Source organism: Gymnodraco acuticeps, unplaced genomic scaffold, assembly GCF_902827175.1.
Source record: "Gymnodraco acuticeps unplaced genomic scaffold, fGymAcu1.1, whole genome shotgun sequence".
Lineage (NCBI taxonomy): Eukaryota > Metazoa > Chordata > Actinopteri > Perciformes > Bathydraconidae > Gymnodraco > Gymnodraco acuticeps.
In genome coordinates, this window is record NW_022991218.1 from 12,271 (window position 1) to 156,449 (window position 144,179).

The 144,179-nt window shown below is 40.4% G+C and overlaps 3 protein-coding genes across 3 annotated transcripts; 2 read left to right on the forward strand and 1 right to left on the reverse strand.

Moving 5' to 3' along the window:
• The first annotated feature begins 9,042 nt into the window (after positions 1-9,042).
• nme7 (NME/NM23 family member 7) lies at positions 9,043-62,051 on the forward strand. Its single transcript, XM_034239053.1, has 12 exons — positions 9,043-9,168; positions 10,888-10,989; positions 13,526-13,692; positions 20,614-20,724; positions 22,720-22,770; positions 24,151-24,358; positions 24,900-25,005; positions 33,428-33,492; positions 39,163-39,231; positions 39,894-39,995; positions 55,444-55,551; positions 61,917-62,051. The coding sequence occupies exons 1-12, from the start codon at positions 9,166-9,168 to the stop codon at positions 61,947-61,949; spliced, it is 1,125 nt and encodes a 374-aa protein (XP_034094944.1). The 5' UTR covers positions 9,043-9,165; the 3' UTR covers positions 61,950-62,051.
• Positions 61,992-74,226, reverse strand: LOC117561562 (sodium/potassium-transporting ATPase subunit beta-233-like). The gene is made up of 6 exons (XM_034239054.1): positions 73,935-74,226; positions 69,076-69,204; positions 67,196-67,351; positions 65,346-65,533; positions 64,536-64,619; positions 61,992-63,339 (listed from the first exon to the last, which is right to left on the reverse strand). The coding sequence occupies exons 1-6, from the start codon at positions 74,026-74,028 to the stop codon at positions 63,082-63,084; spliced, it is 909 nt and encodes a 302-aa protein (XP_034094945.1). The 5' UTR covers positions 74,029-74,226; the 3' UTR covers positions 61,992-63,081.
• Positions 74,227-121,804: 47,578 nt separating this feature from the next.
• dpt (dermatopontin) lies at positions 121,805-132,240 on the forward strand. Its single transcript, XM_034239056.1, has 4 exons — positions 121,805-122,079; positions 129,906-130,031; positions 131,434-131,541; positions 131,752-132,240. The coding sequence occupies exons 1-4, from the start codon at positions 121,805-121,807 to the stop codon at positions 131,816-131,818; spliced, it is 576 nt and encodes a 191-aa protein (XP_034094947.1). The 3' UTR covers positions 131,819-132,240.
• The last annotated feature ends 11,939 nt before the right edge of the window (positions 132,241-144,179 follow it).

A 144,179-nucleotide genomic window follows, 5' to 3' on the forward strand; every position in this document is an offset into this window, starting at 1 on the left:
CTTTCTACTTCTCACATGTTGAACTCAAATACCTGTACTTTCTACTTCTTACATTTTGAACCCAAATACCTGTACTTTCTACTTCTTACATGTTGAACTCAAATACCTGTACTTTCTACTTCTTACATGTTGAACACAAATACCTGTACTTTCTACTTCTCACATGTTGAACTCAAATACCTGTACTTTCTACTTCTTACATTTTGAACCCAAATACCTGTACTTTCTACTTCTTACATGTTGAACACAAATACCTGTACTTTCTACTTCTTACATGTTGAACACAAATACCTGTACTTTCTACTTCTTACATGTTGAACTCAAATACCTGTACTTTCTACTTCTTACATGTTGAACACAAATACCTGTACTTTCTACTTCTTACATGTTGAACACAAATACCTGTACTTTCTACTTCTTACATGTTGAACACAAATACCTGTACTTTCTACTTCTTACATGTTGAACACAAATACCTGTACTTTCTACTTCTTACATGTTGAACTCAAATACCTGTACTTTCTACTTCTTACATGTTGAACACAAATACCTGTACTTTCTACTTCTTACATGTTGAACACAAATACCTGTACTTTCTACTTCTTACATGTTGAACCCAAATACCTGTACTTTCTACTTCTTACATGTTGAACACAAATACCTGTACTTTCTACTTCTTACATGTTGAACCCAAATACCTGTACTTTCTACTTCTTACATGTTGAACACAAATACCTGTACTTTCTACTTCTTACATGTTGAACTCAAATACCTGTACTTTCTACTTCTTACATGTTGAACACAAATACCTGTACTTTCTACTTCTTACATGTTGAACTCAAATACCTGTACTTTCTACTTCTTACATGTTGAACTCAAATACCTGTACTTTCTACTTCTTACATGTTGAACCCAAATACCTGTACTTTCTACTTCTTACATGTTGAACCCAAATACCTGTACTTTCTACTTCTCACATGTTGAACACAAATATCTGTACTTTCTACTTCTTACATGTTGAACCCAAATACCTGTACTTTCTACTTCTTACATGTTGAACCCAAATACCTGTACTTTCTAGTTATTACATGTTGAACCCAAATACCTGTACTTTCTACTTCTTACATGTTGAACACAAATACCTGTACTTTCTACTTCTTACATGTTGAACCCAAATACCTGTACTTTCTACTTCTTACATGTTGAACCCAAATACCTGTACTTTCTACTTCTTACATGTTGAACACAAATACCTGTACTTTCTACTTCTTACATGTTGAACACAATACCTGTACTTTCTACTTCTTACATGTTGAACTCAAATACCTGTACTTTCTACTTCTTACATGTTGAACACAAATACCTGTACTTTCTACTTCTTACATGTTGAACACAAATACCTGTACTTTCTACTTCTTACATGTTGAACACAAATACCTGTACTTTCTACTTCTTACATGTTGAACACAAATACCTGTACTTTCCACTTCTTACATGTTGAACCCAAATACCTGTACTTTCTACTTCTTACATGTTGAACCCAAATACCTGTACTATCTACTTCTTACATGTTGAACACAAATACCTGTACTTTCTACTTCTTACATGTTGAACTCAAATACCTGTACTTTCTACTTCTTACATGTTGAACACAAATACCTGTACTTTCTACTTCTTACATGTTGAACTCAAATACCTGTACTTTCTACTTCTTACATGTTGAACCCAAATACCTGTACTTCTACTTCTTACATGTTGAACCCAAATACCTGTACTTTCTACTTCTTACATGTTGAACTCAAATACCTGTACTTTCTACTTCTTACATGTTGAACTCAAATACCTGTACTTTCTAGTTCTTACATTTTGAACCCAAATACCTGTACTTTCTAGTTCTTACATGTTGAACTCAAATACCTGTACTTTCTAGTTCTTACATTTTGAACCCAAATACCTGTACTTTCTAGTTCTTACATTTTGAACCCAAATACCTGTACTTTCTACTTCTTACATGTTGAACTCAAATACCTGTACTTTCTACTTCTTACATTTTGAACCCAAATACCTGTACTTTCTACTTCTTACATGTTGAACTCAAATACCTGTACTTTCTACTTCTTACATGTTGAACCCAAATACCTGTACTATCTACTTCTTACATGTTGAACACAAATACCTGTACTTTCTACTTCTTACATGTTGAACTCAAATACCTGTACTTTCTACTTCTTACATGTTGAACACAAATACCTGTACTTTCTACTTCTTACATGTTGAACTCAAATACCTGTACTTTCTACTTCTTACATGTTGAACCCAAATACCTGTACTTTCTACTTCTTACATGTTGAACCCAAATACCTGTACTTTCTACTTCTTACATGTTGAACCCAAATACCTGTACTTTCTAGTTCTTACATGTTGAACTCAAATACCTGTACTTTCTAGTTCTTACATTTTGAACCCAAATACCTGTACTTTCTACTTCTTACATGTTGAACTCAAATACCTGTACTTTCTACTTCTTACATGTTGAACCCAAATACCTGTACTATCTACTTCTTACATGTTGAACACAAATACCTGTACTTTCTACTTCTACATGTTGAACTCAAATACCTGTACTTTCTACTTCTTACATGTTGAACACAAATACCTGTACTTTCTACTTCTTACATGTTGAACTCAAATACCTGTACTTTCTACTTCTTACATGTTGAACCCAAATACCTGTACTTTCTACTTCTTACATGTTGAACCCAAATACCTGTACTTTCTACTTCTTACATGTTGAACCCAAATACCTGTACTTTCTAGTTCTTACATGTTGAACTCAAATACCTGTACTTTCTAGTTCTTACATTTTGAACCCAAATACCTGTACTTTCTACTTCTCACATGTTGAACTCAAATACCTGTACTTTCTACTTCTTACATGTTGAACTCAAATACCTGTACTTTCTACTTCTTACATGTTGAACTCAAATATCTGTACTTTCTACTTCTTACATGTTGAACTCAAATACCTGTACTTTCTACTTCTTACATGTTGAACCCAAATACCTGTACTTTCTACTTCTTACATGTTGAACACAAATACCTGTACTTTGTACTTCTTACATGTTGAACACAAATACCTGTACTTTCTACTTCTCACATGTTGAACTCAAATACCTGTACTTTCTACTTCTTACATGTTGAACTCAAATACCTGTATTTTCTACTTCTTACATGTTGAACCCAAATACCTGTACTTTCTACTTCTTACATGTTGAACACAAATACCTGTACTTTCTACTTCTTACATGTTGAACTCAAATACTTGTACTTTCTACTTCTCTCATTTTCCAAACAGCTGGTTCCTTTAGTCTGAATGTGTGTTTGGTGCGTGATCATTATTCTTTAGAGTCATTGCGTGCCTATTGATTTGAACACGATCCGTGTATCCATCACTTCCTGGTCTTCTCTAAAGAAGAGGGACCAATGGAAACGTTGTCATGTTGCCGTTGTTCAGCATGGAAACATTCATTAGCTAACAATGACATTATTGTTCTATTAATATAAAGGGAGGTCAGGTACTCTTTAAAGCAGCTGCTAGTTATGGGTACTCTTTACTTCAGTACATTTCAAAGCCTCTTATTTTTTACTTGAGTAAAGAAGTTTAGTCAGTACTTCTACTTTCACCAGTGTACTTTTAAACACGAGTATCTGTACTCGAGTAAAGGATGTGTGTACTTTTGCCATCTCTGATAGGGAGTGCTGTATTGTACTATTAGGCTTCTTTTTTTTTTTGTACCTTTCCTGTAGTGTGTTATATAGGTTTGAAATGGTCTGCAAAAGCATTCTTTGAACATGAAAGCATGTAAACATGTCACAGTGGAGGCACAGAATGCAGATATGAACCTGTAAATGAGCGTTATGTGTCCTCTTTAATATGATATTGTGCATGGATTTACCTGTAATGAGCATCTTTTATGGCCTGGGGGTTTGTGTGCAGAAGCCTGGCGCTCCACAGAGGGTCTCCCTGTGTGAGGCGCACACACATGGACAGACATTTTATACATTTTCCAACACCTTTTCTCTTGTTTTTGTTTCAGTCTTCATTAAATACACCTTTTGGCATTTCTTTGTACCTTAACATCCTTTTAGATTATAATCCTAAATCCATGAAATATTTATTTTAAATTGCCTTCTTTGACTTTGCTATTAATTGTTTGTTGTATTGATCGTTGTTGACTACTTTTATAGCTACATTATATATTTTGTATAGTGTATTTGATAATACTTACTCTTACAGAAAGATTTGTATGCGAGGGGGGGTTGCGGGTGCTCGTGGAGCCTCGCAGATGGGGGTGCTGCAGCCCCCTCAGCACCCCCCCTTCCCGCGTCCATGAGTATTATTATTATTATCTTGTATTACAAGATATTAAATAAATCAGGTAACTTTATTTTAGTAAACAGGAAGATGTAAGCCTACTTAGTGCACAGAAATGAGTATTTGAATGACAAACTAACGGATACAGTATACACCTTAGTAAACGTAGTTCATCAGATAAAGATTATTGTTATTATTAATTATAGTTTACCTGTAATTTGATTCCCTGTGCCTCCAGTTCAGTCGCCAGACCCCCATCCAGGATTAAAGGTCCGTTATTATCACTCATATAAAGTCTGAGACCAGCAGAGGAACCCATTACAACTTTATTTAAGAGTCCCTGAAGTTATAACCTAGACTTCTACCTTTTAATTGTTTATTTTTAATCTAATGCCTACTTCACAAAACACAGTTATGAGGAAGAAATACTCGACGAGACTTTGACTGTTATTTTTGTTCCGGGTAAAATAAACAGGTCAAATGGTGCGTTTAAAGACAATCGGAATTTCAAATATTATTGTGATTAGGTGCTCCACAACAGCACCATTTCCTAATTTATTGGTTATTTTGATTATTTAATACACTGTATATTTCTATCTGTTGCCTAGTGCAACTGTATATTGTAGAGTATTTAAATATATTCAGTATTTTCTTTATATTGTGTATTATTTAGATGTATTTTCTATTGTAATGTTGTATATTTGCTGTTCATGTACATTCTTTGTTTTATTGTATCTGTATCTTATTGTCTATTTTAAATAGTTTCTCTCATGTGTAATGCGTGACAACACTGCTGCTGTGACAATGTAATTACCCAATTTACTATGTATTTGTAAAATGACACAATAACATATAACACATTCATTTGTTTTGATTGAGTATTTTTCTCACAACAAAACACAAAAGTTTGATCTTGTGGTGAAACTTAAAATAGCAGACCTTCAGCATGTTACATAATAACAGATTCAACCGTAAACTAAAGACAGAGAAACAGTAAAAATGCTTTTCAACATTTATTGATAACAATATAAGAGGTTGATACTATGCAGTTTTTGGTGGAGATGTTAATCGTCCAATCCGTTGCATGGTAAGCGGGAAAAACCGGAGTGAACCCGGAGAAAACCCAAAATGCTAAAACCCGCCCACGCAAATATTTTGGGAAAACACCGGAGCGACCCCCGAGTAAATCTCACAATGATGAAACCCACCCACACATATTTACCACCCTAACTTAAAATCCCACCCTTTAAATACCCCACATTTCATTAACCCCCTTTAAAGAACCCACACGGGCTCAGCGCTGCGTCTGAAAGGCTTGCTGATGGCCTTGCCTACAGAGTGGAAGAATTTGCAGACGGCTCGTCTCTTCTTTGGTTGACGCATCAGGCGAGCTTTGAAAATGGACGCGACACAATTTTCATCTGACGATCCTTCCATGTTGAACATCACGATCACGGACTCTGCGCAGCCCCAGATCCTGACCAGGTCCTTGTAAACCACCTTGTCGAGGGTCTGAAATGTGTCCGGGGTTACTGTGAAGCTTTCCCCCTCGACTTTGGCCCACACTTTCTCCAACAAGCTCTCAACGATGCCGACTGAGTTTCCAACGTTGTGGTTCACCTTTGCGTTTTTGAAAAGCCGTGTGATCAGTTTCTGAACCAGAACCTTGACATCCATTTTGGCTTTCAATGACACTGACACTGGGGCTTCTTCTGTGATTGTTGGTCGCACCTCAATCTCCTCGAAAGCCGATATCATCCTTTCAGTTTGTGTGACAGCCTCGTTGTTCACAAACCACCCGAACACTCCTAAGAAGCGACGCACTTGCCTCGTTATCGCAGATTTCACAGTTACTGGGGGTGGGGCAATTAATATTTCCGTAACTCCTGGGGTAGACTCAGGAATCGTCATCTCTCTCGTGGTGTGAGTGTAGAGGAGTTCTTTTAGATCCATTTCGAACACATGGTTCTTGCCGAGGGAAATGTCTTTCATTCTCTGATTAACACACACTTCGTTCCAATCGTGGTCTCCATCACCCTCCTCCGTGAGCAAACCATCAATATAGTTATCAAAAGCCCTCATTGAAGTCACGCTGCTAGCTCTTGCTCCAGGGCAAAAGGTTTTCTTCAGCCCTGACAGCATTCGATGTATGGTCAGTTTGGCAACACGTCTGGTTAAAAAGGCCTTGATCTTTCCGCATTTATTTTTCTCGCCCAGCTTGATCTCGGCTTCTTCTTCTTCAGTGGTAAGCGTTGAATTGCTCTTTGCTCCCAGACACTCCTTCACGATGAGTTGAGTGAGTTCAGCAATCTCCTCGACCGTGTCGGCTCTAAGAAGATCGCTCTCACTTTTGGTCATACTATCCATTAGGGGCTCTGTGATTTTCAAAAACTCTTTTGTAATGATATCCTTGACCATTCTGGATGTATCGCTTCCAATGCTGTCTTCTAATCCGCTGGAGGCGTTCCTCAACCCAGAACTGGCTGAGGTTTTAGGGAATAGAGGTACGGACCCTGAGCTATTTGAGAGGGTAGACCCGGACCCTGAGATTTGAATGAGGGTATAGTTGACCTCTGAGGTTTTTGAGTGGGTAGACCCTGTCTCTGACGTTTGATAGCGGGGAGCAACTGAGGTTTTTGAGAGGGTAGACCCGGACCCTGAGGTTTGAATGAGGGTATAGTTGACCTCTGAGGTTTTTGAGTGGGCAGACCCTGTCTCTGAGGTCTTAGAGGGGCCTGAGGACTCGTGGCTCTTTTCTTCGTTGACGTCATCTCCTTTTTGTCCATCAGTGGAGGTCTCCATAGACCTCTTCTCTTTGCGTAATCTAAATCGAAACAAGCCCTTCATCTTAGCCCCAATAGTTCTCAACATATGGATGGCGTGACCAACCATGACATCAAGTCTGTGGTGGGAAGTGACGTGTTCGCTTTCCATAATACCCTCAGCCTGGGAATTGCAGCTGACTGCTGACTTGACGCTGGTTACAGCTTCTTTCACCAGCAGCCTGGTTAAACGTGTGGCGCTGACACACTCAACCATGTCCTTAATGCCCAGAAAATCAGCGATAGTCTGAGGGAGTGTGTTGCCCAGAATGGACCAAACAACCTCCTCAGAAATGATGAAATTGTTGTTCTTCATGGCTACTAGTAGGGATTTTGTCAGTACATCTACTAGGTCCAAAATAAACTCTGCCACATAAATTTTGATGCCATCATCAGATGAGCTTTTGTTCAGGGATTCCCACTTATCCACTGGCAGCCTGCTGAAGAACTTTACTATCACTGCACGGATGTTATCTCGACTGATTGCTGCCATGTTCTCTTCCTGTGGGATAGCTGATTGAGACATAGTAATTTTAGATTGAATTTTAACTACTAGGTAACACTAATTATTTTGTAATAATTACTATCTTTTTAAGTAATTCTGCTCTGTAATAATAATTATTTTCTAATAATTACTATGCTCTGAATTAGTTCTTTGGTATCCTGTCCTTTTGGTGAAATAACTGTCTGTTTTTTAACGCACTGCACTCTCTGTAAGCCTCTCAAAGGGTGACCAGATGTGATAATGAGGTCCCTTTGTAGGTTTCAATGTGCCTTGATGGTCATTTCGAATTATGTCATCGGATCAAAGCTATGACGTCATCATGAGATCATCAGATCAATGTTTGAACGTTCGTTCGCTAAGCCCCGCCCCCGAACAACGCTGCCGTGTTGTTTCTACGGAAGCCCCGTGTTGTTTTTTAAAATCAAGGCAAAAGCATCTACTGTCAAAAATGAGAAAGAACACAGAAAGAAATTGCCGAGTTTGTGAATTCCTGATCTATAATGTGAATAATGCATTGGCTCAATGGATTTTTATCTTTAATTGATGTATACTGTTAAACATATGTAACATTTGAACACTTAAAGTTACATTACCACAGATCCACATAAACAAAACTAGCCTAAATCTCTCTGTTTTTATGTTTTGAATTTGTATTTTAAATATTTTGTATCATAATGTTCTCGATTTGATTTTCTAAATGTATTATTTATCATTATGTATTTAGATTTAAATGCATTATGCACAAAACAATTGGGAAATGTACAAATTATATCCCAGGTGTTGATGATACCTTCCTCTCATTTTACATTCAGCCTGTAGTCCAGATGATGGCAGCAGAGCTCTTAAAATATTTAATTATGATCTAATATTACCACTTTACACACTTTATGTGAGACTTGCAGAGGTCAGAGAAAAGTCTGCAAAAAGAGGAGAAAGTTATTCAAGTATAATATATATATATATATATATATACGTGACAGATATAAACAAACTGAGGTATTTACACTATGAACAATATAAGGAGGTATACGCATTAATAACAGCAGTATAGAAATTGAATATAGCCTATATCAGGTATACAAATATCCAGTATAATACAGACATTGTCGACTAAATGAATATGAATATACCATATACAGTATGTTGTTCACATCTTAGATACTCAAGTAAAGTACAAATACCTCAAACATATACTTAAGTACAGTACTTATAATAAAACATAATATAATAATACATAATATATAATCATAATAAAATACATAGGCTATTTTTAGATTTTCTCTTTGGACCATTTTATTTTATGACAATTGGTAGATTCCGATGTTTTTTCAGTTGTCAGTTATCAACCCTGAACGCACCTTGTCCACAGTTTCTATAGCAACGGGACACAGCACGATGGCTAATGTCTGCTAGCTGAACACAGCATCGGGACTTTAGGAATAAACGTTGTGAATTGGGCCGAAATGGTGAGTTAAAAACCCTCCGTTCAGTCCTCATTGTGTAAACACACTATCCGATGGTTAGACATTCAGCACGGTTTGGATATGAAACACTTCAACGGACAAAACCGAAAAGTGTTTGCTAACGGAAGCATAGCAAACACAGGCTATCAGTTAGCATAACAGTTAGCTTTACCAACCGTTAGACTCGTTAGAATGACTAATAACTAAATAACTAATTAAAAGTAAAAACAACATTTACAACTATAATAATTGGTGGCAACTAACAAGATTAGCGTTGACTGCCTGGCTGAATTTGTAACGTTTTATCGTTACCTTAAATGTAATTCTAAATACTGTTTACAATCACATACTACATTTAACTTTAAATAGACGTTGGAGAAGTACTCAGATCTCTTGTACTTAAGTCAAAGTAGAAGTACTCAGATCTTGTACTTAAGTCAAAGTAGAAGTACTCAGATCTTGTACTTAAGTAAAAGTAGAAGTACTCAGATATTGTACTTAAGTCAAAGTAGAAGTACTCAGATCTTGTACTTAAGTAAAAGTAGAAGTACTCAGATATTGTACTTAAGTAAAAGTAGAAGTACTCAGATGTTGTACTTGAGTAAAAGTAGAAAGACTCAGATGTTGTACTTGAGTAAAAGTAGAAGTACTCAGATCTTGTACTTGAGTTAAAGTAGAAGTACCAGAGTGTAGGAATACTCTGTTCCAGTAAAAGTCCTGCATTCAAAATGTTCCTCAAGTAAAAGTAGAAAAGTATTCTCATCTAAATATAGTGAAAGTAGCGACAGTAAAAGTAGTCGTTGTGCAGATTGGTCCATTTCAGAATAATATATATGATATGTTTTATAATGATTGATCATGAAAGTGTTCTCAAAGCTGGTAAAGGTGCAGCTAGTTTGAATGGCTTTGTATACTGCAGGGTAGCTGGTGGATTTACTCCAGGTGGAACTAAAGTCTGATTCAACACTTGATTATATTTCACATCATTCATCTGTGAAGTAACTAAAGGTATTAAATACATGTAGTGGAGTAGAAGTACACCATTCACCTCTGAACTGTAGTGGAGTAGAAGAAACACTACATTTTAACATGCACACATGCATTTGATGTACATTTTAATATACATAACAGCTAGGAACAAGCAGTGACGTTAACTACATTTAATCATATAGCCTACTGTACTTAAGTACCATTTTGAGATACTTTTTTACTTTACTTAAGTATTTAAATATTTTTGCTACTTTGTTCTTCTACCCCACTACAATTCAAAGGTTAAAAGTGTACTTGCATTACCTATAATAACTCACGCGGTCTCTACAAGTTGATGATCAAAATCAAAACACTGATAGAAGGTGGGATAACAATATCACAAATGTGAAACACTTAAACATGGAGCATCGTGAACAGATCAAATCAGAAATGAGATTAAGCACCTGGGAGATGTCGTTAACGCTGGAACAGAACGTCCTCTGCAACAAATTGAAATGTTGTTGACACGGGCACAGAGACTACTTAAACTTTATGATTTGGACTCTGAGTCATATTTTCTTATGGACCATTTGGGTCAATTTCTATACACAATGATCTTTGTGCCAGATTATCATAGCCTCGTGTTTTAAAGTGACATTATGATCTTTTTTTAGGTCCCTTTTGTTACCTAAAATATGGGTTATGTGTGCCTCGTTGTCCCTCTGATGTGTTCTCTTTCCTTGACATTTTCAGGAGGAAAGATACGCCTTTCTCACTGAGTGGTACGACCCGACTGCAGCTCTGCTGAGGCGCTACCAACTCTTCTACTACCCACAAGACAACTCAGTGGAAATGGTGAGCATTCACTACTGCTAATACTATTTATTTAATGTGACAGAGGCTGCTTCAACTTTCTTAGGCTTCTTTTGTAATTGACACAAAACATCTGTACAAATAGGACTTGAATCCCAAATGGCACATAACTACGCAATTTACAACATACATCACGCAGTAGAAGCAGTTCAAATGAAATTTAGCAGGCGATTCAAGAAGTTGAAGAGTCTCAACATTTGAATATTCAAGAAGAATAACAGGATTTTTATTCCATGAATGTATTTTTCCGCTGCTTTACAACTCAGGTTACAGGACTGCGTCAGTAGCACAGAGTGGAGCATATTTGAAAACCAAGACCTCAGTGACTACACCCGAGCTGTACTCTCCTGCATCTCATTCTGTGCTGTGCTACGTTACTGTGAGGAAACGAACCAGAGTTTTCCCAAATCAGAAACCCTGGATGACAGGCGAAGTGCGGCTTCTCATCAGAGAGCGCAACGCCACTTTCAGATCAGAGGACAGAGAGAAGTACAGCACTGCTAGAGGAAATCTCAAGAGGGGAATTTAAAGCTGCTAAGGAGAGCTACGGGAGAAACATTGAGGGTCACATCTCAGATAACAACCCACGGCAAATATGGCAGGGAATACAGAACCTCACAAATGACCAGGGCAGAATCACTACAACAGTCCATTCTGACGCCTTGCTAGCAGAGGAATTAAACCGTTTCTTTGCACGGTTTGAGGCAGTCAGACAAACAGCGCCCCCTCCAGTCTACAGCAGCACCTCACTAACACTTCATCAACACCAAGTGAGACGAGAACTGAGGTTAGTGAACCCCAGGAAAGCTGCAGGACCTGACGCTGTGCCTGGGAAGGTACTTGTGTCATGTGCGGACCAACTATCTGAGATTTTCACCAGGATTTTCAATCTCTCCCTGACCCAAGCCATCATCCCATCATGCTTAAAATCAGCAATCATAATCCCCGTCCCCCAAAACAACAGCAGCCTAAATAACTTCAGGTCCATTGCCCTAATATCGGTGGTTATGAAATGCTTTGAGCGGCTGGTCTCACATCACATCAAGGCCTGCCTCCCCCAGCCTTCGATCCTCATCAGTTTGCCTTCAGGCCAAACCGCTCCACGGAGGATGCCATTGCCATAACCCTCCACACCACACTAAGCCACCTGGAACATCCAGGACACTAGGCTTCTCTTCATAGATTACAGCTCAGCCTTCAACACCTTCATCCCTGACATCCTCATCAATAAACGTCTTGACCTCCACCTGCCCCCCCCTCCACCTGTGCCTGGATAAAGGATTTCCTCACAAACAGACCACAATGTGTGAAACTGGGCTCCCATCTCTCTTCCACACTTACACTCAGCACTGGCTCTCCCCAGGGCTGTGTGCTGAGTCCACTCCTGTATGCCTTATACACGCATGACTGCTCTCCCACCTACCCTTCAAACACCATCATTAAATATGCAGACGACACCACCGTCATCGGGCTCGTGTCAGGAGGTGATGAGACAGCCTATAGAGAGGAGGTCCGGAAACTGACGGAGTGGTGCGCGGTCAACAACCTACTGCTAAACTCAATAAAAACTAAAGAAATTATTATCGATTTCAGGAGAACCAGCATAGACCACGCCCCCCTCTACATTAACGGGGACTGTGTAGAGAGGGTGCCTTCATTTAAATTCCTGGGAGTCCACATCTCCCAGGAGCTCACCTGGTCCACAAACACCACGGCAGTGATAAAGAAGCAGCGACTACTTCCTGAGACTGCTCAGAAAGAACCATCTGAACCAGAAGCTGCTGGTGACCTTCTATCGCTCTACAGTTGAGTGCGTCCTCACATACTGCATCTCTGCTTGGTATGCAGGGTGCTCGGCTGCCGACAGGAAGGCTCTGCAGAGGGTCATTAACACGGCCCAGAGGATTATTGGCTGCCCTCCCTGGAAGACATCACCAGCTCTCGCTGCCTCAGGAGGACCAGCTCCATCCTGAAGGACTCATCCCTTATCACTTATTTTGTTTTACTTGCTTGTAAGCGCTTTGAGCACCAGGAAAAGCGCTTTATAAATGTAATGTATTATTATTATTGTTATCCCACCCAGCCCGTCATCTGTTCGACCTGCTGCCCCGAGGGCCGGCGCTATCGTTCACTGAAAGCCCGCACCTCCAGACTCACAAACAGTTTCTTCCCATGGGCCATTAGGACATTAAACACACACAAATACCCCCCATATCCCCACTGTGCAATAATCATGATCTGTCTCTATGTATACCCTATCCGAAGCTGTGTGCGCTACTTGCTGGTCGAAACTGCCAGACCTTTTAATCTGTGTTTTAATATGTCTGTTTTTAAAGCACTCGCTGGAGCAGTGACTATAAATCTCGTTGTATTCTCGACAATGACAATAAAAGCTTTTGAATTAGAATTTTGAGGTTAACCCTCTCTGGGATATTTCTCATAGTCATTTTATCCCGCTCAAGTCTACCACTATATCATATTATTAAATGACCAATGTGTTTGTTTTTTGCCTTTTTAGTTTGATGTTAAAAACCAGCGAATATTTTTGAGAAGGACGAAATATGAAGACCTCCATCAGGAGGACCTGTTCGTCGGGAATCGAGTGAACGTGTTTTCACGGCAGCTGAATCTGATCGATTATGGAGATCAATACACAGCGAACAAACTGGGCAGCAAAAAAGAAAGGTACATCACCTTGCTGGATTGCTCACAGACATTATTAGATTCAATTAGATTTGATATACTTTATTCATCCCAATTATTTTTGTGTGACAGCAGGATGTAAACAAGGCATTGCACATTAATTAAAATATATTAAAATAGATACAAAATAAATAAAATAATAGAATACTAAAAAAAATAAACACAAACAGTACATATATACAGATTGTTTACTTTCGTAACATAGGGACATCACTATGTAACACTCGTGCTTCTATTGGCTACCGCTCCAACACATTGTACGTGATAGGCTAAGGGGCGGGACAGCTATAAGCATTTGACCAATCACAACGTAGCCGGCCAGTTAACCAATCAGAGCAGAATGGGCTCTGGTTTGAGACAGAGGGTGAAAAGAGGTGATGCAGCACAGACAGTATGAGAACAATAAAGAGCTTTTTGGACATTAAAGCATGGAGACATGTAGAGACACTACATACTGATATACACCTGAACATCAGCAGGAGAGGACTCTTTAAAGTAGAGACACTACATACTGATATACACCTGAACATCAGCAGGAGAGGACTCTTTAAAGTAGAGACACTACATACTGATATACACCTGCACATCAGCAGGAGAGGACTCTTTAAAGTAGAGACACTACATGCTGATATACACCTGAACATCAGCAGGAGAGGACTCTTTAAAGTAGAGACACTACATACTGATATACACCTGAACATCAGCAGGAGAGGACTCTTTAAAGTAGAGACACTACATACTGATATACACCTGAACATCAGCAGGAGAGGACTCTTTAAAGTAGAGACACTACATACTGATATACACCTGAACATCAGCCGGAGAGGACTCTTTAAAGTAGAGACACTACATGCTGATATACACCTGAACATCAGCAGGAGAGGACTCTTTAAAGTAGAGACACTACATACTGATATACACCTGAACATCAGCCGGAGAGGACTCTTTAAAGTAGAGACACTACATGCTGATACACACCTGAACATCAGCAGGAGAGGACTCTTTAAAGTAGAGACACTACATGCTGATATACACCTGAACATCAGCAGGAGAGGACTCTTTAAAGTAGAGACACTACATACTGATATACACCTGAACATCAGCAGGAGAGGACTCTTTAAAGTAGAGACACTACATGCTGATATACACCTGAACATCAGCAGGAGAGGACTCTTTAAAGTAGAGACACTACATACTGATATACACCTGAACATCAGCAGGAGAGGACTCTTTAAAGTAGAGACACTACATACTGATATACACCTGAACATCAGCAGGAGAGGACTCTTTAAAGTAGAGACACTACATACTGATATACACCTGAACATCAGCAGTAGAGGACTCTTTAAAGTAGAGACACTACATACTGATATACACCTGAACATCAGCAGGAGAGGACTCTTTAAAGTAGAGACACTACATACTGATATACACCTGAACATCAGCAGGAGATGACTCTTTAAAGTAGAGACACTACATACTGATATACACCTGAACATCAGCAGGAGAGGACTCTTTAAAGTAGAGACACTACATACTGATATACACCTGAACACTCAGCAGGAGAGGACTCTTTAAAGTAGAGACACTACATACTGATATACACCTGAACATCAGCAGGAGAGGACTCTTTAAAGTAGAGACACTACATACTGATATACACCTGAACATCAGAGCACTCTTTAAAGTAGAGACACTACATACTGATATACACCTGAACATCAGCAGGAGAGGACTCTTTAAAGTAGAGACACTACATGCTGATATACACCTGAACATCAGCAGGAGAGGACTCTTTAAAGTAGAGACACTACATACTGATATACACCTGAACATTAGCAGGAGAGGACTCTTTAAAGTAGAGACACTACATGCTGATATACACCTGAACATCAGCAGGAGAGGACTCTTTAAAGTAGAGACACTACATACTGATATACACCTGAACATCAGCAGGAGAGGACTCTTTAAAGTAGAGACACTACATACTGATATACACCTGAACATCAGCAGGAGAGGACTCTTTAAAGTAGAGACACTACATACTGATATACACCTGAACATCAGCCGGAGAGGACTCTTTAAAGTAGAGACACTACATGCTGATATACACCTGAACATCAGCAGGAGAGGACTCTTTAAAGTAGAGACACTACATACTGATATACACCTGAACATCAGCAGGAGAGGACTCTTTAAAGTAGAGACACTACATGCTGATATACACCTGAACATCAGCAGGAGAGGACTCTTTAAAGTAGAGACACTACATACTGATATCCACCTGAACATCAGCAGGAGAGGACTCTTAAAGTAGAGACACTACATACTGATATACACCTGAACATCAGCAGGAGAGGACTCTTTAAAGTAGAGACACTACATACTGATATACACCTGAACATCAGCAGGAGAGGACTCTTTAAAGTAGAGACACTACATACTGATATACACCTGAACATCAGCAGGAGAGGACTCTTTAAAGTAGAGACACTACATACTGATATACACCTGAACATCAGCAGGAGAGGACTCTTTAAAGTAGAGATACTACATACTGATATACACCTGAACATCAGCAGGAGAGGACTCTTTAAAGTAGAGACACTACATACTGATATACATCTGAACATCAGCAGGAGAGGACTCTTTAAAGTAGAGACACTACATACTGATATACACCTGAACATCAGCAGGAGAAGACTCTTTAAAGTAGAGACACTACATACTGATATACACCTGAACATCAGCAGGAGAGGACTCTTTAAAGTAGAGACACTACATACTGATATACACCTGAACATCAGCAGGAGAGGACTCTTTAAAGTAGAGATACTACATACTGATATACACCTGAACATCAGCAGGAGAGGACTCTTTAAAGTAGAGACACTACATACTGATATACACCTGAACATCAGCAGGAGAGGACTCTTTAAAGTAGAGACACTAGATACTGATATACACCTGAACATCAGCCGGAGAGGACTCTTTAAAGTAGAAACACTACATACTGATATACACCTGAACATCAGCAGGAGAGGACTCTTTAAAGTAGAGAAACTACATACTGATATACACCTGAACATCAGCAGGAGAGGACTCTTTAAAGTAGAGACACTACATACTGATATACACCTGAACATCAGCAGTAGAGGACTCTTTAAAGTAGAGACACTACATACTGATATACACCTGAACATCAGCAGGAGAGGACTCTTTAAAGTAGAGACACTACATACTGATATACACCTGAACATCAGCAGGAGATGACTCTTTAAAGTAGAGACACTACATACTGATATACACCTGAACATCAGCAGGAGAGGACTCTTTAAAGTAGAGACACTACATACTGATATACACCTGAACACCAGCAGGAGAGGACTCTTTAAAGTAGAGACACTACATACTGATATACACCTGAACATCAGCAGGAGAGGACTCTTTAAAGTAGAGACACTACATACTGATATACACCTGAACATCAGCAGGAGAGGACTCTTTAAAGTAGAGACACTACATACTGATATACACCTGAACATCAGAGGACTCTTTAAAGTAGAGACACTACATACTGATATACACCTGAACATCAGCAGGAGAGGACTCTTTAAAGTAGAGACACTACATGCTGATATACACCTGAACATCAGCAGGAGAGGACTCTTTAAAGTAGAGACACTACATACTGATATACACCTGAACATTAGCAGGAGAGGACTCTTTAAAGTAGAGACACTACATGCTGATATACACCTGAACATCAGCAGGAGAGGACTCTTTAAAGTAGAGACACTACATACTGATATACACCTGAACATCAGCAGGAGAGGACTCTTTAAAGTAGAGACACTACATACTGATATACACCTGAACATCAGCAGGAGAGGACTCTTTAAAGTAGAGACACTACATACTGATATACACCTGAACATCAGCCGGAGAGGACTCTTTAAAGTAGAGACACTACATGCTGATATACACCTGAACATCAGCAGGAGAGGACTCTTTAAAGTAGAGACACTACATACTGATATACACCTGAACATCAGCAGGAGAGGACTCTTTAAAGTAGAGACACTACATGCTGATATACACCTGAACATCAGCAGGAGAGGACTCTTTAAAGTAGAGACACTACATACTGATATCCACCTGAACATCAGCAGGAGAGGACTCTTTAAAGTAGAGACACTACATACTGATATACACCTGAACATCAGCAGGAGAGGACTCTTTAAAGTAGAGACACTACATACTGATATACACCTGAACATCAGCAGGAGAGGACTCTTTAAAGTAGAGACACTACATACTGATATACACCTGAACATCAGCAGGAGAGGACTCTTTAAAGTAGAGACACTACATACTGATATACACCTGAACATCAGCAGGAGAGGACTCTTTAAAGTAGAGACACTACATACTGATATACATCTGAACATCAGCAGGAGAGGACTCTTTAAAGTAGAGACACTACATACTGATATACACCTGAACATCAGCAGGAGAGGACTCTTTAAAGTAGAGATACTACATACTGATATACACCTGAACATCAGCAGGAGAGGACTCTTTAAAGTAGAGACACTACATACTGATATACACCTGAACATCAGCAGGAGAGGACTCTTTAAAGTAGAGATACTACATACTGATATACACCTGAACATCAGCAGGAGAGGACTCTTTAAAGTAGAGACACTACATACTGATATACACCTGAACATCAGCAGGAGAGGACTCTTTAAAGTAGAGACACTAGATACTGATATACACCTGAACATCAGCCGGAGAGGACTCTTTAAAGTAGAAACACTACATACTGATATACACCTGAACATCAGCAGGAGAGGACTCTTTAAAGTAGAGACACTACATACTGATATACACCTGAACATCAGCAGGAGAGGACTCTTTAAAGTAGAGACACTACATACTGATATACACCTGAACATCAGCAGGAGAGGACTCTTTAAAGTAGAGATACTACATACTGATATACACCTGAACATCAGCAGGAGAGGACTCTTTAAAGTAGAGATACTACATACTGATATACACCTGAACATCAGCAGGAGAGGACTCTTTAAAGTAGAGATACTACATACTGATATACACCTGAACATCAGCAGGAGAGGACTCTTTAAAGTAGAGACACTACATACTGATATACACCTGAACATCAGCAGGAGAGGACTCTTTAAAGTAGAGATACTACATACTGATATACACCTGAACATCAGCAGGAGAGGACTCTTTAAAGTAGAGACACTACATACTGATATACACCTGAACATCAGCAGGAGAGGACTCTTTAAAGTAGAGACACTAGATACTGATATACACCTGAACATCAGCCGGAGAGGACTCTTTAAAGTAGAAACACTACATACTGATATACACCTGAACATCAGCAGGAGAGGACTCTTTAAAGTAGAGACACTACATACTGATATACACCTGAACATCAGCAGGAGAGGACTCTTTAAAGTAGAGACACTACATACTGATATACACCTGAACATCAGCAGGAGAGGACTCTTTAAAGTAGAGACACTACATACTGATATACACCTGAACATCAGCAGGAGAGGACTCTTTAAAGTAGAGACACTACATACTGATATACACCTGAACATCAGCAGGAGAGGACTCTTTAAAGTAGAGACACTACATACTGATATACACCTGAACATCAGCAGGAGAGGACTCTTTAAAGTAGAGACACTACATACTGATATACACTTGAACATCAGCAGGAGAGGACTCTTTAAAGTAGAGACACTACATACTGATATACACCTGAACATCAGCAGGAGAGGACTCTTTAAAGTAGAGACACTACATACTGATATACACCTGAACATCAGCAGGAGAGGACTCTTTAAAGTAGAGACACTACATACTGATATACACCTGCACATCAGCAGGAGAGGACTCTTTAAAGTAGAGACACTACATACTGATATACACTTGAACATCAGCAGGAAAGGACTCTTTAAAGTAGAGACACTACATACTGATATACACCTGAACATCAGCAGGAGAGGACTCTTTAAAGTAGAGACACTACATACTGATATACACCTGAACATCAGCAGGAGAGGACTCTTTAAAGTAGAGACACTACATACTGATATACACTTGAACATCAGCAGGAGAGGACTCTTTAATGTAGAGATGCTACATACTGATATACACCTGAACATCAGCGGGAGAGGACTCTTTAAAGTAGAGACACTACATACTGATATACACCTGAACATCAGCAGGAGAGGACTCTTTAAAGTAGAGACACTACATACTGATATACACCTGAACATCAGCAGGAGAGGACTCTTTAAAGTAGAGACACTACATACTGATATACACTTGAACATCAGCAGGAGAGGACTCTTTAAAGTAGAGACACTACATACTGATATACACCTGAACATCAGCAGGAGAGGACTCTTTAAAGTAGAGACACTACATACTGATATACACCTGAACATCAGCAGGAGAGGACTCTTTAAAGTAGAGACACTACATACTGATATACACCTGCACATCAGCAGGAGAGGACTCTTTAAAGTAGAGACACTACATACTGATATACACCTGAACATCAGCAGGAGAGGACTCTTTAAAGTAGAGACACTACATACTGATATACACCTGAACATCAGCAGGAGAGGACTCTTTAAAGTAGAGACACTACATACTGATATACACCTGAACATCAGCAGGAGAGGACTCTTTAAAGTAGAGACACTACATACTGATATGAACCTGAAAATGAGCAGAATATGTCCTCTTTAAAAAGCATTCATATTCGTAAGTGTAAAACGTTGCCTTTTACTGGCTTAAATCTCTGGCTTGATACATTTTTTTTTGTTTCTCTCCATTTTCCAGAACTCTTGCTTTGATAAAGCCAGATGTTGTCACCAAGCTCGGAGATGTCCTTGAGTCGATATACTCCTCCAACCTGATCGTGACCAAAGCTAAAATGACTTCGCTAACATGGTAAGTGCACAAATGTCTGTGTGTGTTTAAATGACTGTTCACTGATTATATCTCAGTGTTGTTTACCATGTATGATTTTTATACTGATCTGAACCTATGTGTCTGCGTCTCTGCTGAGTTACTAATAATACTGCAATTCATATTGTGGAAGTGTGTGAGAGTCATGGAGGCAGACACAGGCTGTTTTGTGCCACACACACACACAAACACACACAAACATATGGATGGCATCACATTAGGAACATATGGCGTTCAAGGAGAGGACAAGGGTGCCGTTTAATCACCGCTTTATCAGCTGCTCAATAATGGGGAAAATATAATTTCACAACAATCTCAGTCTTAGATAATGAGTACAATGTGCAATTTCTACTTTGACATTTGATTATCAGGTATACTTTTCATTTGGAAGTCCTGAGATACAAGTGAGCATTCTTGAAGTCTGATTCGACTAGGTTTTTCTCCTGTGTTTATTATTTAAGAAAAGGTGAAAGAAAAATATTTTACCACGATAATCTTTCTACATTTTTCTTTTTCAACTGTGACATTTTTGTCTTTTTTGTTGTTTGTCATTTAAATACCTCTTTCGGCCACAAGAGGCTGTAGTGCACCACTAGACCACAAGGTCCTAACGAGTCATGTCTTCTTCCCATTAGGTTTTTTCTTTCTGTGTTAGCAATTTATGTAGCATTACTTAATATTTGTATTTATTGTAAAACGCTTTCCCCCCTTTTTTCACAGATGATTTTTTTGCTTTTATAGGAACTCAAAATGATTATACTGTCTTTTGTTTTACTTACTTGAGAGCAGACTTAAAACATTATGATTGCTGGACTTTCGTCTGGTATAGTGTTTCTACATTTATATGTTAAAGAATTTGACAAGCATAAGATAGATTGAATTTTTCCTGTGCAAGGCTAACTACATTCTTAGTCAAAGCAGTTTTCTCCATAATTGGCACTACTTCGTAAGATGATATCTCTTTTCTTTTTTTTAAACATCCATGGGACTTATTAGTTACACACCAATAAAATAGGGTTACTTATTTTTTATTACTGATTAGTCTGACCTTCTCCACACCGCCAAGCAGGGGCGCTCCTTGCGAACAGGCAATGCGGGCAACTGCTTGGGGCCCCGGAGCAGAAGGTGGCCCCCAAAGAAGGTAGATTAAGAAGGTCCACAGCAACGAAAACATGAAACACCCTTTAATTTACTGCAACGACATGTCAGGAAACCCCCTTAAGGTGGCCCCATGCCCCGCGCCGTAAAATGCTGCTTCTCATCTTAAGTTTGTTGCCTTGCTCCGCTCCAGGGGGGGGGGGCTGTCGGCTGTGCGTGGTGATGAAAAGCTGGTTCGAGGGCCCCCCAGTGAATGTTTGCCTAGGGCTCCCACCACCGACTCTAGGATCGCCACTACCGCCAAGTAATAAAATACTGCCGGAAAAATACAGGGTCGAAGTAAACTAAAATGTTAACGTTAAACTTGTTTTAACTGAAGGAAATTTCTCCCAATGTTGAGAGTTTTTGGGTGAAATGTTATTTTATTTCAGTGCATTCCTGTGATTAGTTTTTTTGCCCAAGCAATTACAAAGTTGAGAACATAAATGCTAAAAAAAAGTTTTTTCATTTGATCTATTAATTTATATCTTTCTCTAGTTATTTTTATTATTATTTGTGATCCAATTAATCACAGTTAAAGTAAAAGGAGATTTCTTCGGATAATAGAGATGTCTCGATAATACTGGAATACAAGTTGATTTGATCGTTTTGTTTATTGGGATGTATAATTGTCAAAACAGGTGTGAGGTTCAGTATTTGAAGATGTCTTCTGTTAAACCTTCTGGCTGCCAAAAGGAAACCAAAACGTTTTGTAAAGAAAGGATTAAAATATTGTTGACCTCTGTAAATGTCTTTGTCAGCATAAAGTGTCTACTCAGAATAACTCAGATAATGTGGCCATTTATTAACTCCAAGGTTTATGGTGTTCTTGCATTACAGGAGGCAAGCGGCGGACTTCTATGTGGAACATCAGTCAAAGCCTTTCTTCAAGTGAGTGCCTGTAAATGATTTGCCAGTCTTGAGCCAGCAGAGAACACTTCTGGTATCCGGCCACTATCATTAACAGGATGTGTGGAAATGATCCTAATGACATTGGAGTGACATTCGGACATATTTAAAGGGATAGTTTGGATGTTTTGAAGTGTTGTAATATGAGGTAACTTTCCACTGTCAGTGTGTCGTACATGCCGTTTGTGGAAAGAGAAACAGAAGTAATGGAAGGAAGCCAAGCAATGTACTGCTGTGGAAGTGTTTAGATTCAAACCATTAATATCACCCAGGAATGCAATTTACCATTTACAGTCCCCTGGTCTCAAGGTCAACCATTTTTGGAGTGTGGTTTGGTTTAATGCTTGAAAAAAGGTCTGTGGTTGACACAAGGTAGAGAGATTTTAAGAGAAGTACCCCACTTGTGACTTTTGAAGCTTAAATGTTTCTTAAAAATGGCGGTAGCTAACAAGCGATTAATTGGGATGACTAAATGTCATCACGCTGAACATTAGCCACCTTTAGCTTAGCGGTGGTGACGTGAAGTCATGTGACCGTGCTGTAGTTCTTTCATAGCCCAACATTAGCTGCCTTTAGCTTAGCGGTGGTGACGTGAAGTCATGTGACCGTGCGTGCTGTAGTTCTTTCATAGCCCAACATTAGCCGCCTTTAGCTTAGCGGTGGTGACGTGAAGTCGTGACCGTGCTGTAGTTCCTTTATAGCCCAACATTAGCCGCCTTTAGCTTAGCGGTGGTGACGTGAAGTCATGTGACCATGCTGTAGTTCTTTCATAGCCCAACATTAGCCACCTTTAGCTTAGCGGTGGTTACGTGAAGTCATGTGACCGTGCTGTAGTTCCTTTATAGCCCAACATTAGCCGCCTTTAGCTTAGCGGTGGTGACATGTAGTCGTGTGACCGTGCTGTAGTTCTTTAATAACCTAACGTTAGCTTTTTTTTCTTCCGGATATTTACTCTACAAAGTTAGTAGAGTTACTTTCATATGTGGAGCTTTTCTTGCTAAACTAAATATGTACGTATAATAAACACTTGTTTGCAACAGAACTTATTTTCTACAATAATCCAAACTCTAATGTAGCAGTCTGACAGCAAGGTAAAGCTGTGGAAATATTCTAAATATAGCTCGTACTTAAACTGATATAGATATTTCTAGGTGTTAAATATGTCCACAGCAGTACTTTGCTTAGCTTCCTGCCAGGTCTGTTTCTACTACATATACTATAATACACTGACTCTTGAGAAGTAGCTACATCCAAACCCTCTTCAAACTAATCTGAATGAATCCCTTTGCAGACTTCCTGCTTGTAGGAATTCCACTTATCTGCTTTATTCCTCATGTCCTTGCTCTTCGTTTTTTTTTGCAGTAACTTGGTGCAGTTTGTGTCCTCGGGTCCTGTGGTTGCCATGGAGCTGATGGGTGATGAGGCCATGTCGATCTGGAGGAGGATCCTGGGCCCCGGAGACTCTGCTGTTGCTCGGAAAGAGGCTCCAGAGAGCGTTCGAGCCAAGTTGGGAACAGATGGCGTCAAAAATGTTGGTCATGGCTCCGACTCAATTGCAGCAGCAGCAAGAGTAAGAGAGTGGACTTGAAGAGGCCCTCTAATGCTTTTTGGGGGTTCCCTTTTCCTGTAGTGTGTCTATATAGTGCATGTAAATGGTCTTCAAAGGCTAAAATCTCTCTCCCACACACTCTCCCCCCCTGCCTGAAACACCTCCATTGTTTACTTCCTGAACATAGTGACACCACTTTGTTACACTCGCGCTTCTATTGGCTAGCGCTCCAACACATTGCACGTGATAGGCTAAGGGGCAGGACATCTTTAAGCGGTTGACCAATCACAACAGAGCACAAGACACCTCTTTGTAACACTCGCACTTCTATTGGCTAGCGCTTCAACGCATCGTACGTGATAGGCTAAGGGGCGGGACATCTCTAAGCGGTTGACCAATCACAACAGAGCCGGCCAGCTAACCAATCAGAGCAGACTGGGCTCTGGTTTCAGACAGAGGGTGAAAAGAGGTGCTGCAGCACAGGCAGTATGAAACAATAAAGAGCTTTCTGAACATTAAAGCATGGAGACATGACTTGTTTTTATTATGTTTGTTTCATTAGGAGCTGGAATTCTTTTTCCCTTCAACAATTGGCCATGGACCCTCGAATACAGCCATCTTTACAGACTGCGCATGCTGCATAATCAAACCTCACGCCATATCAGCAGGTGAGGAACATTTCTATTTGCATTTTAATTATTATTATGTGTTGTTTGTCTTTGTCCTTGTCTGTTTTTGTTTGCATCACTAAACAGTTACAAGTGACCTGAAATGTTTTTTCTCTCTTTATTTAACGTCCGATTTACAAACAACACGGCAGTATATATTAATGATATCATACATTTGTGTTACATTAAATTAAATACCAAAAAATGAAGTGAAACAATATAATAAGAATACAAAATATATAATATAAATTATCCACATTTTAAAGGTCACCTATCATGCTATTTTTAGGCAATAGCACAGGTCTCAGATATATACAAATATAAAAAACATGTCTATGAAGTGTTTTGCTCAAAATACAGATCACCCATTCTAGCCACGCCTCATATCCCTCTATTTCACTTCCTGTTTCTAAAGTGCTGATTTGGGTATAAAGCTTTAAGGAGGGGTCTGAGCTCATGCGGGACCCGGCAGCTTCCGTCTAAACTAAATGCTGCCGTGATGAAACGCCATATCATGGATTATCAAGGATTGTCTCTGAAACAGTTTGGAGCTCAAAGGCTTTCTCTCTTGCCGGTTATACCACAAGGTGAGTTCCTTTTTACTTCCTGCTTCTTCACACACATGCTCTCCAGTACAGGTTAGCTCTGAGTGTTAGCGATGCTAATGTAAACACCGACCATATTACGTCCAAAACAGTCGGGCATTGTTTCTGATAGCAACGTTTCTGATTGGGCCGTGGGTCCACATTTCAGATATTACGTCATATCGGACGCAAATCTGGATCAGCTCCGTTGTTCCCCGTTTTTAGAGATTTGGGTACGGAGGAAAAGAGAGAGGGTTTATTTTCTAACGCTGCGTGAGTTCCCTGACGCACCGGGGACACATGGTGATGTATACAAGACTTCAACAAGTGCATTTTGCATGATAGGTCCCCTTTCAACATTGAAACTGTTAACATTTAAAATCTTTAAAACCATATTTCAAAGCGAGCCTGCAATTAAAAATGTTTAAGCTGATGATCATTTCCCGGATTATTGTTTATTTGTATAAAATGTCAGGAAATAGAGAAAAATGTCCATCCCAGTTTCTCAAAGTCCCAGGTGAGGTCTTTAAATGTTTCCTTGTGTCGCTCCAAAACCAAAAGATATTCCATCTAATATAATATAAATCCGATAAAAGCAGACAAGCTCCATATTTTAAAGACTGAAAGCAATATTTAAAGAAATGTTTGCATGAAAAAAGTTCCTTTAACCATTTCAAAATAGTTAACAATTACTTTTCAGCTTTTCGACTACACATTGCAGCTCTATTTTATACTCACATACTTTCAGGAAATTCCTTAAAAACAGTGGGGCTCTCATGAAGTTGGTTTTGCGTGTACAATATTCTGCCATTTTGAGAATTGTGCTAAGCAACAGTCGTCCTCCACTGACTTATACCTTCTTTCACACGTGTCTGTAAGTGTATTTCTGTCACACAAAGGGCGCTACATAGTTACCTCATTTAGCTTTTGTATTTTTCCAAATCCCTGCCCTGATCCCCGTCGGTGGAGCATGCCACTCGAGCTCTGACCTGTGAAATGTGAAATTCTTTGGACAGAGCTGAAGCATGCACACAGGAAGCTGTTGACTGAGTTGGAGGGTTGTTCTGCACATATAAGTCCAAACGCAGCTCATTACAATAAACAAACTCACCGCGGTCCCTTATAAATTCATTTAATCTTTACTTCTGATTGGATCTCTTTACTCCTCAGTGGTCGTTCGCCTGGTATCTGATCTGGACCAGGGTTAAATCTAGTTTCCATGGATGTATTTGTGCTCTCTGGGCTGTGTTCTCTTTCTATTTTTAGCCATGCTAACGGCATGTCTTTAAGGGCGGCAATGCAGTCGGTGAGTGACTTTGGAGATCCCCTGACTTTTCCATGTAGCGCCACCATCTGGTTCTATTTGTCCTGCAATGAACAAATACCTTTTAAACAAATGACATTTAGCTATTGACGATTAAGGTAACGTTTATTTATAGAGCACATTTTCACACACAGAGGCAATTCAAAGTGCTTTAAATCATCATTAACACTTAATAAGAAGACAACAGAAAGGAACACAATAAATAAACACAATGGAATAACAGATTCATAAACCCATGCATAAAAGAGATACAGAATAGTTTAAAAACAACATTGTAAAAACATAAAACAAGTTAAAAGGCTTCTGGGTAAGCAGCTGTAAAAAGTAGTGTTTTTTTTTTGTTTATTCCATTTGTGGGGAGCATAAAAACTCAAAGTTAAGACCATGAACCTGGTGAACATGATACTTGCTTCACATCAGCATTGTCAATGTCATTGTGAGCATGAAAGCGTGTTGACGCATAGCCTTGCAGTTCTGCTGCATTTCTCCGCCCTTATGCTGTGTTCACAACTAATGCAAAGTTCATTTTCACACTTCTATTTCCATTACTTTACATGGCTTAAATCATCTGGTTTACTACGTTTGGTTTGAACAAAAAACATTTTCAGTGATTTAGTTGCAATGAATAGTTAAAAAAGCAACGAAAAACGAAAAGCAAACATCTTTTTAAATACTTGTTTTCTACAGGGTGTCCGCGGGGTCTTAAAAAGTTGATAAATCAATTTAGCGAAAATGAAGGCTATTAAAAAGTATTAAACGGCATTTTCCAAGGTGTTACATTTTGTAGCTTGTTTTCAATAAGTATATAAATGGTCCAAAGAGGTTGTATTCTACAGTCTGCCTGAATGTAATCATGGCGTAGGTGTGTAGTGTGATTCTGTGTAGTTTATTGATGGCATCCCGTTGGGTTTGACGTCATCTGAACAGGACATCGCGCGCTCACTGCTTGATAGCGCGCGAAGGTCCGTTTACGCCGGTTGCTAAGCAACATCGTTATGGGGAAATGCAAGTCTGCGTCCAAATGGTTGGAAGATAAGGAGGAAGGACAATCAATACTGTATATAGTCAATGTGAGGTGAAGTGTGTCGCCAAGGTAACCGGTTAAAACTCCAAGTGGCGATGAGGTCTTAAAATGTGTGGAGAGGGTCTTAAAAAAGGTCTTGAAAGGTTTTACATTTGACTTCAGGATTCCTGCATAGACCCTATTCTAAATTGAGATTGGATCGATAAGGGCTAACATTGTAGCTGCTACATCAACTCATAAAAAGAAATATCTATATTAAGCACAAGTATACACATGTAAATCAATATAATTTGTAACATTTTACAAACTTACCAGCACTTAAGGTGTTTATTCTATAGATTTTTTTCTCCATTTCTAATTAAACAACGGCAGTGTCGTCAGGATATTCTCAATGCTGATGGGCTTAGCATCACACAATAAATGCACATTTAACATTAGCTTTGTATGTAATGGAGCCACAGTAAAAATCTGATTCACTCCTGGTAACAATACACGTTTATACCTCTTCAGAATTACTTAAAGAAGTGACTGGATTATCTTACTTTGACTTTAATTAACAAGGAAGTCCCTTGATATCTTAATCCCTTCTTTGAGTTAGAGCTGATCATTTTATGTAAATCTTTAAAACTAAATTCCACGAGGCAAACATGAAAACATTGCTTTCTAGGAGGACATTTTCTGTTGGAGACACACATCCTTGCTTGCAATGTTTATTTAAAGAACAGAAAGGAAGTAACATCATTTGAAATGACTCATCAGGTGTTCAGTGTTATCAAAGGTTGCATAATCCCCTTCATTGCAGGACGTTTTTTACCCAATGACACAAATCATTCCTGTATGATAAAGAGTGTGCCAGGATCCCGGTTCTCTGCAAGCTGCTCACTGCCCAAACCCAGCCACACCTAAATGGAAGGAAGCCATGTTTAATGTTTGTTTTACTGCAGTTACACCTGTGCTTTTCCCTGCTAAGACAAGAAAGCCGTGAGAAAGGTCTATGAGAGAGAGCCCATTAAAAAAACCTGCCAAAGTGTGGACATGCTTCGTTTTGCTGCAGGGCATCATTGAGCAACTGTTTAACCCTCCATCTGCTGCAGCATTTGAAAACAGAGAACGCATTGTATGAATGGTGTGAAATAATACTCGATGGTTATCACTACACCAGTTGTATTTTAATTTAGGTTCTGTCAGTTTGTCAAGTGTTACACAATCTCTACTTGTTGTTAAAGCACATGTTATTTGAACGCACCTCAGGCCTGTTTCCAAGTAGGAGTTTGTGTAACCTTCAGCCCACAAGTTTATCTCTGCTCATTCTGGTTTGGCTGGTATTTGTTTACAACATATTTGTAAGCAGGCTTTGCAGTCTACAGTATCACTGCATTTGCTCCAATATGAACCTTTTTTGGACTGCAAGTTGTATTTTTCAAATAGAGATATTGTAGCTTTTGTCATGGTTTAAAAACAAATAGGCTTGCTTTGATTTGTAGTGATATCACTCAGGAGCTTGCATGGTTTACTGAACAGGCACACCGTTGGCAAAGTGGTCATGGAGCAGAGACACAAGACACAAAACAACCATAAAATAACACAAAACAACAGAGAGATACAGAATAAACTAAAACAGGCACAGAACAACAATAAAGACACAACACTATCCCATTAAGGCACAAAGCGTCCACTAAGAAACACAAAATGATCACGAGAAACACAAAACAATATCAAAGACAAACAAAAATACACAAATCAACCACAAAGGACATGCAGAACAACTACACAGAGACAAAACAACAATAAAGAGACATACGATGACCACAAAAATACACAAAACAACCACAGAGAGGCACAACATTATGTAAAAGACAAACGAAACAACCAAAAAGACATTTAAAATACATAGTCATAAAGCTACTGCATGGAGTCACAGGAAATGACCTAAAAGATGGACCATAAGACACACAAAACAACCCAAAAAAGAAACGTTTATCACAGAGCCACAAAACCACAGCAAGGAGACACAAAATGACTTAAACACAAGACAAACCAAATGTTTCTACAATAGACACAAACCACCAGTCACACAAGTCGTGTTTGTGTCTCTGATTTTCAGACACTCCTTGTTCACCTGTGACGTTTTGTGTGTCTGTTAATGTACTGTAGGAGGGGTGTGTGTGTGGGGTGTGTGTGTGTGTGTTTGTGTGTGTGGTGTGTGTGTGGTGGTGTGGGTTGTGTGTGTGTGTGTGTGTGTGTGTGTGTGTGTGTGTGTGTGTGTGTGTGTGTGTGTGTGTGTGTGTGTGTGTGTGTGTGTGTGTGTGTGTGTGTGTGTGTGTGTGTGTGTGTGTGTGTGTGTGTGTGTGTGTGTGTGTGTGTGTGTGTGTGTGTGTTGGGGGGGGCTCCTGAGTGTCTGTGCCCAGGGGCCCATTGCCTCATAATAATCCGCCCATGCTCATGAGCTACAAACTGCGCTACAGCTACGTGCGCCGAGCCCGGCCAATCACAGCGCAGATAAGGGAAGTATAGTGGCTGAAAATGCACTCAGACATGACTGGAATAGAGAAGCTTCTGTTGCCAGGCACCCAGAATAGGATCTCCTAGCAACAGCACCAGCCGCTTTTGTGTGTGTGTGTGTGTGTGTGTGTGTGTGTGTGTGTGTGTGTGTGTGTGTGTGTGTGTGTGTGTGTGTGTGTGTGTGTGTGTGTGTGTGTGTGTGTGTGTGTGGTGTGTGTGTGTGTGTGTGTGTGTGTGTGTGTGTGTGTGTGTGTGTGTTGTGTGTGTGTCGTGTGTGTGTGTGTGTGTGTGTGTGTGTGTGTGTGTGTGTGTGTGTGTGTGTAGTGTGTGTGTGTGTGATGTGTGTGTGTGTGTGTGTGTGTGTGTGTGTGTGTGTGTGGTGTGTGTGTGTGTGTGTGTGTGATGTGTGTGTGTGGTGTGTGTGTGTGTGTGTGTGTGTGTGTGTGTGTGTGTGTGTGTGTGTGTGTGTGTGTGTGTGTGTGTGTGTGTGTGTGTGTGTGTGTGTGTGTGTGTGTGTGTGTGTGTGTGTGTGTGTGTGTGTGTGTGTGTGTGTGTGTGTGTGTGTGTGTGTGTATCCTCGGGGAGGGCACACAGGACCGGGAAGGTGATTACTTACCTAACACACATGGAGAGAGAGGAGAGAGAAATGTTTAGAGTTATACCTACTCTCTATCCTGGCTGACGGGAACACAGCCTACTTTTTATCAGGATGTCAGAGGGAGATAATGAGGCTGGCGCCCTCGTTCGATTATGCGTGTCTGCAGCTGTGTGACCTTCACTGTCACCGCTGCACCTTTGTCACTGTGGATGTGACATTTATTTTCCTTTTTTTTACAACAATAATGTACTGCGTCATGGATGAAAGGATGAGCGCTGTGTCTCGCTCTGGTTACTGTCTCCTCTCCCACAGAAAAGACATCTGTAAGACAATATCACTGTGCTCTGACTGCACAATCTGAGGTCATGGCAACATTAGATAGCATTTAACAGGAGCACGATGACGGCTTCAAAGCACATTCAGTACTTAAATATGAAGAATAATGGGATGAGAACTGTTTTACTTGAAAGGGAACCTCCAATCTGGACCCTACTTTCCCCTGTTTTTCTGTCTTAGTGTATAATAGGGATTTTTTTAATTGATCAGGCTAAAATGTGAACATTCGTCAATGTATGACCACTAAAAAACATGCCTAAATAAATGCCTGATATCATTATGGAAAGCAGCCAACAGAAGTTACCTTCAACTTCACAAATAAAAAACATAATGTAACGTAACATTAATGGTTTAATAGGAGCAAGATGACGGCTTCAAAGCACATTCAGTACTTAAATATGAAGAATAATCCGATTTTAACTGTTTTATACGGTGGCCCTGAAGTGCAAGACACCACAGCATTTCACAAAACGCCGCAGCATTTCACAAAACCATGACATAGACAGTATGTGGTTGACTTATTGTAAGTCGCTTTGGATAAAAGCGTCAGCTAAATGTAATGTAATGTAATGTGGTTTGTACTTGTTTAACTTTTGTCCAGTTTCTGAACAGATATGAGGAGCTCTGAGCTCTGAGTGCTAACAGCTAACGGCTGTCGGGTGCTGACCAATCACGAAGCGTCATTTCTTGACTGGCAGCAAAAACAACCAATCACAGCAGTGCTTCTCTGGCTGGCTCTGTCCAATCACAAACAAGAAGTGTTCTCCCTAAGGAATACCCTTTCCGTCCAATGTGAAATGCTGTGGCGTTTTCTGAAATGCTGTGGCGTTTTCTGAAATGCTGCGGTGTAGTTTTTTGAAGGGAACTTCAATCCGGACTCTATTTTCCATGTTTTTCAGTCTCAGTGTATAATAGGGACAACATTTTTGGAAGTTAGTCCACAATACATGCTGAAATGTAATCCTTTTGTCAATGTACGTCCACTCAAAACTTGTTTCTGCCACTTACAGGCTCAGATTGTTGTTATAAATGTCTGATAAAATTATGAAAAGCAGCCAAAAGAAGTTACCTTCAACTTCACAAACCAAAAAGATAACATCCATGTTTTAATAGGAGAAATATGATGGTTTCAAATCACATTCCTTACTTTAATATGAAGTATAATCTGATCTAAACAGTTTGACTTAAAAGGACATCTCCAACCTAAACCATGTTTCTGGTATAAGTGAATAATGAGGACAACCATTTTTGAGATTGGTTCAGCATTTACCGAGCGTTGCAGGTGCCGAACAGGCTGAAATGTAATCCTTTCATCCATGTACGTCCACTAAAAGTGTGTTTTTGTTTCTGAATCAAGGCCCTGTTGTTACACATGCTTGACAACATTATGAAAAGCAGCCAAAAGAGAAATCACGAGGTGGTTTTATTTGTTTGTTGTCCTGTCTAGGTTTGCTCAAGTAGAAGTGGTACAAATCAGCTAAATATTCAGCCATGACATCGAGAATATTTTAGATAACAAGTCACATTGTACAAGTTTCTGAATGAGACAAACCAGAGTGGATCAAGTGAAAGACTGAAAGTGAAAAGGTTCTATATCTCTGCCGGTCCTCTCCATAATGTTGTTGTTGGCATAAACACATTTTTAGTGAACGAACATTAATCAATACAACTTTTTTTTATCTAGCATTTTTTTATACACAAAAGTAGGTTGACAAGTGCAAACACAACGGCCCCAAACATTTCCATTAGTAAATACAAAAACACAAATAGGCCAGTAACACATCTTCACCAACTTGACAGTATTTAGAAAACAGTCGGCTAATGGCAGCCTGTTAGCGGAACTTTTATTGCACAATTAATCACAAAAAAATCTAAAAACAAGTTCAAAGGTTGAAAAACACCAACGTTTCACTTCTAAATCAACTGTGTAGGATTTTTATAGAAGACCTTTGGTTGGTTTCACATTGAAGCGTATAGCAATAAACACCTAGCTTGCCAATCTGTGTCAACTCGTAAAAAGTTGTAGATATGACCCGGCTTTCATGTGTCCGCAGGTCTGACCGGGAAGATCCTGAACTCCATATCTGCAGCTGGGTTTCAAATCTCGGCTCTTCAGATGGTAACTAATTATTCTCCTGTGCTAAAGTCTTGGAAAGTTTGTCCCATTTGATGTCGTAAACAAAGAGGCTGTCCTATCCTTTCACCATCTTAATATGAGTTGTATGATTGATATGTATAATATGTATAATAAACAGCTTTTATACAGCAGTGGAAAAAGAAAGAAAGAAAAGTACTACACCACACTGTGAAAATACTCAATTTAAAATAACACTACTGCACTAGGCGCTTTCACACCGGAGTACTTTTCCCGTTTAGTTCCTGGAATTTTGCGTTCACACCAAAAAGATAACTTAGTTCAGAGAACTTTCCCCCCCCATTTGTTGTCCCTGCTAGAGAGGTGGGACTATCCTGGGGAGAAAAAAGTACCAATTTCGATTGGCTGGTCGAATTGCAAACCACGCCCCGTAAAACTCTGAAAAGTTTTATGAAGCCACCATTGTATTTGCTGGCATTAGCATTATTAGCATTAGCATTAGCCCCGCGCACAAACGCAGAGAGACTAACTTATGGCAACACAAAAGAAAACATGGGAGCGGTGGAGATGAGGAGGTGTCGGCGTTCTGGCGATTTACTCGGAAGGCTTCAGTAGAAGCTGCTGGGACTCCCAGCAGCTTCTACTGAAGCCAGTCCCCAACTCCGAGGACTTCCGGCCGGGGACTTCGGGTGGCAGTATACGCCGTGAAGTGGTTTGCGGCCTGCCAGTAAACCCAAAGCAGAAGAAGAAGAAGTGACGTCAGCGGCTTCATTTGCCTCATCCACCCCCAGGGACTTATTCCGGTGTCAACGCGATCGGCTCTTAGTTCCATGGGGGTACTAAGTGCTGGGCACTAACAGCCCGTCCACACAGCGGCGTGCGTTGAAAGCTTCACCATTCACTTTGAATGGGGTGATGTCACTTTTCGCCCAACTGCATTGTGGGAAGCGACGCAGAGCTTTGCTGGTGTGGCTCGCTGCAAAAGTTGAGCAATGTTCAACTTTTGAAGCCTCGGCAGAAGCGTCAGCCAATCGAATCATATGCCAGTAGAAGCTCTAGCCAATCAAACCGCTGCTTGTGTGTCAGGGGCGGGAGATTCATGTGATTGGTTGTTGGTCGAGTTTCAGACACGCCCGCCGGCAAGCTTCAACGCTTCTGCCCATTCACTTTGAATGGGGTGACGTCACGCTTTGCCAAACTGCATTGTGGGAGCGTCGCTTCGCTCTGCTTGCATTGCTCGCTTCGCGTTGCTCGCTTCAAAAGTTGAGCAATGTTCAACTTTTGAAGCTTCGATGGAAGCGTCAGCCAATCAAATCATATAGAAATGTTATTGATTGGGATAAACCCCTTGAGATGCACCATCTCGTTTTCAAGGGGGTCCCGACAATAGCAACAACTTACAGACATACATAAACAAAAAGACAAAATGCAAAACATGACACACAAGACAAACCATATACAGTCTGTTAAGTGAAATTCAAGCAATGCACACAATCATTACAATTTGAGACAGTCAAGCAAATCAGTTTCATCAATATCAGTTTCATCAATATCAGTTATAACAAGTACAGACCAGTTGAAAGTGAGATGACATGCATGTTTAAATAAACCCAATGATGACAGAGATCTAATAGCAGCAGGTAAAGTATTCCAGTCAGTTGGGGCTTTGAACATGAACGCTCTTCTGCCAATACATTTCTTTGCAGAGAGGACAGAGAAATAAATCTGAACAGAATGTCTAACTTGATGATTTGGTGAGTAGGGTACAAAATACTGCTTTAACTAAGGGGGATAGTTAAGATAAATGCATTATGTAAATATCAGCTGGAGCCAATGCGTGTGTCTTCTTACATTTAAAGAAGGCCATTTCAGTTGATTATACATTGTGCAGTGATGTGTACGAAAAGGACAACCAAGAACAAATCTGCATACTCTGTTGTAGGCTATGTTGAGGGGAGCAAGATCTGATTTATGTGCATTTTGGTAGACAACATCACAATAGTCCATAATCGGAAGAATAAGTTGAGAAGCAATTCTCTTTCGGACACTGAGCGTAAAACAATTGCGAGAGCGGTGTAAAACACCGATTCTGTAATTGACGTTTTGTATTACATGCTTTATATGTATTTTAAATGAAAGTTCAGAGTCTAGCCATACACCACGATATTTAAAGCTATCAACTTTATGCAGAGAAGTGCCATCCTTACATGTTATTACTACATTAGGTTTGGATTTGAGCTTCTGCCTGGTACCAAAGACCAGGGTATAAGATTTTGATTTGTTAAGCAGTAGTTTATTGTGTGATAGCCAGTCCTGTAAGATATTAAAATCCGATTGAAGAGAGATCTGAATTTGTGAAAAATCTGATTTGGATGTATATATAACAGTGTCATCAGCATAAAGGTGAGTACAACAATTAATGAGACAAGAAGATAAATCATTTATGTAAATGGAGAACAGAAGTGGGCCCAGAGTTGATCCTTGGGGTACACCCTTTTGTTGGATCAACAGGTCAGACTGTTTTCCATTAACAACCACACATTGCTTTCTACTGTGAAGGTACGAGTTAAACCATAACACTGTATTATTAGAAAGGCCAATGCCGTGAAGTTTATCCAAGAGCAGATATCGATCAACGAAATCAAAGGCTTTTGTCAAGTCAATAAAATGGCACCTGTGAGTTCACCATCATCTGCAGCAGAGTACAAGTCATTCGTAAATGTAAGTAGGGCAGTTGTTGTGGAGTGATTAGGCCTGAAACCAGATTGAACCGGAGATAAAATATTATAAGTATTGAGATAATGTGACAGTTGATTATAAATTATTTTCTCCAAAACTTTGGAAATAGAGCAGATTATAGAGATTGATCTATAATTATTTGTATCAAGTAAATCACCACCTTTATGCAGTGTTTATGCCAGTACAAGCTCTAGCCAATCAAACCGCGTGCTTGTGTGTCCGGGGCGGGAGATTCATGTGATTGGTTGTTAGTCGAGCTTCAGACACGCCCGCCGGCAAACTTCAACGCACGCCGCCGTGTGGACGCTGCGTAAGTGCGGGGCACTAAGTACGGCAAAGTACTTGGTGTGAAAGCGGATATTGAGAAAAGTACTTAAGTTAAAGTATTCAAGTAAAATGAGGAAAATGTACTCAAAATATCTGGAGGAACAGTACCCTTTGCAGAAGAACTCAAGAAATATTTAAATATGTGAAAGCAAAAGCAATAAATCTTCACATTTCCGTTTCAAATATTTTCAAAAAGCGTCTTAATTCATGTACATTTTCTGTTAACCCACTCGTGGTTTTAGTGACTTAAATATAATGTTGGATGGTTTAATGATCTATACCAAATAATCATATTGTAAAGTTTTTCTGGGTCAAAATCTGAATGTATAAAATATATAAAATCAATACATTTTGTGCAGTAAAAAGTACAAAATTGGCTTACAAAATGTAGTACAGTAGAAGTATAACGTAGTATACAATAAAAAATGTTAAGTGTAAGTACCTCAAATGTGTACTTGAGTGCAGCACTAGATTAAATGTACTCAGTTACCCTCCACCACTGCCCATAGATATCCCCGCTGTCCCAATACGTGCTCAGTATTGATTCCTGTGATCCGACCTGACCTCATAATTGAACCGCTGCATACAGTGACCTCTCTCAGTGCATCCGTCAGAAGGGATGCATTCTGGGCCGCTGTAGGACAGGAATAAATCAATGCCGGTTTCATCTCTGGAGCTACATTCAGAGCATGTTGTGCATTAATGGGAATTAAATAAAAAGAATATTAACAATTCATGCAGCGCCTTTGTTCTGAGGACGTGATTTCACAGCCTCGATGTTCCTAAGACATTAGTTAGTCACTGTGTGGAGAAATAATCTAAGCAACACTCAGTGAGGTGTTTCTGTTGGAGTAGATCTGGATCAGGATTCCTTTATTCGTCCCACATTGTTACGGCAAGTAAAGAGCCAAAGATAGCTTAAAGGTCCACTATTATACTGTTTCTCATCAATATATCACAGGTCTCAGATATATACAGAACCTGTCTCTGATTGGCTGAAACACCAAACAGATCATTGCAGCATTACCCATAATCCCCTCTGTTTCAGCCCTGTTTCCAAAGTGCTGATTCTCTGTCTGTTACTTTAGATGAAAATAAGGAGCCCCTCCCCACGCCCCTCTGAGAGAGATTTGGTTACAAAGAACTCAATGGTGCTCTAGGAGGAGATTCAGGTGATAAGGTGGGGGGGGGGGGGGGGGTTACCTTGGTTGGTGATTGGCTAATGGTTACACAAGACAAAACATCGTTATGACATCATAAAGTGGCCAAAATCTGATCAGCTCATTTTCAGACAGGTTTTTATAGAAATGGATCAAAAAGAGAGAGAATCTTGTTCCTGAAATTTTCAGAGTCTCTTTCCACAGAGGGGACACATGTTGATGTAGAGAAGAGACATGAAGAAGAGGGGGACACATGTTGATGTAGAAGAGACATGAAGAAGAGGGGACACATGGTGATGTAGAAGAGACATGAAGAAGAGGGGACACATGTTGATGTAGAAGAGACATTGAAGAAGAGGGGACACATGTTGATGTAGAAGAGACATGAAGAAGAGGGGACACATGTTGATGTAGAAGAGACATGAAGAAGAGGGGACACATGTTGATGTAGAAGAGACATGAAGAAGAGGGGACACATGTTGATGTAGAAGAGACATGAAGAAGAGGGGACTCATGTTGATGTAGAAGAGACATGAAGAAGAGGGGACACATGTTGATGTAGAAGAGACATGAAGAAGAGGGGACACATGTTGATGTAGAAGAGACATGAAGAAGAGGGGACACATGTTGATGTAGAAGAGACATGAAGAAGAGGGGACACATGTTGATGTAGAAGAGACATGGAGAAGAGGGGACACATGTTGATGTAGAAGAGACATGGAGAAGAGGGGACACATGTTGATGTAGAAGAGACATGAAGAAGAGGGGACACATGTTGATGTAGAAGAGACATGAAGAAGAGGGGACACATGTTGATGTAGAAGAGACATGGAGAAGAGGGGACACATGTTGATGGAGAAGAGGCATGAAGAAGAGGGGACACATGTTGATGTAGAAGAGACATGAAGAAGAGGGGACACATGTTGATGTAGAAGAGACATGAAGAAGAGGGGACACATGTTGATGTAGAAGAGACATGAAGAAGAGGAGACACATGTTGATGTAGAAGAGACATGAAGAAGAGGGGACACATGTTGATGTAGAAGAGACATGAAGAAGTGGATTTGCATAATAGGTGACCTTTAATATTAATTAAGAAGCATGGATAAAATATTAAAACCCAATTTACAAAATACACATCCAGTACCAGTTGTTAGATAGCAGCCAGCTGTGGATATTATTATTCCAAGGGATTTGCAACAGTATGCTGCACTTGGTTTTTTGGTATATCCAGATTTAATGTAAATAATTTTCTATATCTTAATAGTTTCAATTGTTTTTATTGTTTTTTCTTACTAATTATCTTCTTTAACTGTGTTTATGTATGCACCATGTACACCACGACACATTCCTCCTATGTGTTAACCTACTTGGTAATAAACCCGTTTCAGTTTCTGATTCTGAGTCGATAGTATTAAAGGAATTTCTTTGAGCGCATTATCCATATTACATTTCTTCTTCCTCACAGTTTAACTTGGACCGGGCGAATGCAGAGGAATTTTATGAAGTTTACAAAGGGGTTGTCACGGAGTACGCTGTGAGTATAAACAAGGCTTTGTTGTGCCATCACTGCAAGCACCTGCACTATATATCTGCCAGTGTTACCTTTGAGAATAAAAACACACACACACACACACACACACACACACACACACACACTGCAAAATCTCTGGTAATGATCTCAAAAAGTGACAAAGATTTCACAGATTTGTTTTCAGTTGAGCCATTGTGTATTTATACAGAAGCACCTCGAGACAAGTGAGAAACAATACAAGTATTATACATATTTTTCTTACCTGTGTTTATGACTTAACATCAGTTTTAAAAAAGGCTTTGCAAAGAAGTTTTTTAAATCTGTAAAACATATGGAAAAAAGCTTTTGCCTGAGTCACCGTTCAAAAAAAATAAAAGGTGATTTTAAATCTGAAGAACAGGTAGGAAGAAAATAGTTTTGCCAGGATCATTTATCAAAGTAACTCACTCGTTCCTCTTTGAAAATATGATCAAAGAAGCAACAAATATCCTGTTTTTCACCTGTTTTTAAATCACGAAGACACAGAGACACAAATATTCATTTCAGACTTATAAAATAGATGTATTACGTGTTATTATTGACTTTTTCTCTCTTGCCTCTCTGGGCTTCCTTGAATATATTACCAGTATTATCAGTACATGTTTTTAATTTCCTGTGTCCCTCAGAGCATGGTGACTGAGCTGTGCTCCGGGCCCTGCATGGTGCTGGAGATCCACGGAGAAAACACACCAAAGACCTTCAGAGACTTCTGTGGGCCCGCCGATCCAGTGAGTCAAACTATATTAAATATCATCATTATAGTCCATAGCAGAAGCGAGCCTGATAAGTATGATCGGTTACATGTGGTGGAAATCAATATATCATCAGCAAATAATTATCCATCTGCCATCCGTGCTTTAAACGTCCCCTATCATACTGTTTCTCATCAATATATCACAGGTCTCAGATATATCCAGAACCTGTCTCTGATTGGCTGAAACACCAAACAGATCATTGCAGCATTACCCATAATCCCCTCTGTTTCAGCCCTGTTTCCAAAGTGCTGATTCTCTGTCTGTTACTTTAGACGAAAATAAGGAGCCCCTCCCCACGCCCCTCTGAGAGAGATTTGGTTACAAAGAACTCAATGGTGCTCTAGAGGAGATTCAGGTGATAAGGGGGGGGGGGGGGGGGTTACCTTGGTTGCTGATTGGCTAATGGTTACACAAGACAAAACATCGTTATGACATCATAAAGTGGTCAAAATCTGATCAGCTCATTTTCAGACAAGTTTTTATAGAAATGGATCAAAAAGAGAGAAAATCTTTGTTCCTGAAACTTTCAGAGTCTCTTTACACAGAGGGGACACATGTTGATGAAGAAGAGACATGAAGAAGAGGGGACACATGTTGATGTAGAAGAGACATGAAGAAGAGGGGACACATGTTGATGTAGAAGAGACATGAAGAAGAGGGGACACATGTTGATGTAGAAGAGACATGAAGAAGAGGGGACACATGTTGATGTAGAAGAGACATGAAGAAGAGGGGACACATGTTGATGAAGAAGAGACATGAGAAGAGGGGACACATGTTGATGTGGAAGAGACATGAAGAAGAGGGGGACACATGTTGATGTGGAAGAGACATGAAGAAGAGGGGACACATGTTGATGTAGAAGAGACATGAAGAAGAGGGGACACATGTTGATGTAGAGAGACATGAAGAAGAGGGGACACATGTTGATGTAGAAGAGACATGAAGAAGAGGGGACACATGTTGATGTAGAAGAGACATGGAGAAGAGGGGACACATGTTGATGTAGAAGAGACATGAAGAAGAGGGGACACAATGTTGATGTAGAAGAGACATGAAGAAGAGGGGACACATGTTGATGTAGAAGAGACATGAAGAAGAGGGGACACATGTTGATGTAGAAGAGACATGAAGAAGAGGGGACACATGTTGATGTAGAGGAGACATGAAGAAGAGGGGACACATGTTGATGTAGATGAGACATGATGAAGAGGGGACACATGTTGATGTAGATGAGACATGATGAAGAGGGGACACATGTTGATGTAGAAGAGACATGAAGAAGAGGGGACACATGTTGATGTAGAAGAGACATGAAGAAGAGGGGACACATGTTGATGTAGAAGAGACATGAAGAAGAGGGGACACATGTTGATGAAGAAGAGACATGAAGAAGAGGGGACACATGTTGATGTGGAAGAGACATGAAGAAGAGGGGACACATGTTGATGTGGAAGAGACATGAAGAAGAGGGGACACATGTTGATGTAGAAGAGACATGAAGAAGAGGGGACACATGTTGATGTAGAAGAGACATGGAGAAGAGGGGACACATGTTGATGTAGAAGAGACATGAAGAAGAGGGGACACATGTTGATGTAGAAGAGACATGAAGAAGAGGGGACACATGTTGATGTAGAAGAGACATGAAGAAGAGGGGACACATGTTGATGTAGAAGAGACATGAAGAAGAGGGGACACATGTTGATGTAGAAGAGACATGAAGAAGAGGGGACACATGTTGATGTAGAGGAGACATGAAGAAGAGGGACACATGTTGATGTAGATGAGACATGATGAAGAGGGGACACATGTTGATGTAGATGAGACATGATGAAGAGGGGACACATGTTGATGTAGAAGAGACATGAAGAAGAGGGGACACATGTTGATGTAGAAGAGACATGAAGAAGTGGATTCAGCATAATAGGTGACCTTTAAATTGAGTTTTTCATTCTACCCACCTCGCTAAAACGAATGACGTCTGATATAAAAACGCTGCAATAAATCCCAGATGTTCTATTGTTGCATTGTGTTAAACTTAGAGGTGTTTAAATGAGTTTATCCTCAGAGATGATGAAGCTATTTCTGCTGCAGTGTGAGTTTGGTTGTGTGAAAAGACAACAGTAGTGTTATTGTCTTCTGCCATTCTTAGTAATGCATGAAAATAGCAGTGCAGTCATTTATGTGGTGACTTCCCCCTCTTGTGTCATGCTTAAGCCTGGCTTGATCGTCTGAAGTTCGTTTTCGTGTCGTCCATCCATCGCTTTCTCATGAACACAATAACCTCATTTTTTAATAATTTGGCCGAAACAGGGATGATGTATTCACCCTGAAGGAAGCTGCTGGTTCCCTCAACAAAAAAGCCACGGGATTTCTTCATAAGATTTTGGAAAATAGCTCGAAATACGGTCTGTGGAAAACGAGCCTGTTTGATAAACGCACGTTTTGTTCAGCCGGATAATCTCCACATGTCTACCCTACTTTTATAATTCCGAATCATAAATCTAGTCGCCAGAAGTAAAATGCTAACGTTATGCTATAAAGGAACTATAGCCGAGTCCAGCAGCACGACTCCAACTTAAGATCCATATTCAAACACACAGATTCTAAATGGAACGAGTTGAAGTGTTTGTTTGAACAGTCTGCAGGAGGCAGGGACTTGCTTTCAAGCAGAACAGAAACTAACTTAGAGGAGTGTTTACGTGTTCGGCGTAATGACGTTCAACGGCCTCGACAACTTCTGTAGTCCTATTCAGCCACTTGGTAACAACCATCGTTTTTCAGACACGTCAACTCTTCAGAAATCACCAGCGGGGTCACTGCTGATGATTTAATGTCGTAGAACAAAACGTGATCCGTCTCTTCAATGTGTCTCAGACCTTATTTCAGATATTTTCCAAAAACTAGTTCTAAATCCTCTGGAGAGATCCCATTGGCTCTGAGACGAGGGAGCAGGAAGTGGTAAAATGCTAACTCACTTCCGGGTTTTAGGACTCGTCACTGCACCACTCTATGATGCCGTAACTCAAGAATTCAGTGGTGGCAGTACCTCAGTCATTATGAAAGGGAAGGTTGTCGGTTCAAGTGCCTGAACAGTCCAAGTTTGGAGTGGGCACTAGTACTTTGAAGTACTCTCACACTGCTCGCCAGGCGCGGTATAAAAGCTGCCAACTGCTTCAAATAATAGTGTGGGTTAATAAAGGCAGAGTCAAAATGTCACTGTGTGCAGTACTATGAATGTGGGTGATTTTGAGAATTGAGATTCTGGTGGTCAAAGGTCACTGGGACCTCACAAGTTTTGACCATAACACAAAAATTAATATTCTAAATATGGAAATGTTTCACTAATAATAAGGAAAAGCTAAAGTATGGTGACATTTTGAATAGACTGAAATAATACTATTACTTCTACTGGTTGTTGGAGGCATTGAACCACGAGGCGGTAATTCTAGTTACTCAGTGAGTCTGGGATTCAAGCCGCTGCAGGTGACCAAGGAACCACATATTTGACTGGACCGCAGTTTACTGGCCCTTTAAACGCCAAAGTCTGTCACTGAGTACAGTAAAGTTGTGAAGTTGTAGTACATTTACACTTGGATGAGTTTCTATATTAATAAACACTACAGCTCCCAATTTTTGAGGCTATGGGGATGTTCATATTCGTCATGAGATGCAAACTCAGTCTGGTCTGTTTATAAAATAACGCTTTTATTGATCCAGAAGAAACTTTTCTGAATATATTGAATTAAAGCCAATTTTTGGACTCAAACGTCGCTAAACCATGTCATCATCTGACACTTCAGCACACTTAACACGAGAACCGCCAATCGGGTCAATTTGACCCAGAGCTGTTTTTTATTGTATGTAACTTTTTTTCAATAACATAGTAAAGTCTCCCAGTCCGTGACTTTTCCTGAAAGTGTGTTATAGCACCCTATGTTGTTAAGAATTGTCAATATGAAGTCAGATTGAAGAAATCGCCAAAGAAATTGCCATTTATACCTATTTCCGCCAAGCGGGTCATATTGACCCCACCCCTTTTCCCGCTATTGATTTCGCGTGTAAACAAACATGACGTGTTGCTATAGCAACGCCTTTTGTCTACTGCGGTTCCTTATAGATTGAGAGATAGATAGATAGATTGATAGCGACAGTCTAGTGAAGGAGCGTGCTCCCGCTCACGGGAGACTGCTCGCGCTGCGCTCCGCAGCAAACAGCTGTTTGCTTTTCACCCAACAACGACAACCGCCTCACGAAACGCTATGTTGTACCGTTAATAAACTAAACAATTTAACAAAATTGCTTGTCAAAATACCAATACCACAGGACCATTTTTATTTTTAAAGCAATACTTTTACCTTGAAAATCAATGCATTCTAATGCTGGGTCAATTTGACCCCGGTGGCGGTTTTAGGTATAAAAAATCTCTGGCGGTTCTAGTGTTAAAGGTCCCATGTCATGCTTTTCCGGTTATCACCCGTCCCCTTGTGTTATGAAGGTTTTTCTGAATGTAAACGGTCTGCAGAGTCACAAACCCTCAAAGTACACCCTGTAGCGAGTAAAACTCTAACACAGAAAATACCTGTCTGCTGCCCCAGAACGCTAGTGGAGCCTCGCAGATGGGGGTGCAGCCCCCTCCGCATCCCCCCCTTCCCACGTCCATTCGCGATGTCTCGCTGTCTCGCAGACCCCACGCAGCAAGCAGGAAATGAACCCAGCTCACACTGTCCCCTCCTCACAGCCGTGCAACGTCCCGCCAACACGGCACCCAGACCCCACGCAGCATTCTCATCTGTTTGTCATCACTGGTGTCATTTCCTGGTTGCTAACAAACGCCATTGTAAAACATAATCACTGATGTTCCGCTGTAACGGTGGTGGACTCATCAGAACAGAGCTGACCAATCAGAGCACAGTGGGCTCACAGGGGGGGGGGCAGGAGCTCCAACAAGCCGTTTAGGACAGAGAGTGAATACACATACAGAGATGCTGTGAGAAACCAATGTGAGTTTGGAACATTGAACAATGTACATCTATTCTAGTAGACCTCAACAATGGAAATATGATCAGTAGAAATGGCCATGACATGGGAGCTTTAAAGAACACTTTTACTGGGAGGATTTCAGAAAATTACAGATTGATATTTAATATCCAGGAATCACATAGAAACAAACAATCAAACCATGTTTTAGCACATTAACAGACCTGTTATGTTTTGACCTGTTTCATATTGAGCAGAATGTTTGGTTTCAAGATCTCCTTTCTTTTAGGGAAGATAGATCGATCTTTTATGATTTTTCAAAATACTAAATGATTGTGTCATTGAGCAGACAGTAAATATGTACATATGAACAGCAGGAAGACATATCTATAGAGTATAGAATAAACAATATGAACTATAAAGAAAAAGCAAGAATACACTATAATAAAACATTAAAACTACAATTCAAATCAAAACATAGAATACAATATACATTACACAGGTGTCATTTTTATTTTATTTAATTTAAATGCAATATGGAAAACTGAACACATGAAAAGCAAGACATTTTAGTGTTCATTTTGTTGTTTCACTTTCTGTCCTCAAGCATCAGGCACAAATGTTTCTGATGTTGCTACAGAGCAGGAAGAGGGTTGGTAATTGGCTAATGATTTCTAGGTCATGTGACACTATACACTATAGCTCATTGATGCCAAATGAATTAAGATTTTACAGCCGTCCTTTTATAAGCTACCCTCCTCTGATCTGCCTGTGGTTGGCTTTAATACTGGTAACAAATAGTGACCTGTGTGCTGGTTGTTTCTCTTCTTTGTAAAAATAAATTAAATTATATCCACGGATACAAATGGTCAATAAATGATGGGGAATTGCACGGGGAATGTAGGATAGGCCGCCATTAAAGATTATTTTGTATTAACAATTAAATCGCCGATCATTTTTTTATTTTTAACGTTTCAATATTAAATGTCTGAAAATAGTTGATATATTTAATGTCTTGTGTAGTCAGTCCAAAACCCAAAGATATGTTAATTTCATATGATATTTAACAGAGAAAATCTCCACATTTTCACAAGAAATAGTACTTTTAAAATAAATAATATATATATATGTATATCGGTATTGACGCTAACTGGAAAACATGTATATAAAACATATTATTATTTAATTTCTATGTCTTTCCGTCCTGTGCATGAGTGTTATTAATTCACATAGGATAATCGTGCAGTTAAAGTCCGATATTAATATAATATAATTGAATATATTAGATTTTTTTTTATATATTAGTTTTTTCTTATCCATAGCGACTTACATCAGTACTGTGGACAATCCCCACAGGAGCAATTTGGGGTGAAGTGTCTTCAGGGACACAACGACATGCTGACTGCAGTGGGGAATCATTAATGAATGTTAGATGGTCATAACATGTATGCAGTATGAACTGTTTAATACTCAACAATATGTGATCTAGTAGAGTATTCTCTGTCGTTGTCCTTCTTTCTCTTTAAAAACCTTGCTTCAGACCCGAGTCACCGACAGGGCGTTGCAGCTGTTTCGTAACTGCGTGACCTCAGACTGACCTCGGTATTATCTGACCAATAACCTAAACATTACCACCCCTTACTCTTCAGTGGATTTCAGTAATTGGATACAGGAGATAAATGGAAATTCACAGCAGCGGCACTGAGGAAAAATGTGTAGGACCGAGGTCACGGAGGGGGTGTGTAACATTATTCTGCGCTGGACCAAAGTACACCACGTTTTCTCTCTCAATGCAGTGTGAGAAGACTTTCCCGGCGTCACTATCAGACTGACAGGTTGGAGCCGACTGTATGAAGAGGTCGGAAAGTCTATTTATAGTCAAGAGTCCATTGCTATTGATTATTTCCAGTTGGTTTGATCTATATACATCACATGAATGTCGCTGCACGGCTCCATTGGGTGAACTCAAACACACTTTCCTCACATGAGAGTTGTGAGAATGCGATATTCCTGCACATTAAAACTGCTCAATATACGACGTCGTTAATTAGGCTTCATACTATGCTTCATGCTATACAGGATCCTCGTGTGTTCACACCTCCACACCCGGCCTCAGTCATGAGATTGTGCTCCGTCATGTGATGTGTCCTGATATCAGAGAGGACACACACAACGGTCCTCTGTTAGCCACTCTCACCCACACTCCACTCTCTCCCACAGTGTTTAACTTTTGCTTTTAGTCAGCAACTTAATGCACAGTTTCAGAGTGCACTGTAATTCCACACTGCTGTCGTAAATATGGACGGCTGTAATGTGCATTAAATGGTATGACATTGCTTGAGATCCAAAAATAGCAAGTTGATAGTTTTGCAACAACAGCACAATACATAGCGCAATGTTTAATATAAATAATGTTACTTTTTAGTCCAACAAAAAGAAGCCCAGCTCTGGATACAGGGTCAAACATGTGTTGGTTTTATCAAATTAATTACAAGAACACTTCAAAAACACTGAGGTAAATTAAACTTCTATAATTAACTTGATAAAAAATAACCAAAAATTCAAGAGTAACCGTCTTCGCGTTAATAACAATTGTCTTTTTCCAAGATTACAAATTGAATATAGAGTGTGTGTGTGTGTGTGTGTGTGTGTGTGTGTGTGTGTGTGTGTGTGTGTGTGTGTGTGTGTGTGTGTGTGTGTGTGTGTGTGTGTGTGTGTGTGTGTGTGTGTGTGTGGTGTGTGTGTGTGTGTGTGTGTGTGTGTGTGGTGTGTGTGTGTGTGTGTGTGGTGTGTGTGTGTGTGTGTGTGTGTGTGTGTGGTGTGTGTGTGTGTGTGTGTGTGTGTGTGTGTGTGTGTGTGTGTGTGTGTGTGTGTGTGTGTGTGTGTGTGTGTGTGTGTGTTGTGTGTGTGTGTGTGTGTGTGTGTGTGTGTGTGTGTGTGTGTGTGTGTGTGTGTGTGTGTGTGTGTGTGTGTGTGTGTGTGTGTGTGTGTCCTAGCATTACTATACTTGTGGGGACCTAAATCTGTTTACATAGTCACGTGTGGGGACTCGCCTCCCTTATGGGGACAAATTGGAGGTCCCCATGAGGAGAGTCATTAATTTTAGGGTGAAGACTTGGTTAGGGTTAGGTTAAGGGTTAGGGTTAGGCATGTGTTGGTTACGGCCCGTCCACACAGCGGCGTGCGTTGACGCTTGCCGGCGGGCGTGTCTGACACTCGACCAACAACCAATCACATGAATCTCCCGCCCCTGACACACAAGCAGCGGTTTGATTGGCTAGAGCTTGTACTGGCATATGATTCGATTGGCTGACGCTTCTGCCGAGGCGTCAAAAGTTGAACATTGCTCAACTTTTGCAGCGAGCAACGCCAGCAACGCTCCGCGTCGCTTCCCACGATGCAGTTCGGCTAAAAGTGACGTCACCCCATTCAAAGTGAATGGGCAGAAGCGTTGGAAGCTTCAACGCACGCCGCTGTGTGGACGGGCCGTTATGGTTAAGGTTGGGATAAGTCTCCAGGAAATGCATGTAAGTCAATGTAATGTCCCCTGAAGTGATGTATACATGGTATGTCTGTGTGTGTGTCGATAACTGAATGACCCGCTAACTGAATGAACCGCTAACTGAATGAACCGCTAACTGAGCTACGTTTAGCTTTACTTTAGCAACAAAAATAGCCTTGTGTCCATCAGGAACTTCTTTCATCTCAGGGCAGAGCATCCGGATGACATCACAGTGAACCTAGAAAACATTTTCTCCATAAAATATGATCCAGTTTCACTCAAATCAACTTAGCGCCACAGAGCTAGAGGCACTTTTCTCGAGAGGCTGTATATGACCCGCTCTCTAAGTGCATCAGAAGGCTGACAGAGGAAATGTTCTCCTTAAAGCATCGAAATGATTTAGAAGTTGTTATTTTAAAGTAACATCTTACGTAATGTCTCCCCTCCCCCACACTAGACCCATTAGTATGATGGTCACAACCTACTGTGGTGCCTCGCTGTGTCTCAGATGAGTTTAGGAGATGATCAAATGGGGCCTGAACTTCCTGTGACACGAGGCTAAGTGTGTGTGCATCACCGAGGATAAAAATACGCTCCTGCTATTGATGTTCGACCCATCTGCGTAATGTTTTTCTGGAAAAAGATATCCGCTGTTCCTGGTGGCCACGATGCTAAATGTAGTGCACTGTAACTTGAAAGAGCCGTCTGAGTAGAATAGAAATGTGAAATCATTAAAGTAACTAAAGTACAAGTTAAAGTTAAGGCTTTGGCACAAGGCTTATCGGGTCAATCCTTAGGTGGATTCAAATGAAAGGCTCGATGTACAAACAGACAGTAGCAGTAGTAGTTGTAGTAGTAACATATTAAAACGATGATATGACGTAATAAAAACACAAGAAATGCAACTTCAGCTAAAAAGTTGTACATTGACGATGAGATAAAATACAAATAAAAGGAAAAATGATACATTAATAAATAGAAACATACATTTCAATTGAATGTATTAAAAAATACTTTAAAATAAAATATATATAAGAAGAAATATAGGGTAATTTATGCAAAGATAAATAAAATAAAAAAGCGAGTTTTAACCAATATTAACTTTTATAAAAAAGAAATTAATAAATCACTTAATTATATATATTTTATTTTACATTAGCTTTTTAATATTTCTGCCGCAGTAAATTACATACCAATATATTTATGAACTTATATATTTGTAGTTTTGGCAGCTTTATCCTTCATATCTCCCTCACTAGTGTGTGTGCGTGTGTGTGTGTGTGTGTGTGTGTGTGTGTGTGTGTGTGCATGTGTGTGTGTGTGTGTGTGTGTGTGTGTGTGTGTGTGTGTGTGTGTGTGTGTGTGTGTGTGTGTGTGTGTGTGTGTGTGTGTGTGTGTGTGTGTGTGTGTGTGTGTGTGTGTGTGTGTGTGTGTGTGTGTGTGTGTCTGTCTGATTATGTGTGTGTGTGTTTGTGTGTCTCTGTCTCTGTTTGTAAGTTCCTTTGATAACACAGTGACTGAGCCTTTTTTCAGAAGCACGCTAGCAGTCGTTTACATGGTGACAGACTCGTTCTCAGGGGGGGGGGGGTGTGTGTGGGGGGGGGGGGGGGGGCAGCCAGCGGTGCATGAAGGATCGGACGTGAGACTTTAGGATTTCTGGACGGTCATGTGACCAGCGGGTCATGTGACCAGCGGGTCACTGTGTGAACTGAACTGTAGGCAGCAGCCATTACAGGAACATCAGTGGAGCACACTATGGGACTCATTAAAATCAAATTAAAGTGTGACAGCGGGTCACTCATGGAAACTAATGCAATTACAGAGAGCAGCGATTTGCGAAGAATTCTTTTATCTCAAAGTAAATCTCCTTTACATCAGTGGCTTTAGTCTCATGTGGCACAAAGACAACAGGCTGCTGCTGTGCTTCCTGACTCAAGGACAAGGCCTGTGTTTCTACTCAATTACGACCGGAAAACAATCGAATTGGGATTTTTTTTGACTGATATTGAGTTTGCTATTCAGGATTTTGACTTTTTTGTCATGTATCTGTTCAAAAATACAATCTTTAATATGTCTTAATTCAAAGTGCCACCAAACAATATTTAGTTCAGAAGATATTTTGACACATACATTGGCTTTTACAAACAATTCGTCTCATGCAACTTTAATTTTGAAAACTAGTCCATGTTGAGATTTAGCTATAAATGTTTCAGCCCTATAATAAAGTTATACATACTGCCTAGTGATTTGAGTTAGTTAAATCTACTTTATTTAATAATTCATCATGTTATCAAGTATGAACACATGGAGTGAACTAGCTGATTTAACAAAACAATGGCCTCGTTGGGACAAAAATCATTCCTGTATTTTGGAAATGTGTGTTACTGTACCAGCATTTAAAAAAAATTATAAAACCAGATCAAAGCATATTTTAAAATAAGGCTTATCGAATTTCAATGTTTGATTCCTTCACAAAATATTTCATTTTATTTCCTGGCACCATACTTGCCAACCTTGAGACCTCAGAAATCGGGAGCATTTCAAAATGCAAAATGTGGTGGGGGGTGCTAGTGGATCGCCGGAGCTGTTAGATTAACATTAACATGCTTATTGTAGTTGTAAGTAATAATAATAATAATAATAATAATGCATTACATTTTTTATTAGAGCGCTTTTACAGGTGCTCAAAGCGCTTTACAAGTACACATTACACATATTAGACATGTAAGAGTCATTACTGCGGACATTACCCACAGGAGCAAATGTGGGTAAAGTGTCTTGCCCAAGGTGCACTGCCTTGCGGCCTGTAGCACCATCCTTGATGGAGCTATGTGTGTGTGTGTGTGTGTGTGTGTGGGCTGGACCTGTATTTTACAGGAGAGGAGTGAGCAGAGGGTCGAGTTGTCGATTCTTGTTCTGTGTTCTGTGACTATCTGCCTCACCCTCTCAGACTTTCAGTTGCACGTGCTACTAAAGAGACACGTTACCATGGAAACCAAACAATGGTGTAACTGTATTAAAGTCAGAGTGGAAACAGTCCTGAGTAAATCTGATTTTGTCAGAAATGCAGGAGAAATATGACCCCGGGAGGAAACCGGGAGAGGGCAATGAAATCGGGAGTCTCCCGCGAAAATCGGGAGGGTTGGCAAATATGCCTGGCACTGATCAAATCAGAATGGATTTAGTTCCAAGGTGATCCTCAGTTCCCAGGATCCTTGAACCAAGAACAACCAGCGTTTCTCTCAGAGTCACTTTAATGATTTGCAGTAAAAACCAATCATTAGAACCGGGAGACCTGTTTTTGTTTCTCCTCAAGGTTTTTGTTTGGCCTGATTTACAGCCTTGTGTTTTGTTCCTGCCCTTTGAGTGCACTCTAATAAACTCTGCACACATAAAGAAGATGTCATCGGAAGTATTTCAACCAAACCTGGCTTTGTGTGAACGTTTAAAGCTCCAGATTTCACATGCTTTGCTTTTCCTCGTGTATCACATTCTACACATGCTCTCTATTTGTGGCTGTTTGCATTCCTTTAGAGTTAAAGAGGTCTTGGTGAATTAATTATTCACGTGTGGTCCGGTGGGAGGCTGGTGTTTCAGGAGAAGCAAAGGGCAGAGAGACACTCTGACCTCACTGAAGGAAAGAAACTCTCCAGATAAACCTGGGAAACACTGAAAAGAGAAACCAGTGTACAGTCTGAGAGAATACTCACATTTAAGGACACTGTATTTGCAGTTGTGTGAAAATTAAATCTGATCCTTTACTCCAGTAAGAGTCTAAATACTATGGTCTGAAAACAATCCTCAAATTAAACTGTTAATCAGTATATACTGCAGATTTTGTTAAAGGTCACCTATCATGCTATTTTTAGGCAATAGCATAGATCTCAGATATATAAAAAAACATGTCTATGAAGTGTTTTGCTCAAAATACCAAACAGATCACCCATTCTAGCCACGCCTCATATCCCTCTATTTCACTTCCTGTTTCTAAAGTGCTGATTTGGGGAATAAAGTTAAAAAAATTCAAATTGATAACAATTAAAAAGAGGAGGGGTCTGAGCTCATGCGGGACCCGGCAGCTACTGTCTAAACTAAATACTGCCGTGATGAAACGCCATATCATGGATTATCAAGGATCCTCTCTGAAACAGTCTGGAGCTCAAAGGCTTTCTCTCTTGCCGGTTATACCACAAGGTGAGTTCCTTTTTACTTCCTGCTTCTTCACACACATGCTCTCCAGTACAGGTTAGCTCTGAGTGTTAGCGATGCTAACGTAAACACCGACCATATTACGTCCAAACAGTCGGGCATTGTTTCTGATAGCAACGTTTCTGATTGGGCCGTGGGTCCACATTTCAGATATTACGTCATATCGGACGCAAATCTGGATCAGCTCCGTTGTTCCCCGTTTTTAGAGATTTGGGTACGGAGGAAAAGAGAGAGGGTTTTATTTTCTGACGCTGCGTGAGTTCCCCGACACACCGGGACACATGGTGATGTATACAAGACATCACAAAGTGCATTTTGCATGATAGGTCCCCTTTAAGTTTACCCACTTACAAATAAATGAACAGTCTATAATTGTAATGGTAGGTTTATTTGAACAGTGAGAGTAAGAATATCAAAAGAAAATCCAGAAATTGACATTATATACATTTGATATAATGTCAATTTCTGGATTTAGACAATTTAGAAATACTCTGTTATACGTGCAAGTCCTGAATTCAAAATGTCCCTTAAAGAGGAACTATTCTGCTTTTTAGGTTGTTTTTTTTTGTAGTGTGTTCTATAGGTTTTAGTGCATGTAAATGGTCTGCAAACGCCTCCATTGGACTCATTTGTTTACTTCCGGATCATAGTGACATTACTAAGTAACACTCGCGCTTCTATTGGCTAGCGCTCCAACACATTGTACGTGATAGACTAAGGGGCGGGACATCTCTAAGCTGTAGACCAATCAGAGCAGACTGGGCTCTGGTTTCAGACAGAGGGTGAAACCGTGTGAATCTGAAGGAGTGATTTGGATACTTGGTGCCGTTTGAAAGCTCCAGAGTCAGGTTTTGCTGCGGTTGACAGTTCCTAACGCCTGGAAATGGAAACAGGAAGTGGAGTCAGTGAGTGTTTAACCAATGTTGCTGAGTGTGAGAGTTTTGTCACTTCCTGTGCTCGTGTCACATGTGAGTTACTTACTGCTGAGTAATCACAGAGTGTCTGACATGCAACAGGACAGGGTGTTCACATTCAAACTTCCCTTCAGGACATTTAACGTCATGATGTTACCTCCATGAGGCTCTGTCGAAATGCCAATAAGATGGTTCGTCTGTGTTTTTAAAGAACTGTTAGACTATTAGCCTAGAAAGTTGTAACCAGATAAATCCATCAAATTAAGCTGGTGTCTACTATTTTTAAATACCTAGGGTTTTAAATCGATAGCCACTACTACCACTAAAGGTATTTGACTCGATGTTCTCTACATTTCTGCATTAAAAGGTCAAACAATCAGCATTCAATTAGTGAAAGTAGTCAACCTAAAGTTTCAAAAATCCTCTGTTACCTGTGAAATAAAATGTATTTTAGTAAAAGGTGAAAAGTATTAGCTTAAAAATATACGTAAAGTACCAAAATAAAAAACTTCTCATCGTGCAGAATCGCGCTTTTTAAATTAAAGTATCTTGCAGATGGCAAAGTGGGAGCTAATTTGAACTACTTTATATACTTAAATACTGATATACTACATAATAATAATAGATTTAATTTGTTAGCGCTTTTACAGGTGCTCAAAGATGCTTTACAGATATAGTGAAGATAAAATAAAATAAAGGAACAACAAATAAATATATAGTTAAAGTTAAAGTCCAATAATACAAAAACAATCACACATTAAAAGCCAGATTGAAGAGGTGAGTTTTTGTGAGTGTGTTGAAGGTGGTGAGGTCAGTGCAGTCTCTGATGGGGGAGTGAGTTCCAGAGGGAGGGGGCAGCGACGGAGAAGGCTCTGTCCCCCCAGGTCCGGTGATCGATGCCGGTGGGGATAGATAGGAGGTTGGCTTCATCGTACTTTAATCATTCACGTATATTTTGTAGTGAGAATCTGTAGCAAGACACTAGCTGTGATTTGCCCCTGAAATATTAGTAGAAGTATAGAATTGAAGTGTCAAACCCGTACTTAAGTACAGTACTTGATAACATGTATTTCATTGACATAAAGTGTTTGGTTGAGTTGTGTAGTTAAGATCGAGTGTGTTTAATCTGGTTTCCTGTAATGGTTTTGTATTTCCTTTGACTATCAGCGTTGCCTTGTCATATATTGACTTTCTATCCAGTTCTAAGCCACACATTTTTATCTTGGTGGTTTTTAGCTCTACATTTCAGCCAGATTTGAGTCATGTGACGTCTGGATCTGAAGTTTGGAGCTGAGCCAACAGCTTTCACTTTCAAAAGTGAATTGATCTGCTTTACGTGCAAGAGGCCTCAGTCATTGGTCGGTTTTTATTGATCAACTCCTACCTTAACTATCTCCTCTTTCAAACCTGAAATATGACATTTGAAATCTTCGGTCGGAGGACTTTCTGTGATTTGTTTTTCCAAAAGTAAGAACAAAAATGGGAAAAGGAGCCTTAAGGTTTATCTGTAGTAATAATAATAATAATTTATAATTTCTTTGAAGTGAAAGGTACAATATTCGCCTCTGATATGTTGTAGAAGTATTAAGTTGTAGAAAATGGAAGTACTCAAGTGAAGTACAAGTACCTCAAAAGTATATTTAAGTAAGTATACTTCGTGTGTTAGGCTTTGTTAAACTGTGTGCTGTTCTTGGCCAGGTCTCCATTATAAAACACATGTGTGATCTCATGGTGATTAACCCGGTGACTTTAAGGGGAGAAAAATACAAATGTTTGAGGAAGGAATCACAGCTGAGATGTTTTCCTCCAACAGGAGATTTCCCGTCATCTGCGGCCGAACACGTTGCGCGCTCTTCACGGAAAAGACAAAGTGAAGAACGTCGTCCACTGCACGGACCTCCCTGAAGACGGTCCTCTGGAGGTGGGTGGCTCTTTTATTTACCCACCATGCACTGCTGCAGAAAACACCCACAGTGTTTCCTCTCATCTGACATGATAGGTTTCCTCTGTGTCTTCCAGGCAGAGGTGGGAAGTAGTGGAGTACAAATACTTCGTTACTGTACTTAAGTACATTTTTCTGGTATCAGTACTTTACTCCACTACTTATTTTTCAACGACTTTTTACTTTGACTTCTTACATTTTTAACACAAATACTTGTACTTTCTACTTCTTACATGTTGAACCCAAATACCTGTACTGTCTACTTCTTACATGTTGAACTCAAATACCTGTACTTTCTACTTCTTACATGTTGAACTCAAATACCTGTACTTTCTACTTCTTACATGTTGAACTCAAATACCTGTACTTTCTACTTCTTACATGTTGAACACAAATACCTGTACTTTCTACTTCTTACATGTTGAACTCAAATACCTGTACTTTCTACTTCTTACATGTTGAACACAAATACCTGTACTTTCTACTTCTTACATGTTGAACTCAAATACCTGTACTTTCTACTTCTTACATGTTGAACCCAAATACCTGTACTTTCCTACTTCTTACATGTTGAACTCAAATACCTGTACTTTCTACTTCTTACATGTTGAACTCAAATACCTGTACTTTCTACTTCTTACATGTTGAACATCAAATACCTGTACTTTCTACTTCTTACATGTTGAACTCAAATACCTGTACTTTCTACTTCTTACATGTTGAACTCAAATACCTGTACTTTCTACTTCTTACATGTTGAACTCAAATACCTGTACTTTCTACTTCTTACATGTTGAACTCAAATACCTGTACTTTCTACTTCTTACATGTTGAACTCAAATACCTGTACTTTCTACTTCTTACATGTTGAACACAAATACCTGTACTTTCTACTTCTTACATGTTGAACTCAAATACCTGTACTTTCTACTTCTTAAATGTTGAACACAAATACCTGTACTTTCTACTTCTTACATGTTGAACATCAAATACCTGTACTTTCTACTTCTTACATGTTGAACTCAAATACCTGTACTTTCTACTTCTTACATGTTGAAACTCAAAATACCTGTACTTTCCTACTTACTTACATGTTGAACTCAAATACCTGTACTTTCTACTTCTTACATGTTGAACCTAAATACCTGTACTTTCTACTTCTCACATGTTGAACTCAATACCTGTACTTTCTACTTCTTACATTTTGAAACTCAAATACCTGTACTTTCTACTTCTTACATGTTGAACACAAATACCTGTACTTTCTACTTCTTACATGTTGAACACAAATACCTGTACTTTCTACTTCTTACATGTTGAACACAAATACCTGAACTTTCTACTTCTTACATGTTGAACTCAAATACTTGTACTTTCTACTTCTCTCATTTTCCAAACAGCTGGTTCCTTTAGTCTGAATGTGTGTTTTGATGCGTGATCATTATTCTTTAGAGTCATTGCGTGCCTATTGATTTGAACACGATCCGTGTATCCATCATTTCCTGGTCTTCTCTAAAGAAGAGGGACCAATGGAAACGTTGTCATGTTGCCGTTGTTCAGCATGGAAACATTCATTAGCTAACAATGACATTATTGTTCTATTAATATAAAGGGAGGTCAGGTACTCTTTAAAGCAGCTGCTAGCTATGGGTACTTTCTACTGAAGTACATTTCAAAGTTCTTTACTTCTACTTGAGTAAAGAAGTTTAGTCAGTACTTCTACTTTCACCAGAGTATTTTAAACACGAGTATCTGTACTTCTACTTGAGTACAGGATGTGTGTACTCTTGCCATCGTGATGCATAAACAGCTACCTTTGCATTTGTTCTATGCGAGAACAAAAAGCCCCCGACTCTCTGTGAAGTTTTGAGTCGGGTCTCATGACTCCTTCGCTCACTCTGAGGGAGAGAAGGAGGGATTTGAAACAAAACCATTGTTTCCCAGGGAGTGGGTCTGACCGCCGAGCGTCATTGTTCCCTCCTGATCTGTCGCTGCACAAATGACTCCTTGTTAAACATTAGCCGGAGACTGAGCTGCCATTTTACCATCAGGGGACACAAAGGGCAGCGGGAGAATTCACTCTGAAGCTCTCCTACCATCGCTCTGTTCTGATGTCTACAGCTAGCGTGAGAGCAATGTGAGGTGGCATGATCTACAGAGTTATTAACAGAATTCACTCTGAACTTTTCTCAAGTTTCAAGGCTTTTATTGTCATGTGTGCAAAGCTACAGCGTGGCTCCTCCAACAGTGCAACACAATAAAACAGATAAAATAGTGACAATAAAAAAAAGCCTTGAATCTTCTACCATCTCTCTGTTCTGACGTCTACAGCTAGTGTTAGAGCGATATAAGGTTAACAGAGTTATTAAGAGAAGACACTCTGAGGCCCCGTCCACACGGAGACGATATCAGTTGAATCCGCTAACGCTCATTAAACCTTTTTAAAAGCATACTTTAGTTCTGTGAAGGGATATATGCACTGTACTTCACTTTAATTAATATTGTATGCTGAAAAGCGTATAATACAGCACGATTTTTTGTTGAATAGATTTGAGTGGTTCAAAATGTTGGGTCGCGATTTATTGACCAAGTAAAAAGTGGGTCCCGAGGCCTGACCAGTTGAGAACCACTGGTTTAGACGGTTCGTCCACACGAGGCCGAAATGGAGCCTCAAAGTTACCCTGAAGTGGGTAAGTCTGGAGACGAAACGCTTGCGACTCCGTGTGTACGCCCTATACGATCATTCCCTGAAACGATGACGCCATAGCCCCGCCTCTCCTGCTCACCCCTGCTGATGTGTTTCGCCAACAACAATGGCGGATCACAGGGTTGCGTTCGTGCTCCAGACGCTACTGACCTACAGATGTTAGTGCAAAAATCTATAGCTCCTCGACCACAACCATCAGCAACAAGTGGACATGGAGAACTACATGAACTACATGTTGCTAAATCCACCGTGGAGAATAACCAGAAGGGCAACCAGGCAACCATGGCAACCATGCTCGGGGGGTCTTATTCGCTGCTTTTGGTGTATTTTGTGGCGGAAGTACAGCGCCACTTACAGGCCCGGGATATGTACTACATATATGTACTCCAGCGTTTTCGTGTGGACGGAAGACTTTTTTGATATCGACTTCGGTTCGTTTTCGTCTCCGTGTGGACGGGGCCTCAATCTCTCAAGACAAAGGGATGAATTTAAATAGAGTTTAGGATTATTTAAACCTGGATAAGAGCAACTAAAATGGTGAATTTACGATAAAAAAAATCAAAGTCTTCTCTGAAATTCATGAATTTGCACGAGTGTCTGTGGTGAGGTTCATTCACCTTTTGCCAAGTGGTAAATTTACAATTTTCGTATCTCAGTTATTTTATTTTATTTCCGGTATTTTTTTTTTTTTTTCTCGTATATTTGACACTTTATTCTCAGAGAATATCCAACTTTTTTTTGTTGCAAATATGTGTTTTTCCTTAGAGAATAATCAACTGTATTTCTACTTAAATCTTAAGAAACCATCCAACATGTTTCTCTCATTGTAAGACTTTTATCTTGTATATTTATGACATTTTTCTTGTAAATTAAGTGCTTTTTTTCTTGTATATTTAATACTTTATTCTTAGATTATTCAACAACAGTTTATTTAGTAAATATGTGTTTGAGAATTCACTCTGAAGCTCACCTACCATCTCTCTGTTCTGATGTCTACAGCTAGCGTGAGAGCAATGTAAGGGGACAGAGATATTAACAGAAGAGTCTCTCAAGATAAAGGGATGCATTTACAGAGTTCAGGATTATTTAAACCTGGATGAGAAACTAAAATGGTAAATTAACGAGAAAATAATCAAAGTATTCTCTGAGATTATGAAGTCATTAATTTGTAGGAGTGTCTGTTGTGAGGTGAGGTTCAATCAACTTTTGCCAAGTGGTAAATGTACAATTTTGTTATCTCAGATATTTCATTTTATTTCCTGTATTTATTAATTTTTTTCTCGTATATTTGACACTTTATTCTTGGAGAATATCTAACATTTCTTTTTTGTAAATATGTGTTTTTTCTTAGACAATAATCTCCTTTTTTTCTCGCTAATTTGTGACTTAAAAAAGAAACGATCCAACATGTTTTTCTCATGTATTTGTAAATACTTGAATATTAATGAGTTTTTCTTGTAAATTAAGTGCTTTTTTTCTTGTATATTTAATACTTAGAGATTATTCAACAACAGTGTATCTAGTAAATATGTACTTTCTCTTATTTAGCAAAATAATCTTAGAGAATAATCAACTTTATTTCTCATAATTTCTCGCATATTATTAGTTTGTATTCTGACAAAATATCTAAACCTTTCTTTGTATATTTGTGACTTTTTTCTTGTTAATTTGAGAGTTTTTTAAACATCTGAGAATATCCAGTTATTTCTTGACTTTTTCTTAATATATATTTTAAATCTTATAATATTATCCCTCTTGTAACAAACAGAGAGTAGAGATACTACATACTGATATACACCTGAACATCAGCAGGAGAGGACTCTTTAAAGTAGAGACACTACATACTGATATACACCTGAACATCAGCAGGAGAGGACTCTTTAAAGTAGAGACACTACATACTGATATACACCTGAACATCAGCAGGAGAGGACTCTTTAAAGTAGAGACACTACATACTGATATACACCTGGACATCAGCAGGAGAGGACTCTTTAAAGTAGAGACACTACATACTGATATACACCTGAACATCAGCAGGAGAGGACTCTTTAAAGTAGAGACACTACATACTGATATACACCTGAACATCAGCAGGAGAGGACTCTTTAAAGTAGAGGCACTACATACTGATATACACAGGAAACATCAGCAGGAGAGGACTCTTTAAAGTAGAGACACTACATACTGATATACACCTGAACATCAGCAGGAGAGGACTCTTTAAAGTAGAGACACAACATACTGATATACACCTGAACATCAGCGGGAGAGGACTCTTTAAAGTAGAGACACTACATACTGATATACACCTGAACATCAGCAAAGTAGAGACACTACATACTGATATACACCTGAACATCAGCAGGAGAGGACTCTTAAAGAAGAGACACTAAATACTGATATACACCTGAACATCAGCAGGAGAGGACTCTTTAAAGTAGAGACACTACATACTGATATCACCTGAACATCAGCAGGAGAGGACTCTTTAAAGTAGAGACACTACATACTGATATACAACCTGAACATCAGCAGGAGAGACTCTTTAAAGTAGAGACACTACATACTGATATACACCTGAACATCAGCAGGAGAGGACTCTTTAAAGTAGAGACACTACATACTGATATACACCTGAAACATCAGCAGGAGAGGACTCTTTAAAGTAGAGACACTACATACTGATATACACCTGAACATCAGCAGGAGAGGACTCTTTAAAGTAGAGACACTACATACTGATATACACCTGAACATCAGCAGGAGAGAACTCTTTAAAGTAGAGACCACTACATACTGATATACACCTGAACATCAGCAGGAGAGGAACTCTTTAAAGTAGAGACACTACATAATGATATACACCTGAACATCAGCAGGAGAGGACTCGTTAAAGTAGAGACACTACATACTGATATACACCTGAAACATCAGCAAGAAGGAACTCGTTAAAGTGAGAAGACACTACATAACTGATATAACACCTGAACAATCAGCAGGAGAGGACTCTTTAAGTAAGAGGACACTACATACTGATATTACAACCTGAACATCAGCAGGAGAGGACTCTTTAAAGTAGAGATACTACATACGGATATACACCTGAACATCAGCCAGGAGAGGACCTTAAAGTATAGATACTACATACTAATACAACCTGAACATCAGCAGGAGAGGACTCTTTAAAGTATAGACACTAGATACTGATTACACCTGAACATCAGAGCCGGAGAGGACCTCTTTAAAGTAGAAACACTACATACTGATATAACACCTGAACATCAGCAGGAGAGGACTCTTAAAGTAGAGAACAACTACATACGATATACACCTGAACATCAGCAGGAGAGGACTCTTAAAGTAGAGACAATACAGTACTGATATACACCATTGAAAATCAGCAGGAGAGGACTCTCTTTAAAGGTAAGAGACACTACATACTGATATAGCACCTGAACATCAGCAGGAGAGGACTCTTTAAAGTAGAGACACTACATACTGATATACACCTGAACATCAGCAGGAGAGGACTCTTTAAAGTAGAGACACTACATACTGATATACACCTGAACATCAGCAGGAGAGGACTCTTTAAAGTAGACACTAAATACTAATTTCTTGTTCCTTTTCACAGGTGGAGTATTTCTTCAAGATTCTGGACAGGTGAAGCGACAGGAAGTGTTCTGCACATTCAAAGACCGCACAGTTGTCTCATTTTTCTGTTTATTGTTTCAGCCTTATGCAGATTAAATAAAGTGACAAGAGCAGACTCCTGACAAGTGTTTGTGATCTTCAACATTGAATTAAGTATTTTTCACACCAACTAAACATCTTATTACAACGGGATACTGCATTGCCTCTGATATTCTTCTAACTTTTTTTTTTCTTTTTTTTTGACCAGCGACTTTGGTATTAGATTCATACATTTACACTTTGAAAAAAATGTACAACTGCATAAATATAAAATTCTTCCACCATGAAAATGGCTAAAAACATTCAATAGTAAGTGTCACCACGTCACGTGATGTCTCCAGCAAAACAGATTTCAAAGCACTGAGTTGCCACCGTTTCCGTGGAGATGACAAGCTTCTAGGCTGGACCCACAAAGCTCTACTCTAACGAATTAAGAAGTATCAAACAGAAATGTCATCAAACCATATTTTACAGCTAAGGTGAACAACACAGAAAAAGGTGTACAGATGTATCCTTCCACAGTGGATAAAGAAACACGCACAAAAAACAGGTTTCCATGGAGCGCAGTCATTTACTCACACACGGGGCCGTAAAGGTTCAGAGTACCATGCTAGTATTTCAGTTAGTCAGAGCACATTAACACACACTCTCACATGAAGTAACACCTGCACACACACACACACACACACCTTGGACCACTAAAGCAGACATAAGACAGAAGAGATTACAACAGGACTGGACTACAGCACGTGACACTCCAAAAATATATAGAAACCACGTTAGACAGAACACAGCTCGCTACACGTCAGTAGTGGAATCGCGGTTTTACAGTAATACATGAACGCACCCCATGGCTTCAGGAATATTTTCATGTTCAGTAGAATAAATATTTGCTATTGCTACTCTTGTATTTTACATTCTAACCCTCGACAAACACACGGAAAAAGCTAGTGTAAAGCACACAGATTAAGTGTAGGTCCTGTATATTATGAATGTTCAAAGACTAGTGGTGTTTTTTTTTATCTGAACTCTTTTTAATTCGCTCTACATTTTATTATCGGGTGTTTCTTTTTTTTCAAAATGAGAGTGCTCGTTCACGGCTGAGGTCACGAGGCGATGGTGAACTTCACGTCAAAGCGTCCCTGATAGCGGTCCTTCTCGCTGTAGTCGATGTTGGCGCCGTACACTTTGCACTCGATGCGCAGCTCCTGATCCAGGGTCAGGTTGGTGAACTGGATGGCCACCAGAGGCTGGAGGTACTGGGCGTGCAGCAGCCTGCCGTAGTACGGGTAGTATTGGAGGGGGAAGCCTTCGCCCATGCCGTAGTACTTGATCTCTCCGATCTTGCTTTCATCTTCGTCTCTCTGCAAACACAAGAGTGGAAGTTAGAAATCGGACCTGTTTTTTCTAACAGCAAATCAAACTTTATTTGTGTGGAGAGAAGAAGTCCCTCCTTTCCCGGGAGCTCCATGGGAGCTTATTTCGGAAGAATTATGTATTGAAGTCAATGGAGAGAGAAAGATTATCTTTCGATCCCGTTTGAATTGTGCCACGAATTACACAATCAGGGGGTCCGCGGGGTCTCAAAAAGTATTACAAGTTGATAAATCAACTTAGCGAAAATTACGGCTATTAAAAGTATTAAAGGGCATTTTCCAAGGTATCACATTTTGTAGCTTGTTTTCAATAAGTATATAAATGGTCCAAAGAGGTTGTGTTCTACAGTCTGCCTGAATGTAATCATGGCGTAGGTGTGTAGTGTGATTCTGTGTAGTTTATTTATGGCATCCCGTTGGGTTTGACGTCATCTGAACAGGACATCGCACGCTCACTGCTTGATAGCGCGAAGGTCCGTTTACGCCGGTTGTTAAACAACATCGTTATGGGGAAATGCAAGTTAGCGTCCAAATGGTTGGAAGATAAGGAGGAAGGACAATCAATACTGTATATAGTCAATGTGAGGTCAAGTGTGTCGCCAAGGTAACCGGTTAGAACTCCAAGTGGAGATGAGGTCTTAAAATGTATGGAAAGGGTCTAGAAAAGGTCTTAAAAGGTTTTACATTTGACTTCAGAATTCCTGCAAGCAGTGAGCGTGTGATGTCCTGTCCAAGAAACACTCTTAAATTAAACTTGAGGGGGGTTTATATATATATATATATATATATATCTATATATATATAAAGATAAGTTTGAGTATCTTAAATATAGGTAACTGTACATTTGTGGTGATTCAGATCCTAAAAGTACGAAAACCACGCTGTAAAACTACTCCATTACAAGTAAAAGTCCAGAATTTAATATATTACTTTAGTAAAAGTGGGTATGTATAATAAGCAATTTGTACTTTAAGTAATACATGTACAAAAACGTTGAAAGTAAACCTGTAAGATGAATCTAATCCTGTTAAAGTAAAAATACTTCCCTTCGAATCATAGTGGAGTAGAAGTGGCATGAAAGGTAAACGGGTATCTCCAGTGGGTACAGTGCAGTGTTTGAGTTGAGTCACTAAATGGCTGCATGGCTGTGTGGTCGATAAGGAGCAGCAGGGGGTCAGGCGTACCTTGTTCTTGCAGTAAATGGGGATCAGGTTGGGCTGAGATTTGGCATGCAGCACCTCGGGGAGAGACTGGTTGTTGGTCGGAGCCTGAAGAGAACAGAGAGAGGTTAATTAAAAACACCCTGAGCATGTGGGGGGGGGGGTGGGGGGGGGGGGGGCTGATTCCTAGAGATGCATAGATTTAAAATCTGCTTTTTGTTTATTTACAAATTGATATTATTGATCGTATAGTACGTCAAATATGCTACTTTCATGTTATGTTGAGTATTGCACTCTGTTGCGTCGTAAACCTCGTTAGAAAAACCATGTAATAATATAAAGATCAATGCTCCATAAAGTCGTTTCGGTACCACTTTACAATAAGAGTATCAGGCTTAGTCATCTTGCCAAACACGACGTCACACCTCCCGCTCTCGGGGTGGACGCCCACTCGGCCCTGGTCTGACGGAAGCACTGCTCCAAAGTGAACATTTAATGAGACACATCTGAAACAACATCAGCCAACAGTTTAGCTAATGGGTGGCTAAACACCATCAGCTAACCCTTTAATAACATGTGATCTGTGATGGGAGAGAACACAGGGATTTCAGACCATTAACATGCACTAAAACCTATGTCACACAAGAGGAAAGGGAGAAACCCCAAACAGCGTAACATGACCTCTTTAACAATGTCAGCTGTAAGTGTTAGGCAAGGCAAGTTTATTTATCTAGCCCCTTTCAACACAAGGCCATTCAAAGCGCTTTACACAAATGAAAGACATTAAGACAATAGCATTTAGAAGCAAGGATAATAAAAGGTAGGTGAGCGTACCCGTGGTTTGAAGTTAACGATCCTGTTGAGCTTCACGATGAGGCAGGGCTTCCCTTCATTGAAGCCGTAGTGCGGGTCGTCGAGTCCGGAGCAGACGCCCAGCAGCTTGCGGTCGAAGCGGCACGCCTTCCTCTGGCCGAGTTCGCTGTCCTCCAGACCGCCGCGTTCTTTGTACGTCTGAGGAGAGGCTGCGCATAGGAAACACACATTAGACCTCAAAGTATAAGTGAATAGAGTGCTGCACGGGAGACCTATCTGTTTGTAAGCTGACCCTGAAGGTAGCATCTCCCTGTGATACTTAAACGTTTTATTGTCATATGCTCAAAGCTACAGTGAAGAAACGGCAATGAAATTATTCTGACCTGAGCTCCTCCAACAATGCAACGTGTATAATAAAATACAAAATTAAAAGTAGTGCAAAAAGTCTATATACCAGAGTTCCCGTTAGCCGGCAAATCCAAATCTCTCCGGTCAAAATAATTTCCCCTTAGCGCAATACCGCTTCAGTTACGCCACTTATGTGACAGACAAGAAGAGTCCATTCTAATGTCTAACACGTGGAGAAAGAGATGTCCTGTATGGGTTGATTGTGCGTTGATCTGTTGGTAATGCCTCGGGGTTCCGGTGGGCATGTAAACTAATGCATAATGCTGCGCTATACTTTGTGGCCTCACCCGGTTGCATAGTGACGCTTATTGTTTAGGTGTCTTTTAATAAGCAGGTAGTCCTATCATTAGCTAGAACGAGCTGGATCTGATCGATATGGAGATAAACGCGAGTGAAGTCTAATCTGACGGGAGAGAGAGATCAGCTGCTGCTGACGAGTCGACACGCAGCTCTGCATGATCAGCGGTGAGCGGAGCAACACACACACGTAGCTATTTTAATGACCCCTCAAACTCCCTGAACTAGTTATAGATGTGTTTAGTTTGACTGTCGGGTCACTCATTACTGATCCGCGAGCTGCACGATACTGACGGGCTGTCAGGAGGGAGACAGCTCCGTGTTGTTGTAAGTTACTGTTCACTTTTGAATAATGTAGTTAATCTACTATAATTAGTTTGTTTAATATCGAATCATATCAATTTGTTTTAAAGCTCAATAAATAACAAAGAAGACTTTAACGGACATTTTGACCGGCAAAGAATAATGATATATTTTGTGCAGCTGGATAGCGTCCACATATTAATACTACTTTTATAAAACAGTTAAATGCAATCTTAAAAGTCAAAAGCTAATTATTAAAGAACTACATCAAGGTCACGTGACTTCACATCACCATCGCTGGGAGACTTGTGTTTTTAAGACGTGTTAAATCCTTGAACATTCATCAGTGTGTGTTTTACTGATTAATGTTGAAGAACAAAATGTAAATCTCTTATTTACGGCATCTAAGAAAAACCCATTCAAACTAGTAGTGCACACACACACACACACACACACACACACACACACACACACACACACACACACACACACACCACACACACACACACACACACACACACACACACACACACACACACACACACACACACACACACACACACACACACACACACACACACACACACACACACACACACACACACACACACACACACACACACACACACACACACACACACACACACACACACACACACACACACACAGTATGAATGACGGCAGGTTACGAATCTCCATAAGGACTGGTAAATTGATTTTAGATTTGCGTGACCAATGGTTAAATCCAACACACGGAACACTAGTTCAAAACTATAATAGACACACTTGCATATGTATACAACAACTTCCAGCAGTGAAATGATTGTTCATATAAATACTAGAATAATCTCTGCACGACTCACCTCCACAGTCCTCGAAGTTCTGCCCATCCGTCTGTATATCCAGGTCGTACGTCTTTAGGAATTCGCTCATGGCGTCAGTGTACTTCCTGTAAGACTCCTCATTAGATTTGGTGTAAGCAATTTCAGATTTCACTGAGCGGGGGGTGTGTGAAAGACCTGAGAATCAAAACAGATGTTTGAGAGAATTATGAATGATTTCAGGAGAAATGAATGCAACCATGCGAGAGGAAAAACAACTAGGACTGAAGAATTGAGTTTGAAGCTTCCAGAGATGTTTCATTTCCTGTCGATTCCATGTGTTGTTTAGACCTTGTATTTTTGCAGAGAAGACTTCACTGAATGTCCGGCAGCGGCTCAGCCAGTAGGGTTTGGACTGTGAGCCGCAGCGTCGTTGGCTCAAGTCCCCGACCACACCTAAATATGGAGAGCGGACTGCTACTCTGAGAGGTCCCAGTTCACCTCCTGCCCTGCCGTGGTGCCCTTGAGCGAGGCACCGGACACCCCCCTCCCCCCCCCCCACTCCCATTGCTCCCCGGGCGCTGTGCACTAGCTGCCCACTGCTCCTAGTGCTAGACTCCTGGTACTAGGATGGGTTAAAGCAGAGAACACATGTCACTGTGTGCTCTGTGACCATTACAGAGGGGTTCATCGCTCCATATTCTATAGAAGTATTATACTGTTAGTAGAATGAGACTCCAGTAGTGGCTGCTTAGCATTGCTGTAATCCAAACATCTCGTTTCAAAGTCCAAAGGTCCATTTTTATTCAAAAAAGATAGATATCCTTTCCAAAATTCCAGAAAGAGGATTTTGTATACAAACATTTTGTGTTAATCCAAATAAATGTGTAGTCTTGTTGCACACAAAGGGAAACCTGCACTAGGGTATATGTATTAAGGACAGTTGCATTTTTAAATATATATTAACATCTGCTGCAGCCGGTTAAAACCTCTCTGGTGAAGAGTTCCTCTGAGGGCTCTTTGTTGGAGCCTCTGCTCTATTATCTTAGGACGGCTCAACGTGGGGTCTTGGGGATTTCCTCAGATGGTCTCTGGCAGTAATTTTCCACACAGAGGCGTCTCAGCGAGGCGTGGCACGAGCAATGGCAAGTGATCGTGTCTGTTTATTTGCTGCCACAGTTCTGAGAGTTATTTGAGCAGCAGCAGCAGCAGCAGCGTTTCAGTGGCAGCCTGTGAAAGACCACGATCCCCTGCCCCCACACTCACTCTCTCACGTGTGTCTCTCTCACAATGGAAACTTTTAGCCTGAGAGTGAGAGGCGGGCTCTTAGAAAAAACTACTCCCCGCTTCCTTTATCATGCCACTACTGGAAACTCACTTCAGCTCAAAGCAGCCACACTTCCTGCGGCCAAAAGCCGGTGACAAACTAACCTGTGAGCATCAAGTCTCTTTACAATAGCTGCTATGAAAAAACAAGACGTTGCCGTTATAACAAGAAGATATTCTGAGCACAGACTCTCGCAGGAAAACCTCAAAACGCTCCACTGCAGCAGCGGCGTTTTTACGCTCTCACAAGATTACAGATTAGAAATATTTCTGCAGAAAAACAAGCTTTCCAGGCCCCTAAGCCCTGGCAAAGGTAGATCATTTCGGTACCAACATGTGTGTGTGTGTGTGTGTGTGTGTGTGTGTGTAAACATGTCGGCTGCGGGACAATCATTTCAGTCACAATGGGTGTAACAGCCCCCTGCAGCCTGAGGGGAAACATTGACTGAGAGAGGAGTGAAGGACAAAATGGCTGAACCTATGTAAGGTCAGAGAGACGGCTGATTGAGGAGCGGCTCAAAGACACACACACACACACACACACACACACACACACACACACACACAGTTTAATAAGGTGCATGCTGTTTGTTTACCTGGGGGGGCGACTCTGTCCTGATAGGTGGGCTTGTAGTTGCTCAGCGTGAGCAGCAGCGCCTGAATGGTCCCGATGAAAATGCCAGCCAAGCATCCGTAGAAAATCACGTAGAACAGGAAGATTTTAACTGTAGGAGAGAAAATGTAACGTTATTAACAATGTGAAAGGAATGGAGAGTGAATCGACACATGTTATGATCATTCATGTTTTCAGTCATTTGTAGAAAAGGAATAATCTAGATTGATATTTAGTTTCTTCACACGGTTGGTAGGGCTTTTTCAGATTACAATTTGAAAACGTTGAAGGTTCGTAAGGTTTAAATGCACCCAGAAGCTTCTGTTGTCACATCTAAACACTCGGCTGAAAATGCAATTGCGCAATGATATCTAACCAAATGTCTTATACCCAAAGTAAACAAGGTGTTTGTTGTTTTGTTGTCACTTTGTTTACTTTACAGGCAGTCCATTTAACTCTGATTGTATCCAAATCGGTTAACATGAGTTCAATTCAAGCACTTTCTCCATTTTCTAAATATCACAGTAAATTGTTCTCCAAGAATTGACAGACGGCGATGTCTAATGTTAAAGTAGAGAAACTAGTGGAATTTAAACGACCACTCCAAGTACACTAAAACAGTGGGTTAGCTTTCAGGATCAAATGTGGACTGCAGGAGGCAAGAAGAACCGTTCCAACAGACGCCCATCAGCCACACCTTCCTCTCCTCATTATGGAAGCCATTTTCGAACAGTAGGGACTCCATGAAGGGGCTTTTCTTGTCAACCTCATTTAAAATGTACTCCAATTGCATAACAGCAGGAGCCCCCCCCCCCTCAATGTGTCACCACTCACTGTCCTGAGTTCCCGGGCTTTATTCATGCCCTTAATGCAGACAGAAACACGTTTAATTATCACCTGTTTGCTTACAGTCAAAAGAGATCACCCAGCACCTAGACGAGTGCTCTACGTGGGCTGCAGGTTTTATGTTGCTACTTAAGTTTCTATCACTCTGAGATTCAGCCGATTGTTCCTGTTTTGTATCCCGCTAAACAAACCTGTTTATCTGAGAGGGCTCACTGCGATGTCTCCAGGAACAACATGTAAACAATAGAAGCCTCTGGTGATGCTCCTCTCACTAAACGAGCTTCAATGAAAGCCCAGGTTACACGATGTTGGTGTAAACTGGGAAAGCAGCCCAAAAACGTGTTTTAAATGCATTGAATACTTAATATCTCAAATATAAGGAATAATGGGTATTCAAATCTCTAAATGATGTTCCTGATTTTGCCTTAATTGGTTATATATATATATTTATTAAATTCCTTTCACATTAAGTGTTAAATTGGTTTGAAATGTAATTCCATGTGGCGTTCATTCTGACTCGCATTAAGCTACGCCCTATAAAAGGCTTATCTTACCTCCCTTTTAGAAGTAATTATTAATATAATAATAGTCCTGTTGTTCCTACGTTAGGAACAACAGGACAGCCTTGATATCATTTAGTATCTACTGCCAGATTGTTTCCTCCATCCCTGACGTACAGTTGCAGCCTGGCGTCTTATTGCGGGTGCCTGAAAAGCGACAGACGGCCTTCGCCTCCCCGTCCCTTTCTCATGAATGTGCTGTTGTTCCCAAAATGTCTTCCCTCTGCCAGTTTGCGCCCCTGAGAAACCAGTTAGTCGGGTTAACAGCAGCCGTGCAGCACATCCTTATCTCCCGCTGCAGACTTTGGGCGTACCCAAATGTACGGAGTAGTGTTTCCAGCAGATCTGATAAATGTATACCGGCTCGATGCTGTGTGCCTATAGGCTGCCGCCGCTGCCTCTCAGAGCACCTGCTGCTAATGTAAATGCACGGCGAGCTATTTTCCATGGAGTCTGTGTAGCAACCGTAGCCAGGCTGCGTGATGCACCTGTTGAGAGGGACACCATACACTGACACTCCCAACGCTGGAGAAATGTGCAAGGATTACATGTATGTATGATCTGTATGTGTAATGTGTATTTGTAAAGTGCTTTGAGAGTCATTGATAAAGCGCTATAATAAATATAAGGATTATTATTATTAAGGATTCGATTAAAGCTCAATAGAAACATCTATTGATGCTAAATGTGCTTGTTTCTTGTCATTTCAAAGCTTAAACTGTAAGCATTTGATATTTAAAGCTTCCTACATGTGATGATTTCTACCCTTTATTAGTCATTAGTTACATTTTGAGACTATTCTGGCTCAATATTTTATGGTCGAACGATTTAGTATGAAAACCAAGACTGCTAATCAGTGAATTCATTAGAATTCAAGCAGTGATTTATTTGAGTTTTTGACATTTAAGATATCAAAATAATGTTGCATTCAGCGTCTTTCGTATGGGTGAAAAGCTTATGCAAAACAGATGACATGTTGGCTCATGGAGGCATGTGAAAGGCAGTCAGCCAGGCAGTGTCAAGTTACACACAGGCCTTCTTTTATTTAGTCAGCCCTGTGATTTCATCTATTTAATACCAATCAGAGCGAAGGCCATCAGTCAATTCACAGAAAATAATTAGCTACTGTTTTGATAATCAATGAACCATAATACTCTTTAGTCTCATAAACTCCTTATAGTTTCTCATTCCAGCATTTCTTCCTTTTTGTATCATTTTAAAATTCATTTCTGTGTGTGATTTCCAAACAGACAGAACAAGGCATGTTCAGAGTGGCTCAGACTAAATGATTATCCTTTAACTGAAAACATTATTGGCAAATTCATCAATAATTAAATAGATCGATAGTTGCAGGATAGTAATTACTATTTCTAGGAATGTTAAAAGCATTATGTGGTCATTGTGATTATACATAGCCAGACTCAATTATGTATAAATGCGCATTAGTGACAGAAGTACTAGAGCTGCAACTAAGGATTATCTTCACTATTGATTAGTATTTTAGTCTAAAACATGTTTCTAAAAGCCTTTTTAATGTCTTATGTTTGTCCAAAGGCTAAAGTTATTCAGTTTAGTAAGATATAAAGCAGGACATCTCCATTTTGTTTCCATGAAAAATGACTTAAATGAAAAATCAATTATGCCCATTTATTTCTGTTAGTTGAACAATCGATTTGACTGAAATCCATGCAGCTTTAAGAAGGACACCACACCATTTTGTAGCCTGAAAATCCAGATATGCCAACAGGCAGACATGTAAATAGCTGACAGAAAGAAGTGGCCTACTGGTGGTGACAGGCAGAGTTTGAATGGAGAGCACCTCCCCCACCAGACTGCTGCAGCGTGTTGTGAAGAGAAACCACATTCACACCATGCCTCTCCACTTTTACTGACTGCCTTCTTATGTTGGACTTTACCAGCTCTGCAGTGCATTTTCAGACACATTCATCTAGCTAAAAATTTCACCAAAAAACCCAGAAATGAGCCACCATTGAAGTCTGACATTGAAGCAGACATTTCACCTTCTTCCTCATAATGGAAACAGCAGAAATACACACTTTAAACAACGTATATTTAAGATTATTCCAAATGTGTTGCACTCTGCAACTCAAGGGCAGACATAGTCTACCTGTTGCTTTTAGTTAGTGCGACACCAGCCTCCCTCACGACACACCAAGCCTGTAATAAATGCTATTCAACAGTATTACTACACTAAAAACGTGTTAAGGTTTTACATATTTCACCTTTAAGTAGCTCGCCATTGACGATTGTTACCACAGAGCTGCGGCAGCATTACTGTGATTTTCTTCCGCCTCAGAATCAGAAAAAAACGATTTAATATGTGAGCTTTTATGATAAGCTTTTGAGGAATGAGAGCATGTAAACTGGTAAAGAAAAGCCCACGAATGTTCCCTTTTTTCAGTAGAAATTAAGTCTGAGATGGAGGGGGGGCCCTAGAGACATGTGAGTCGTGATCAGTCCAGCACCGTGTTACCGAGCCGTGTCTGGACCAACCTGGCTGCTTTTACACACCAAAAAAGCCATTTATAAACACATAAAACGAGCTTAAAGGGTGCTGTTTGAAGGTATGTTTCATCCTATCAAATCAACAAGCATTGTTGACCGTCTTCAAGTATTGGAAACGGGTAAAACGATTAACTGGATCCACTAATCTGTTTTTTTTTTTAGTGAAAGCTAAGCCTGTTAAAAACAGGAGCCAGCAGATTAGCTTGTTATTGGGAGGAATAAATGTCCTTCTCAATGTGGAGGATAAAATAAACAACTTTCACTGTTTGGATCAGTGGAAAAGTCCTGGGCCAACACACAGATGTCCTTCAGGATGACCTTTTCATAAAGGGCGTTTTTTAATACATATATGAGCTACGCCTTTGGTAATCATTTCCTATTACACTGTATTACTGTGTACTCTTGTAAATTGTGTAATTTCTATCTCTAATATGTTATGCTTGCCTCCTAATGAATTTTTTTTTTGCCTCTTCACTTTTGGTGTAACAATGTAAATGTCCTCTATGTGGGACTAATGGAGGTGTTCTGATTAACCATACATCCAACATCTGGTTAAAAAACAGCTAAAACACGTTTTCTGTGCAAATAACTCACATATAGCACCATGTAATTGGTTTAGTTGAAAATATGTGAACGTTTGAAACACTAGTAGACCTGTGGCGTGTCTTTTAGGGGCGGACTTATTCTGTTTCTGTACATTGAGATTTGACAACTTCTAACACAGCCTCCATTGAAAAGGCGAAGTCACGACGCAGCAGCAGCATGTCAGATCTAACAGGTGCTGTGTGTCTGCAGGCAGGAAATGGAGAACAGAAAATAAATTGTTTCCACTCTCTTGAGGGGGTAACCTGTTGGTTTATGTCACATTTGCAGCTGTACATTCAGTGAAATACAAGGATTGAATACTTACGCCAACTGCTCCCTGTTCGCCCCAAAAACTCCCTTTTCTCGGAATTCCACACAAATGACTTCCAACCGCCGTCGCTTTCCTTGTTAGCCGACATATTCAAAAACTCCCCGTTATTTTTTCGAATATTTAACGGGTTTTTTCTTCTTCTCCTTCTTCGAGCTCCGAGTGTTAACAGTCGCCCCACAGGAAATGCGAAAGGACAGTATCGTACCCGGCTCCTCCAATAATACCCACACACACAATTTATCTCTCGGGGAAACCGACTCCGCCTGCTAACTCCCGTAATAAGTTACCCCCCTCAAGAGGGAGGGCTGCAGCCAGCAAATCAAAATCTTCCTCCGCTTTTTGCGTAGAGAGAACAGAAGGGAGGGGGGCAGAAAACGTCCAACAGTCGGCAATCGTTTTAAATGATGCTGGTGCCATGGAAACAGTCACCACTGCAGCCCCCTGGTTTCCAAAAACTCACGTGGCGACTATGTAATACTAAGATAATACTATTGTTACGTCATAGTCTCTAATAGTCTGCTATGTGAAAGCTAGATACATAATTGATGTTATTAAATAAGAGCCATGAACTGATTCTAACTATAACTTTTCATGACAGGTGTGCAACCAATCTTTTTTCACATTATGTATTACAATATTTACTATAATAAAGGTGGTATTGTTTATTATTTAATCTGAAGCAGAAGGTTTTAAAAGGTTTTACATTGGCCTACTTTGGCTAACTGTTGTAACTGTTTATCACCTACTTATATCTTGCTATTTTAACTTGAACAATTATATATATATCCATTAGCCTACTACCTAACTAATTTAGCTCTATATCAAAATTACTACCTAATTATTTTTAACTCTATCAAAATTATCTAACAGCTAACTGTTTTAACGGCTTTTCCATAACTTTTAGCCAGCTAGCCTATTTTTAAAATGTTTCCATTTGGCTACTTAAGCTAACTTTTCCAAATATTTTACTTAGGCTTACTAGCCTATCTGTTTACTTTTAGCTAACAAAATGTATATTTCCTTTGGCTAGCTATTCCCACCCCTACTTCAGGGTTGCCAACTTTGGGTACCTGGCTGGAGTGAGATTTTGATATCATGGGTTTTAATTACACATATGCGCACTAAATGACTGCTACCGTGTCAGTAGCGGGACCTTAGCATATATTACATTACATTGCATTTAGCTGATGCTTTTATCCAAAGCGACTTACAATAAGTACATTCGACCAGGAAGACACAACCTTGAAGAAAACAGAATCATATAAGTACATCAGGTTTCATAGAGCCAAACATTTCAAGTGCTACTCAACTGGCTATAGAGAAGCCAGTCCTTTATTAGTATATAAGTATATAAGTGCTCTGTTCAGGGTCGGCTCTAGAACAAATCAAATGGGGGGGCAATCATTTACCAAGGGGGGGCACACACTGCCGTCAACAACCAACACACAAACACCAACGCAACTTCAATTTAAAAAAACATGCTGTAAAGTCTATTGTCTTTCACACACATTGCAGGGGTGTAGTGCTATTGTATAGCGCACCTATGACCTGTGCATACATGCACGGTTGTGGCACGATCACCAAAACAGAAACATATGGACATAGGCCACCATATGAAAAGTGTGCAAATGTATTTAGTATCCTATCCATGTGAACATGTTTTAGGTGGGGGGTGGACCTAACGTCCTCTAGGAGGGTCTGGGGGCATGCTCCCCCGGGAAGATTATTTTTAAAATATTGAAGTTAAAAGCATCAATCTGGTGCACTTTGAGAGCAACATTAGGAGATCTATGGATACATCTCTCAACATCCATATGAAACACAACTGTAAACAGATTTACTTTTTCTTTATGGATATTTTACTAATCACTCCCATTTTAAATGGTATTCTTGTGTTATTGTCCTATAGTATTTCATACCCGTTTTTCATTTATTCTCTTATTCTTTAATAACTATAATGATCATATAAAGGTAGCCTATTCCTCGCAAATACTTGTTTACATAAATGGTGACCCACTGAGATAACTTACACTAAAGTGAACTATCTAAACCAGTGCTTGAATTGGAATGAAAAAGGTGCCAGTACTCTAAAATCAGCAACTTTTTCAAGTCAATTTTATATATACAGCCCACAAACAAGAATTTGGCTACTATAATGCTGGTGGGTTTGTCTCTTTACTACTGTATATTTTAGAAAGGTTCACTGTACTTAACATTTTTTATGATAGGCAGCGGATATGGCTAAAGCTCAGTAAGGTCAATATTAACTGAAAATATAGCAATCAAAGTCTAGATCTTCTGCTGAAGACACATGAAGCAGAGACCTTTCAGGTGAGAGCCCCTCTGGTGGTGTTCAACATTAATGACAAGGAAACAAAGCTCTGGTCAGAAGAATTTTTTATAAAAAGCTTTAACAAAATTAAGTATTTCTGTACATTTTGAATGCAAGTCTTCTCACATGGCTGAGCTGCTTTGCAATATACTTCACCACTGAAGAATACAAATATGTATAAAGTAAACTATGATGCAATCTAACTTTCCAACTCAGAAAAATGATAAAGAGCATGAACAAAGAACATGTAAAAACAAATGCAAAATTTGCACAATCTAAAATGAGAAACTGTAACTGCAAGTAACAAAGTCTGAGCCATGGTAAAGAGTTACATTGAACACCAAGCTGATCAGATAACTCCCTGGTTGGTCTGAAGTCCTTCTATCTCCAGGATCTGTACAAATCGGCACATTATGCCAAAAGTCTTCTCACTGGGTGAGCTGCTTTGCAATATACTTCACATTGTTAGAAAAGGCTCCAGAAGGCCTTGGGGACATCAGTATCAGGGGCTGGAGCTGGACAGGCTCTTTCATCAGCACTTCTCCTTCCCTTTGCCAGCCAGGACCTCACATACTGTTCCGGATTGAACTGTCCTAGTGATGGTCCATTACATTTAATGAAAACCAGGCTGGACAGTCGGCTGACAGAGAGAGCATTCCTTTTTGCAGTAAGGATATCGTTCATGCAGCTGAATGCCCGCTCACACTCACTAGTGGAGACAGCGATGGTTCGGACTGCTTTCAGTAGAGGCTCCATGACAGCAGGTGTACGGGATGCCCTGGTTTCCTTGTATTCGCGAAAGCCCTGAACAGTCTCTCTTCTGTCCACTTTCAGCACTTCGCACAAACGTAGCACCTCTACGTCCCCATACTGTACGTCTAACTCCTCTTCAGGCCAACTTCCAGGATGGATAACTTTCATGTCCTGGATTAGCTGATTGTCCCGGGCCTCCCGGCCATGTAATGGGATTTCTCTTGTGCTGACATGAGAGGAGGTTGTGGAAGTCATTCTGTGTCTCAGATTCTCTACCATACTGCGGAAAAACTGACCTGCATGAATCTGTACAAGCCTGCCATTCTCACGCAGGGCAACACCCTTGAAGGACTTCTCAGCTAGAGCTGTATGAACTGTAGTCATGTGTGGGCCAGGCATGGTGACCATGGATTAAAAAACTCGTATTTCTCGAGTTAAGAGCCTATCTGCTGTAGGCAGTGTCATCTCTCTTTTTTGGAGTTGCCGAGAGAGGTCGCTGAGCTCTGTGAGCGCATCGTACATCAGTCCCAGATTGCTGACAAACGTTGCAGATGTGAGCACATCATCCAGGCACTTGTACTTTGCTCTGTCTCTGGAATCCCTGCTCGTGTCGTTTGCAGCATTTGTGAAGTGATCATGAAGCACTCGGTAGTTTTCCCAGACTGCTCTGACGCTCCTTTCACTTGAAGCCACCCAGCGGATGGACAAAACACGCCCTATCACCAGGAGACGCTGTCCGACTGCTTGCGCACACTGCGCTAACTGCCTCTGATTTTTGGGGGAGGCATGGAACAAGGAATAGAGTTTGTCAAAAAGATCTGGAAATGATTGAGCCCTGAGACCTCCTTGACCACATCCCCAACTGCCAGCTCTAGACGATGATTGGAGCAGTGCCACACAAACAGGCTTGGGAATTTACTACACAACTGGGTAGCAACGCCTGTTCTCTTCCCTAGCATGACTGAAGCCCCATCACATGCAAAAGAAACGAAACACTGACCTAAAAAGTCCTCGTTAAAATCTCTTCCAAGACACTCCATTAACGCCTTTGTGATGTCATCAGCCGTTGTTCCATCCAACTCGATCAGCTCCCAAAAAAACGTTTCGGGCTCAGCATCAGCTAATGCTGAGCGTAGACACACAACAAGCACCGTTTTACCACTAATAGTGGTAGATTCATCGACCAAAACACAGTCGATGACTGTGTTTTGTTTTTGTTTGGTTTTCTGTAATGTCTTTTGCCATTTTTTTCTTCAGCTCATGAGCTATGTGGTCGATGATTTCGCCACAGGTTTTATTGGAGTGCAAAACCCTGCCCACGTTCAGCCCATTCAGTTTCTGTACATTCAAATCAATTGGCATGTCTGTGAATGGCCGGCTATGTTTGCCAATTTTATATGCGGTTCGAAAAACTCTGATAGTGGTGTCTAATTCAGATTTATGCATAGACTGCACTTGATGTTGAATAGTTTCACGTGAAGCAGATGTAAGGATGTCAGCAGCTTTTACATGGGCTTGTGATTCTTTATGTTCTTTGATTTTTTTCTCAGGCTAGCTTGTTGTTTGCCCTTGTCAACACCGAAATGAGACACTGCACACTCACCCCATTCAGTTGACAGTTTCAGTCCTTGTCCAGTGTATTCCCAAAGATTTGACATCTCTGCATATCCGACATCCTAGCTTCTTATCTTTAAGAAGGAGCCATGCATTGGTCTTGCAAAAATATTGCACCTGGTCCGTTGTCCAGCAGTCAGGTGCATCGCTTTGCCCGGTGTTGGTGGTGGCAGTTGCGCCAGCAGCAGCTAACGTTAGAGGCTCTGGAGGAGGCGGCGGAGCTAGTGCTAATGCTAATGCACTAGAACTTGGAGCAGGAGGATCAACCAAAGAAAGCTCCCCATCAGACACAATTTCCAACACAGGCACAGCATTCTCTGTATTTGAAGTTTCTTCCGGCGACAACCGCTGTCTTTTTGCACTTGTATTAATCCACGCTAACATTTTAGAAATGCTAATTTGTGACGTGACTTGCTTTCCTTCTCTCGGGGGCGTGCCTGCTCTGTTCTATCACTCTACATAGCCACCCACTGGGTGGGAGTTGCACTGCATAAACACAACACACGTGCATCTAGGTATGTAAATTGTAAAGCATTAAAACATGGTTTTACTAACAGTTTTCAGTATGTTGTTACTTCGGCATTATTATTATTATTATTTTGAAACGTGTATTACTATTAAATCACGGTCAAATAGGTTAATTTTGACATAGTCGTTTCCACCACAGTATTTACATGGAGAAGATAAGCCCCGCCCCCTCTCCAGCACGTTCTGTTTGAATGACAGGAGTAAACAGCTGACAGCCGCTGTGAAACTCCAGCGGTTAGAGCGATGAGAATGTCCGTTCGGCACCTCATGACGCATCTACTGAGTACCGGGCGGCTGTATATATATATATGGATGTATAATAAGAACGGCGGGAGAGTGTTGAGTACTGGCACGGTGCATGAGTACCGGAGTACCGCCAGCATGCCGGTACTGAGCAAGAAGTGCCGGTACTCCATGGGTCAGAACCAGAAGTGCCGGTACTGCGTACCGGTGAGTACCGGCCCAATTCCAGCACTGATCTAAACACTGAGAGTCCTTACCTCACTGAGCTGACGTTATAAGATCCTCTCAGTCTGACAGGAGAGGACTCTCCTCCACCTTGGTGTAGAAACAGCTCTTTATATCCGTTAGCATAGCTAGCTAACCAGATGCTAACAACAATATTCCACGTTACCGCTCGCGCACTGACAAAATGCGCTCGTGCCACACACAGAGAGCCGAGCTTGAATGAAACACAGAGACCCATGTACTTGTACTGTACTGTATATCATATTATTTTCGATGGCTTTACTGTATAATCAGTATAACAGATGGACAGATCGCCACTGGGCTTTCATCTAAACACACAGCCACGTAATGATAACAAAACAAAAGTCGGGGTCATTGGTCAAGCAACACACCAATCAGAGAGCAGCAGTGAGCACACCTCAGGCTGTGTTTCATATAAAGAATAAATAAAGAATACAAATGTGTATTCTTTATTTCTGATGTATTTCACACAAAAAACTTTTGGTGGAAACGTTTTAAATGATTTTTTTTTTTTAAACGGCAAATTGGCAATAAGGCTCGTTGGGGGGGCACAGTGACTCATTTGGGGGGGCATGGCCCGCGAATGACCCCCCATGACGCCGACCCTGGCTCTGTTAGCAGTTCTTTGTTAGTAATTCTATCGCTCGAAGTGGAGTCGAAAGAGATGAGTTTTCAGTCTGCGCCCGAAGATGTGCAAGCTTTCTGCTGTCCTGATTTCAATGGGGAGCTCATTCCACCATCTTGGAGCCAGGATAGCAAACCCACGTGTTTTTGCTGATGGGAACTTGGGTCCCCCTCGCAGCGAGTCGTTTGGCTGATGCAGAACGTAGTGCACGCGCTGGGGTGTACGGTTTAACCATGTCCTGGATGTAGGAAGGGCCAGATCCATTCGCAGCATGGTATGCAAGTACCAGTGTCTTGAAGTGGATTCTAGCAGTTACCGGAAGCCAGTGAAGGGAGCGGAGGAGCAGAGTGGTGTGGGAAAATTTAGGAAGGTTGAAGACCAGACGAGCCGCTGCATTCTGGATGAGCTGCAGAGGTCGGATGGCACATGCAGGTAGACCAGCCAGGAGGGAGTTGCAGTAGTCTAGGCGTGAGATGACGAGAGCCTGGACCAGAACCTGAGTCGCTTTCTGTGTCAGCTGGGGACGTATCCTCCTGATGTTGTAAAGCGTGTATCTGCAGCAACGGGTTGTAGCAGCGATGTTTGCAGTGAAGGACAGGTTGTTATCTAGGGTCACACCCAGATTCCTTGCAGTCTGAGTCGGGGAAACAAACAACAGAGGTGCCGATGTTGATAGTCAGATCAAGAGTGGGACAATCTTTTCCTGGAAGGAAAAGCAGTTCAGTCTTGTCAAGGTTGAGCTTGAGGTGATGAGCAGACATCCACTGAGAGATGTCAGCTAGACAAGCAGAGATGCGTGCGACGACCTGGGTCTCTGAGCGGGGAAAGGACAGAATTAATTGGGTGTCGTCAGCGTAGCAGTGGTATGAAAAACCATGCGGGCTAATGATTGATCCGAGCGAGTTTGTGTACAGGGAGAAGAGGAGGGGACCAAGAACAGAGCCCTGATGGACCCCTGTAGTTAATTGACAAGGGTCGGACTCGGACCCTCTCCAAGTTACCCTGTAGGTACGGTCTTTGAGGTATGAGGTGAGGAGGGAAAGTGCAGAGCCTGAAACTCCAAGTTCTTGGAGAGTGTGAAGGAGGATCTGATGGTTCACCGTGTCGAATGCAGCAGACAGGTCCAACAGGATGATGACAGAGGAGAGGGATGCAGTTTTGGCAGTGTGCAGTTCCTCAGTGACAGCAATGAGAGCAGTTTCTGTGGAGTGACCTGCCTTGAAACCAGACTGGTGCGGATCCAGAAGGTTGTTCTGATGGAGATAACAGGAGAGTTGTTTAAAGACAGCGCGTTCAAGTGTTTTAGACAGGAACGGGAGGAGAGAGACAGGCCTGTAGTTTATAACATCAGACGGGTTGAGAGTGGGTTTCTTTAGGAGAGGGTTTACTCTTGCCTCCTTGAGACTATTTGGAAAGTGACCAGAAGTTAGAGAAGTGTTGATGAAATGGGTGAGAAACGGTAAAATATCAGGAGCGATAGTCTGAAGGAGGTTTATATATATATATATATATAGGATGTATATACAATATATACAAATACACAATATTGGACACAAATTATAAAGGGCACAACGTTTCATTCACTAATGAAAGTCAAACACATGTTTGTTTCCAATATTTTATTGTGTGCCTGTCACGATAAGCAACTAATTGACTTATCGTACGATAAATAAAATGAACTCGATAAATTGCCATTTACATGAGGATGTGACTAGCCGTTTGAAAGGATGTACTTGAATTATTATTATATATTATCATTATGTCAGTGGTCTAAAATGGTCAAACAACGGTGCCGACAATATTATCGTTTATCGCAATAATTTCCGGGAAAATGTATCCAACAAAAAATACAAAATTAATTATCGTGAGAGGCCTATACATGAAACACACACACACAAACAAATCTACAGACTTACTCCAAACTGCCAAATATATTAATTAACAAACTCTCACTCTATTTTGGCCTAGTAGAACAATAAGCACCAGACTTTTACTTTTTTATAATTTCTACTGGATCTTAGATCTGCGCCTGCGCAATACGGGTCGGGGATTGACCTACCGGCTCCCACTGCTCTGCTGGGGGTGGGGAGGGAGCGGATCGACAGCTCGAGCAGCTGTCAACTCAACATTGTAAATAACCAACCAAAAACGATCGCCGGTTCATCTTGTTTTTGGCGTGAGAATAGTTTGGGCAGCGTGAGAGCGTGAGAGTTGGCAATCCTGCCCTACTTTAAGCTATCCATTAGGCTAACCATTTCAAATCCAATACTTTGTAAACTGTTTACTTTTAGCTAACTAACTTACTTTTAGCTAACTAGCTATTTTCAACTGTTTATACCTTAGCTTTAAACTAGGCTATTTAAGGTGTTAACTTTTAGCAACTATTTCTCATAACATTTAGCTAACTAGTCTGTTTATCATGTATCCAAACCTTTGCTAACTATTTTAACCATCCATTACTTTGAGCTAGCTAGCCATTTTCAACCGACAAAGCCGTAGTTTAAGCTATCCAAACAACTTAAGCTAACTATACAAATCTTTTACTTTAGCTTTCTAGCCAAACTGTTTATTTTAGCTTACTATTTATTACTTTTAGCTAACGAGCTATTCCAATTGTTTATTACTTACTCTTATCTTTTAACTATTCTATTTCAGCCATTAACTTTTAGCTAGCTATTTCTACTGTAACCCATTACATTGAGCTACCTAGCCTATTTAAACCGTTTCCTTCAGATAGCTCTTTTAACCATCCATTAGCTTACTTTTAACTAACCAGCCTATTTCAACCGTTTATCCCTTAGGCCTACTGTTAACTGTATTGACTATAAATCCCTAACTTTTGGATAACAATCTCAAGTGTTAATCCGTTATTCTTAGCCAAATAGCCTTTTAAAATGTTGACTTTTAGCAAAATACAAAATAAAATAGGGCATTTGTAATGACTTTTTGACATTTGGGGGTCTCCCTTAATTATGTGTGCATGCAGTCGTTGTCACTCGGGTCTGTTGATGCCAAGGGCTAAAATTAGGAGGTGTTCAAATGTCATTGTCCAGCTGTTATCATCATATTTAATTTTGTATATGTATGTACACACTCACATAGGAATGTCTGGTTTCATATTCTAGCTGAACTAACCACTTACTGTATATGGCAAAAGTTTGTGGAACAGAATACTTTTGTGTTGCTTTTGTTCTGATAAGTAGTCTATATTTAGTTGAAGTGTACTCAGAGTCACTTGGTGATGAGTCAGAAAATTATGACAATGTGTGCTGGGAAGTGAAGGGATGTGAGTTTGGTGCAACATGAACATGAGTAATAGAAAGCAGTGTTTCATATGTACACTGAACAAAAATATAAACGCAACACTTTTGTTTTTGCTCCCATTTTTCATGAGATGAACTCAAAGATCTAAAACATTTTCTATACACACAAAATAACAATTTCTCTCAAATATTGTTCACAAATCTGAAAAAATCTGTGATAGTGAGCACTTCTCCTTTGCCGAGATAATCCATCCCACCTCACAGGTGTGGCATATCAAGATGCTGATTAGACAGCATGATTATTGCACAGGTGTGCCTTAGGCTGGCCACAATAAAAGGCCACTCTGAAACGTGCAGTTTTGCTTTATTGGGGGGGTCTGGGGGGGTCCGAAATCCAGTCAGTATCTGGTGTGAGGGGTAGGGTTAGGGTTAGGGGTAGGGTAATGTTGTGAATTGAGTGGCCCATGGTGGTGGTGGGGTTATGTTATGGATGACGAACACAGGCCACTCAATTCACAACATTACCCTAACCCTACCCCTAATCCTACCCCTCACACCAGATACTGACTGGTTTTGGGACCCCCCCAGACCCCCCAAATAAAGCAAAACTGCACGTTTCAGAGTGGCCTTTTATTGTGGCCAGCCTAAGGTACACCTGTGCAATAATCATGCTGTCTAATCAGCATCTTGATATGCCACACCTGTGAGGTGGGATGGATTATCTCGGCAAAGGAGAAGTGCTCACTGTCACAGATTTTTTCAGATTTGTGAACAATATTTGAGAGAAATGGTTATTTTGTGTAAATAGAAAATGTTTTAGATCTTTGAGTTCATCTCATGAAAAATGGGAGCAAAAACAAAAGTGTTGCGTTTATATTTTTGTTCAGTGTAATTTCATTTCTGCATTATCATAAAATGCTAAATACTAATAGCCATCATAGCTATGCCATTCTTTTTCCACAAACATAGATAATGACATAGACAGTAGCCTAACTTTATTCTTGCTGGTAGTAATGGAAAGATTTCTGGAGAGTCACTTAAAATGTATTGTAATCCAAGAACAATTGTGTTGCTATGCAACCAGTGTTTCTTATAAAACTGTGATATGATCAGCTGAATCAATGCCCAGCAAGTGTTAACAAGTCTCCTGTCAACTCAGTCTAAAGTCATGAACTCCCACATCATATAAACAAAGTTTGTACTCTCTTTGTCTGCCTTCTTTCCCTAAGCTCTGTGAAGGAAGTCAAGCAAATACACAACTGCACTGCACAGTACTCATGGAGATTTCCACATAACTGTTATGTTTTCTGTGACTCTTTCAACAGTTGTAAAAAAAACAGCAGTCACTGAACATACCGGTATATCTTGTACTAGGTTTTACAACATCTACTGTAGGACACACATGTGGTTATAAGTAGTGCTGGGGGGAAACGATTATTTTGAAAACGATTAATCGGGCGATTATTTGATCGATTAGTCGACTAATCTAACGATTATTTTTCTGTTGTTCAATTCATAAAAAACGTAATGTAAAAAAAATGTTTTTCACGATACTGTGTCTCAGGGGATCTTAATATTTAAGAACCTATTAATGTGTTATACCAGATTAACGGAAATAATCTCAGCTAACTGACGATACAAACCATGTTTACCAAAACAAAACACAAGTCTCATAAGAAGCATCTAAATGACCCCTGAGCGAAAAATGCTAACGGACATTGGCACAGAACTCAAGATAAAAGTACCCTTATTATTACTTACCGTAGCTGCACATACAATATATCCGATTAAAACTGAGACTCCACAGATTATGTAGGTATATAGTATTATCACTGAGTGATCCGGACTCGCGACAGGGGAAGCAAATACAGTCATCACAACACGTACCTTTACAGAGCTTCTAGGGAGATCGTCTCACCACCGTAGCTGTCAATCTGATCAAAAGACGTGTTCAATGGCATTAAAATGAGAAAAAACGCGGCTGAATCGGTTAATCCATAGGTTTTTAACGTCTATGTATAAAAAAATAATTGAATTTATAATCCATAATTCAATTTTTATGTAAAAATCGGAGAGCAAATGCTAGCTGCTAATGGTAGCCACCACAGCTAGCTGCTGCTTCCGGTCTAGGCTATGTAGCTTTGCTTTGGGTGACCCACGTGTGTGTAGCGACGCGTCAACGTGGAAATATGTCGTCGACGATATTTTGAAGTCGACGCGTCGACGCGTCGCTACAGCACTAGTTATAAGACAGTGGGCCCTGCCTGGGCACAGACAAACAAAAGGCAGCACAACCTTTACTATATATTAGCAAGACACTCAGGATTTATGGTTGTTTAGCCACTTTGTTGATGTGTTGTGTCTCGTGGCCACTTCATGTCTCTTTAAAGTCATTTTGAGTCGATTTGTAGTCATTTTGTGCCTCTTAATGGTCATGCTGCATCTCTTTGAGGTTTAATACTCTGTATTATCTGTACAATTGTAGTTAGTAGTTGATGGTTTTTGGGAAATAGTTCTCTTTTTGTGTGGTGTTGGATGATGTTAGTAGAGATTTGATGTAGTGAAGTTTTACCATGATATACTGGAGAAAACTGAGACATTAAGTTACACATTTAATCAGTGCTTAGTGTCTCAGTGTGGTCATGTTGTGTCCCTTTTGGTATTTGTACGTCTCTTTATAGTTGTTGTATGTCTCTGTTGTCATTTTGAGTCTCTTGTGGGTTGTCTCTTTGAGGGGCATTTTGCTGTTAAATGCCAGGGGGGCCTTGACACTTTAGGTCCTTGGGCCTGTGCCTGTTGGCCCGCTCAGTAATCTCTTCATGAATTTACATGAATATAACAGGTGCCTACAAATCCTCTGACTCACAGGAAGTGCTTTATGCTTCTGTAGCAACAGACAGCAACAGTAGTCCGCTTGATAACATATATAAAAGGGCCATCTGTCCTTATGGCTGCCATAATGACATTACATTCACACATTTTAGTGCAAAATACTGTTACATTTCCTTTTTAGTACAGATAATAGAAACGTTTTAGTAAAGTATGCATAGGAAGTGAGAAGTGCAAGTTTAAATTAAACAAAAATAAACCAGTTTTACCGTTATTACAACAAGGAAAGACTCTTGTATTCTTAAATTGGACGCGTTCCACAACTTCGTATGAACAGTGATTCTGTTCAGTCCAGAATAAAACAGCCAGTGTTATTTTCCCGGGCTGTTTTCACACCATTATAAGTAAACAATGTAATACACTCCTTTGTGGGACTATTGATTCTGCAGTGATAACATAGCAGACCACTGTTTGCACAGATCAAGGGTTTGCCAAGATTACCAGGAGGTGCAGCATTCTGAGATAGGTTGTGGACGATATCTGGTATGCAGCGTGAGCCTGACCACAGTTCATCAACAATAGTGAGTCTATGCAGCGGGCCACAGGGAAACATACCATCGCAGAGCAAAACACCTCGCTGCAAAACAAACTTCTGTGGTCAGAGCATAAAGAGGCAGGGGGAAAAAGGAACTTAAATACAAGTTGGTGGGGATTGATTTCCTGCTCTGGCAGCATTAACTACTGTTTTCAAACGTTTATGACAAGCTTGTAAGGGAACAGTTGCCAGCAGATATAAAAAGCTCATTCGATAAGAAAGAAATGCGTCTGATGGGGTTTAGATAAATAAAACCAATAAATAACAGGCAAGCATAATATTCTTGCAAAAATAGATTGGTGTTTCATATTGTAAAGTGAACATTTTAACATATTATTTGCATACAATAGACAACAATATAAAACATTACAAAAGGAAACATGAAATTAATGTAGACGTATACAAATGATTCATTAGTATTTTTTTTATTTATTACTCAATAGCTTTCTTGTTTGGTGCTATTTTAGTTTAAAACAAATACCGCGACGGATGTGGTAAATGTTAAACGGACTAATATAGTGCTTTAACCAGTCCATACGACCCCTCAACGTGTTTACATACTACAAGTCATCTTTCACCCATTCACACCTATTCATACAGAGCAATGTGCCATTTGCTCAAGTAACTAACATTCATACAACAAATTCACACACCGTTAGCCATCGGGAGCAACTCGGGGTTAAATATCTTACCCAATGATACATCGACATGTTTTTCTGCAAGGGCTGGGATCAAACATTACATGTTACTTGTTAGACGCTTTTATCCAAAGCGACTTACATACTCAATACTGTGGGCAATCCCCACAGGAGCAATTTGGGGTGAAGTGTCTCAGGGACACAACGACATGCTGACTGCAGTGGGGTTTGAACCTGTGACCCCCTGATCCCAACACCTACACACAACCCACTGCACCACACGCCTCCACGACCCAACCCACAACCTTCTGATGGAAAGACGACCGCACTACAGCACGCAGTCGCCACATCTTAGATTACGACCTTTTTCTAAATTGTAAGCCTGTAATACATTTCAGAAACAGCTTAAACTTTCACTTTGAACTCAAGAGTAGCATTTTTGTCATTGGCGCTGGAATCACAAAGTGAGTTTATCCAAGCGTTGTGATGTAAACAGAACCTCAACACTAATGACAAAACTGAACCAAAACAGTAAAGTTATTGCTGGTATAAACCAAACACATGAAGGAGTCTGAAGCCGCTGTGTCAGCTACAGATAACAGCTTTTGCGGTGGTGGCGAAGTCGATAGGGACTTGGCTTGGCAACTGGAAGGTCACCAGTTCAAGTCCCGGCAAGACCAAGTGCTACCGAGGTGTCCCTGAGCAAGGCGCCGTTCCCTACACTACCCGGGCGCCGTTCAAAATGGCAGCACACTGCTCCTAACACAGGATGGGTCAAATGCAGAGAAACAATTTCCCCACGGGGATTAATAAAGTTTATCAAAATCAAAATTGTACATTACACACAGGGGAGAATAAGACAAAAAGAAACGTGTAAATCTCCTGAAAAACATCAAATGCACCACTTAGTGCACTGCCGGACAAATGGCCTCTTTGTGCCACTACTTAGACATATTTGAATGTTATGATATGCAGACATTTGGTGCAGATTTGACTCCTTTCTATGCAAATAAGCCTCATTTAAAAAAAAGTCCAATAAATAAAGATTGCATTACATGTCACTTGTTAGACGCTTTTATCCAAAGCGACTTACACTCAATGTTGTGGGCAATCACAGGAGCAATTTGGGGTGAAGTGTCTTGCCTAGGGACACAACGACATGCTGACTGCAGTGGGGTTTGAACCTGTGACCCCCTGATCCAACCCCCAACGCACAACCACTTTACCACACGCCTCCCCGAAAAGATCAAAGCTTACAGCCACATGCGGTTAGAGAGCAGGTGCTTTCCTGGGAGAAAAAGGTTCCCATTTCTGGTTGGCTGGGCGGATTGCAAACCACGCCCCGTAAAACTCCCAAAAATGTTTGTGAAGCCGCCATTTTATTTTCCTCGCCTTAGCATTATTAGCATTAGCATTGGCCCAGCGCATAATCCACCGGGACTTATTCCGGTGTGAACGCGATCTGCGTAGTTCTGATGAACTAAGTTCTGATTAACTAAGTACGGCAAAGTACTTGGTGTGAAAGCGCCTAATACGTATAAAACGTATAAAAGTTAGCGCTGAGCTTCAGTCTGCAATGTTCAAAACAACAGATAAAGCCAGAAATCTAGGTGTAGTCATGGACTCTGACCTGAGTTTCAACAGTCACATTAAAACTGTTACTAAATCAGCCTACTATCACCTAAAGAATATATCTAGGATTAAAAGACTAATGTCACAGCAGGATTTGGAAAAACTTGTCCATGCTTTTATCTTCAGTAGACTCGACTACTGCAATGGTGTCTTCACAGGTCTCACTAAAAATCTATTAGGAAGCTGCAGCTAATTCAGAACGCTGCTGCTCGAGTCCTCACTAACACTAAGAAAGTGGATCACATCACTCCAGTTCTGAAGTCTTTACACTGGCTTCCTGTGTGTCAAAGAATAGATTTCAAAATACTGCTGCTGGTTTATAAAGCACTGAATGGTTTAGGCCCAAAATACATTTCTGACCTCCTGCTAAATTATGAACCATCCAGATCTCTCAGGTCTTCAGGGACTGGTCAGCGTTCTGTCCCCAGAGTCAGAACTAAACATGGTAAAGCAGCGTTCAGTTATTATGCTCCAAATATCTGGAACAAACTCCCAGAAACCTGCAGGTCCGCTGCAACTCTGACTACTTTTAAATCCAGGCTGAAGACTTTTCTTTTTGTCGCTGCTTTTAATTGAACTATTCATATCTTAGACGGCACTGTAACTTTTATCCATGTATTTTTTCTTTTAATGTTTATTTTATTAGTTTTTCTTTTTAATGACTGATTTTAAATGCCATTTTCTTGATGTCTTTCATTTTTTGTAAAGCACTTTGAATTGCCTTGTGTTGAAAAGTGCTATATAAATAAACTTGCCTTGTCTTGCCTTGCCTTGCCTAATAAGAAGCTATCTCAAAAATATGAGGAACTTTCTCAAAATAATAAGAAACTTCTTCAAATAATAAACTTATTAAAGTAGTGGGAAGCTTTCTTGAAAAAATACTTCAATAAAAGCTTTTAAACCAAATGTATTTTAAGCGATTTGCTATTTTCTTTTAAACAACATAACGAAAGAAATTTGATAAAGTGTATTATTATTATGAGAAACCAGAAAATGACTTTAAGATATTGTCATTTTTTTATAGGGTTTTACTCAATTATTTCAAAAAAATAAAGGAATAACTTGATAAAGTTTCTCATTATTCTGAGATATTGTCATTATATTGAGAACATGTCATTATTTCTTAGAAAGTTGCTCATTATTTCGACATACTAAGCCATCAGTATTTTAAAATCACGTAGTTTGACAAAGTTTCTCATTTACTGACAAGATCTGTTTCAAAAATGTGTTTCCTTTCTCTGATTTCACTTATTTGTTTTCTTTTACTGGCAGACATGTGCTTCCATACATCTTCCAGCGTTAAGTGGAAAAGAAAACTAATGTTGTACCCATTTACCTGACTATCCTTTTCCTGTTCTTCACAAACAGGCCGCTCTTTGTTCCCCGTCCTCACATTACTCTCTGCAGTTTGGCTTCTGCCTGCCTGGAAAAGTTGACTCAAACTTCTAATTTTGAAGACTTATTGGAGGAGGGGCCTTCACATCCAGTCCCTCCTCACTTCCTGAACAACATGTGGATACTCTGAAGTCATGTATGCTTTGACCTTTACATATGTAGGGCTCCCCCCCTCCCCTGATGCTGTCACAGGTGAATAAGCAGACCGTACCACTCCATCACAAAACCATCCACAACACACTGGAGTCACAAAGATATCCTGCACAGCTGAGCATTTCTCTCTAATTAACTGCAGATATTGGTTCAGTTTTTTAGGCAGCAGGAGATCAATGTGATGTTTGAGACTTCTGAAGCAAGTAAATGTAAAGTCAATGACGAAGCAGATATTTTTAGATACGTCTATAATTTTCGAAAGATTATTTTACAAACATTTGTCATAATATTGAGAAAAAGTCATGATTTGCAGATATTTATTTAGTTTCTTTCATGATACAGGAGATCAATACATACCATTTTGCTTGTGTCGTCTGAACCAGGATTATGTAAAGATTCTCATATTTTTGAGAAGTAGTGTCAATATTTAACCCTCCTATTGTCTTCGTTCCCCCCCTTACTTTGGTGTTAACACATAAACCATTAATCATCACCAAATTGCATTTAACACCCTTTCAAACTGTAAATATTGTATCAGACTACTGGTATACATGAAAAACTGCAGTAAATATCCAAAGAATAGACACTGAACATGTATTGCGTAGGTGTGATCTATGTGGGGGGAGGGGCACATCAGAGCGGGAAATGTGTCAAATTGTTCTGTGTGTGTGTTTGTGTGTGCCAGGTGTGATTCACATGGGGGGATGGGAACATAAGGGGGGGAACACATCTACAGTAGAGAGTGTGTGTGTGTGTGTGTGTGTGTGTGTGTGTGTGTGTGTGTGTGTGTGTGTGTGTGTGTGTGTGTGTGTGTGTGTGTGTGTGTGTGTGTGTGTGTGTGCCAGGTATGTGCCAGGTGTGATCCATGTAGGGGGATGGGAATATAAGGGGGGGAACACATCTAGAGAGTGTGTGTGTGTATGTGTGTGGCCTAGCATTACTATACATGTGGGGACCTAAATCTGTTTACACAGTCACGTGTGTGGACTCGCCGCCCTTATGGGGACACATTGGAGGTCCCCATGAGGGGAATCATTAATTTTAGGGTGAAGACTTGGTTAGATTTAGGGTAAGGGTAAGGTTAAGGGTAAGGGTTAGGGTTAGGCATGTGTTGGTTATGGATACGGTTAGGATAAGTCTCCAGGAAATGCATGTAAGTCAATGTAATGTCCCCTGAAGTGATGTATACATGGTATGTGTGTGTGTGTGTTTTATCTGATCTGGATGGTTACTAATTCCTTTTCTTTATGGCGGTCATTTTTGACCGGGAACACCATGGTGTTACAAAGTTGACTAAATCATCCAAAATTCAAAACTAAAAAGTTATGATTGATGAAAGTAGTAAATCGGTCAGATTTGACCCGAAGACAACAGGAGGGTTAAACAAATGTAGTTTAATTTTGATGTACTGAGAATTTTATTTGAAGTACTTTATTATTTTAAGAGAGTTTCTCGATATTTTGAGAAAGTTTATCATCATTTTGAGATTCTAAGTCATTTATGAAGATACTGGAATAGTGTGAGTGTGTCATAAAAAATACTTAAGAGAGACTGTTATGACCTGGCTCAAAAGGCCACAACAAAGAGGAGACACACCTTATCAAGCTCCACATTTGTGGAATCAGCTTCCAGTTTGTGTTCGGGCGGCAGACACCCTATCCGTTTTTAAGAGTGCGCTTAAGACCTTCCTTTTTGATAAAGCTTATAGTTAGGGCTGATTAGATTCAGCCCCTAGTTTTGCTGATATAGGCTTAGTTTGTCGGGAGACATCTTACTTCTTCCTTCTCTCTGTCTATACCTGTGTACTCTCATGTTCCGATTAACCCAGCTTCCCCAAATGTCTTTCTTTTTGGTGTCTATATACGCCGGGATCCGGAGTCATGGATGATCCTGCGGTCCTGTGTCCTGGATCGCGAGCCCTGGATCTTGAGTCGTGGCTGTGGTCCTGGATCATAGGTCCTGGATGGATATCCTCGTGGATTCATCTTCCTATTAAACACACATGCATTTCCAAACATTTGGACTACCTATGTTGCAAATGTATTATCTCTTCGATTTACACACAGCATCTATTGCACGTCTGTCCGTCCTGGGAGAGGGATCCCTCCTCTGTTGCTCTCCCTGAGGTTTCTCCCATGTTTCCCTTTAAACTGTGGGTTTTCTTCGGAAGTGTTTCCTTGTACGATGTGAGGGTCTAAGGACAGAGGGTCTAAGGACAGAGGGTCTAAGGTCAGAGGGTCTGAGGACAGAGGGTCTGAGGACAGAGGGTCTAAGGACAGAGGGTCTAAGGACAGAGGGTCTGAGGTCAGAGGGTCTGAGGACAGAGGGTCTGAGGACAGAGGGTCTAAGGACAGAGGGTCTAATGATAGAGGGTCTAAGGACAGAGGGTCTAAGGACAGAGGGTCTAAGGACAGAGGGTGTCGTATTGTCATACTGATATTTTGTACAAACTGTAAAGTCCACTGAGACAAATGTAACATTTGTGATATTGGGCAATATAAATAAACATTGATTGATTGATTGATATCAACGGTTTAACAAAGGGTGTGTATTAAAGCAAGAAGTTCAAATTAGCCAAATTAATTAAGTGCAAAACATATGAAGCATGAGGTGTGGATGTCAGTGGTATCAGTAGTGTAAATGCAGGGTGAGGATTGCATGGACATGTATGAGTGTGTTGAAGTGCACAAAGTGAAGCAACTGAGAAACCTCATAACATACTCAACCAAAAACAGGTGCCTGTCGGGGAAAGCAGACAGAGAGGAGCAGAGGCTTTAAATAGCTGCAGGGCACCAGACCCAGGTGCCCTGAGTTACTGCAATCAAGGTAATCAAGACAGCACAGCCACACCCTATCTAGATGAACCCACAGGGGCATCACAGAGACTAAATAAAAGATTTATTTATTTTGTAGCCAAAAAATACAGAGAAATACAAAAACATAGATTGAGCTGCTTATGCGGCCTCTTAATCTGCATAACAGACATTTAAAAAACCCATACGATTCTCAAAGCAACACAAATAGTTAATTCAAGATTGAAAAGATTCAAAGGTTGTAATGTCATATGCACATAAGCTACAGTGAGGAAATGGCAATACAATTATTATGACCCGAGCTCCTCCAACAATCTAACATATAATAAAAAAAGTACAAAAAAGTACAAAAACTGTGCGAGAAATCTATACACACGTAAATAGAATATGATATAATATGATATACAAGAACAATTGTACACAAAACTGTGCTGCTACACCAGGGGTGTCCAAACTACGGCCCGGGGGCCAAATGCGACCCGCAGACCATTTTGAATCGGCCCTCAGCTAATTCAAAAAGTATAATGGAGTATGGCCCACAAATGAATCTTGAGCTTTTTCGTTTTGTACTTATTAAATATATCTGTAAACATATATTACACAGTATTCATGTGTTAATAAGACCACTTTACAATAAGTTCAGTCAATTACATTTGAAAATATGTTCTAACAAATCTAAGTCGATAAGAAAAAAGCCCAATGACTTATATACATAACACATTTGAAATATACCCTTCCTATTTCCTCTTATGATAATCAATCTGCGGCTCCTGTTGTAAGGGATGAGCTGCTAACAAGATAACTGAAACCCTCTGGAGAGCTGTGATGTAGGCTGCTTATTTTTCTTAAAGCAGATTCAAGTATCAAGCATCATTTACCTACTTTTGATTGATTTTGCTCATTTATAACTTAACTTATGAGGCAGTATACCTCTAGGGAGTGGCCCAGCCCTTCGAATATTTTTCTGTATGTGGCCCTCGGTGCAAAAAGTTTGGACACCCCTGATTTACACAAACAGCATCTGACTGCTCTTGTGCAATTTACATTAATTTAAAGTGTACCTATCATTCTATTTTTAGGCAATAGCATAGGTCTCAGATATATAAAAATATATAAAAAACATGTTTATTAAGTGTTTAACAGATCACCCATTCTAGCCATGCCTCATATCCCTCTATTTCACTTCCGGTTTCTAAAGTGCTGATTTGGGTATAAAGCTTTAAAAAGGAGGGTCTGAGCTCATGCGGGACCCGGCAGCTACTGTCTAAACTAAATGCTGCGGTGATGAAACGCCATATCATGGATTATCAAGGATTCTCTCTGAAACAGTCTGGAGCTCAAAGGCTTTCTCTCTTGCCGGTTATACCACAAGGTGAGTTCCTTTTTACTTCCTGCTTCTTCACACACATGCTCTCCAGTACAGGTTAGCTCTGAGTGTTAGCGATGCTAATGTAAACACTGACCATATGACGTCCAAAACAGTCGGGCATTGTTTCTGATAGCAACGTTTCTGATTGGGCCGTGGGTCCACATTTCAGATATCACGTCATATCGGAAGCAAATCTGGATCAGCTCCGTTGTTCCCCGTTTTTAGAGATTTGGGTACGGAGGAAAAGAGAGAGGGTTTTATTTTCTGACGCTGCGTGAGTTCCCTGACGCACCGGGGACACATGTTGATGTATACAAGACATCAACAAGTGCATTTTGCATGATAGGCGACCTTTAAATGAAGTAATTTGCAGACATTTGGTGCAAAATTTGCCCTTTTTCCTCTTTGCAAGAACAGTCAACAGTCAGCGCACATACACACTGAATTTATGATAGGGTCTTGGTGGTGCTAGCTGAATATAAAGAACGTCACGCCCAGACTTTCCTCATTTTTTATTTAACTGAATGATCAATGGAGATCTGCTCTCACTGTCTGATCACAGAGGAGGAAGGGATGTCTGCTGATGGACAGTCAGCGCTAAAGGGTGAATTCGTCCGAGTTTTGTGGCCAAAAATCAATAGAGTGATCGTAACATTATTTCCCACAGCGAGAGTTTATCTGTTTATTTAAAGGTTTCCTCTCATGCTGATGCAATGCACTGCATTATAGGAGGATCCTTAAGTAAAAGCCAGGCGAGAAATACACAATGTTTAGTTCTTATTTATGATCCATGGGATGATTGGAGGCCAGCTGCAGATAATTAGAGAAAAAACCCTCGTTTGGTTTCAAGAGAGTCCTCAGGCACAAACATGGAAGTCAACAAACATCCTTAATTATGATAATGATAGTAAATTAAACAACTCAACAACACAAATAACATCAACAAGGACAGACAAATAAAGAGCTCTCTCCTGCCATTTCGAAACATAACCAGCATAACATAAATATAATGAATATTAAAACAAAATGACATGTTATGTTTCAAGGTTGATGCACTCAAATACAAGAACAAGTATGACTGCAGTCAGGGAGGGGATTTTACAGAATTCAGTTGCTTTATCCACACGTACTAATAAAGTGACGGGTTTTTAAAGTATTTTATATTCAGAATAAGAAATTCAACGTGTTCAGCCTCAGCAGCAGAGCGTTAGAGAGGCTGTGTTGACATGCAGCTCTCGTGTCTGCCAGCTTTCACTGACCCACTTCTTCAAACACAGAATAAATAACCGCCTCTGTAGGCAGGTTATTTGGAAATCTTGGAATAATTGGTATGATACAATACAATATTGTCCCTGCAAAGAAATGTGTTCTGGACTCATACTTCCCAATCAAAGATAAAATACATTAGATATTAACAAATTACTTCCGTACAAATCCAAAGGCACACTTACTGACATTAGTGATCCATTGCACGCCACGAATGATTAAATAGTTAAGGAACGTTTAAATTAAATTACGGATAATTTGCAGGGGTGGAATATGTACTCTTAGATCTTTTACTTTAAAGAGTCCTCTCCTGCTGATGTTCAGGTGTATATCAGTATGTAGTGTCTCTACTTTAAAGAGTCCTCTCCTGCTCATGTTCAGGTGTATATCAGTATGTAGTGTCTCTACTTTAAAGAGTCCTCTCCTGCTGGTGTTCAGGTGTATATCAGTATGTAGTGTCTCTACTTTAAAGAGTCCTCTCCTGCTGATGTTCAGGTGTATATCAGTATGTAGTGTCTCTACTTTAAAGAGTCCTCTCCTGCTGGTGTTCAGGTGTATATCAGTATGAAGTGTCTCTACTTTAAAGAGTCCTCTCCTGCTGATGTCAGGTGTATATCAGTATGTAGTGTCTCTACTTTAAAGAGTCCTCTCCTGCTGATGTTCAGGTGTATATCAGTATGTAGAGTCTCTACTTTAAAGAGTCCTCTCCTGCTGATGTTCAGGTGTATATCAGTATGTAGTGTCTCTACTTTAAAGAGTCCTCTCCTGCTGATGATCAGGTGTATATCAGTATGTAGTGTCTCTACTTTAAAGAGTCCTCTCCTGCTGATGTTCAGGTGTATATCAGTATGTAGTGTCTCTACTTTAAAGAGTCCTCTCCTGCTGATGTTCAGGTGTATATCAGTATGTAGTGTCTCTACTTTAAAGAGTCCTCTCCTGCTGATGTTCAGGTGTATATCAGTATGTAGTGTATCTACTTTAAAGAGTCCTCTCCTGCTGATGTTCAGGTGTGTTATGTGTTTGTGCCCTGATCAGGTGCTCCTAGTGTGATGTGTCATGTCTAGCTGTAGTTTCCTGTTATGGTTTTGTAGTCCTTATCGTTTCCCCTCCAGGTGTACCCATTTGTAATTAACCCAGGTGTGTCTTGTCTCGTCATTACCTCATGTATAAGTATTCTGCCTTCCCCTTTGTCTGGTGCTGATCCTGTCTGTGCAGTATGTGTTCTTGTCTGTCATTACTTTATATTTCCTTTGTTCAACCATGGTGGTAATTATTAATTAAATTCTTTTTTTGATTACTTCGGCTACCGTCTCCTTTATTATGTTGCCTTGACTCGACATTGAGCCTGCTAACAGTCAATGGTAACGTAATATGGGGGCTCGTGCCAAACTGATTTGAGCAGGAATTTGGTGGTGGCCGCTGAGCTTAGTCCACACTTTGAATTATGGTTGACAGTGTCGTGTGTGTGGCCCATGTTTTATACCCTCTTGGTAAATAATTCTCCAATAAGGAGCGTTTTCATCCAGCTAGGGCAGCTGGACCATTTTCTATGGTTCCTTCCTTCACCTGGTAGACATACCGTCTATGCTGGTCGGGGTAGTAGGAAGACCCTGTCAGGCTCCTCCTAGGCCGGCGTATGTCAGCTAGTTAGTTATATAGGGGGTCTGATAGTGAGGGATGGAAACGTTTAAGGGATGGGCTTTAGGTGTTTTGTTTTTTTGAACACACGACAGTTGTTAATCTCTTGCGAATAATTTTGAGTGTGGATGCTTCAGAAGGTCATACCGGTGCTCTTCTCTATTTAGTGTATAGCGGTAGGGGAGCGGTGGCCAGAGTTATTAAGAACAGACTGTACAGACGTGTAGGGTGAAGCCGGTTTTTTTTTTTTTTTGTGTATATGTTAATTGGTTGGTCGTATATGCTGGTGGAAGCGGGGTTGGTTCTTTAGTTTATTCCTCCCCCGGTGCGACGGTACTAGGGCAGGTATGCCTGTGAAGGTATGTGATTTTGTGGCTAGGCCAACTGTCAACTTGTTGGGCTTGTGCACTAAGGAGGAATTATCGGGGATAGCAGAGCATTACGGTGTCAGGCTTGCCCCGAGCATGAAAAAGCAGCAGCAGTGGTTAGCGCTGGTGGAGGCTTTGACCGCCAAGGAGGTTATGGAGTGCTCTGTGGGCAAACCTGAGGAGGAGGAGGTAGTCACATGTGACCCGGTTTCGGAGAACCAGGTTTTGCTGAGGAAGATGGAACTAGAGTTTAAATTCGAGCAGCTGAGACATGCAGAGCGGTTATGCGCTCGGGAAGCGGAGGAGGCAGAACATGGGCGCGTGCATGAGCTTGAGCTTAGAAGGCTTGGGGTAGAGGCGCGGGCAGTGCATCTTGAAGCTAGGTTCGATGCTACTAGGCACCTACGTCTGGTCCCGCAATTTTCAGAGAAGGATGCTAGAAAATATAGCCACAACTCTGAAATGGCCTAATGACCAGTGGACATTACTTCTCCAGAGCGCACTCACCGGGAAAGCACAACACGTTTACGCGTCACTTTGCCCAAACACCCAGGATTACGCCGTGGTGAAGGCTGCTATCCTTAGGGCTTACGAGCTTGTGCCGGAGGCATATAGGCAGAGGTTTCGCGCTCTTAGAAAGAACAATGTGCAGACCTACGTGGAGGTTGCTTACGAGAAGGAGCTGTTGTTTGATCGTTGGTGCGCGTCGGAGAAGGTGGACACTTTGGTTAAGATGCGGGAGCTCGTGCTTCTTGAGGAGTTTAAGTCCTATTGTTTGCCCGATAATGTGGCGATGTACATTAATGGACATAAGGTGACTGAGTGCTCGGTGGCTGCGAGCCTTGCGGATGAGTTCGTGTTGACGCACAAAGTGCTCTTTGACAGACCTAATTATCCCGTGCGCAGTGTGGAGAGTAGACCGAGGTGGGGCTTGGGTGACAGGCCTGTGGCCTCTGGCGGTGGCAGTGTGGGCGAGGTTGATGAGCGGGGAATGAGGGGAGAAATGCTTGAGTGTTTCCACTGTGGAAAAAAAGGCCACATAAAGGAGAACTGTTTTGCCCTTACCCGTCCCAGTAAACAAATATCGTTGGTAATGACACCCACACCCACACACACCTCTGAGTAGGGATGCCCAAAGGGGTGAGGATATGAAAGCTTACTTACCGTTCATCAGTGAGGGGTTTGTATCCTTGTCCGGCGAAGGGGTGAAGGTTCCTGTGACCATATTAAGGGATACGGCTGCGTCCCAGTCATTTATTCGGAGAGATGTGCTGCCTTTTGACAGTGGTTCAGAGGTGGATGCTAGGATAACTGTCAGGTCTTTTGGGATGCATGTCATGGAAGTTCCGCTTCACACTATCCATCTTACATCTGAGTTGGTGTCGGGGCCAGTGGTAATTGGGGTGGAAAATTGTTTTCCTGTCGAGGGCGTGTCATTAATCCTCGGGAATGATCTGGCAGGGGGTAGGGTCCTCGTGAAGGCAGATGTGACTTGTGTGCCAGCAGAGTCTGGGGCGGTGGACGTCCTGGTGGATGCGTATCCGAGGGTGTTCTCCTCATGTGCAGTCACGCGGGCCATGGTTATTAAGGCTCTGGCCGAGGAAAAGGACGACGTGGACTTGTTTGATACCATCATAGCGACTGTTAACGGGGTGCCTGAGTGTCGTGACCCACTTATGGATAATCCCCAGGGTGCAGTACCACGGGAGCCTGAGGTGGAGGGGGCGCTCCCGGGGAAACCAGACTTGTGGTCATCGTCTCAGCTTGTTCCTGAAATTGCCCCTCTTGAATGTGATGCTGTTCTTCCATCTATTCCAGCCGGTCTCAGCCCTTTACTGCCCTCTACTTCCTCGTGTGAGTCTGCCAGTAGCGCGGCTGGGTTTTCTTTTGCTCGCGAGGAGCTTATCGCGGAACAGGGTAGAGATCCAAGCCTGTCAGGCCTTTTTGCGAACACTGTGGGAGTGGGAGAGAGTGAGGTTTCTAAAAGTTGCTATATCCTGAGGAACGGGGTATTGCTGCGTAAATGGTCTCCTAGCCTCGACGCGTCAGCGGAGAATGATTGGAATGTGGTGACGCAGGTTGTGGTTCCGTTTAGATACCGTCACGATATTCTGTGTTTGGCTCACGATCACAGGCTCGCAGGACATCTGGGGGTCAATAAGACATATGATAGAGTGCTGCGTCAATTTTTTTGGCCAGGGTTGAAACGGGATGTGGTGCAGCACTGCAGGGGGTGTTCAACGTGTTAGGTGGTGGGTAAACCTAACGGGGTCATTCCACCGGCGCCACTCTACCCTATCCCGGCAGTGGGGGAACCTTTTGAGAGGGTTATCATTGATTGTGTGGGTCCACTCCCTAGAACCAAGGCAGGTAATAGCTTTCTTTTGACCATTATGTGTGCCAACACACGGTTTCCGGAAGCGATTCCACTGAAACGGATAACGGCCAAAACAGTGTCACAGGCCTTGGTGAGGTTTTTCTCCGTTTTTGGTTTGCCTCGCGTGGTACAGTCCGACCAAGGTACGAATGTTTTATCCCGCATCTTCTCGCAGGTTTTAAAGCAGCTGGATATATCGCATAGTTTCTCTAGCCCATATCACCCACAATCCCAGGGGGCTTTGGAAAGGTTCCACTCCACGCTAAAAACAATGCTTCGGGCGTTCTGTCGTGACACGAAGGACGACTGGGATGAAGGGGTTCATTTAATGTTGGTTGCCGCAAGGGAGGTGGTGCAGGAATCTTTGGGATTCAGTCCTGCAGAGCTGGTATTTGCGCATTCGGTTAGGGGGCCGCTTAAGCTGCTGAGGGAGAAGTGGTTGGGGGAGAGCGAGCCGAAGAACCTGTTAGACTGTGTCTGTGGCTTTAGGGAGAAGCTGAAGAGGGCATGTGAACTAGCGAGGACAAATCTGAGTGACACACAGGGGAGGATGAAGGGCTGGTATGACAGGAAGGCTCGGGATAGAACGTTTGTGCCAGGGGAGAGGGTTTTAGTGTTGTTGCCTGTCCCAGGCTCCAGCTTACAAGCACGGTTTAGTGGGCCGTACCTGGTTAGAGAGAAAGTAGGGGATTTGGACTACCTGATCGAGACACCGGATCGTGGGCGGAAGACTCGCTTGTGTCATGTTAATATGATTAAGCCAGATTATGTGAGGGAGCCTCTGGTGAATCCTATTGACAGTATTGTTGTTCCCTCTGCGAGTGTGTCCACTGTGCCGGTGTCAGTTTGTATGTTGGCCCCATCTAGCATTGATGAGAGTAATGACAGTCTTTGTTTTTCAGAGGGGGTTGGAGAACTGGAAGATGACGTCAATATTCCGTCCAAGGCGGTCGTGGAGGGACGGTTGACAAACACTGAGTCATTGATCACTCTTGACTGTCATCTTGGCCATTTATCAACAACGCAGCGAGATGATATCAGGGGTTTGGTTGGGTCTCATTGTGAGCTGTTCTCCGATATTCCTTCGCGCACTAACGTATTACAACATGACATCGATGTGGCGGAGGCATTACCCATTAAACAGCACGCGTATTGCGTGAATCCATATAAGCGGGCGCGGTTACAGAAAGAGGTGGAATACATGCTCACTAACAATATCGCTGAGCCCAGTTTCAGACCATGGAGCTCGCCGTGCTTATTGGTTGATAAGTCAGACAAGACAGATAGGTTTTGTACGGCTTTTCGCCGGGTAAATAACGTGACTAGGCCTGATAGTTTTCCATTGCCCAGAATGGAGGACTGTGTCGACAGGGGGGGGGGGTGCTATTTATCCATGGGGTGGTGTGGGGGTTAGGGCCGTCCATACCGGTGATGTTAGTACAATTCGTATTTGTTATTGTGCTGACAGTATTATTGTTTCTTGTTTCCTTCTTCTGTTTATGTTCATTCCCCCATTTCGCCTTGGGGTTATGGACATAAAGTTGGGTGTGGGGGTGTTATGTGTTTGTGCCCTGATCAGGGGCTCCTAGTGTGATGTGTCATGTCTAGCTGTAGTTTCCTGTTATGGTTTTGTAGTCCTTATCGTTTCCCCTCCAGGTGTACCCATTTGTAATTAACCCAGGTGTGTCTTGTCTCGTCATTACCTCATGTATAAGTATTCTGCCTTCCCCTTTGTCTGGTGCTGATCCTGTCTGTGCAGTATGTGTTCTTGTCTGTCATTACTTTATATTTCCTTTGTTCAACCATGGTGGTAATTATTAATTAAATTCTTTTTTTGATTACTTCGGCTACCGTCTCCTTTATTATGTTGCCTTGACTCGACATTGAGCCTGCTAACAGTCAATGGTAACGTAATAAGGTGTATATCAGTATGTAGTGTCTCTACTTTAAAGAGTCCTCTCCTGCTGATGTTCAGGTGTATATCAGTATGTAGTGTCTCTACTTTAAAGAGTCCTCTCCTGCTGATGTTCAGGTGTATATCAGTATGTAGTGTCTCTACTTTAAAGAGTCCTCTCCTGCTGATGTTCAGGTTCATATCAGTATGTAGTGTCTCTTTAAAGAGTCCTCTCCTGCTGATGTTCAGGTGTATATCAGTATGTAGTGTCTCTTCTTTAAAGAGTCCTCTCCTGCTGATGTTCAGGTGTATATCAGTATGTAGTGTCTCTACTTTAAAGAGTCCTCTCCTGCTGATGTTCAGGTGTATATCAGTTTGTAGTGTCTCTACTTTAAAGAGTCCTCTCCTGCTGATGTTCAGGTGTATATCAGTATGTAGTGTCTCTACTTTAAAGAGTCCTCTCCTGCTGATGTTCAGGTGTATATCAGTATGTAGTGTCTCTACTTTAAAGAGTCCTCTCCTGCTGATGTTCAGGTGTATATCAGTATGTAGTGTCTCTACATGTCTCCATGCTTCAATTTTCAAAAAGCTCTTTATTGTTCTCATACTGTCTGTGCTGCAGCACCTCTTTTCACAATCTGTCTGAAACCAGAGCCCAGTCTGCTCTGATTGGTTAGCTGGCCGGCTCTGTTGTGATTGGCCCACCGCTTAGAGATGTCCCACCCCTTAGCCTATCACGTCCAACGTGTTGGAGCGCTAGCCAATAGAGTTGAACTACTTCACTACTTTACATAAATATTTATTTATTTTATTCTAATATGGTGCAACTGTCAGAAAACCATGAGAACTTAGTTAATCAGAACTAAAGAGTTCTCATGAACCTTTGTGGGAAAAGTACTGCGGTGTGAATGCCTCTATTGATACTCCGATTTTTGCTGGTGAATAAATCATTCTTATCTCCTACTGTGGGTGTGACTGAGAGTGTTATCAGACAGTGATTTGCATGCATGAGAACTGACCTTGGTCATGGTTCACCTTGAATTTCAAACACGCTGCAACAACTGTAGCGCCGTCTGAGCCTCGGGAGGAAAATGAATACGCTGATTAGTGAAATAGCTTCCGTCCTTTTTGTCAGAGACCTTTGAATAACATCAACATCTGAGATTGAAAAACAATGCAGCATTAGCAGATTCACTGTCACTTAGCACATTCCCCCTCCGCTCTCTGATTTATGATCCTTTTTCAGTCCCCTTCACTCTGCTCAGATTACAGATGCTCTGCCTGTTTGTAGAGATATTCCATTAAATGACATTGAGACTGCAGCTAATCGAATTATAGAGGAAACAGAAGACTCAACAGAGTTCCCCGTTAACCTAGCCCTCTTGTAGTGAGGAAATAAATCAGTAAAGGCCTTTATTTATACTTGTGTACCCAACTGTGACATGTCTCCATGCTTTAATGTTCAAAAAGCTCTATTTGTCTCATACTGCAGCACCTCTTTTCACCCTCTGTCTGAAACCAGAGCCCAGTCTGCTCTGATTGGTTAGCTGGCCGGCTCTGTTGTGATACTTTGCCGTACTTAGTTCCCAGCACTTAGTTCCCCCATGGAACTAAGAGCCGATCACGTTCACACCGGAATAAGTTCCCTGGGGGAGGATTAGACAAATGAAGCCGCTGACGTCACTTCTTCGTCTTCTTCTGCTTTGGGTTTACTGGCAGGCCGCAAACCACTTCACGGCGTATACTGCCACCCGGAGTCCCCGGCCGGAAGTCCCCGGAGTTGGGGAAGGCTTCAGTAGAAGCTGCTGGGACTCCCAGCAGCTTCTACTGAAGCCTTCCGAGTAAATCGCCAGAACGCCGACACCTCCTCATCTCCACCGCTCCCATGTTTTCTTTTGTGTTGCCATAAGTTAGTCTCTCTCCGTTGGTGCGCGGGGCTAATGCTAATAATGCTAATGCAATCAGAAAATTGTACTTTTTTCTCCCCAGGATAGTCCCACCTCTCTAGCAGGGACAAAAAAGGGGGTAAAAGTTCTCTGAACTAAGTAATTTTTTTGGTGTGAACGCAAAATTCCAGGCACTATTGGAACCAAACGGGAAACTGACCAGTAAAAGTACTCCGGTGTGAAAGCGCCTAAAGTGTTGGAGCGCTAGCCAATAGAGTTTAACTACTTCACTACTTTACATACATATTTATTTATTTTATTCTAATATGGTGCAACTGTCAGAAAACCTCATTTCCATCTGGGATTAATAAAGTGTTTTGATTGATTGATTGCACTTTGGTAAGTAAATGTGCATTTAGTTTTAATAATTGAAACTAATGTTTTCAGATAAGGATGCAGCAAAAGTTAAATACATACCTCTCAAATAGTATAGTGAGAGGAAGTGTAAGAAAATAGGCCTACTTAACTCAACTTAAATCTACTTAACATAGTTTAACTACTTAAGTAAAAGTACTGGCTTAGAGAAGTCCCGCCCCTTAGCCTATCACGTACAATGTGTTGGAGCGCTAGCCAAAAGAAGCACAAGTGTAACGTAGTGTTGTCATTGTTCTTCTGAAGTAAACAACGGAGTCCGATGCGAGAGAAACTCCCTTTTGAGGAACACAGGGATTTTAGCCTTTGAAGACCATTTAAAAAAACCTTGGGAAACCCCAAAAAGCATAATGGGGCCTCTTTAACAAAAATGCACCTCGCTCCAGTCAATGTTACGATCATTTTGACCCTTTGATTTAATATCATCTTCTAGATAACCTTGAAGCCTTGAGGGGGACGTTGAGGGTCGAATAAATAAGAACAGGGTATCAAGATCCTGAAATACTTGTGGTGTGATTATTTTAACAGCCAATCATTTCGCGCTCTCCCATTATCACTTCTGTCAGCGAGGCTTATCTCTCAGGCACAACCTCGGAGCGAAGCATCGTCCTAACGAGGTTACAGCCCGAAGCACAGTGATTTGTTTTGGAGACGTTATTATGGTCTTTTGGCTTGCCCCTTAATGTCATCAGTGAAGCACTATTAAACAGCAAAGGTCTTATGGGTAAAACGGTGCATGCTGGGAGACCTTTTGACATCCGCACAGTGGCAGTTGCGTAACCCTGCATACCAGAAATAGCTGTGCTTTAAGAAGTAAAGTTTCAGGGCTTCATTCATTGAGACTTTCAGATTGGGTGACTTTTTAAGGTTTGTTTTGATAAATATGTGTTTTTAAAGGTAATTATGTTGAGTCTTGGACACAGTGCTGCAAATTGTACAAGATATTATTAAACCAAAAACAAACCTCAATCGCATGGACATCTAGAAGCTTTTTGGTAGTTGTTTTGAAGGCATATTGCGTTAATAAGGGTTAATTTCGCATCTCTTTTAGTCCATGTTTGTCTTTTTGTAGTCATTAGATGCATATTTGTATTTAATTATCCCTTTGTATTAGTTTAAGTTGTTGTTTTGGAAAAGTTTAGTTTTATCTTATTATTGTGAGGTCCAGGCATACAGTTTCAGAAGTATTTACATATATATATATATATATATATATATAATGTTTCAATCTTTTGATTTGCACTCCCTACCACACTGAGAAGAAGCAGACTTCAATTTCATAATGAGTGTTGAGAGAGGTGTAATTTTTGTGTATCTTTCCCCAACATGTTTCCTTTATTTGCTCAAACGCTCTCTGTGTACAAAGCGGGACGAATCACAGGTTGTTCTGTACAGACAGTCTCAACATGTCCTCATTTTTTAGAAACACTTCTGAACTGGACTATCTACTTGGCAGCTGCTCGCTGATTTGAATACAAATCTTAAAGTTGCCTCGAAAAACTGTGCAGGAACAAGAGGAGTGTAAAAACATGCAGAGGTGGGAAGTAGTGGAGTACAAATACTTCGTTACTCTACTTAAGTACATTTATCTGGTATCAGTACTTTACTCCGCTCCTTATCTTTCCGACAACTTTTTACTTTGACTTCTTACATGTTGAACACAAATACCTGAACTTTCTACTTCTTACATGTTGAACACAAATACCTGTACTTTCTACTTCTTACATGTTGAACACAAATACCTGTACTTTCTACTTCTTACATGTTGAACACAAATACCTGTACTTTCTACTTCTTACATGTTGAACACAAATACCTGAACTTTCTACTTCTTACATGTTGAACACAAATACCTGAACTTTCTACTTCTTACATGTTGAACACAAATACCTGAACTTTCTACTTCTTACATGTTGAACTCAAATACCTGTACTTTCTACTTCTTACATGTTGAACTCAAATACCTGTACTTTCTACTTCTTACATGTTGAACTCAAATACCTGAACTTTCTACTTTTTACATGTTGAACTCAAATACCTGTACTTTCTACTTCTTACATGTTGAACCCAAATACCTGTACTTTCTACTTCTTACATGTTGAACTCAAATACCTGTACTTTCTACTTCTTACATGTTGAACACAAATACCTGAACTTTCTACTTCTTACATGTTGAACTCAAATACCTGTACTTTCTACTTCTTACATGTTGAACACACATACCTGAACTTTCTACTTCTTACATGTTGAACTCAAATACCTGTACTTTCTACTTCTTACATGTTGAACACACATACCTGAACTTTCTACTTCTTACATGTTGAACTCAAATACCTGTACTTTCTACTTCTTACATGTTGAACTCAAATACCTGTACTTTCTACTTCTTACATGTTGAACACAAATACCTGTACTTTCTACTTCTTACATGTTGAACTCAAATACCTGTACTTTCTACTTCTTACATGTTGAACACAAATACCTGTACTTTCTACTTCTTACATTTTGAACACAAATACCTGTACTTTCTACTTCTTACATGTTTAACTCAAATACCTGTACTTTCTACTTCTTACATGTTGAACACAAATACCTGTACTTTCTACTTCTTACATGTTTAACTCAAATACCTGTACTTTCTACTTCTTACATGTTGAACAAAAATACCTGTACTTTCTACTTCTTACATGTTGAACACAAATACCTGTACTTTCTACTTCTTACATGTTGAACTCAAATACCTGTACTTTCTACTTCTTACATGTTGAACAAAAATACCTGTACTTTCTACTTCTTACATGTTTAACTCAAATACCTGTACTTTCTACTTCTTACATGTTGAACAAAAATACCTGTACTTTCTACTTCTTACATGTTGAACACAAATACCTGTACTTTCTACTTCTCACATGTTGAACTCAAATACCTGTACTTTCTATTTCTTACATGTTGAACACAAATACCTGTACTTTCTACTTCTTACATGTTGAACTCAAATACCTGTACTTTCTACTTCTTACATGTTGAACAAAAATACCTGTACTTTCTACTTCTTACATGTTGAACACAAATACCTGTACTTTCTACTTCTTACATGTTGAACTCAAATACCTGTACTTTCTACTTCTTACATGTTGAACAAAAATACCTGTACTTTCTACTTCTTACATTTTGAACACAAATACCTGTACTTTCTACTTCTTACATGTTTAACTCAAATACCTGTACTTTCTACTTCTTACATGTTGAACAAAAATACCTGTACTTTCTACTTCTTACATGTTGAACTCAAATACCTGTACTTTCTATTTCTTACATGTTGAACACAAATACCTGTACTTTCTACTTCTTACATGTTGAACACAAATACCTGTACTTTCTACTTCTTACATGTTGAACACAAATACCTGTACTTTCTACTTCTTACATTTTGAACACAAATACCTGTACTTTCTACTTCTTACATGTTTAACTCAAATACCTGTACTTTCTACTTCTTACATGTTGAACAAAAATACCTGTACTTTCTACTTCTTACATGTTGAACTCAAATACCTGTACTTTCTATTTCTTACATGTTGAACACAAATACCTGTACTTTCTACTTCTTACATGTTGAACACAAATACCTGTACTTTCTACTTCTCACATGTTGAACACAAATACCTGTACTTTCTACTTCTTACATGTTGAACACAAATACCTGTACTTTCTACTTCTTATATGTTGAACAAAAATACCTGTACTTTCTACTTCTTACATGTTGAACTCAAATACCTGTACTTTCTACATCTTACTTGTTGAACCAAAATACCTGTACTTTCTACTTCTTACATGTTGAACAAAAATACCTGTACTTTCTACTTCTTACATGTTGAACTCAAATACCTGTACTTTCTATTTCTTACATGTTGAACCCAAATACCTGTACTTTCTACTTCTTACATTTTGAACACAAATACCTGTACTTTCTACTTCTTACATGTTTAACTCAAATACCTGTACTTTCTACTTCTTACATGTTGAACAAAAATACCTGTACTTTCTACTTCTTACATGTTGAACTCAAATACCTGTACTTTCTATTTCTTACATGTTGAACACAAATACCTGTACTTTCTACTTCTTACATGTTGAACACAAATACCTGTACTTTCTACTTCTTACATGTTGAACACAAATACCTGTACTTTCTACTTCTCACATGTTGAACTCAAATACCTGTACTTTCTACTTCTTACATGTTGAACCCAAATACCTGTACTTTCTACTTCTTACATTTTGAACACAAATACCTGTACTTTCTACTTCTTACATGTTTAACTCAAATACCTGTACTTTCTACTTCTTACATGTTGAACACAAATACCTGTACTTTCTACTTCTTACATGTTGAACTCAAATACCTGTACTTTCTATTTCTTACATGTTGAACACAAATACCTGTACTTTCTACTTCTTACATGTTGAACACAAATACCTGTACTTTCTACTTCTTACATGTTGAACACAAATACCTGTACTTTCTACTTCTCACATGTTGAACTCAAATACCTGTACTTTCTACTTCTTACATGTTGAACACAAATACCTGTACTTTCTACTTCTTACATTTGAACACAAATACCTGTACTTTCTACTTCTTACATGTTTAACTCAAATACCTGTACTTTCTACTTCTTACATGTTGAACAAAAATACCTGTACTTTCTACTTCTTACATGTTGAACTCAAATACCTGTACTTTCTACTTCTTACTTGTTGAACTCAAATACCTGTACTTTCTACTTCTTACATGTTGAACTCAAATACCTGTACTTTCTACTTCTTACTTGTTGAACTCAAATACCTGTACTTTCTACTTCTTACATCTTGAACCCAAATACCTGAACTTTCTACTTCTTACATGTTGAACACAAATACCTGTACTTTCTACTTCTCACATGTTGAACACAAATACCTGTACTTTCTACTTCTTACATCTTGAACTCAAATACCTGTACTTTCTACTTCTTACATATTGAACACAAATACCTGTACTTTCTACTTCTTACATCTTGAACTCAAATACCTGTACTTTCTACTTCTTACATCTTGAACCCAAATACCTGTACTTTCTACTTCTTACATCTTGAACTCAAATACCTGTACTTTCTACTTCTTACATCTTGAACCCAAATACCTGTACTTTCTACTTCTTACATGTTGAACTCAAATACCTGTACTTTCTACTTCTTACATCTTGAACCCAAATACCTGTACTTTCTACTTCTTACATGTTGAACTCAAATACCTGTACTTTCTACTTCTTACTTGTTGAACCCAAATACCTGTACTTTCTACTTCTTACATCTTGAACCCAAATACCTGTACTTTCTACTTCTTACATCTTGAACTCAAATACCTGTACTTTCTACTTCTTACATGTTGAACACAAATACCTGTACTTTCTACTTCTTACATGTTGAACACAAATACCTGTACTTTCTACTTCTTACATGTTGAACCCAAATACCTGTACTTTACTTCTTACATGTTGAAATCCAAATACCTGTACTTTCTACTTCTTACATGTTGAACACAAATACCTGTACTTCTACTTCTTACATGTTGAACTCAAATACCTGTACTTTCTACTTCTTACATGTTGAACACAATACCTGTACTTTCTACTTCTCACATGTTGAACTCAAATACCTGTACTTTCTACTTCTTACATGTTGAACTCAAATACCTGTACTTTCTACTTCTTACATGTTGAACACAAATACTTGTACTTTCTACTTCTCTCATTTTCCAAACAGCTGGTTCCTTTAGTCTGAATGTGTGTTTTGTGGCGTGATCATTATTCTTTAGAGTCATTGCGTGCCTATTGATTTGAACACGATCCGTGTATCCATCATTTCCTGGTCTTCTCTAAAGAAGAGGGACCAATGGAAACGTTGTCATGTTGCCGTTGTTCAGCATGGAAACATTCATTAGCTAACAATGACATTATTGTTCTATTGATATAAAGGGAGGTCAGGTACTCTTTAAAGCAGCTGCTAGTTATGGGTACTTTTTACTGAAGTACATTTCAAAGCCTCTTTACTTTGACTTGAGGAAAGAAGTTTAGTCAGTACTTCTACTTTCACCAGAGTATTTTTAAACACGAATATCTGTACTTCTACTTGAGTAAAGGATGTGTGTACTTTTGCCATCTCTGCATACATACACACATACATACATATGCTGCAGATAAGCTATACACCAATAGCAGATTGTTTTACGGAGGAATGCATTTAAAAAGGTTCCCAGGCTTCCTGAAATGTCCTGTTATCCAGAATAGAAGTGAATATCTGATATTTTCAAGTTTCAAGCAGGACATAGCGTCCGTCGGTCAACCAAGTCGTTTTTAGACATTGTGATGTTGAATTGTTATATATTGTACCTAAAAGTATCTCCAATGAGTTGTAAAGAGCTCCAGACCCAATCTCATGCAGACAGCTACAGATGCATATAGTGGTCTTTAGGAAAGGACTGAGTGTCGACCTGCAAGTGTTTTCCTGCAGCCAGGATGAAAGCTAGTGCTGGATTCAATGAAAAGCAGATGTGCTCTGTCGCTTCCACATATTTATCTTAGAAGAGAAGGACTGGCCTTCATGTGTGCAAAACATCTGACATAAAGATGTTGTGATTTTTTTTAAAACTCAAATTGGAAAGGACAAAGACCAAATATATATTCTTCCACTTATTGCTAGAAAAAAGAATGAAGGGAAACTGAATGGATTTTGAGACTGAGAACACGTCTACACAATAGAGCGCCGCAGTGACGCATCCTAAAACCCGGAAGCAAACTCCTTCCGGTTCCTTCGACAAAAACGCAATGAGATTTCTCCATAGGATTTTGGAAAATAGCTGGAAATAAGGTCTGTGGTTGAGACACATTTAAGAGACGGGTCACGTTTTGTTCAGCCGGATAATCTCCACCTACTTTTATAATTTTCTAATCATAAATCTAGTCGCCAGAAGCAAAATGCTAACGTTATGCTATAAAGGAACTACAGCAGGGTCGCTGCTTCAACGTCACGCCGACTTCAGATCCATATTCAAACATACAGATTCTAAATGGAACAAGTTGAAGCGTTTGTTTGAACAGTCTGCAGGAGGACTTGCTTTCAAGCAGAACAGGGCTAACTAACTTAGAGGAGTGTTCACGTGTTCGGCGTAATGACGTTCAACGGCCTCGACAACTTCTGTAGTCCTATTCAGCCACTTGGTAACAACCATCGCTTTTCAGACACGTCAACTCTTCAGAAATCACCAGTGGGGTCACTGCTGATGGATTTAATGTCGTAGAACAAAACGTGATCCGTCTCTTCAATGTGTCTCAACCACAGACCTTATTTCCAGATAGTTTCCTAAACCCTATGGAGAGATTGCTTTTTTTGTCGAATGAACCGGAAGTGGTAAAATGCTAACTTACTTCCGGGTTTTAGGACGCGTCACTGTGGCACTCGTGCATGACGTAAAAAATGTAAATGGACATTTTCCTACAAAGTTAGACTCCAGTTGTGTTGGACTTGTCTAAATGCATTCTTTACTTAGAAGATAGTAAAAATATGAAACGAAAATAATGTAAGACCTCTGATAATGCTTCCTGGTCTCTTAGAAATTACTTTCCCATAAAACCAAACTGCATTGTCAATAGCACTTCAAGGGAAACATATTACATTTGTTTTTGACGTATTACAATGACATTTCAAATCAAATTCAGTGAATGTCAACGTAAAAAACAACATAACGTTCGCTCAAGAGACCACTGTTTGTGTCCGAGGGAACCTAAGTAGTTTGGTTGCCTTTAAATAACCAGAACATTTTATTTTTGTTTTGTCTTAAAGGGGACCTATCATGCAAAATGCACTTTTTGATGTCTTTTATACATCAACATGTGTCTCCGGTGTGTCAGGGAACTCACGCAGCGTCAGAAAATAAACCCTCTCTCTTTTCCTCCGTACCCAAATCTCTAAAAACGGGGAACAACGGAGCTGATCCAGATTTGCGTCCGATATGACGTAATATCTGAAAGGTGGACCCACGGCCCAATCAGAAACGTTGCTATCAGAAACAATGCCCGACTGTTTTGGACGTAATATGGTCGGTGTTTACATTAGCATCGCTAACACTCAGAGCTAACCTGTACTGGAGAGCATGTGTGTGAAGAAGCAGGAAGTAAAAAGGAACTCACCTTGTGGTATAACCGGCAAGAGAGAAAGCCTTTGAGCTCCAAACTGTTTCAGAGAGAATCCTTGATAATCCATGATATGGCGTTTCATCACGGCAGCATTTAGTTTAGACAGTAGCTGCCGGGTCCCGCATGAGCTCAGACCCCTCCTTTTTAAAGCTTTATCCACAAATCAGCACTTTAGAAACAGGAAGTGGAATAGAGGGATATGAGGCATGGCTAGAATGGGTGATCTGTTTGGTATTTGGAGCACAACACTTCATAGATATGTTTTTTATATATTTTTATATATCTGAGACCTATGCTATTGCCTAAAAATAGCATGATAGGTGACCTTTAAAATATCAGGTTTACTCCGTGTTTAAACCTCCGACCGTCCGTCTGAAAGAAAACAAGATTAAGTTGGAAAAGGTAACTTTCTCAACTGTAAAAATAATGAGACAAAATCTTATGAAAACAAATATAAACACATAATATGAAGCATTACATATTGATCTGATATTTTAGAAACTAGTTTTACAAACTGCTGTAGAGAATAACCTCATACATCCACACTTCAAAACACGTGCACTTTCCCTTTAAAGATGCCATGTTTGTTTGATGAGGAGAGAAATGCCTGAGATCTGATCCCGTATGAGAGAGCATCTAAAAATAAATAACAGCACATGTGCGCAGGAATAGATTTTGAGTCGCTGCGTGAGGAGTTCCACAAAAGTCAAAATGGAGCAGCACTGGGAGGTATTTATAGAAACTATTTTCTATTTAAAAATCTCTATTTGGAGCAGGGAATGTAGGGCTTCATTCATAATACCGTAAAGTCTGCACTGTGCCAAAGATCACAAACTGGAGCCAGGACACAGTATCTACAACACTCATAATACTATTAAATATGTTATTAATTATTCAAGAAGTGTAGTGAACCAGTTTGACTGCTCTGGTTATCCATTTTTTACTTTTTTAATGTTAAGGTTGGTAACGACGTGAAATCCTGTTAAATAATTCCTTGACAAACCTTCCTACAAAAGTTCGTTCCCATACAAATACAGTCAAACTTCATCCCTCCATTCACATTGCCACCAGCTGTCTTGCTTGTTGGCAGAACTTTTGTCATTTTCCACTTGAACATGCAGAAATTGTAATGGAAACTGTTAGGGTGAGTGAAGCAGGCAGGACCCAAATGCAGAATAAATAGAAAAAACACCTTTATTTCAAGGTTTAAGGAACAACCAGGACACTACCTCGTGAACACAGTCAACGACAAACAATGAACCAACAATGACAGACAGAAAAACCAGAACTTAAATACACACAAGACTAATCAATCACACAAACAAGACACAGGTGAGGAGGGAGGAGAAAACACAGGGGCACCAGGGGAACACAATCGGGTAATCAGGTAGGAGGGAACACAGACAGAAAGCGACAGGCAAGACAGGGGGTGAAGACTTTTCAAAATAAAACAGACAGATCGTGACAGAAACAAAGCACTGAAAGACATACAAATATGTTTTCATGATAATTACGGTGGACGAAAGATGCCATTGTGCAGTGCTTCTCAAAGTGTGGTCCGCGGACCATTGGTGGTCCGTGAGCGCCCCCTAGTGGTCCGTGAGTATATTGGTAACATTTCACATTTGAAATAAATAAATCAATTTAAGTTTTCCGCACTCTCGCGGGAATATCTCCGCAATGGAACGAGCTTAAGTTTCACTTTTGATTGCATGATAAAGCCCAGATAAACACCTTCATCACACATGTGGCCACTTGTTTGTACCATTTTTAGGCGATTTGTAAAAAACGATGTGTTTTTGGATATTTGTGGAGTTAGGTGGTCCGCGAGTGTTTTTTTATTGGTTAAGTGGTCCTTGGTATGAAAAAGTTTGAGAAACACTGTCTACAGCGACCCATAACATAAATTATGGAAATGTGCCCGAACACATGCAAATGAATCGCATTTAGAAAACATTCACCAGCTTGAAACATGCGCATTGTTTCCTGAAAACAAAATGCTGCAAAAGAAAAAATATACGGGCAAGCTAACCTAGTAATATCGTAAGGAATCATCCCATCACATTGTTAAAATAAGCCGATGAACTTACATTTCAGGTACGTTTCCAGTCACAGTGACAGTTGGCCGACTTTATAATTCCTTTACGTCAGCGTTTTGTATTTGCAGAGTTTAGCTTGTTATGCAGCTCTCTTAGTAAAAGTGTTGTCCAGTTGGTGAACATATTTTTTAGATGCATTTTTGTTGTTTTGATTCCAATGTTTAGGAACATCCATTACATACAATCATTCCCACATGACACACCATGAATAGGTGCTTGACAAACCTACAAATATAAATTCACATACAAGCAAGGAAGGGAAGCAACTGAGTACAGTTACTCATGTACAATTTAGAGATACTTGTACATTACTTGAGTATTTCCATTTCATGCTACTGTGTACTTCTACTCTACTACAGTTCAGAGGTAAAAGGTGTACTTTTCCTCCACTACATGTATTTAATCCCTTTAGTTACTTCACAGATGTGGATGAATGATGGTAAATATAACCAAGTGTTGAATCAGACTTTAGTTCCACCTGGAGTAAATCCACCAGCTACCCTGCAGAATACAAAGTCATTCAAACTAGCTGCACCTTTACCAGCTTTGAGAACACTTTCATGATCAATCATTATAAAATATATCATATATATTATTCTGAAATGGACCAATCTGCACAATGACTACTTTTACTGTCGCTACTTTCACTATATTTTGATGATAATACTTTTCTACTTTCACTTGAGGAACATTTTGAATGCAGGACTTTTACTGTGACAGAGTATTCCTACACTCTGGTACTTCTACTTTTACTCAAGAACAAGATCTGAGTACTTCAAATTTTACTCAAGAGCAAGATCTGAGTACTTCTACTTGTACTCAAGTACAATATCTGAGTACTTCTACTTTTACTCAAGAACAAGATCTGAGTACTTCAACTTTTACTCAAGTACAAGACCTGAGTACTTCTACTTGTACTCAAGTACAAGATCTGAGTACTTCTACTTTTACTCAAGAACAAGATCTGAGTACTTCAACTTTTACTCAAGTACAAGACCTGAGTACTTCTACTTTTACTCAAGTACAAGATCTGAGTACTTCTACTTTTACTCAAGTACAAGACCTGAGTACTTCTACTCTTACTCAAGTACAAGACCTGAGTACTTCTACTTTTACTCAAGTACAAGATCTGAGTACTTCTACTTTTACTCAAGTACAAGATCTGGTACTTCTACTTTTACTCAAGTACAAGATCTGAGTACTTCTACTTTGACTCAAGAACAAGATCTGAGTACTTCTTGTTGCTTGTTGGCAGAATTGTTTTGTAATTGTCCACTACATGCAGAAAGTGTTGCATAATCTCCACTGTTGATGCCGTAATGTGTGTCTCTCTGTGACGTTGGATCTAAATATTATTATTATGCTCCACTGACCTCTCCTGAGATATTATCCAGGGACGAAATGTGGAACATCTTTTAATAGGATACAAAAATATGTAAGTATCACTAACACTGCCACTAACTATTCCAACACCACACCTCATAAATAAGATGAGCTCATTTTCTAACAGCGCCTGATTTATCGTTTTACAAGAGCGCTGCGTTTCACAGGAACAGGAGGAGATGTGGAAAATCGAAAAGCTGCTATCTTGTGATGAAGTGGAGAAAATGTGATTCAGCACTCATCCATTTATGTGTGGTTCCTACTGAATATACGGGTCATGTCAGCACTTAGTGGTCTGCGCAGAACAGCTTCGGTTATAAGCCACGGGAATGATTGTATTTAATGGATGTTTCTCTGATGGTGTCGGTAAAAAGCAACGTATCATGACCTCTCTGACCTTTGTATTCGCTTACTTTAAGAGCTGATGTCCTGATGTGATAGAAGATCCGATATGTTGTTCTCATTATTCTAACTTGGAAATATCGTGTCTTTTTTATGATCTTAAATGTTAGGTAACATGGTGTTATTATTTATTTGTGTGAGAACAAATTCAATCTCTCTTTCAACACTTTCTGCCTTCACAAATCTCCAAAACTAGCATTGTTTGAGACTGTGTGCTGCACTTACGGAGACGGGGAGCTTAGCCAAACTTATTTAACTTTAGCGAAACTGAAAACGACTAAAGCATGAATCTCATATTTATCTAAGTTTGTTTTTCACAGTGGAATAGGCTTCATTTTTACCTCCCCCTAAGAGGTTATGGTTTTGTTTTGTCTGCTAGTTTGTTAGTCTGTCGGCAATAGATTATAGTAAAAACTACCAACCGTATTTTCCTGAAACTTGAAAGGAGTTGTAGCATGCAAGAACAAAAGCATGAATACAAAAAGTGGGCGTTGTCACTGTGACGTCACCCATTCGTTTGTAGACTACAATTTTAAGGCTTTTAGCTTAACGTTTTGGTCGTAGCCATGTCGGTTTTGGGTCGTATTTTTTGCAACTAGCAGTTTTACGAGAGCGTGAAGCAAAGTACTCAAAACAAAAACTGTTAAAGGGTTAAAGTTGTACGACAAAGACGTACAACTAGCGTCCCATGCTAGCAACCTGTCGATAACAAGGTAGCCCTGTCCTAAATCATACGCTCGAAATCGTCAATTTTACTCTAAATGGGACCATCATTTACTAAATAAACACTTTGCTGTATTGAAGAAGACTTAATATTATAGATTGAGACCTTAAACTCAGTAGGAAAATGTTTACCGTGATAATAAATCTCGTGAGAAGTAGGGCCATTTTCTCATAGACTTCTATACATCTGAATCAGTACAGTTGCAGGAGATTAGAGGTAAGGCAGGTTTAAGGCACTTCTACACTGACTTAAAGGTAGGGTAGGTAAGAATGGAGAAACCAGCACTAGTGCGCTAGAATTTGAAAATACACAACCGAAAAAAATCTGCCCCTTCCTTCAGACTTCCTTACAGAGCCCCTCCTCCAACACACACGAACGCGCACATGACCAATGAGGGCACGAGATAAGTGTGTGCCCAGATGGAAGGCTGACAGGCAGGTAGGCCATCCAGTTACTTTAGCCGGCTCAGATGATTGGTCGTGCTTTCTACAGCACCACGGCTTCCACAGATAAAATATTTGTATATGTTTATTGTCAAAGCATTTAATGTATTCATTGCTATCGGGATGTTAACCTCTTAAGCCCCAAGCCTGTTTTTCAGGTTTCAGGCTCGAAAATGACATGCCCAAAACAAAGGACTATAACTTAACTTCTAAAAGGGTTATATGAATAATTTATTTTATCAAAGCAAGGTCACATCTGTGAGTTGGATGTAGAAGTGTCATAATCAATAAAGATGTTTCAGTGTCAGAGTAAATCCAGATGGAACATAGTCAAAAAGTGTACATTTGTTTCCGCCCAAATAAAACCCATTACTTATAGTGAAAACCACCCTTGAATGATGGGTTAGTAGCCTAAAAGCTTTAGGAATCCAAAGTATAACATATAATAAGTACCCTGTATCAAGATTGAGGCAAAACAAGTGAGAATTGACCTTTTTAGAGAGATTTAGCAAAAAAAAGTCCAAGCGGACTAAGCTTTGGGCACATTTGGTTCCATTTAACCTTTTTCAGGTACCAGACTGTAAAAATCATTGTACAACATTTAATTATCACTATAGGTATAGGTATTCAATAAAAAAATTATTGTTAAAAAATAAATAAATAATTAAGTGGGTGTGTGTGTGTGGTGTTTATTAAAAAAAATTAGCAACACACTATACAACAAGCATTTTTTGGGTAAAAAAAAAAACTTTATACAAACCCTGAATGTTACAGTATTACTCCAGTAAGTCATGCCATGCCCTGTAAAAGTTATGTTTGGTAGTGAAGCACAGAGGGACCTGACACTTCCTGCAGTACACAGGTGTCTTCACTCTTCAGTTGCCAGCATCAGAGCACCTCCTGACCTTGGTGGCATCTTCCCCATAATACTCGGGCATCCAGAAGCCATATCCTCATCGCCTTCCTCACTGTGAAAACAAATGTGGAAAAAACAAATAGATTAATTCTCTGGCTTGTACTTTCAAAAATGTAACTCAAATCAGAAATAATTTCTCTACAACAACAGCAGAACATCAATTTTGAGTGTGTGAAATAACATTATATCACTCAAAATGTATACCGTGTAAATTATGTGAGACGGGGTTCATATAATCTGTTCAATATTTAATATTAATATTCTGTCTGTCATATATATGTGTGTATATATATATGTGTGTATGTATATATATATATATATATATATATATGTGTGTATGTATGTATATATGTATGTATGTATATATGTATATGTATATGTATATATGCGTGTGTATATATATATATATATTTAGTTGTAAGTCACTTTGGATAAAAGCGTCAGCTAAATGAAATGTAATACCGTGTTAAATTCAACATGTCTTGTATTTTTCAACAACAAGAACAAGAAACGGCATCCATCTTCTTTGTTGTTGAGTGTGTGAAAGAACATTATATCACAAGATGGATGCCGTCGTGTTATTGTCACGTGTGTGAAATTACTAGATGAATACACTCTTACACCAAATAAATAACAAAAAGATAAAAACAGATGAATACTCTTACACCAAATAAATAAGTAATAGATACAAACAGAGAGATTACCTTTCCGGTGACGGAGGTTGATAATCAGAGTCATTACTGTCCCCTTCGTGCGTGACGAGATCACTATCTTCCGACGGAGAGTCCTGAAATACGATGTCCAATGCCTCCTCGACGGACAAAAAAGTCTTCTTTCTGGCTGCCATTGCTACAATGAAGACAAAGAAAACAAATCCTGCTGTTTCGCTGATCGATCTGCCGTTCTCTGCTCTCCTGTCGCCGCGGGACATGCTATGCTACGCTACAGCCTAGTATGCAGCGTACAAAGACTGGGTCGTGCGTAAATCAGCTCTATTGCCTTTATTTATACTTACGCAAACTCCTATCTCTGGAACCCATTGGTCGATTTGGGTGATTGACACCTTTTTTGAATCGTTAGAGCCAATCGAATCGAGTAGCAGTTTCAAATTACGTAAATACGTCATGCCTGCGGAGGGGGTAGCTATGCGTAAAAAGCAGCTCCCGCAGCTGAATCCACGGACTGTTAATCGTTGGACCTACTCTTCTGCCGTGAATGAAAGGATTGATTCTCAGTAAAGTAAAAGTGACAAGAGACATTGGATTAACCCTGAGCAGCGTTTTTATTCCTTTGAACACAACTTTTGATCACAAAACAGCCAAGGTAAGACCTAATTATTGTCAGGGATTTGAAAACTGATATTGTTTACTTGCTATGTTGTGGCTGCCAGCTCGGTTAATGTTGTGCCTGTAGTGATGGGGTGTACACCCATGGAATCTGTGGAATCTCAGCTTTCAGAAAATGTGTTGTTTGTGCGGAAAGGATGAATTATAAATGATCGTTTTTGTGAGTTATGAGCAGACATAGCAATTGCCCGTTTTTGACATGGGGTCATTTAGAGGCTTCTTGTGAGACTTCTTTTTCGATTTTTTTTTAAGCCAAGTTTCCTCCGGTCAGATGGGTATGGAATATTAATAGTTTCATGAATGACACTTCAGATATAGCACTGTTGCTACATATATAGCATTTTCGGACCCGAGCTCGGGTCCGTGGGGCTTAAGAGGGTAAGAGCATTCCATGGAATATAACAAAAAGTTTTTCTGAAGTCAATTACCTACCCCACCTTTAAGTGATAAAACCAGATGTTGCCGCATGGAAAAACCTTGTTCAATTTGGAGTGGACCTGGATCACAGGGTGGAATCACAAATAATTTACTTAGGGAAACGACTTTAGCAAATATCTGCACTTATCTGCGTGCTATTCTTGTTGGCAATGATGCATTGGTAAAACAAAAAAATCTATATATTCACAAGATACTGTCACAATAAAATATTGATTGTTTAGAACTGTATCTTATTTACTTGTTTTTTATGATAAAATAAAACAGTTTTATTGTCCGAAACAACCCTTTACAATGGAAAAATCCATTAAAAAAACCAGAGTGCTCGCTGCAAACTTAATTGTCAGAGTAATTCGATGGTTAACATTTGCAAACTATATCCAAATTGCCTATAATCGGAAAGTGCTATGTTTTAAGGTAAACCCTTATCCACGACTCACTTTGTTAAAGCTCTGTCTCAGAGTCGACCTTAAAAATGTGCAGTGAGGTCCGCTCTTGGAGCAAATGACACATTATGCCTGGTAACCAACTGACAGAAACGACCTTAGCGGATATCTGCACTTTTGCGATTGCTCTTCTTGTTGGCAATGATGCAGTGGTAAAAAAGCAATATTCGATTTTTGGGGATCCTACCTTATTTACTTGTTTTTTTATGATAAAACAAAACAGGTTTATTGTCCAAAACGATCTTTTACAGTGGAAAAATCCATAAAAAAACTGGAGTGCTCGCTGCAAACTTAAGTAATTAGATGGTTAACTATATCCAAATTGCCTAGTGCTGTGTTTTAAGGTAAACCCTTATCCACGACTCACTTCGTTAAATCTCTGTCTCAAAGTCGACCTTAAAAATCTCCAGTGACGTCCACTCTTGGAGCAAATTGCACAATACGCCTGGTAACCAAAACATCTGGATAACAAAAGAGTTGGAGGAGTTTAAAGCGAGGCAGCTGAGAGGGAAGAGCAGCAGAACGACTGATTATCTGATTCCTGCAACATGAGTCCTGCTCTGGTGCTGTTGGTCTCCTCTCTGCTGGTCTCAGTGGCCTCTCAGTCTCAGGACCACCACGACATGGGCTGGGTCAACGGGTTTCGGCAGAGCTTCAACTTCCAGTGTCCCCACGGAGAGGTGCTGGTGGCCCTCAGGAGCTTCTACAGCGAGGCCGATGGGATGGACCGGCTGTGGTCCTTCGAGTGCCAGGCGACCCCCGAGGGCCTGGGGGAGCCCAGTGACTGCTGGTGGGACGACATCAACCGAGGGGGCATGGAGTGGTGCGTACTAAAGAACCAGAATCACAATCAGATAACTTTATTAGTCTCACAAAGGGGACATTTACATTTGTTACAGCAGAAAAGAGCCAAAGACAGCTTAATGTTAACTAAGAAGCATACATCTTTTTATTAAAGATCAAAAAGACTTGGTGGCATGGAGTGGTGGGGGACTTGTTAACACATGATTTTTACTTTCATTCACTTTTAAAGTGCATTGAGACTTTAATTACAATTGTTGGTGCACTAATTTGATTTTAAAGGATCCAAATAAGATCAATTTCATTGGTTTGACCTGGTGGTGAGTGGTGGGGGATTTATTTGAGTAACACATACTTCCTACTAGGGCTGCTCGATTATGGCAAAAATCATAATCTCGATTATTTGGGTCAATAATTGATATCACGATTATTAAAAACGCTTATCCATTTATTGGAGAAAAGTTGATTACCCTGAACTTTAAGTATAATTCAACTGAAAAACCAATACACATTTTTTTAATTAAAATAACAAAAACAAAAGTAATTATAAAAAAATAATCGTTTTATTTCGATTACGTTGTTTTCGTAATCGTTGCAAGCCATAATCGTGCGATTAATTGAGCAGCCCTATACTTCCTACTTAGTATACAGACGGACAGACAGGCAGACAGACAGACAGACAGACAGACAGGCAGGCAGACAGACAGGCAGGCAGACAGACAGACAGACAGACAGACAGACAGACAGACAGACAGACAGGCAGGCAGACAGACAGACAGACACACAGGCAGACAGACAGACAGACAGACAGACAGGCAGGCAGACAGACAGGCAGGCAGACAGACAGACAGACAGACAGGCAGACAGACAGACAGACACACAGGCAGACAGGCAGGCAGACAGACAGACAGACAGGCAGGCAGACAGACAGACAGACAGACAGACAGACAGGCAGACAGACAGACAGACACACAGGCAGACAGGCAGGCAGACAGACAGACAGACAGACAGGCAGGCAGACAGACAGACAGACAGACAGACAGGCAGGCAGACAGACAGGCAGGCAGACAGACAGACAGACAGACAGACAGACAGACAGGCAGACAGACAGACAGACAGACAGACAGACAGACAGACAGGCAGACAGACAGACAGACAGACAGACAGGCAGACAGACAGACAGACACACAGGCAGACAGACAGGCAGACAGACAGACAGACAGACAGACAGACAGACAGACGGATCATTTATTGATCCCAATTTTGGAAATGTTTGACTTTCATAACTTTAAATAGCATGTTATTTGGACAGATTTGATGACCACCATGATTTCATTGGTTTTCCATGGTTGAATTGAGTGGTGGGGGAATTAGTTACTTATTGAAAACCTGCTTTCTACTGTCGTTGACTTTATCAGCTAGATAAGAGTTTGGGAACATTCAAACTTAAAAATACCATGTTAGTTTGACTGATTGGATTTTGAAGAATCCAAACAAGTTGAATTTCCTTGGTTTTCCTTGCAGGATGTCTGTCCAGGGTTCTTCCTCATGTTTATCTTACTGCAAACATTACACTGGAGCCCCCTTTCCCGCTGGACCAAAACACCCAATCACATCTGGCTTTTGTCGTCAGTGGGAAAGTTTACAATCAGCATTCATTCCCAGGACAAACGACTGGGTCTTATTTATCAAATTCAGCACGGAAACACCCGGAGGACACGATGATCATTTCCGTCCCTCGTGACACTAGTGCAGTGAATAATCCCTCAAACAGGGATTTAGACAATTATTATAATTGATTGATGTACAAAACAAAGAATTAATGCTCTGCTCAAAGTCACCAGACTCCACTGATAGACATGTTATTTGTTATTGTCAAGCAAACTTCATTTAAAAATACTTGAAAGAAAGACTGAATATGAAACAGATATAAAAAAGGGAAAACGAACATCACTGTTTACTAAGTCTGTTTTCGGGGTGTTTGTGACCTTGAAACCCAAACGTGTTTACTGGCAATAACAAAAGGAGTTTATGGCTAATTTTCTTGTAAACAAACCCGTCTTTTTGCGCTGATTTTGGAGGGAGAATGTGTTCGTCATCGGGGATTTAATCAGTGCTGAGATACAGAATATTAATGATGCAGAATGATCGTGCAAAGATTGTGGCATTGTCCATTTCTGCAAACATCATTAAACCACGGGCCCTTCTCATTTCTCTTATTTTTCATTTCCTCGCTCCTCGGTCTTGGTCTCACCGGAAGTTGATTTGTCTGCGCCATTTTGAGTAGCGTCCCAATGGCCTTATTTTTGCCGGAGGACCGAGGAGCGAGGAGCGATAATGGAGGAGCTATAATCGAGGAACCACCAGACCATCCTTCGATGAAATCCTCAGACACTCGCCCCGCCCCCTTTCTGTGTATCGCTCACTGATTGGACGAGGCAGTGCATGCACTGATCTGATGCTTCTTAACATGAGAGCAGTTTCCCAGCGGAGTGAAGAAAATACATGAACCTCACGGGAGTCACTCCTCAGTTTATACTGTGTTTTGTTTCAATTCATGTTTCATTTAGTTACAAATATGTGATATATCTGAACAACAAAGTGGTCAAAAATAATTTTCTTCATTTATTGGAAACATTTTCATGATCGCTTTTTTCAATACATTTTAAGAATGGCGTTTATCTTTTTTGAGAATGAGTTCTTATTTTATTTAATGTATTTGGGTCTACAACAGATGATACAAATGTTTGTGTCAGTAAATGTGTGCTGACAGAGGCGGGGGGGGGTGTGGAAACAACGGGGACAGAGCTGCTGTCAGACGATCAGCTGTGCGGCGTCATCACAAACGGTCGTCGCTTCACGTGACGCTCGGGAGGAAAGGACGTCCCATTGCTCTTAAAACTCATTTCCCTGCTTCTCGTAGTTTCCTTGCACCTCTCCATGCTTCCCTGGTGGGAGGGACTAGTCACAGGGAAACGACACAAGTGAAGGACGCAAGGAATCCATGTAACCGAAGTGAGAAGGAATTTAAACACATCTGTGGTTTGCATAAACTTACAATGCCAACTTGTGTCTCATTTGAGAATGACATACGACTACAATCATTCATAAATGCACTGATACCATATTAGCCAGATTACACGTGTACAGTGAGTGTTGTGGTAAACTCTGTTGCTCTGCTCAGCAGCTGTTCGCTCATCAGATCAACATGTCTGAAAATGTTAAAAACCACGTCAGAGGCACATCTTTGGACCATTTGTCCGACATTGTTCCAATTACCAAGAGGAGAAACTCACAGACCTCAGTGTAGTTGGACATACTTTGACCAACAACAGGTTGTTAAAGGTCACTATTAGCAGACAACACGGGCCCATGCGAGGCGTCTGTGTGGAGTTTAACTCTGAAACTGTTGTATGAACAAAACCACCCGTGTTTTTGGAGTGGAAGATCTCCAGTCTTTATCTGGAACATTAAAAAAAATTGTAACCAGAGGAAGTCTTTGGTCTCGTAAAGACCACTGGTTCGCTAGTGGATACTCATTTTAAACTGCAGTAGTTCAACCACTGCTAAAAAATATGTATGCATAATAAAAAATAGTACTTACAGAAGATAAGCAGTAAAGAACATGAAAACACTTTTTTAAATCAATGTTATTAATCCTGGTGTTTTGCTCCCGGAACAATCAAAGCTTATGAAAGACAAGCAAGCTCAAGTGTCTCATTAAAATCTCTAGTCTTCTTAACAAAAGATTTTGAAACTGTTACAGGTGAGTCTTAAAGGTCCCATGTCATGCTTTTCCGGTTATCACCCGTCCCCTTGTGTTCTGAAGGTTGTTCTGCATGTAAACGGTCTGCAGAGTCACAAACCCTCAAAGTACACCCTGTAGCGAGTAAAACTCTAACACAGAGAAGACCTGTCTGTGCTGCCCCAGAACGCCTCGTTGGAGATCTCTCTTTTTCTTCCTGGGTACAGTGACGTTGAAGAGTTTGTAAATTAACATGAACCCAAGTTGTTGCCTGGCAACGCAATCGCACAACGGCACGTCCATTAATTCCACATCCACACGCATGGATTAACATCGATTTAATACATTAATGTAGCCTTTGTTTCTGCTCAGAGAGGTGTCGACCAGCTGGGCAACAAGAAAATCGGTGAAATTGAGTGTGACTATTAAAAAATAAATCATTATTATATTAATATCGACAATAGCAACCGACTGTCGTGGTAGAGCATTTGCTTGGCATTTCCGGGTATTTCTCCACTGGTTGGGCCATGTTAACAATACCGTGTAACTGTCACTGTCTTCACGTCTCCCAGCATGGTAAATCGTCACATGTTCACGTCTTGCCGTGATACCGGGTTGTTTGTGGGTTGACTGGTTCATTCGAAACAATCCCTCGTGCAAACTTACTTCAAATCAACATCAATGCTACGAGTCACGTTTATCAAAATCAAACATGCAGCATGATCTATAATCAACGTGAATTCGAAGGACGACAATTTTGTCCCACATTTGGTTTTGATTTTTCACAAATAAGTCATTAAACAAAGTCTAAAGGCTTCATGTGTGGAGGGTTAAGCCCCTGTCACACTGTCCCGAAATTGACACCCGATGGACACTCGATAAAGGAAATGTTCAAATTCGGCTGTGATCGTAGCAACATCGGGCCATTCGTGAGGGCATCTTAAGCCATCGTATGACCGCCGGTGGAGTTTCTCAGGCTCCGGCAGCAACTTCGTGAGCGGCAACTTCGTAAGGCACTCGTGAGGGCATCTTGTCAAATCGTGTCATCTTCGTGTTATCATCGGTGCATTCGCCCTCACTCTGATCGGGGCGAATGCCAGATGGCACCGATGATAACAAGATGCCCTCACGATGGCCTTACGAAGGGCAAAATTGACACACAAATTCAACACGAAAATGAACCTTCTCAAGGTCTTTCTGCAATTTTTTGGCATGCCAAAGATTTTGCCACCGCTCACGAAGTTGCTGCCGGAGCCTGAGAAACTCCACCCGCGGTCATACGATGGCTTAAGATGCCCTCACGAATGGCCCGATGTTGCTACGATCACAGCCGAATTTGAACATTTCCTTTATCGTGTGTCCATCGGGTTTTTTATTGCACAACAAAATCATGTACACATATTGTGTAAATAACCCAATTTGTGTTCTGTGAAACTAGAAAGGATATAATACATTATTTTGAAGGACAGTTGACAGGAAGTTGTTGTTGTTATGGAAACAACATTACGGAGAAAACGTAATATTTTCTACATATAAAGACGGAGAAAGTAAAGAACAAAGTCTGAAGATATCAGTACTGTATCATAGTACTGTAACATAATTGTTTGTGTTACTTTCGTTGCAGTTGTATGTTTTAAATGTAATGTAAATGTTGCCTTCGTGTGTGGTTCGGTGCCATCTTCGTGCGAAGTTCACAATTCCATATTCGTGTGTCCATCGGGTGTCAATTTTGGGACAGTGTGACGTGGGCTTTAGAGTTACCAAAACTCAAATCCTACTTACGTTAACGTGACGTTAAACTTTATATGTGTAACTTAAGTTGGCTAAAACAGCTTTTGAGCCAAACCATGATATCTCACAGAACCTAACAAGGTAGTTTAGCTCAGTTTTTTGCTACGAAATGGAGAATGTATTTTAGTAGTTTGGAAACATTATTTGCAAGAGACAGCTGTACTTTACTCCCTAGAAATACATTTAAACCAAGTGGTGTTAGCAGTGTCTTAACATGGTCAAACTATTGTTAATAATTGCTCATTTGGCATTATTGTTCTTCGATTGTGCAGAGAGCAAAATGTTATACAACTGTGATTTTAACTGTGCAACTAGAGATGCTACAGATATAAAAAGTTATTTTTCTGTCCATTGTTTCCTCCTGGTCCTCCCGGGTCTGTAAACATCACAATTCAATATGCAGTGTGTGCGTGTCTTCCTGGAAGACATGACTTCCTCCTCCAGTGAAACAGGCCAATCGCCAACGGGCCTTCAGAGAGTTCACATTGTGATGCTTTTATGGACAACATGTTGCAGACTTTTCCTGGATCCGGTCATTCAGAAAAACTAGAGAGAGAGTTACAATCTCACATAAACATGTTCCTCAGGCTTTGAACTTCACAGGATGTTTGATCTAATTACGTAACTTTGAGAAAAAGCTTCATTGGAGGAAGGACTGTATCCTGACATCTCTCCTACTGTTTTTCATCAATATATCACAGGTCTCAGATGTATACAGAACCTGTCTCTGATTGGCTGAAACACCAAACAGATCGTTGCAGCATTACCCATAATCCCCTCTGTTTCAGCCCTGTTTCCAAAGTGCTGATTCTCTGTCTGTTACTTTAGATGAAAATAAGGAGCCCCTCCCCACGCCCCTCTGAGAGACATTTGGTTACAAAGAACTCAATGGTGCTCTAGAGGAGATTCAGGTGATAAGGGGGGGGGGGGGGGGGGGGGTTACCTTGGTTGCTAATGGTTACACAAGACAAAACATCGTTATGACGTCATAAAGTGGCCAAAATCTGATGAGCTCATTTTCAGACAGGTTTTTATAGAAAAGGATCAAAAAGAGAGAGAATCTTTGTTCCTGAAACTTTCAGAGTCTCTTTCCACAGAGGGGACACATGTTGATGTAGAAGAGACATGAAGAAGAGGGGACACATGCTGATGTAGAAGAGACATGAAGAAGAGGGGACACATGTTGATGTAGAAGAGACATGAAGAAGAGGGGACACATGTTGATGTAGAAGAGACATGAAGAAGAGGGGACACATGTTGATGAAGAAGAGACGTGGAAAAGTGGATTTTGCATAATAGGTGACCTTTAAACAGCAGCTTGAATCAAAACCAGTAACCGGCTCCAGATAACTTCTTCAAGGTTTTGGGAGCTATTTCTTTGGTGTTCTTTAGATTCATTTGGAGGTAAACTCGACTGCACCCAGCCCTCAGATTGAAAGACAAACAATGATTTCTCTATTGCCGCCGCGCCTTTTTCTCTTTACGACTCTGTCTGTTTGAGTTACAGCAGTTTCACCCTGCAGGGACACGAATGTTTCCATGACAAACGTGGGGCAGTTCCTTCTGCTCAAACCTCGTATCGTTGGCTGTGTTGTGGTGACAGCATAGTATATGGGTCATAAACAAAAAAACTGTCAACAAACCAGTATTAACCTCAAACAATAAAGATGCATTTTTCTCTCTAATGTGTCACCGCTCAATGAAGTGAGGAAGTACTTGAAGGAGAGAGACTGACATTCTGTGCTTTTCATTGTCAATATAGTTCAAGGTTCAAGGCTTTTATGTGTACATAGCTACAGTCACAGGCTCCTCCAACAGGGCAACACAATAAAACAGAGAATAGTGCAAGTAAATAAAATCAAATAGAATATAATAGAAATGGGGCAGAATAGTCTATATACAAGTAACTGGAATTATGATATATATAAGTTGCAAACAGATGTTATTGATGTTGTTTCAAAAGTTCAGGTGTGTAACAGACTTATGGCCTGTGGGATAAAACTGTCCCTTAGTTCAATATAGTGAAATGTATGTTTTTTTTTAACGTAATAATAATAATAATGCATTACATTTTTTATTAGAGCGCTTTTACAGGTGCTCAAAGCGCTTTACACATTACACATATTAGACACGTAAGAGTCATTACTGCGGACCCACAGGAGCAAATGCGGGTAAAGTGTCTTGCCCAAGGACACAACGGCCTGACGCAGTGGCGGCCGAGGCGGGATTCGAACTGGAGCCCCTTGATCTTATGACCAACGCTCTAACCACTGCGCCAAAACCGCCCTGATTGACTCTCTTTTTCTTCGCAGGACTTCCACATGCACTCGTAACGGGCTGGTGGCCGGCGTACAAAGCAAGTACTTTGAATCCGTTCTGGACCGAGAGTGGCAGTTCTACTGCTGCTACTACAAGCGCCGCTGCCCCTACTCCTGCATGTACGTACTCACAGGGCTTTGTTACAGGACATGTACACTAAGATACTTCTATACTTTGGGAAAAGGATCGAAACCAGACTCCTATGAAGCTGAAGCAGACACTAACTAACTAAATAAAAGAGATACACTTTATGTGTGTACACAAACTTTAGTGTTATTTAAATACTTTGGTTTGACAGAGGTTATTTTGTGTACAAATTCTTAGAGGTCACAACTCAAAGACAAGAAATAGTCCTGCACATAAATTAACTTGCACTTTACAATTTCAGTAAGGATTAAATAAACAGGATTCAACATGTTGATTAGGAAGCTGCAGGGCTTTTGTTTTGCGATACCATTCATAGCAATACATGCATGACTTACACACTAAATCAATTGTTTAATTCACATATTTGAATAGTAGATTAGGGAAAGATATTGCATAGGAACTAAGGTCAGAGTGGTCAGAGTGGTCTGGATGGACCCAAAAAATGCAGGACTAACTGAACCATCCCATGTTCGTGAGTAGCTTTAGTACATAAGCCCTAACTGTTAACTATCACGTGACTTCAAAACTTAACTAATAGCACTTCTCCAGTTATTTTTAAACCAAATCACAATCTTTTGTTTACCTAACTAGGTTTGATGTCTTAAACTTAACCAAGTGTTTCACATATAGTTATTTAAACCAGAAATACCATCAATCAATCAATCAAAGTTTATTTATATAGCCCAATATCACAATGTTACATTTGTCTCAGTGGACTTCACAGTTTGTACAGAATGACAGTATGGCAATACGACACCCTCTGTCCTTAGACCCTCTGTCCTCAGACCCTCTGTCCTTAGACCCTCACATCGTACAAGGAAACACTTCCAGAGAAACCCCACAGTTTAAAGGGAACATGGGAGAAACCTCAGGGAGAGCAACAGAGGAGGGATCCCTCTCCCAGGACGGACAGATGTGCAATAGATGCCGTGTGTAAATCGAAGAGATAATACATTTTACAGCATATAGACCGAATGTTAGGAAATGCATGTGTCTGTAATAAGAAGATGAATCCACGAGGATGTCAGCTACAGTCCTGTGGGAGCCATCAGGGAAATACCAATACCATATTTTGTGTTGCCTAAACCTCCCTGAGTAGTTTTGTGTTGAAAGACTGTATGCACCTAACAAGCTCATCTTGACACGTGTTGCTGTACATTCGTAAATAATTTCACACAACTTTTACTTATAAACTATAAAAATGTTTCACAAAGACACAATTTTACTGTTTGCATATGAGAATGTTATCGATCTTCTTGTTTTAATCTTGGCAAGAAAACCAAATGATCATATTTCCCAATGAGTCCAACTGTACTTTTAAAGCTTCACATTGTGATACTCAACATGCCACACACGGCTAATTTGCATCCACAGGAAGACCAGTGACGTCCCTGAGCAGTACAGAGAGGAGGGCGAGATGGTGGTCCCCAGTTATGGATTCTTCATCCGAGGAGCCGAGTCCACCTTCAGTGGAGTGCTGAGGTTTGATCACAACATCTGTTTATCTCCTAATAACTTCTGATCCCATGAGGCCACAGATTGGATCAGAAATCCATCCAGAAATTGTTGAAATCCTCTCAATTGGAAGACTCCGGAGTTTGCCTGATGGGACCAGAATGTATTGGCACACCAAAGAAAAACCAGTAAAGTTTTACGATTGTTGAAGTGACAGATTTTTGTCTTTTGTTTCAGGGATCGGCAGTGGAAGTACATCCTGTGCAGAATGACAGACTTTGACTGCGAATTTGAGAATTTATAGAACTTTCCCCTCACTATATAAAAGCACAATATTTACTCTTACATTTAAACAAAAAACATAATACTGACATTATGCATAACTGATATGATTCACATTTTCATTCATGGTTTACTTTTGTTAAATGCATCGCCCACACACCCTGTATCCTCATGTTTTTAAGTCTGGCATGCACACATCACTGCTCACATACTAGTTAAATGTCTAGAGACAAACAAAGGAATTATGTCGCACCAAAACCCGAAACTCCAATATAAATTGTGATCCAGTCCATTTTTAACCTAGATTTGAAGCCGTTTTGTATTTACAATTGCTGTTTTAAAAAAAGATGGATTGGACAAAAATAATCATGTCAATGACAGACTTAAAGGTCCCGTGTCATGGCCATTTCCACTGATCATATTTCCAGTGTTGAGGTCTACTAGAATAGATTTATATTGTTCAATGTTCCAAACTCACATTGGTTTCTCATACAGCATCTCTGTACTGTGTATTCACTCTCTGTCCTAAACGGCTTGTTGGAGCTCCTGCCCCCCCCCTCCCTGTGAGCCCAGTGGCCGTCTGCGAGACAGCGAGACACGGCGAAACCCAGCCCAAAACACACACACACTCGGCTGAGTTCAGCGAGACACAGCGAAACCCAGCCCAAAACACACACACACCCGCAGCCTGGCTGGGAGTTTGTGTGTGTGCCCAGGCTGAGTTCCACGGTGTCTCGCTGAACTCAGCCGAGTGTGTGTGTGTGAGGAAGTCCGCGGATTGGTCCAAACGTAACGGCTCCGCGGACGTAATGTTACGTCACTATACCCGAAATACGTCACTATACCCAAGAAGAAAACAATGGAAAAAGATAAATCTCCAACGAGGCGTTCAGGGGCAGCATAGACAGGTCTTCTCTGTGTTAGAGTTTTACTCGCTACAGGGTGTACTTTGAGGGTTTGTGACTCTGCAGACCGTTCACATGCAGAAAAACCTTCATAACACAAGGGGACGGGTGATAACTAGAAAAGCATGACATGGGCCCTTTAACCAAATTGAGTTTTATGTTCTTCATGTTTCTTTTTAATGAAATTCAAGCATCATGAATAATGTTAAGCTAACTAACTGACTTTTAAGATAGCTAGCTTGTTAGATAATAGGTAAAGTACTTAAGGCATGCAAATATATCTATGCTAACTAGGGTAAGCAAAAGTGCATTGTGCAACAGAGCTTTGCCTAATTTAAATCTTGATATACACATTTCTAACCTTGTTGAACTGATTATAATACATCTTAGTTTATAAGATGTTTGTTTGTGAGTCTTCCAGAGGATTTGGGCTCACAGAGACTTTTGGAAAGGGGTTTGACTTTTGGTTGCTGCAGGAACTGGAAGTCATTTGGCAGCATGTGAAAGTCTTCCAAGCAACAATTGGATAATTGGATGCTGTGGTCATGGTGGTGGAAAACACCAATCAGGCTCCAGCCTCTCTTAGTGGAGGTCACATGGCGGTGAAGGCCATTTGGTTGGATTGTCACGGTCATAAAAACACTCAGTGGGATGCAGGGTGTGACTGATTGAGATATTGTCTTGAAGGGTGTTTGTGTTGAAAGAAATAGACCTATCATATCATATAGAGCCTCTAGCATCAGGACTTTTTGTAATGAAGAGTTTTGTAATCTGCTTTCAACTGACTTCACATGTTATATACTGTACTGTTGTCACGATCTGTCTTTGTGGTGTTTTGTCTTGTTTGGATCTGTCTGTGGTTCCCTGTCGTTAGTTTCCCTGGTGTGTCTGATTACCCGATTGTGTTCACCTGTGGCCCCTGTGTTTTCTCCTCCCTCCTCACCTGTGTCTTGTTTGTGTGATTAGTCTTGTGTGTATTTAAGTTCTGGTTTTTCTGTCTGTCTTTGTCGGTTCGTCTTTCGTTGTTGACTGTGTTCACCGGTGAGTGTTCTGTCTGTCCTAGTTCTATTTTTCATTATCCTTGAAATAAAGGTATATCAGGTTAATCTGCATTTGGGTCCTGCTTCCTTCGCTCTACCGTGACAGAAGGTCGGTTCGTTCTGTCACGGTAGAGCGTAGAGAGAAAACACAGTGGCCACAGGTGAACACAATCGGGTAATCAGACACACCAGGGAAACTAACGACAGGGAACCACAGACAGATCCAAACAAGACAAAACACCACAAAGACAGATCGTGACAACTGTACTGGAACTCATGTAACTATACTGTGTGGAAACGGGATTAAAATCATCCAATTATTTTAAATGTGTTGGTGTGTTCATTCATTCAACATGTTGCCAAGACAACTGTTTTGCATGTTGTTAGAAAATCTAAATAGTGGAGATCTCCACGAAGGCCTCCATGATTCGGATCCGGTTGATAAATACCGTTTAGCGTATCTATTTAAACATTATTTGCGCGTTAGCTATATATGATTGATGGTTGCAACTTTCTTAATTCAATCCAAATAATGTTTAAACACAGTTAACAATACTTGAAAGGTTTAAGAAATCTGTTGGGAATTTTTTACAAATACCTAAAAGGAGCCAATACAAAATACAAGAACGTGTGCAAAATATAAGTGTTAAAAAATAGTAAATGAATATAAACTGCATATAATTGTTATCTTATTAGCTATTCAATGACACATACTTTATGAACTCATTATTTGTTATTTACTCAAACCAATGATAACATTTCCGGCCAATGGTGCATTCAAGTGTTTCTCCGGTGGTACCGAAGTTCTTTCGATTTCGGTATGTTCATAAGCTTTAAGTTGTAAATTGAGAACAACATCGACGTTTCAAATAAGATATGTAATTTTGTATTGCTCAGAGTATTTAAATAAAATAATATCTGTGTCCAAGTTGTTGTTTCGACTTAAGCGGTGTTCATGGACATTTTTCCAGTGATTAACAATTTCTCTGAAATATTTGTTTCCGTGCGGCGATTCAGATTTCTTTAAAAATGTAATAAGTATTTCTTTGGTCAATGCTACACCCTTTCAACTTGGCAATTTTTCCAGCCAGTCAATCAAAACACATTTTGGGGAGGGGCTTTTAAAGATACAGGCACCTAGAGTGGTGCAGTGACGAGTCCTAAAACCCGGAAGTGAGTCAGCATTTTACCCTATGATTTTACCACTACCGGTTCCCTCGTCTCAGAGCCAATAGGCGCGTTCACACCGGAGTACTTTTACCCGTACTTTTCCCGTTTAGTTCCGATAGTGCCTGGAATTTTGCGTTCACACCAAAAAGAGAACTTAGTTCAGAGAACTTTTACCCCCTTTGTAGTGCCTGCTAGAGAGGTGGGATTATCCTGGGGAGAAAAAAGTAAGTTCTGATTGGCTGGGCGAATTACAAACCACGCCCCGTAAGCCTCTGAAAAGTTTTGTGAGTTGAGTTGAGTTTTGCTGGCATTAGCATTATTAGCATTAGCATTAGCCCCGCGCACCAACGGAGAGAGAATAACTTATGGCAACACAAAAAAAAACATGGGAGCGGTGGAGATGAGGAGGTGTCGGCGTTCTGGCGATTTACTCTGAAGGCTTCAGTAGAAGCTGCTGGGACTCCCAGCAGCTTCTACTGAAGCCAGTCCCCAACTCCGGGGACTTCCGGCCGGGGACTTCAGGTGGCAGTATACGCAGTGAAGTGGTTTGCGGCCTGCCAGTAAACCCAAAGCAGAAGAAGAAGAAGTGACGTCAGCGGCTTCATTTGCGTAATCTTCCCTCAGGGAAAAGTACTCCGGTGTGAACGCAATCTGTACTAATGGGGGCACTAAGTGCTGAGCACTAAGAACGACAAAGTACTTGATGCGAAAGCGGCTAATGGGATTTCTCCATAGGATCTTGTAAAATATCCGGAAATAAGGTCTGTGGTTGAAACACATTTAAGAGACGGATTATGTTTTGTTCTACCACATTAAATCCATCAGCAGTGACCCCACTGGTGATTTCTGAAGAGTTTACGTGTCTGAAAAACGTGGCTGAATAGGACTACAGAAGTTGTCGAGGCCGTTGTACGTCATTACGGCGAACACGTAAACACTCCTCTAACTTTGTTTTCCCTGTTCTTTTCCAAAATCCTATGGAGAAATCCCGTTGCTTTTTTGTCGAGGGAACCAGCAGTTTACTTCCGGGTAAATAGGTCATCCCCGCACCGCTCAATGTGGAGCGTTGTAGTCAGAAAGTGAATACAGGTATATTCAGACGGACAGTATGAGGAAAATAATGTATATTTGTTTTACTATAAAGCATGGAAGCATGTTTCCGTAGAAATACCTAATGCAAGTAAACCTGAAAAGAAACTTTATATAGCCTCTTTAAAATGAACCCTTGGATTTGAAGGTTGCCTCTACTACAGAACACCTCTATAAGTGATCACTTGTTTATCTGTAATGATAGAAGGTAGAAAAGGGACCATCAACAACAAAACACACCAAGTTTTATTAAAATCAGGCCAATATGTGTTCCTGCTGAAACACCATAACAAACATAACCTCCTTGGCACACGAAAGTATGGGATGTTTAAAATGTCATATTGCCGTGATTATTAAAATCTTACGCACATGTGGAGGGAAAGTGTTGTGGGAGAAAGGATAATCTCGCTATGTGAGAGTGAAAGCCCTCCAAAAACACAGCGAGGATGAAGTCAGCCATGACGTTATTCAGCAGCTTAACTTGGCTGAAGGCAAACTCAACACTTCTTTGTTTTTTCCATAACACGCCGCAGCAGGGCTCTGACATCAGGGATGACTTTATCAACCAAATCACTTTGTTACTCACGTGATAGTTAGTCGGATGTAAACAGTAGAGGAGGGGAAAGCGTTAGTTCATGCTACTTAAAGTTACTATTAAACACAGGAATAGTTTGACCTCTTGGGGAAGATGGAGCTTGGAGGGACACAAAAAATAACATATTTATATGCAGTGAAAAAGCGCCATTTGTAGCTTTGTGTCTCCTTAAAGTCTTTTTGAATGTTTTGTGTCTATAAGTGGTTGTCTGTCTCTTTGCATTCATTTTGTGTGTCTTAGTGGGACGGGTGGCGCAGTGGTCTGTGCATCCGATCATCAGATCAAGGGGTGCTGGGGAACTCCAGTTCGAAACCTGCTCCTGCCGCCACTGCGTCAGGCCGTTGTGTCCTTGGGCAAGACACTTCACCCGGATTTGCTCCTGTGGGTATTATCCACAGTACATGTATAATACCAATGTGTACCTGTAAAAGCGCCTCGATGACCTCGAGGCGTGAAGATGGACGGTGTGGCGCAGTGCGCTGTGCAATGATCATCAGATCAAGGGGTGAAACCCGCCGCTGCTGCGTCTGTAAAGCCAGTGTGTCCTTGGGCAAGACACTTCACCTGAACTTGCTCCTGTGGGTATTGTCCACAGTATCTGACCATTGCATGTATGATATATGTGTAATGTGTGTATATGTAAAAGCGCTTTGAGTCATTGATAAAGCGCTATAATAAATGTAAGGAATTATTATTAGTGTACCTGTGGTTAATGTTGTCTCTTTGTAGTCTCTAGTCTACGTAGTTGTTGCATCTCTCTGTAGTCATTTTTAATGAATTTGATCTTTCTTTGTGGTTGTTTTGAGTCCCTGTAGTTGCTTTCCTGCTCTTTTGGTCATTTCCGGTCTCGTTGCAGCTGTTTCGGTCTCTTTTAAGTAGTGTTTTGTCTCTTCTTGGTACACTTCTCTTTGATTGACTGGGCCACTTTGTCCTCATGTCAAGCTACATTTCTTTACTACCCCAACTCTCCAAAGTCCTATTAAAATGTATTGGAGCTTAATGGAGTGAGCTGGGCGAAGGTCAGGCGGCTCGTCTTGAAAAGAGCTGGGGAGCGGGCCAGTAGCTTTCAGCACTATTTGTTTATGGCAGCTGCTGTCCCGGGGCACGGGGCCAAAGCCGCGGCGACACAGCTGTCCCCGGGGCCGCCGGACGGAGGAGAGGCACACGCCTGAGGAGAGGAGGGACCACAGGGATCCGATATCAAGCCTCCGAGAGGAACGAGGCTCCCAGGGTCCTACCGCCACCCCGCTCTGTGACCATGGAGAAAAGTAGTTGCTTTGGGTCTCTTCAAAGTTATTTTGAGTCTCTTCGAAGTTATTTTGAGTCTCTTCGAAGTTATTTTGAGTCTCTTCGAAGTTATTTTGAGTCTCTTCGAAGTTATTTTGAGTCACTTCGAAGTTATTTTGAGTCTCTTCGAAGTTATTTTGAGTCACTTAGAAGTTATTTTGAGTCACTTCTTGGCATTTTGTGTGTCATTGAAGTCAACTTGGTCTTGGGTCTTGTCTGTCCAGCTGTAAAATCTCTATGGGACGTAGTTGGTGATACTCTCGCTGAGATCCTGAACATAGAGATACTCTTAACTCCAGCTACATGCTTGCTGGGATCCCCGCTCAATGGCATAACATCAACATTTGCAAGTAAACGTATAGCCCTATGCCTTTCAACTAAACGCCTCGTTCTTATGAACTGGAAAGTCAGAAACTGCTTCAATTGAAATAGATGGCTGGAAGACTTCCTAAACATCTTAAGTATGGAAGAAGCTGCTTTCTCCCTGTTACATTTGGTTAAGCCAGACAACAGGCTTTGGGATAGAATAAGGGCTTTCCTGGACTCAAACCATCTCGGCTGCCAACAATAAATATAATAATATATATTAATAAATAAATATAAATAAAGAGAAATGAGCTATGAAGAAACAGGAAAATAACGGTAATAATAACGAAAGAAGTTAAATTAAATGGGAAATGGATGAAGAGGTGAATTAATCATAAAAGGAAGAGATGTGTGTGTGTATATGTGTGTGCATATATATATGTATTTATTTGACTATTTATTTACCTATTAAACAATGAAGTGTACCTATATTATGAAGCAAATCATGTATAAATAAAACGCCATATGCATACATCAAATGTAACTGACACTGTAATCGCCCTACCCTTCATGTTATGTCCTGTCCTACTTGTGATGTGTGTGAGCCATGTCCTTGTCCGTGTGTTTTTGTCTTTTGAAAATGTTTAATAAAATATAAATGTTTTGTGCGGCTTTGTAGTAATTTTTGGAGATGCTTTTATGTTTGTTTGTGGCCGTTTTGTGTCTCTTAGTTGTTATTCTGAGTCACTTTGAAGTTAATTTGTGTGTCTCTGTCGGCATGTTGTGTCTCTCTGTTGTTATTTTGTCTTTTAATAGCATTTTGTTGCCTCTTTGAAGTCCTTTTGAAACTAAGTTAACTTGTTTTTATGCGGTTTTGTAGTACATTTAGTCTCTTTGGTTACATTTCATCTATCTTTTGGTTATTCATATTTCTTCGTCCAAGGGTCCGACAGTCACCCCGCTCTGTGACTCTGGAGGAAAACATCCCAACTCTTGTCTTTTTGGAGATGATTTGTGTGTCTTTGTAGAGATTTTGAGTTTGTTTGTGGCCATTTTGTGTCTTTTAGGTGTTATTTTGAGTCACTTTGAAGTTCATTTGTGTGTGTCTGTGGGCATTCTGTGTCTGTGGGTGTTTCTCAATCTCAGCTGCTCCAGAGCCACTATTTCAAGCATCCTACGTCATCGAGTGCCGCCGAAGGACTGTTCCAATGTCCAGCATACTTGGAATTCTCCCGAGCCCGGCGTACTTCGTTTGGAGAAATTTTGAGGCTGCACATGTGAAGACTCCGCGGTCTTAAAATTCCCACAATGCTTTGCGCACGGACCAATTTCCCCAAATCTGTGGCGGAAAATGTAAGGCGGGGCCTCTCATATGACGAACACTTGCTCGCCTGTTCCACTCTTCGTTTTCTGAGGCTAAGAAGTATTCTTGCTCGCTTCTGAAGCAAGTGACTCGGAAGACATGTGCTACCAAGCAAGTGTACTCGACATTGAGAAACACCCTGTATATGTAGCCCTTCTCTCCCTTTGTCTTGTGTCAGTTCGTCTCCACGTCGAGTCCATGTCTGTTATCATAGTGAATCTTTTGTATTATCTAAGTTTGTTAAGTGTTTTTGTTTGTAGCTTTTATTAATAAAATATATGTTTTAGTTAACTGAATCGTGCATCCGAGTTCCTGTGAGCCCATCGTGTCAGTTAGTCCCTAATTTGTTCCTTAATACTGCTGACAGATAAACCAACCAACAAATTGCATAGAAAACAGCCTTACTCATAATAAGTAAACATTATCATTATTAATTATAATTTTTTCCCTTTTTCACAGTATTTTTAAAGTGTTACCGACCATTTAAAGCAGGGGGGTCAAACTCAAATACACAGTGGGCCAAAATAAAAAAATGGGTGCAAGTCAAGGGCCGGACTGGTTCAATGTTTATTGCAGAACTTATTGAAATGAACTTATTGCACATATTAAACCTGGAACTAACAAAGCTTCAATGATTGCCTATAAAAACAACATTAAATAATCAGTTGCATTCATTTCTTATGGCTCTATCTGCAGCTTAGAGTCATTTCTTATGAGTACATTTTCCCACAGGCCAACAACAGCTTCAACAAAACTATTCCCCTCAAAGAGAAAACCAAACATGCCCTGTTGTCCTGAGAGAAAGTGCAGAAGGAAGCATCCATTAAACTCAGTGTGCTGCTCTGTGATGCTAGCTCAGATACTTGGCATCTCATCTTGGGTGCAAGGTCATCAATGTTTGGGCTCAGGCTCTGAGCGGAGGAGACCCTCAGGATGGAGTGAAGGTGTGCGTGCAATATACCGGCGGGCCAGATCTAATAGGAATTAGAAATGATCCTGCGGGCCGAAATTAAATCCACCAAGGGCCTGATTTGGCCCCCGGGCCTCGAGTTTGACACATGTGGTTTAAAGGGTTTTAAGTTCTCATCAAAGTTTTGTCCTTTAATCAAATGTTCAGTTGCCTGTTAGAACGTTTCAGATTTTAAAATGTGAACTGCATAAATAGCGCTCACCAATCTCTACAAGAGGTGAGTTTTTAGCAGGAGCTTTCTGCAGAGATGACCCAGCGGTGCCTCTTCCTGAGCCGCTAACCACGAGGAGAGATTATCTCCCGCTCTTTCCTCCTCTCCCTCCAACATGTTTCATTACAGCTGGATAAAGAACAATCCTTTTCAAAACAGAATTCACACCGGCTGTAATTAAAGTTTATTGCCTGGGTCACAAAGCTATTAAAGTCTCCTAACTGCAATCGCTTTCACAATCTGTAGTTATCCACCATATAATCAAGACTAAAGTATATATTTATGGCAACAAAGCCCCGGAGAGTAAAAGGGATTTGATTTATGATTAAAAACCTGCTGCTGGTTTGATATACTGCATGCCTGGACCATTATCATTTAAATAGATCCTATTTTATACTCATTTTATGAAACAAACATTTCACAAATCTTTAGATATTGTATTTGTGGTAAGAATGCATATAAAGGAAAAAATAATGACAACATTTATCGTTATTACTCCGGCTCAGGAGGTCATGTTTTAGGCTTGGTTTGTCTGCAGGATTTTGGGGGAAACTACCAGCCTGATATTTATGAAACTTGGTGGGAGACTGAAGCATGAACCAAGGAAGAACATATTACGTTTGGGAGTGGATCTGATACCCAAATCACTTTCTTAACATTGCAAGATATAGAGCATTTGGCCGTGGAGGAGGTTTGTGTTCTTCGAGTGCTCGTCTACTATGTCCTATTTTATTGTATTTATTGTCTAATGGGAATAGCGTAAGAAACAGACTCAAATCTTAATGTACAAATTAAACGTTTTACCTGAACAATGTGCACGTTGAAGGAAGTAGTTAATACCTAATGTAATGGCAAAAAATCCAGAGTTGTCACAAAAACACTTTACTTAAAACCCAACCATATCCCTAGAAATAATGTTGGCATTGTACGTTTGTGAAAAATCAGGGATACCTTAAGATAAGACCTTTAGTTATCCATTTGTAGGAACATTCAGGTTTCATAGCAGTCAGAACAAGAGTAAAACAAGGACAGTATAATTAAGAGTGCACACACGGATAATACAAATAGAAATATGAGTAAGTAGGTTAGTAACGGTATAAATAAGAATAGCAACGATTAGATCAAGTTACACTGTGTGGCTAAATGTACATATATCCAAAAGTGCGAGTGCAAGTCTTATGTCAATGTTTCTGAACCAAAATACGTGACATGCTACCAGAAACACCACATGACTTTGTGAAACGATGGCTGTGAAACGCCTGGTTTGGTTTAGCATGTGAACAGAGGTTGTAAGAGAAACCCAAAAAACAAGTATGAGCTTGAAAATGAGCATTGTTTTGTTTTTAGCGGATGTCTCAATACTCTACAGAACATCCACTCAAGTGATGAGACAAGCACTTGTTTGTATTTAATTACAGAACTTGAGATGGATCAACAACAACAACAACAACCCATAATGCCTCTGAAGTTGAGCACCAATCATCTCTGAATAAAAAAAGCATCACTTTTCTCAGTTAGTGTCTGAGGTCATTATCTGGGATCCATTAAGGCCTCTGAGCAGCTGCAGCTCTGAATGAGGAAAATAACAGATTCTCACAATATGAGGTAACTGTATTCATGCTCAAATCCTTTTTTAGCATCATTTTTAGTCCTCAAAAACATGTTTGTGAACTCTACGAGATACTCAGCTAAATGCTGCTGTGATTAAACGCCATATCATGTTCCAAACCACATTTCTGAAACAGTATGGAGCTCAAATCCTTCTTTTCTTGCCGGTTTACCACAATGTGAGTTCCTTTTGTTATGTCCTGCTTCTTCACACATAATCTCTTCAGTACAGGTTAGCTCTGAGTGTTAGCGATGCTAATGTAAACACAGACCATATTACTTCCAAAACACGTCGGGCATTGTTTCTGATAGCAACGTTTCTGATTGGGCCGTGGGTCCACATTTCAGATATTACGTCATATCGGACTCAAATCTGGATCAGCTCCGTTGTTCCCCGTTTTAGAGATTTGGGTACGGAGGAAAAGAGAGAGGGTTTTGTTTTCTGACACTTTGTGAGTTCCCTGACACACCAGGGACACATATTTAATGTATAAAATACATTAAAAAGTGTGTTTTGCATGATAGGAGACCTTTAAACATTGTTTTAAGTTGAGTAAAACTCTCTGATCTGGAGCAGTGGAGGCGTGGGGATCTGTGTTTGTGGAGTGGGAAGGGAGCCCCCCATGCAGAGGGACCCTGACCCGCCTCAGGCTGAAACATCCACAGATAGCATGTTTATTTTAGGGAGCCTCTGCCCGCTCTCCATGCTCTCACTTGAGGACAAAAACAGCTGCCTTTTCATGTCCGAAAACAAGGGGTGCAGAGCGGGGGGAAAAGCCACCAGAACTCAGCTGGACTGACTCGTTCCTGCAGATATGCACTGCTTTTCTAAGAAGATATAATGGTATCCTGACACGATAGAGAAAATCAAACCAGTGGGAGTCATTTTAAGGGTCAGTTTAAGCTAAATATCTGTCGTTTTGATATCCCCCTACATCCAAATACAATTGAAGTGAATGGCAGTTTGCGTGTATTGCTTATAAGTATTTCAAAAAGCTATTTAAATTAGTTTCTGCTAAATCAGGGATACCCTAAAACAGGGGTGCCCAACCAGTCGATCGCGATCGACCGGTCGATCGCGGGGAGATTCCCAGTCGATCGCGATATGTGTCTGAAAATAGAACAACAATATTCTGTTTTATCGTTAATGTCCTATAACATAATCTTCCTGTGCCAGAATAATGCACTTGAACGCATCAAAGCTTTGTGATTGGCCGGCGTGACCCCATGTGTCGGGGCGTGGCTGGTGAGCAGTGGGCACTATTTCGCTGACGTTGTCCGTGTCAACAGGAGTGCCAGTCCGCACACACACAAGACCGCAATTATGGCAGAAGCAAAAAAGCCCAACATATATAATTTTCACTCCGAGTGGGAGGATAATTATTTTTGTATCTATTCCAATTCAAAGTCCATCTGTCTCTCATCTGCAATGCGAGCGTGGCTTTATCGAAGAAGGGTAATTTAGGAGCGGCATTTACGACGGAATTCCCTCCTAATTCTGCCCTACGCTCCAAAAGGTGAGGGACCTGAAAGGACAGCTAAATGCACAGCAGTCCATTTTCACCAGGCCCAACAACAAGAGCAAGGCTGCTACCATAGCATCTTATCGTGTCAGTCACGTTCTTGCGAAACACATGAAGTCTTTCCAGGCTGAAATGACTGAGGGGGCTGTTCAAAAATCCTAGGGGGCGACTTTTTTTCACAACAACGAAAAATACTGGCAATGTAATGAATTGACACACCAAGTTGTTTTCATTCTCACTGCTCTACAATCTCTTTGCTTCTTTATTTGTATTCCGGATTGACCCCTCTCATTCTGTTCTTTTCCTCTGATCTTTA

What these genes read in the sequence shown, in the direction of transcription:
- dpt (XM_034239056.1), top strand. Translation starts at nt 121,805, where the DNA reads ATGAGTCCTGCTCTGGTGCTGTTGGTCTCCTCTCTGCTGGTCTCAGTG. An exon ending in CGCTGCCCCTACTCCTGCAT is followed by an intron (nt 130,032 to 131,433) that starts GTACGTACTCAC and finishes TTGCATCCACAG; the next exon opens with GAAGACCAGTGACGTCCCTG. An exon ending in ACCTTCAGTGGAGTGCTGAG is followed by an intron (nt 131,542 to 131,751) that starts GTTTGATCACAA and finishes CTTTTGTTTCAG; the next exon opens with GGATCGGCAGTGGAAGTACA.
- nme7 (XM_034239053.1), top strand. An exon ending in AAGACAACTCAGTGGAAATG is followed by an intron (nt 10,990 to 13,525) that starts GTGAGCATTCAC and finishes TTGCCTTTTTAG; the next exon opens with TTTGATGTTAAAAACCAGCG. An exon ending in AAATCTCGGCTCTTCAGATG is followed by an intron (nt 33,493 to 39,162) that starts GTAACTAATTAT and finishes TCTTCCTCACAG; the next exon opens with TTTAACTTGGACCGGGCGAA.
- LOC117561562 (XM_034239054.1), bottom strand. Translation starts at nt 74,028, where the DNA reads ATGTCGGCTAACAAGGAAAGCGACGGCGGTTGGAAGTCATTTGTGTGG. An exon ending in GGACAGAGTCGCCCCCCCAG is followed by an intron (nt 67,352 to 69,075) that starts GTAAACAAACAG and finishes TTTGATTCTCAG; the next exon opens with GTCTTTCACACACCCCCCGC. An exon ending in TCGTTAACTTCAAACCACGG is followed by an intron (nt 64,620 to 65,345) that starts GTACGCTCACCT and finishes TGTTCTCTTCAG; the next exon opens with GCTCCGACCAACAACCAGTC.